This window comes from Phacochoerus africanus, chromosome 6 (assembly GCF_016906955.1).
Source record: "Phacochoerus africanus isolate WHEZ1 chromosome 6, ROS_Pafr_v1, whole genome shotgun sequence".
Lineage (NCBI taxonomy): Eukaryota > Metazoa > Chordata > Mammalia > Artiodactyla > Suidae > Phacochoerus > Phacochoerus africanus.
The window spans coordinates 40177049-40320880 of NC_062549.1; the positions used below are offsets into that span (position 1 = coordinate 40177049).

The 143832-nt window shown below is 45.4% G+C and overlaps 3 protein-coding genes across 6 annotated transcripts; 2 read left to right on the top strand and 1 right to left on the bottom strand.

Annotated features, from left to right (window-relative positions):
* Positions 1–2959: 2959 nt before the first annotated feature.
* On the bottom strand, positions 2960–81789 carry PTDSS1 (phosphatidylserine synthase 1). Of its 3 annotated transcripts, none has more exons than XM_047783563.1 (13): positions 81477–81789; positions 67104–67195; positions 52667–52711; positions 51151–51275; positions 44934–45092; positions 40989–41140; positions 36265–36406; positions 32979–33091; positions 28820–28885; positions 20166–20265; positions 7658–7726; positions 6443–6512; positions 2960–4068 (listed from the first exon to the last, which is right to left on the bottom strand). In XM_047783563.1, exons 1-13 carry the CDS (start codon positions 81653–81655, stop codon positions 3959–3961), a joined length of 1422 nt encoding a protein of 473 aa, XP_047639519.1. In that variant the 5' UTR covers positions 81656–81789; the 3' UTR covers positions 2960–3958. The 3 variants fall into 3 exon arrangements, with proteins under 3 accessions (XP_047639519.1, XP_047639520.1, XP_047639521.1); XM_047783564.1 differs by having other exon boundaries at positions 6452–6512; positions 81477–81782; XM_047783565.1 differs by lacking the exons at positions 51151–51275; positions 81477–81789.
* A 257-nt stretch (positions 81790–82046) lies between these two features.
* MTERF3 (mitochondrial transcription termination factor 3) lies at positions 82047–112378 on the top strand. The gene is given in 10 exon segments (XM_047783567.1): positions 82047–82208; positions 82360–82459; positions 85705–86044; positions 88440–88592; positions 94243–94432; positions 101850–101997; positions 102362–102433; positions 104207–104230; positions 104232–104369; positions 112151–112378. Coding segments are annotated over 8 exon segments (1206 nt in total). The 5' UTR covers positions 82047–82208; positions 82360–82459; positions 85705–85719; the 3' UTR covers positions 112307–112378.
* On the top strand, positions 112300–118100 carry LOC125129164 (cytochrome b-c1 complex subunit 7). Of its 2 annotated transcripts, XM_047783568.1 has the most exons (4): positions 112300–112397; positions 115495–115566; positions 116871–117037; positions 117889–118100. In XM_047783568.1, the coding sequence occupies exons 1-4, from the start codon at positions 112379–112381 to the stop codon at positions 117964–117966; spliced, it is 336 nt and encodes a 111-aa protein (XP_047639524.1). In that variant the 5' UTR covers positions 112300–112378; the 3' UTR covers positions 117967–118100. The 2 variants fall into 2 exon arrangements, with proteins under 2 accessions (XP_047639524.1, XP_047639525.1); XM_047783569.1 differs by lacking the exon at positions 115495–115566 and having other exon boundaries at positions 112325–112397.
* The last annotated feature ends 25732 nt before the right edge of the window (positions 118101–143832 follow it).

Here is a 143832-nt window from a genome sequence, read left to right on the forward strand (position 1 = left end):
AATGAAATGCTGATTAACAGAAGTCTTGGCTCTCCTCACATCTTTTTTTTTTTTTTTTTTGTCTTTTTACGCCCACACCTGAAGCATAGTGAGGGTCCCAGGCAAGGGGTTGAATCAGAGCTACAGCCCCAGCAATTCGGGATCCAAGTCATGTCTGTGACCCTACACCACAGCTCATGGCAACACTGGATCCCCGACCCACTGAGCGAGGCCAGGGATCGAACCTTCAGCCTCATGGTTCCTAGTCAGATTCGTTTCTGCTCAGCCATGATGGGAGTGCCTCTCCTCACACCTTGATTTCAATCATACAAGTGGGAAATTCATGGAGGATTGCAATTGCCTACCTGGGGGAATCTGTTTTCATAGCAGTAAGAACTCTATAAATGAAGCCCACCGGGTGAGCACTCAGTGGCCTCAGGAATTCTGCAGCAGTCACTGAACAGAATTCCAAGAATGCATAAGGGATCATTCCCCCTTCCTCTGTTTAAAAGTGCTCACTTTCCTTTGGTTTCCAATGGTTACATTTTTTTCCTATTCCACCCTGCATTTAGCAACCCCCCTCCCAACGAGAGCTTGACCAAGTGCATTAAATAGGGGTCTGATTCCAAAGGGAGACCCCTGACGAAAAGAGGTACCACAGAGACGCTGTCCAGCGGCTTCGGAGCGGGAGACCATAGGGCTGAACCTGATGTATTTGGTAAAGAATTTTATTTTATTTTTCCTTGGTGAGTATTTTACTCATGAGCTCACTACAGAAGCAGTCATAGTGAAAATGAGACTGGCATTTATAGGATGCCTTTTATCATCAAAATGCTTAAAAAAGGTCTATGAAGTGTCCTTTTCTTGCTATGGGAGCAGTTTGGCTGAGACTTTTACAAGTGGTGAAAACAGACACAAGAAAAGCAGAGAGAGGCCATGGAAAGATCAAGGATGATAAAAAGGAAAAAGTACTTAACACGTGATGAGATGCTACTTATAGAAAAAAATATGTAAAGCATTCTTGGCGCACGGCGACATCCAAAACAATGGTGTCCCATGTGAGGTCATTTGCAGTCAAATCGTTTCTGCTATTAGATGACCGCTCTGATCTAGTTCCATCCATGTGAGGCCCATTTTCGTAGAAATGATTGGACAAAGTAGATCAGACCCAGGGATATGGTTTCTAGAAGGAATGGCAGCTGTGGTTCTGGCTGGTCATTGGAAAGCACCAGGTTTGGAACCACTGCAGTCAAGAGCCCTTACTGAAAGGAAAAAAGAAAGTTTAAACTCCGAGAACAGCATGGAAAGCCTCTTGAGGACTTTCCTGGCCATTCTGGACAAAGCCACAGAGGAGAGACTGTCTCCTATGCTCGCTGCTTTTCGAGCATCCCATAGGAAACCCAAGACATTGCACCTGGGGCAGGTGCCTCCTTTAGGCCAGCCTTGGAGAAGAAACATGTCCTCCTCGGGGGACCCGGCTCTTGATCAGAGTGTGAAGGCACGAGGCCCAACGCCCCCAGAAAACAAACTTGGAGACAATCAGGGATGTGGCCCAGCGCGAAGCAGAGGCAGATGATACACATGATGCTTAATGTTCGTGACACACAGAAGCACTCAGAAAAGCGAAACAAAACAAACTCGCCTGCTGTCCAAGTAAAACACATTTTACCCTGTACCTCTGTTTAAGAAAGACCTCACTGGGAGTTCCCGTTGTGGCTCAGTGGGTTAAGAAACTGATGAGCATCCAATGAGGATTGGGATTTGACCCCTGGCTTCACTTGGTGGTTAAGGATCTGGGATTGCCACAAGCTGCAAAGTAGGTCGCAGATGTGGCTCGGATCCCGAGTTGCTGTGGCTATGGTGCAGACCAGTAGCTACAGCTCTGATTCGACCCCTAGCCTGGGAACGTCCATATGCCGCAGGTGTGGCCCCTCAAAAGACAAAGAAAGAAAGGCCTCTTTGCTGGGCTATAAAAGTGCAAGTGGGTCCATGGAACAAGCACCTCTTTGACTCTGTCTAGGACTTTCACGGGAAGGATGTGGCTGTTGGGACAGCATGCGTAAGCTCAGAACTATGGCTGGCACAGCCGACTCCCTCGGCCACCCGCGCCAGCCCAGCAGTTGGCGATGCTTATCTACTAGCAACGCATCTGCTGTTGGAGCCCGTGCGTGAGGCTGTCAACCAAGTGGTTGCCAGAGGCCCAGGGCAAAGGAAGTGACCCTAGCTTTGTATGATTCATGTAACCTCTTCACCCCAGAATTCTTTTGCAGAAAAAGAAAAACATGACACGTCCATGGTTAAAGATTTCCTTAAAGGGGGAAAAGACACGGAAACCTTTGTGCTCTGTGAAATGAGGGAACAAAAGGATTGCTTTCAGCAAATTTATATCTATAAGAAAATCAACTGGGAGCAGTTCCCATCATGGCCCAGCGGTTACAAACCGGACGAGCATCCATGAGGATGCCAGTTCGATCCCTGGCCTTGCTCACTGGGTTAAGGACCCGGCGTTGCTGGTGTAGCTGTGGCGTAGGTTGCAGATGTTGCTCGGATTCCACATTGCTGTGGCTCTGGCGTAGGCTGGTGGCTACAGCTCCAATTGGTTCCCCTAGCTTGGGAACCTCCATATGCCCCAAGTGTGGCCCTAAAAAGACCAAACAAAAAAAGACACCCCCCCCCCAAAAAAAAGGAAAATCAACTGGGTATAGGCCACTGGTTAGAGAAAATAAATCCAACTTGGTTGATGTAACCCTCACCATAGTAAACAAAACAAGGATTATCTTGTTCACTCAGAAAGTTTAGGAAACAAGACACAGGTGTCTGCAGGCCATCTCCAGTGCACATTTTTTCCTTTCTTCTCCCTATATAAAACACGTACACATTCACATCACCCTAAAGTCACTTGAAAAATACCGTGATTGCCTACAACGAGTGGAAAATACCAATAAGATGCAAAGAAATGAGCGCTTTCACGGAGACAGAATTTGATGGGCTTTCATGTGAATTGTTTTATTTAAAACAGGGATCCATCAGAGGTGGTGAACTACCAGGGTCAATGTTCTAGAGCATGGCACAGTCGGAAGGTAATACTCACCAGCACCTCACATGGGACTAAAGACAATGTCAGCAACACACCATGGAAGGAAAAACAAACAAAATGGAAAAGGCACCTGGCTGGGGTGGGGTTAGGGGGTGCCGCGGAGGGGAGCCCTGCCTCTCGGCAGGTCCCCGGCCTGTGCATGGTGGAGAAGTCTGGACCTATGACATCTGACAGGGAACAGAAAGGTTCTGATCTGGAGCCCAGGATCCTATGTGGGTCGCTAACTTTTCCTCAGCCTGGTTTCCACCCACCCAGTGGTTGATTCTGAAAAGGGGCAGGGTGGGGGCGGTTGCCAAACAGTAAGGTACACTGCTCCCCTCTTCTGTCCTCTAAAAGAGAGGGGAGCCCTCCCCCCAGCTCAACTTTAGCCATGGCTTCTGAAGGTTTTTAAGCATCCTCACTTAAAAACAAGGGACAACAAAAGACAGAGAAGGGGTCTGGACTGAAACCAGTCTGTCAAACAGAAAGGCAGATGCGGAAAAATAAAACCTGGCCATGAACTGCCTGGTTGATGCCCTGTCTGAAGGAAGATGTTTAAAGTGCATCCACCACACACGCAAGCACAAAGCTGCCCCTGGCAACGGTGAGGAAACAACCACCCTCTCCCGCCTACGCTGTCCTGCTACCGGTGGTGACTGCGTGCCAAGCGCTGAAGTTACAAGAGACCCCGGAGAGGCGAAGGACCCCAGGCAATGGCCTGCCCGACGCGGCCAGGTCTGTGGGAAACAAGACACAGGCTCTCGATTAATGACCCCCCCCCCCAGCCCCCGCTCCTTCCCGTTTGCGCCGTGCATTTCCATCTCCTCTCAGGGAGGTCCGGCCGATTCTGTCCCCTCCCAGTTCTAGGCACTCCCTGGCACGTCCTTGATTAACCAGGGGCTTTCATTTCTTTCCCACTCCGTTGGTGACTTTTGACTTGGAATGTCGGTTCCTTCTTCTGGAAGAATGGCTCTCGTTGTTGCCCGGGTGCTTGGGTGGGCCGTCTTCAGAACCTGGCCAAGGGAATCAGGACACACCATCACCGCGGGCTGCAGGGTTCCGGGGCTCTGAAGCCTCTGAATCCCTGCCCCGGGGCCACCCGCCCGCTGCTGCTCCTCCGCTGATCCTTGCACCCCATCTAGTGGCCTCATCGATACATCAAGGCACCGAAACCCCCGCACCGGCACAGTTGGGATCTGGGTGTGCAAGGGACGACCCCACCAAGTCGGGAGGGGGGGGAAGGGTCCTGATGGATGTTTACACTCACACCGAAGCGTGGACCGTGGTCATGGTGAGGGGGACCGGAAGTGAGAGCTCAGTTAAAAATCAAAGCACCGGAGTTCCCGTCGTGGCGCAGTGGTTAACGAATCCGTCTAGGAACCATGAGGTTGCGGGTTCGGTCCCTGCCCTTGCTCAGTGGGTTAAGGATCCGGCGTTGCCGTGAGCTGTGGTGTAGGTTGCAGACGCGGCTCGGATCCCGCGTTGCTGTGGCTCTGGAGTAGGCTGGTGGCTACAGCTCCGATTGGACCCCTAGCCTGGGAACCTCCATATGCCGCGGGAGCGGCCCAAGAAATAGCAACAACAACGACAAAAGACCAAAAAAAAAAAAAAAAAAATCAAAGCACCGAGGACGGACGATGAAAGCGGAACCCACACGGGTCTACCTCCCGAAACCTAGGTTGTTTCACGCCTTGCCTGCTACGCACCATTGTTTCTCAGTCTCTAAACTGGAAAGGATTTCTGTCTGGACAAAAATCAAAGATCTTACTTCCCCTCTACGGTCTGATGTGAAGGCACCTTTACAAATCAGGGCGCTGCTGCTTATGCCCCGCAGCCCCAGAGAGGCCGCAGGCGCTCTCCAGATGCTCACCGCCTACAGGGACCGCACTCTGTCATTTGATTGGAGCTCAGAAAAAGCCTTCTGCATTAGCTGGCGTCTGCCTTCTGCATCAGCCAGGTGGAGGGCGGAGCCAGCGGAGTCGGGGTGGGGGTGGAAGTGGGGGTGGGCATTCCCGGGAGGGGTGTGTAAGGGTAAAGGGTCCTCGGGACTTCCTGGCACGAGGCTGGCTCTGCCTTCAGGCTGAGCACGTGGACAACCCCTGACCTAGCAGCCAGGCCAAAAGGTTCTCTGCTCCAGGGCTCAGTTGTTTTTTGTTTTTTAAAACTATTTGTCTACCTTCCATTTACATATGTCTGCACCATTGCCTATTTCTTTTCGTCTTTTCCATGGAGAACCTGGAAGCGCCAGGGATTGACCTAAGAGGGAGGTTCTGAGGACGGGAGCCCAGGGGGATGCTCTGTCAGCATTCCACCACAGATCTATGCCTCAGGAGAAACTATCTCAGAAAGGGTGACCAGGATCGGGGGAGTGTTTTTCCCAGAGAAGGCTGTGACGAACTTGACCTCCGAGGAGCTCAGGAGAGTAACCGCCTCGTCAGTGCTTTCCCTGTCCTCACCACGGCTTCTCTGAGCACTTCTGTGGGTTAAAATTCACCGTCTCTGGCATCCACAGTGCTCTTGCTTCGGTCAGGCCCCCACCATCAGCTCACAACGGACAAGAAATTACTGTCCAGTGCAGCCTCCTTGGGGCCGTTAGGCTACAAGCCTAATTCTTGAAAATAACCAGGCGGCCCCAAGTCTTGGCAAAATGCTCCGCGGGCAGAGGCCAGTGGGAGATCCCTGACCACACTGCTGAAATCCCTCTCGGGCTGCGCTGTGTCTGGACTAAATGCCATTAAATCGATCCACCTCCCACAAGGGGCTTCTCCCATGGGCACCCGACTCTTCCTGGCCCTTTTTCACTCACGGTGAAAGCCAGGAGGAAGAACACCCCCCATCGGGATGCTTGAGCCAGTGGGGGCCTCCTTATGTCCTCCTGTCTCAGAAAAGGCAGAACCACGGGGCACCTCTTCAGACAAAGCGAGTTTCTTGGACAGAACCTGCAAGCCCTTTGCCTGTTTGCCAGTGGGTAACAGGAGACAGGCAACAGGTAGGTTGAGACCCTTCAGGGCATATGTTGATCAACATTCCAAGGATAAACACAGATTCTAGGAGTTCCCATTGTGGCGCAGTGGAAACAAATCCAACTAGGAACCATGAGGTTGCGGGTTTGACCCCCGGCCTTGCTCAGTGGGTTAAGGATCTAGCGTTGCTGTGAGCTGTGGTGTAGGTCGCAGATGCGGCTCGGATCTGGCGTTGCTGTGGCTCTGGTGTAGGCTGGTAGCTTCAGCTCCGATTAGACCCCTAGCCTGGGAACCTCCATGTGCCGCAGGTGCGGCCCTAAAAAAGACAGACAAAAAGAAAGATAAATACAGATTCTAAATCCCTTTCCTGGGCCTTGGGAGGGAGAGGACCCAGGAGGGTTAAGGAGGGGCAAGGAGGAGATACCTTTTGTACCTTTTCCGGAAGGCCAGGCGATGTCTGGACTGTATGTGCCATCTTCACACTCTGAGTAGGTCTGGGAAGAGAGGCAGGCTTAGCGGTGGAACTTTGATGCTCCCGGGAGGAGGGGTGCCTGCAAACGCGGGCGGAGGCTCCACCCCACCTCTCCCAGGCTGGGGATCCCCAGCTGCAAGTACAGAACCCCTCATGCTTCTGCTCTCAGCTATAAAGCCAAGGCTACCTCCCTGGCGACGCAGAATAAGCCTTTCAGGAAGCGCCTCTAGCTCCTTGGACTAGAAGCATGAATTGAGGATGAAAGCTGCTTCTACTTAGAAAGTACAGTTGACAAGACAGCTATAGCATTTTAAGCTCGCTCGTGTCTGTCGTCTACTTAATCCCCGTATTTACTACGATGTGGGCGGGCAGGACTTTCAGGGTGGAAGCCCCAGGCTGGGATGCAGGAAGAAGCAGAGAACTAGCTTTCCATATATATCAACATTTTAAGTTTTAAACCCCTTACGAAATAAGGATAGGAGTTCCCACTGTGGCACAGTGGGTTAAGAACTGACTGCAGTGGCTTGGGTGCAGGGTGCAGTTTTGATCCCTGGCCCAGTGCAAGTAGGTTAAAGGATCTGGAGTTGCTACAGCTGTGGTTGTAGGTCGTGGCAGCGGCTTTAATTCAATCCCTGGCCCAGGAACTTCCATATGTGGTGGGTGCAGCTGTAAAAAGAAAAAAGAAGAGGAAGAAATGGGGATAAAAGTACTGTCCTCCTGAACAAGGCAGTCACAAGCGTGGAAGGCAACTGATAGGAAATGCATTCTGAACTGGCTGCATGTCTACGCCCAGCTCTCACGGTGTCGTCCACACCGCACCCTCACATGAATGTGCTCAAGCACCAGGCAGGATGAGATTCTTTTAAATAAAAGACATCTGGGAGTTCCTGTCATGGCGCAGTGGTTAATGAATCCGACTAGGAACCATGAGGTTGCGGGTTCGATCCCTGGCCTTGCTCAGTGGGTTAAGGATCCGGCGTTGCCATGAGCTGTGGTGTAGGTTGCAGACGTGGCTCGGATCCCACGTTGCTGTGGCTGTGGCATAGGCCAATGGCTATGGCTCCGATTCGACCCCTAGCCTGGGAATCTCCATATGCCGAGGGAGCAATCCTAGAAAAGGCAAAAAGACCAAAAAAAAAAAAAAGACGTCTGTCTTCTTTTCTCTACCTTTTCCCGGTGCCCATAGTGCTCTGCATACCACACCATGCCGTACAGACACAGGAAGGTGGTGAAAGCCTGGAAGAGAAAAACAAGCACAAGACCATCTGATAAGTGAGGTTGCCCCAAACAAGTCCATCTCCCAGAACTTCAGGGTTCAGTGGGAATTCACACACAATGGCTCTATGGGACTCAGCCTTCTTCCCGGGGTGCCCGTTACAGAATGGCTGGACACGGCACAGGTGAACCCAGGAAGCATCAGGGAAGCAGCCCTAAGGCTTTGGCAGAGTGAAGGTCACTTCTTTTTTTTTTTTTTGCTTTTTAGGGCCGCACCTACGGCATGTGGAGGTTCCCAGGCTAGGGGTCGAATCGGAGCTACAGCGGCTGGCCTACACTACAGCCACAGCAATGCCAGATCCTTAACCCACTGAGCCAGGCCAGAGATTGAACCTGTGTCCTCATGGATGCTATTCAGATTCATTAACCACTGAGCCACGATGGGAACACTTTTTTTAATTTAGGGCCGCACCTGTGGCATATGGAGTTTCTCAGGCTAGGGGTCAAACGGGAGCTGCACCTGCCGGCCTACGCCAAAGCCACAGCAACGCAGGATTGAGACACATCTGCAACCTACACCACAGCTCACAGCAAGGCAGGATCCTTAACCCACTGCGGGGGGCCAGGGATTGAACCTGCAATATCATGGATATGAGTCGGGTTCGTTACTGCTGAGCCACCACAGGAACTCCTGAAGCTCACTTCTAGATGTGGGATAAGGTGAGATGCCTTTTCTGAAGGGCTCTGGAGGGTCTGCCTAAGAGGACATACAGGACTTTATACTGTATTTCTGATTTTCATGGCCCATCCTCTGCACCTTGCTCCCCCGTCCCTCCCCCATCACAGGACAGAGTTAAAAGGACTTGGCTTGTCAGCTCCTGAGAGGAAGGGGGTTCGTGAATGACAAAAAAGTTTCATTCAGTCCAGAGTGTCAGAGGTGCTAGAGGGCACAGAGGACAAATGCCCACGGGGAGATGGCAGAGCCCAGCAGGACACTGCTACCCTTGGCTTGGCTCTTTTATTTTTTTTATACAAAAAAAATTTTTTTAATTATAGCTGATTTTGGGAGTTCCCGTTGTGGTTCAGTGGTTAACGAATCCGACTAGGAACCATGAGGTTGCGGGTTCGATCCCTGACCTTGCTCAGTGGGTTAACGATCCGGCGTTGCTGTGAGCTATGGTGTAGGTTGCAGATGCGGCTTGGATCCCGTGTTGCTGTGGTTGTGGTATAGGCCGGCGGCTACAGCTCCAATTCGACCCCTAGCCTGGGAACCTCCATGTGCTGTGGGAACGGCCCAAGAAATGGCAAAAAGACCAAAAAAAAAAATTATAGTTGATTTACAATGTCCTGTCAATTTCTGCTGTACAGCAAAGCGATCCAATCATACACACACACACACACATATATATATATATATATATATATATATATGCATTTTTTTTTTAAAGGGCCGCACCCGTAGCATATGGAGGTTCCCAGAATAGGGATCAAATCAGAGCTGTAGCCGCAGGCCTACACCACAGCCACAGCAACACAGGATCCGAGCCCCATCTGCAACCTACACCACAGCTCACAGCAGCGCCGGATCCTTAACCCACTGAGCGAGGTCAGGGATCGAACCCGAAACCTCATGGTTCCTAGCTGGGTTTGTTAAACACTGAGTCACCATGAGAACACCCATATGCATTCTTTTTCTCACATTATCCTCCATCATGTTCCATCACAAGTGACTAGATGTGGCTATACAACAGGATCTCACTGCTTATCCTCTCCAAATGCAATAATTCGCATCTATGAACCCCAAATTCCCAGTCCATCTCACTCCTTCCCCCTCCCCCCGGCAACCACAAATCTGTTCTCCACGTCCATGGTCCATGAGTTGTGGGTTTTTGTTTTGTTTTGTTTTGTTTTTTTGGCTTGGCACTTTATTTATTTATTTATTTATTTTTTGTCTTGTTGTTGTTGTTGTTGCTATTTCTTGGGCCACTCCCGCGGCATATGGAGGTTCCCAGGCTAGGGGTTGAATTGGAGCTGTAGCCACCGGCCTATGCCAGAGCCACAGCAACGCGGGATCCGAGCCGCGTCTGCAACCTACACCACAGCTCATGGCAACGCCGGATCCTTAACCCACTGAGCAAGGGCAGGGACCGAACCCACAACCTCATGGTTCCTAGTCGGATTCGTTAACCACTGCGCCACGACGGGAACTCCTGGCTTGGCACTTTTTAATCTCAGTGGGCTAACTGACCCCAGTTCTGATGGCCTCCCCCCCCCCATTAAATATATAAGTCAGAAAGAGAAAGACAAACACCATATGATATCACTTACATATGGAATCTAGAATAGGGCACAAAGGAGCCTATCTACAAAACAGAAACAGACTCACAGAGATAGACAACAGACTTGGGGTTGCCAAGGGGGAGGGGAAGGGAGTGGGATGGACTGGGAGTTTGGGGTTAGTAGATGCAAACTATTACATTTAGAGGTTCTGCCGTATAGCACAGGGAGGTATATCCAGTCTCTTGGGATAGACCATTGAAGAAAATATAAGAAAGGGAATGTGTATATATATGTATGACTGGGTCACTTTGCTGCACAGTATGGCAGAAATTGGTACAGCGTTATAAATTAACTCTAATTTTTTAAAAAGATAGGGAAATAAAGAGAAAATAAAAATGTCTTGTGAGCCCATGTGTGAGAAGGGTGTGGTCCTTCTCCAGAGGCTGGTATCACCTCCTCTTTGCCCCTAGTGCCCCCCCCCCACCCCCATACTCTAAATTGTCCTCTAAGGAGAGAATAGCATCTAAGAGTCTACAGTTTAAAAATGTGTCGGAGTTCCCGTCGTGGCGCAGTGGTTAACGAATCCAACTAGGAACCATGAGGTTGGTTGCAGGTTCGATCCCTGGCCTTGCTCAATGGGTTAAGGATCCGGCGTTGCCCTGAGCTGGAGTGTAGGTCACAGACGCAGCCCGGATCCCGTGTTGCTGTGGCTGTGGTGTAGGCTGGCAGCTACAGCTCTGACTGGACCCCTAGCCTGGGAACCTCCATATGCCGCAGGAGCGGCCCTGGAAAAGGCAAAAAAAAGAGAGAAAATAATAATAATAATAATAATAATAATAATAATAATAATAATAATAATAATAAAATGTGTAAAAAAAAACCTTTAAGTCAGACAAAAGGTCTTGGCTGGACGACAGTGTGTGAGGAGAGCCAGGACAGGGAACTTGGGCCAGGCCCCCCAGCCAAGGCTTCCTTTCCCCTTGAAACTGTAAGTGAATCACCCAAACCAAACCAAACCAAGCCACTGCCCATCCTGCTGTTACACCGCCTCAGAATTCCTTGCAGCAGGAAACTACTGACAGCAAATCATCCCCAAGTCTAACTTTCATCTCTTCCACTGCATTTTCTGCTGGGGACCCGTCACCTTGACCCAGAATAGTTGTGAAATCATGGTGGAATCTTCTCATCATAAATAATTTAAATCCTAAGAATTATAACTTTAGGGAGTTCTCATTGTGGCTTGAACCCGACTAGTATCCATGAAGATGCGGGTTCGATCCCTGGTCTGGCTCAGTGGGTTGGCATTGCTGTGAGCTGTGGTGCAGGTTGCAGACACTGCTTGGAGCTGGCATAGCTGAGGCTGTGGTGTAGGCTGGCAGCTGCAGCATTGATTTGAACCCTAGCCTGGAAATTTCCATATGCTGCACATGCTAGCCTAAAAAACAAAAAACCAAACCCCCCAAAAAAACAAAAACAAAAACAAAAAAGCTGGCATAACTTTACATCTAGAGGCGCTGCCTCAGAGACCATTAATGTCAGTACCTCCCCTCATTTCACAGTGGGGGAATAAAGGCTCAGAGAGGTGAATGGCCTTCTCAAAGACACACAGCTAGTACATGGCAAGACTGAAGCCAGAAGCTCTCTTTATATTCCTGGCACATTTCAGGGATGGCTATCAAGACAACTATTGATTTTATACCTGTACATCTTTATAGCTCTATTCCTTTATCTGTCCATGCATCCATTCCTGCAGGAAGAAAAGCATCCTGGGAAGATCTCAATCCCAGCAGCATCCCTCTGCAGAGCCCACAGCCTGGAGGGTGAAGCCAAGAGCACAGGGAAGGCCAGGCTGTGTATTCTTACTTAACCCACTGAGCGAGGCCATGGATCAAATCTTCATCCTCATGGATGCTAGTCAGATTTGTTAACCGCTGAGCCATGATAGGAACTCCACAGCTTGGAATCTAGCCCTGGCCCAGTTCCTTTATGTCAGTGATATTCATGGAGTGTCTGCTGGGTGCACAGAGTCCTCAAGTGTCAAAAAAGAAAGGCGTCTGAGTGCTCCAGCTGGCCATTCTTCTTCCACATCAGTGAAGTGGGACTAGCAGCATGGTGGAGAGATAACATAAAATATAAGAAGACTCCCTAGTTCATTTTATATTAAATCCGTATGCAAACTGGTGTACTATGGGCATTAAAAAAAGTTCAAACCCCTATCAAAATACTGGGCAATGAATAGATACATTAAAATTATAAATGAAAGCTACATATTTTTTGTTTGGTCTTTGCTTTTTAGGGCTGCACCTGCAGCAAGCATAGGGAAGTTCCCGGACTAGGGATCCAATCAGAGCTGCATCTGCCAGTCTATGCCACAGCCACAGCAACGCAGGATCCAAGCCACATCTGTGACCTACACTACAGCTCATGGCAGCTCCAGATCCTTAACTCACTGAACGAGGCCAGGGATTGAACCCGCTTCTTCATGGATACTAGCTGGGTTTGTAACCTGCTGAGGCACAACCAGGAACTCCCACAAAAGCCACTTCTAACCTTTAACATATTCTAGTACTTGTTCAGATTCTGACATACACCACTATTAAATACACCGTTTCATGGAGTTCCCGTGGTGGCGCAGTGATTAATGAATCCAACTAGGAACCATGAGGTTGCGGGTTCGATCCCTGGCCTTGCTCAGTGGGTTAAGGATCCGGCGTTGCCGTGAGCTGTGCTGTAGGTTGCAGACGCAGCTCGGATCCCCCGTTGCTGTGGTTCTGGCGTAGGCTGGTGGCTACAGCTCCGATTCGACCCCTAGCCTGGGAACGGCTCAAGAAAAGGCAAAAAGACAAAAATAAAATAAATAAATAAATACATCATTTCACAGAAGAGCAAGAGTAGGAAAACTGGAGGATCTGCACATGGAAACCTACAAATGTGTTACCGCCTTTACAAAGAGCAGAACAGACTGGCCTAGGTTGCACACAGAGGGCAGGCAGGACAAGTTCTACCTCCGAGGACTAGTCAGTGGCTAGGCAGTGCTGGTGGGGAGGCTGGCCAAAGGACATCATTCTGCTAAGACCAAGGTAGCAGTGAGGGCTGGGTTGGCTGTCATTGCACATCCTGCCCACCAGAGGGCAAGTGTGCCCGGCTTCTTCCCCAGCTTCCTCCCTTTCCCTGGGAGGGCAGGCGAGGCAAGTGGGGCTCTTTGGCTGCTGCCAGCTGGGCAGAGCTGGCTTTGCAGCTGGGCTAGGAGAAGCCTGGCAGGTGCTGGGCGACAGATGCTGCTCATCACAATCACCATGCAAGAGGCTTGCCACGGTTGCCAAATTTAGCACTTCGCTTGGGTACAAGAGGCCCCTTTTTCCCTGGTCCCAGGAGACAGAAGCTTGAAATTTATGGGTTTGCAATCACACCTGTGGACATCTAGGAACATACCCACTTGAAATCCCAAGGCCTGGATTTAAAATAGCAATTGTCCGGATTTTGTTTGAGGAAGAGGGAGGAGAAAAGGAAAGAAAAACGTGAAGGTGGAGAGCCAAAGAAGCACAGAGCCATGGGCCTGTCATCTATGTCATGCTAACAAGCATTGGAAGGCACCCAGACGGATCGGACAATGGGCGCTGGGGCAGCTCATTACCCAGCATATGGGATCTTTGCTTCCACACTAATCTCAAATTCTGTGTATGCTGTCATACCAAGCAAGGCGGAGAGTTGGGGGCTTTGCTTCTCTCACTGTAAAGGCGTGGTGTTGACTCAAGGCTCTCTTACTGAATAATGTTATTGCACATCCTGCCCACCAGAGGGCATTCCTGAGACAGAGACCAGTCTTGATCATTAATAAAGGCCACAATGATGAAAAAGTGCCAGGACCTTGTTTGTGCTTTTTCTCTAACTGGGAAATGTGCAAGGCAGCGGGAATCCCTAGTCATCCCAGCCAACAGCTGCTTTTTGGGCCGGGTCCCCCCTCCATGGCCCGCATCCCTGATACTGCTCACTGGGATATTCTCATCTTTAACGTCCTCTTTCCTATGGCTGTTTCTTGGCCTCAGCCTGGCCTCTTAAATTGTGGCTGCTCCCCAGAACCTGTTCTCAGCCAGCTGCTCTCTCCATGCTATGTTCCCTGACTCTTACCAACCCAATGGCTCCAACCACGTCCTACACACGGATCATCGCGACTCCTTCATCTCCACCACGGGCTGAGTCTTTCCAAAGCTAATGGACAGACCAGAATTTCCAATGACAAGGGACACCTTCACCTGTAAAATCTAAGGGTCCCTCTGGAGTTCCCTTGGTGGCACAGTGGTTAACAAATCTGACTAGGAACCATGAGGTTGCGGGTTCGATCCCTGGCCTTGCTCAGTGGGTTAAGGATCCGGTGTTGCCATGAGCTGTGGTGTAGGTCGCAGATGTGGCTCGGATCTGGCGTTGCTGTGGCTCTGGCATAGGCCGGTGGCTACAGCTCTGATTCAACCCCTAGCCTGGGAACCTCCATATGCCGAGGGAGTGGTCCTAGAAAAGGCAAAAAGACAAAAAAAAAAAAAAAAATCTAAGGGTCCCTCAAACCTAATCATCTCCTTTCAACAGGCTTCTCTGATATCCCTCAACCTGTTCCCAGCACCAAAAGCCACCCCAATGGCACACACAAGAAAGCCTGGAGTTGCCCCACCCAGCATTGAGCTGGGCTCTGGATCCAGCCCTTCCTCTGCATCTTCGATGCTGCTGCCTTGCTTAGGTTCTCACTGAGGTCCCTGCCACCCCCTTGGGCTCCCCCCTGCTCCAGGCCCCGCCCCTCCACACTCTCCACCTCCACCTGCTCTGTGAGATTTCATTAAACCTGTCCTTCTCCAACTGCAACACACAGAGCCTGTCCTGAGACGCCCATCCCCTCCTTGGCCTCTCACTCTTTCCCCCGCCCTCACCCACACTTGTCTCAGCTCGCCCATGTGTCTTTGCCTCTTGCCCCTGTTCCCTTCTCCTCCCTGCCTTTGCCGCCTGTTCCCTGTGTACCAGGCACTGCACTGGACTCCATGGGGACAAAAGGATGATGGAAGCCTATTCTTTGCAAGCAGGAAGCGCCATGTTAAGGAGACAGATACAACCACCAGAGCTGACATTGTCCTGGGGTTAGAATTCAAAGAAATACATACATATGCAGCTGGTCCCCCAAGAAGGAGTTGTCTAGTCTGCCTTGCAGGTCGGAGCGAACCTCATGGAAGGCATGGGTTGATGTTTGGTCTTGGGATAAGGTTCACCACGTAGAGAAAGCTGGGGAAAGCACTCAGAGCGAGCTGGCAGAGGAAGCATCCTGGAGGGAGGCAGGACAGATCTGGGAGGATGCTGAGCCCAGGTAACAGGGAGCACTTTGCTACAGGAGGTGGGTGTGGTGAATGGTTCAGATAGACACGCAAGCAGGACGCCCTATTGCAGCTGGGAGGTTTATGTCAGAGTCTCGGGTGGGGTAGGGTGGATCCTACGTGCTTCTGGCTGTTTCTGTCTCTGGAAGGAGTTTTCCTGGTTTAACACTTGTGCTTCTCTGCATCCCTCACGCCCCACCCCCCACCCCCCCAGCAAAGACTGTATCTTAACTGATGGGGGAACACGAGATGAGGAAGCTGGGCGTTTCCTGCCTTCCCATCTGGGTGGGAGGCCTGTTCCCGGGGCTGGAGAGTCCTAGGTCTGCTTTTGGGGGCCACTTTTCTGAAGCCCCTGCTGGCACGCATCTAAAGCTAAGACTGAAAGATGCAGACTCTCGGTAATAAAGATGCTGTGTTGATCTCCGCAGCCTCCATCCACGCTGCCTACCTCTTAACTGCTCTGAACCTGGGAGGGGAGAATGTTGTACTACCGGGCTCTCGCAAAGCCCCAGTGACAGGGAACGAGTCGAAGCAGGGGAAAGGGATTCCCATCTGGATTCTGGATGATCACATAGGCAGCAGTGTAGACAATGGATCTGAAGGGCAGCACAGGGGAAAATGGGTGTCTGGACAGGGGCAGAGGCAGTGGAACAGAGGGGAGGGGATGGAGGTGGGTCACATGCCCGAATGAACTCTGCTGACGAGGAGGGTGATGGAAGAGGAGGCAGCCGCTGAGGTCTCAGGGTGGGGCGCTGAGGGGTGGGGGAGCCCCCTGATACTGAGCACACGTGACCTCTGGGCGCTTCCCCCCAGCTTGTCTGCGGCTCTCTCCAGGGCTCCTCAGGCTCTGTGCACACACCTCCTGGGGTGTTTATCACACAGTAACATGAGCAGTCTGCACGTGTAATTCCCACATGGACTTGGAGGTCCTCAGAGGAAGAGCAGGAAACTCCAGCCAGACTACCCGGGTCCTGAGCCCTGGCACGGCCATTGACTATCTACGTGACCTCGGACAGGCTAGTGAACCTCCCTGCGCCTTTATTTCTCTATAAAAGAGGCATAATAAAGCACCTCCCATCAAAGCATAAAGATTAAATATGCAGAGTTCCCGCTGTGGCGCAGTGGAAATAAATCCAACTAGGAACCAGGTTTCAGGTTCAATCCCTGGCCTCGCTCAGTTGGTTAAGGATCCGGCGTTGCCGTGAGCTGTGGTGTAGGTCGCAGACACAGCTCAGATCTGGCGTTGCTGTGGCTGTGGTGCAGGCCAGCAGCTGTAGCTCCGATTCAACCCCTAGCCTGGGAACCTCCATATGCTGCGAGTGCGGCCCTAAAAAGCAAAAAGGAAAAAAAAGATCAAATGCGCAACTCGTGAAAAGTGTTTTGAACAGTATCTGGCACATCATAAGCATGAAGCGACCGTATGGGCACCACCGTCTGCCTGTGTGGCTCCAGCATCAGGGCAGCTCTGGCGAGCACTCAGCAACACGGGGGACCACACTGAGTGATGGAGAGACTGAGAAATGGGTCCTGTCCTCAGTAAAGTTACCATCATACAGACACCAAGGCAGAGCAAAAGTCACCCAGACAAGGAGGAGGATGCTAAGTATCTAATCAGTCAAACAGAGAGAAAGTCTCTAAAGCTTAGAGAGAGACTAGAGGGGCCCCGCTGGCTGGGGGACCAGAGACGGCTCCTTGGACAGAGTCATAGGGAGACCTTTCTGGCCTCTGATACCCCAGGGGGAGGCCCGCAACGTGCTGCTCTGAGAAGGGCCTTTTGCTCCCATCCCACGTGTCTCGCCTGCCTCAACCTCCCTGAGGCCCTGTGGAGCCAGGTGAGGGGGGCACCCATCCGCCCCCCTGCATGGGCGGAGCTACAATTCAGAGCTGGGATGCACCTGCCAGAGAGAAATGTCTGGAGTGGCCGGTTAAGACCTCCTGGCTCATCTGACACACTCTGCTAACCAGTGCTTATGTCAAGTCTCTCTGCGATGGAAAGATACCTCTGAGCATGAATGCTGGAGTTTGAGAACAAAGGAGCTCATGATTCCCTTTTAATGTTCAAGATAAAATAGGACAGGACAAGCTCAAGGGGCCCTGGCATAGTGAGGATTGCTAACACGTAACCCTAAGAACAGACACCATGAAAGGCAATTTAAAAAACACTTTAAAAACACAAAGTGTAGTCTTGCCAAAAAAAATTTTTAAAAGACCTGGATCTTATTAAGCCTGTAGATTCAGCTCCCAATTTACAGAAAATACAGACGACAAAGAAACCTGTAAAGTTACAATCAGGGTGGAATCAGTAAAACCAGACTGAGGCAAAATGTATGGGACAAAAGAGCTTGTTTCATTGGCAAATAAACTGCAAAGGAGAGAGAGCTAGAGACAGAGGGAAAAGGATAGATTCAAAGAGACTTAAAAGGCATGCCAACTGGAGTTCCCGATGTGGCTCAGTGGAAACGAATCTGACTAGCATCCATGAGGACAGGGGTTCGAGCCCTAGCCATGCTCAGTGTGGTAAAGGATCCAACGCTGGCTGCTGTGAGCTGTGGCATAGGCCAGCGGCTATAGCTGAGATTTGACCGCTAGCCTGAGAACCTCCATATGCCAAGAGTGCAGCCCTAAAAAACAAAACAAAGCAAAAACGGCATGCCAACCAATCGTAATGAGTCAATGTGAGTTGACTCCAATAAACTGTTAAAAAATACAAAATTTAGGGAGTTCCCGTCATGGCGCAGTGGAAACCCAACTAGGAACCATGACGTTTCAGGTTCAATCCCTGGCCTCACTCAGTGGGTTAAGGATTTGGCGTTGCCATGAGCTGTGGTGTAGGTTGCAGATGCAGCTTAGATCCTGCATTGCTCTGACTGTGGCGTAGGCTGGCAGCTGTAGCTCTGATTCGACCCCTAGCCTGGGAACCTCCATATGCCATGGGTGCGGCCCTAAAAAGCAAAAAAAAAAAAAAAATTAAGGAAACATTAGAAATGCGAATGCTGGAGTTCCCTTGTGCCACACGGGGTTTAAGGATCTGGTGTTGTCACTGCAGCAGCTTAGGTCATTACTGTGGCTCAGGTTTCTTCCCTGGCCTGGGAACTTCCACGAGCCATGAGGCGAGGCCCAGAAAAGAAAAAAAGAAATGTGAACGCCGATCAGATATTTGACAGCAAGAAGGGATTAATTCTTTCTCAGACATGATAATAAGATGGCTGCATTAAAAAAAAAAGCATTCTTACCTTCTTTTAGAGAAATATCCTGAAATAGTAAAGGTGGATCTGCTTCAGAGGAACTGGGGTGAGGACAGCGGGTATGGAATGTAAGGGCACAAGACTGGCCAAGAGGTGATAACTGTTGAAACTGGGTGACAGGGTCGCGAGGGGTGAGCTACTCTATCTACTTCCAGATGTCTGAAATTTTCTCTGAGTATAAAAAAAGCCCAAGTTGATTTTCTGGACCAAGTGAAGTCAAAGTGGAGAATCTTAAATGTAAAAATAAGACTTTTCTCCAAAATAACAAAACAAATTAAAGGGTGGTATAGGAATTCCCGTTGTGGCTCAGGGGGTTAAAGACCTGACCTAGTCTTTGTGAGGATGTGGGTTCAATCCCTGGCCTCACTCAGTGGGTTAAGGAGCCAGTATTACCGTGCGCTATGATGCAGGTCGCAGACACAGCTTGGATCCCGTGTGGCTGTGGCTCTGGTGTAGGCCAGCAGCCGCAGCTCCAATGCCACCCCTAGCCTGGGAACTTCCATGTGCCGCAGGTACAGTTATAAAAACAATAAATAAGTAAGAAGGGCAATCACTGCGAGTTTCCTGGTGGTCTAGCGGTTAGGACTTGGTGCTTTCACCACGGCGGTCCAGGTTCAATCCTTGGTCTGGGAAATGAGATTCCACATCAACAGAACAGAAGCACAATCACAGGATTTTAAGCAAGGTAAAGAGCTTGCTTCATTTGAAAGATGAGGGAAAAGTCCCAGAACAGTGGAGCTAGAGGCCCCCCGGCTCTTCTCCTCAGAGAGAAAAACTCATCTGACACAGGCTTGGCCTATAAAGTCGGCTCATGGAGCAGAAACGGTGCTCTGATTACCTTCAACATCTCATGTGGCCTCTAAACCACAGTCCATCATTCTGTACATAAACCTTTGGACACCTGGACATATGGACATATACATACATTACAGGGCATTGTAATTGTCCTTGTCCTTCATGATAGGCCAGAAATTCTCAGCAAGTGTAGACGAAGTCTTATAAGTGAAAGCAGTAAGAGTATGATGCACCTGCTCAGCGCATCAGAGCAGAACCTGCAAAGGTGGCCAAGTTTGGGGGCCATGTGGTCCTCTGTTTATTTACTCTTTTTTTTAATTTTTTTTATTCTTTGTTATTATTATTATTATTATTTTTTGGCCTTTTGTCTTTTTAGGGCTGCACCCACGGCATATGGAGGTTCCCAGGCTAGGGGTCGAATCGGAGCTGCCGCCGCCGCCACCACCAGCCTACACCACAGTCACAGCAACACAGGATCTGAGCCGTGTCTGGAACCTACACCACAGCTCACGGCAACGCTAGATCCTTAACCCACTGAGCGAGGCCAGGGATCAAACCCGCAACCTCATGGTTCCTAGTCGGATTTGTTTCTGCTACGCCACAACGGGAACTCCTCTCTGTATTTATTCTTAAGCTTCAGACTCAGGGCCAATCTTGAGTTACTACACGTGCAACATCCTGTCTGTGAACTTCTGAAGAACCTTGGTGCCCAAGAGAATTTTGTTTTATTTTAGAAGATACCACGGGGAGTTTAGCTTTATACTTTGAGGCAAAGAAGACATGACTTACCACGCAAAGAAGCCAAAGTACAACATAGAGTATCTGGGTCTTAGAGAAGAGATCTTGTCCAAATTTTATGCAGACAATAGCTTCCAGGAAACCAATGACCCTATTAGAGAGAACAGGAGGTGAAACACCCATTCATCTTCCCAGAGCAAAAGGCATTACCAGAAATTGCATAATCCCATCAACAGCTTCTACTGGTCCGAAGATTTCTGCCCCAAACACTAGGAGCATGTTCCCCATAAAAAGACTCTGTCTGGTCTAGCCCACTATTATTATTACATATGTTTTAGATATATTTAGGTTTAATTTTTAAAAGTTTATTTTATGGTGACTCCTCTCTTCTTTTTTTCAGACTACTTTTTGCTTAGAGAAGTTTTTTAGGTTCACAGCAAACCTGGGGGAAGGTATAGAGTGCCTATACCCTCTGCCTCCTTTTCTGACACAGACTCCCCCCCCCCCCGACCGGGATCAGCATCCCCCAGCAGAGGGGTACATCTGTCACAACGGATGAACCTGCACTGACACACTTCATCACCCAAAGTGCACAGGTGACCTCCGAGTTCACTCTTGGTGATGTACTTTCTATGGGTTTGAACAGATGTTAGTGACACAGAGCCACCCCTATAGGATCTTACAGCAGTCTTACCACCCTAAAGCCCTTCTGTGCTCTGCCTATTCATCCCTCTTTCCTTCCCCAGAAATAAAATATTTTTTTACATCTTCCTTCCTCACAGACCACAATCTCAAGTCATATGTTTTCATAGCTGGAGGCCACCTGGTGTCATGGAAGCGAGAGCCTATCACAAAGGGGTGGCCAGTCACCCCCTCCATTGGGACCCTCACAGGGACAGGGAGCCCACCTCTGTGGGCAGCTTCTGCTGCTGCTCAATCTCTTATGCTGTTGGGAAGCGGTTCCTTGTCTCAGGCTGGTATCTGCCTCCTTCTAAACAAGGATCCTGACTGCCCACTGCAATTGAACATGAGAGTCTAAACCTTCCAAGTGAGTTTTGTTTTGTTTTTTTTTCTTTTTAGGGCTGCACTCATGGCATATGGAAGTTCCCAGGCTAGAGGTCAAATCGGAGCTGCAGTTGTCAGCCTCTGCCACAGCCATAGCAACTTGGGATCTGAGCCCCATCTGTGCCCTACACTGCAGCTCAGGGCAATGATGGATCCTAAACCCTCACCGAATGAGGCCAGGAATTGAGGCTGCATCCTCATGGATACTAGCTGGGGTCTTAACCCGCTGAGCCACCACGGGAGCTCCACAAGTGAGTTTTCAGTAACTTGAAGGCAGGAATCACATTCCCTCCCAGGCATCTAAGAATTTCCAGATCTCATATGCCCCAGTTCTACTGACAATAAAAAAAACCCTTTATCCTCTCATCTGTAAGCAATTTTGCTAAATAAAAAAACTTCATGTTTTACTCTTTAATTAAGACATTAAAGCGAAAAGCCAATCTTGTACTAGACATCTTCATTTGTGAATATTAACATCAGCCCTTTATTAAGGTTCAGAGCTTGACGGTAAGAATGGATGAGGCGAGAGGGACATGGCTGGTCATGTAATCCCAAAGACTGCTCTGGAATAGCGATTTCAGACAATGCTATTTTAGGTGTTCCTTGCCCGAGATGGAATCTGGACGATCAGAGACTGGTCCTGCAGCTCCAGTCCACAGCATCATCCTTAACAAGGCAGGAAGGCGCCCAGAGGGTCCTGGGTCCCCTCCCCACTGGCAGACACAGAGGTCACTGCCATGGTCAAAAGGGTGGATGACTCTAAACAACTGAATGCCTGGAATCAGAACCACCTGGACAGAGCAGAAAGCCTCTCAAATCTGTGTCTGGAGTGTGTGGCTGTCTTGTCCCCCAGCCACAACCAAACAAGATTGAGGAGTGGTTGCCTGAACCTTTAAAGAAGCCCCACCTCCCGGCCCCAACAAAGCACAGCACACGTAAGAAAGGTCCATTTCAACTGAGATGCACAAGGGCTTGGGAGAGCAGGGTCCGTGGTTCCCCTCAAGGCTAGACCACGAGCCGACACTAGAGGGCAGCAGAGGAGCGAGGGGAAGGGGGCTGGCAGCGGGTGCAGGAAGCAGAGGCAGCCCCTAGAGGGCTGGGCCTTCTGCCACAACACAGTGTCCCGTCCAGGAAAGCTGTGTGCCCACCTGCCCTTAACCAGACAGAACAGCCGGAGTTTACTCTGAGAGATCTCTGGATATTCAGCTGATGGAGGCAGCTTTCAAGAGCTTGGTGACCAGCAAACTAGAGCTGTGTTTCTCAAACTTCTGGAATCTGAGACCAGCAGTGAGAAACACGTTTTTCATTGGAGCCAGCAGACACACACAGACACACAGACACACACTGAAACAAAAGTTACACAAGGAGTTCCTGTGGTGGCGCAGTGGAAACAAATCCAACTAGGAACCATGAGATTGTGGGTTTGATCCCTGGCCTCACTCAGTGGGTTAAGGGTCTGGCGTTGCCTTGAGCTGTGGTGTAGGTCACAGACGTGGCTCAAATCCTATGTTGCTGTGGCGGAGACGTAGGCCAGTGGCTTCAGCTCCGATCTGACCCCTAGCCTGGGAACCTCCATATGCCACGTGTGCAGCCCTCAAAAAAAAAAAAAAAAAAAAAAGACAAAAGACAAAAAAAAAGTTACACAAAACATCTGTCCCCCTGCTCTGACATTTTCTTGGCTCCATTTGATTTTCAGAAAATGCTGGTCAGGAACCACTCAATCGACCTCATAATGACCTGAAGTCTGTTCTAAAGACCAGCGCTTTTCCATCAGGAGCTTCAGGATGATTGGATCCCACATGCTAAGGAATCAGCCAAGGTGGCTGTCATGCATGTGGCCTTCTCAGTGAGAAAGTGGTCTCGGAGCAGAGACCAGGTGGAGGGAGGGGAAGGGGCTCCCTCCCCCGTGTGGTTAAGGTAACATGGGACCAGGGCTTGGCTTTTAGTCTGAGGGACATGGGAGCTCCTGAGTCCTTGGAGCAGAGGGCTGAATACGATGCATTTCACATTTTAAGATGATCATTCTGGCAGCTGAACTAGAGTGAAGGAGGGAGGCTTCTAATCCAGGGCGAGGCTCAGGGGTGGAGCCATGGAGATGTGGGAAGAGGCAGCAAGCAGGATGCCTTTAAAGCCAACAATCACAGGGACCCTCTACCCGTTACCCCTTAGCGGGAATCCTCATAAATAACATCCTTCTGGAAGGTCAATGTTACTTCTGTACAAGACTCACATGTCTGCTGGTTTAAAGCTTGAGGTGGAAGCTCTGGGCACCGTGGGAGCCTGGACGAAGCCTGTCAGCAGAGACAACACCAACCCCTGAGCCGGGGCTGCCCCCAGCACAGCTCTTTGCTTTTAACATAGCGCCAATTTCAATTGTGGATCTTGACCAGACGGAGAGAGGTGGCCAAGCTGTGGTTTGATGGGACTGAGTCAGGACTCCCCCGCTGCTTTGGTGCTGGGGCTACCCTTATCTTGAGCCACCAAGGGCAGAGGGCAGACAAACATCTGGGATCCAGAGGTGCTTCTGCCGGGGGTGAGGCCGGCCCGTGGACTCACTTGGCTCCTCTCTCAGAATGAAGATGATATTATCATCATCTGCATTAACGTAGAGCCGGGTGTGTGGAGGTCCTCAGTGAGTGGAATAAGAATGTGAGCAGGGGAGTTCCCGTGGAGGCTCAGACATAGTCTCTGCGAGGATGTGGGTTCAATCCCTGGCCTCCCTCGGTGGATTAAGGATCCACAGTTGCCACGGCCGTGGTGCAGGTCACAGAGGCAGCTCAGACCCAGTGTTGCTGTGGCTGTGGTGTAGGCCAGCAGCTGTGGCTTCGATTCAAACTCCAGCCTGGGAACTTCCATGTGCCTCGGGTGTGGCCCTAAAAACACAAACAAAAAGAATGTGAGGAGGTTATTATGAAAATTGGGGTACCAAAGTGTTCTGCTTGGTATGTGTAAGCTGGATGCAAAAGCCAACCTTGAGAAGCGGAGGAAGCTTCCATTTGCTACCACAATGAGCTCTGGGGTTCTGAGGATGCCACAGCCTGCCTGCATCCCACAGATGCTACCCCACAGGTGAGATGCCTCAGGGCATGGGTCAGCCACTCTCCTGCCAGCCAGGAGCTGGCACTCCAACAATAGAACCAAGATGTCTATACACGTGACACAACTAGGATACAATCCTGTAAGTAGCCAAGAAGTGTTGCAGACATTCAGGCGTGAGGCTTTGGTTAGGAAGAACTTTCCAGAAGAGAAAAAGTGTCTGCTCACTCCTATTAAGGCCAAAGCCTGGAAGCCTTCCTTCCAGGAATAAGGGTTCCAGCACCTTTTCTTTAGAAGGCAGCCCAATTCTCTCCTTGGGAAGCACAGCCTCAGGGGGTCCTGCTGACCCTTCCCCTCCCCCTCCTGCCTCCCCTAAGGCAAAATCCAACCCTCAACCTGGGCTCCTCCTCTGCTGCCTCCTATCTCCACACCCTGATAAGGCCGAAGTCATTTCCAAGTTAGTGAAAAGAAAGCTTTAGGGCTTTGCATCTTTATAGGTATACGGAATTGTTAACGGAAATCAGACATTTAAGTGCTTGCTGTTTTGATGGATGAAAAAACCGACAAAATGAAAGTGAAGTTTAAAAAAAAAAAATGCCAGTATTTCATTCATTTTAATGGCTGAGTAATATTCTATTGTGTACATGCACCACATCTTCTTGATCCACTCCTCTGAATGAAATACAGGCATTTTTAGCAACATGGATGGACCTAGAAATTACCATGCTAAGTGAAGTCAGCCATACAATGAGACACCAACATCCAATGCTTTCACTGACATGTGGAATCTGAAAAACGGACAGACTGAACTTCTTTGCACAACAGATGCTGACTCACAGACATTGAAAAACGTACAGTCTCCGGAGGAGACAGTTTGGGGGGTGGGGGAATGTGCTTGGGTTGTGGGATGGAAATCCTGTGAAACTGGCTTGTGATGATCATTATACAACTACAGATGTGATAAATTCATTTGAGTAATAAAAAAAATTTAAAAAAATAAATAAATGGAATGACACAGTAAAAAAAAAAAAAAAAAACAGGTTCACATTCAAATTTAAAAAAAAAAAAGAAAAAGAAAGTGAAGTAAGCCAGAAGGAGAAAGACAAATACCAAATGATATCACCTATATGTGGAATCTAAAATAGGGCACAGATGAACCTATCTATAGAATAGAAACAGACTCACAGACACAACACAGGGATCAGACTTGGAGTTGCCAAGGGGGCGGGGGAGGGAGTGGGGTGGACTGGGAGTTTGGGGTTCGTAGACACAAACTATTACATCTAGAATGGATAAGCAATGAGGTCCTGGCACAGGGGACGACATCTAATCACTTGTGATAGAACATGATAGAAGAAAATGTGAGAAAAAGAATGTATATATATGTATGACTGGGTCACTTTGCTGTACAGCAGCATTTGACAGAACAAGTATAATAAAAAAATTTTTTGGAGTTCCTGCTGTAGCTCAGTGGTAAGGAACTCCACGAGTATCCATGAGGACGTGGGTTCCACCCCTGGCCTTGCTCAGTGGGTTAAGGATCCAAAGTTGCTGTGAGCTGTGGTGTAGGTCACAGACTTGGCTCGGATCTGGTGTTGCAGCGGCTGTGGCGTAGGTCGGCAGCTGTAGGTCTGATTCAACTCCTAGCCTGGGAACTTCTATGTGCCACAGGCGCAGCCCTAAAAAGCGAATAATAATAATAATAATAATAAAATAAAAATGTTCATTAGAAAAAGAAAAAAGACAAAATGAGGGCAACAAGGAAGGAGGGAGGGGATAGGGAAGAAGAGGAGAAGTGGTGGCCTTGAGGAACAAACATCAGAGAAGAAGCTGGAGGCAGCTTTACAGCACGAAGAAGACTCAGGTAAGGACTTTAAAACACGAAGAGAAAATGCATGTAGAAAGAAGATGTGAGGGAGTTCCCGTCGTGGCACAGTGGTTAATGAATCTGACTAGGAACCATGAGGTTGCGGGTTCGATTCCTGGCTTCACTCAGTGGGTTAAGGATCCGGCGTTGCCGGGAGCTGTGGTGCAGGTCACAGATGTGGCTCGGGTCCTGCATTGCTGTGGCTCTGGTGTAGGCCGGTGTCTACAGCTCCAATTAGACCCGTAGCCTGGGAACCTCCATATGCCGCAAGGGCAGCCCAAGAAATGGCAAAAAGACAAAAAAAAGACAAAAAAAAAGAAAAGAAAAAAAAGGTAGATGTGAGTGGCAGAAGAACTCAAAAGGAGGAAAGATCCCCCTTCCCTGGATAAGATAGTAAGAGGGCAGAAGGCAGAGGGGAGCCTCCCCCCACCCCCACCCCGCAGCCCCATGACAAAAATATACTAGGAATCTAGCAGATGCAAAAATTCTCTCTCCCTCTGGATCACTAAACAAGAGACATCCAATCCATACTATCACCCTTCAAGCTACTTCGGGTAGGAAAATTAGCTTACATCACAGAATTTATGAGAAAGAGAGACAATGGCCCTTTGTCTTCTGGGCAGAGAGCAGTGGGAAACTTGCCTAAATCTAACTTAAGTAACCCCTCAGAATCTGGAATGAGAACTGGACACACACACACACACACAGAAAAATGTTTGGAAGCAATAACAATGCAATACTAGCAGCAATTATCGCTAAGTAGTTGATGTCTTTGGATGATCTTTTGTTTCTTCTCTTTTTTTTTTTTGTCTTTTTAGGGCTGCACCCCCAGCATATGGAAGTTCCCAGCGTACGGGTCAAACTGGGGCTGCAGCTGCCAGCCTACACCAGGGCCACCGCCATGTAGGATCCAAGCAGCATATGCCACCTACATCACAGCTCACAGCAAGGCCACATCCTTAACCCACTGAGTGAGGCCAGGGGTCAAACTTGTGTCCTCAGAGATATTAGGGTTTTTTCCCCTGAGGGATTCCCAGGCCAGGGACTGAACCTGAGTCACAGCTGCAACCTAAGTTGCAACTGTCGCAATGCTATATCCTTTAATCCATTGCACTAGACCTGGGATCGAAGCCTCACCTCTGCAGCAATCCAAGCAGTTGCAGTCAAATTCTTTTTTTTTGGTCTTTTTGCTGTTTCTTGGGCCGCTCCTGCAGCATATGGAGGTTCCCAGGCTAGGGATTGAATCAAAGCTGCAGCCATTGGCCTACACCACAGCCACACCAATGCCAGATCCGAGCCATATCTGTGACCTACATCACAGCTTATGGCAACATCGGATCCTTAACCCACTGAGTGAGGCCAGGGATCAAACCTGCATCTTCCTGGATGCTAGTCCTATTTCTGCTGAGCCACAAAAGGAACTCCATGTATTACTTTTTAATGGGAGAAAAGTTATCTGTTGGAGGAGTTCCCATTGTGGCTCAGTAGGTTAAGAATCCAACACAGTGTCCATGAGGATGTGGGTTCAATCTTTGGCCTTGCTCAGTGAGTTGAGGATCCAGCACTGCTACACGCAGGGGTAGAGGTCGCAGATGTGGCTGGGATTTGATCCCTAGCCTGGGAACTTAAATATATCAACAGGTGTGGCTATAAAGAGAAAAAAAAAATCTGTTGGAGGTTTCATCAGATTTTCTTTATAAGGTCACATTCAATTTAGAACCTAGATTAGGTCCTGAATCTAAACTCTCTAAGGACTGAACTTCACGTACAGACATCTCTGGAGCTTTGGTTGCTGGATAGGAAGGTGTTGATGGTGTTTAAGGAGAAGGACCACTTGTCTGAGACAGTGAAGAGGGTCTTACCTGTAACACTGGGCCTTTAACCGGATAACCTATGGTTTCCTTCAAATTATTTGAATACTAATGAATTCAGGTACAGCATTTTTATCTGTCATGAGACAATAAATTGCGACCATGTGACTATGTGTTAGTTCTCTTTGGGACAATAAAAGCAGACTCTGGTATTCAACAAGCAGCTGTTTTGGGGGGGTCTTCTTGGTGTGAAAGTAACATGAAGTGTGGGAAGGCCCATCACGAGATGTTATTCCAAACTCACCATCGATTTCAGAGGGAATTCAGACAATTCATTTTCTGTCTAATTTATTTCAAGAAACAAGGTCTCCAAGTTCTATGTGGGAAATATCTTTTGATTTCCTAACTTTTTTTTTTTTTAAAGTAGTTTCTACACCCTTTCTAGAAGTTGACAATTAACTATTCTAAACTGAAATCAGGAAAAGAATGTTTAAAAAAAAAATGAAAGCTATACAAAAGCAACATCTAGGAGTTCCCATTGAGGCTCAGTAGAAATAATCCGACTAGTATCCATGAGGATGAGGGTTTGATCCCTGGCCTCGTTCAGTGGGTTAAGGATCTGGCGTCTCTGTGAGCTGCAGTGTAGGTTGCAGATGTGGTGTGGATCTCGAGTTTCTGTGGCTGTGGTGTAGGCCTGCGGCTATAGCTCTGATGCGACCCCCTAGCCAGGGAACTTCCACATGCCGCAGGTGTAGCTCTAAAAAGCAAAACACAAATCATAAAACACAAACAAAAAACACACAAAAGCAACATCTAGCCTTCCCAGGAAAGCTGCACTGCCAAGGCACTTAATATAATAGGATCAAGGTATAACCAATGAATTTTAGAGGCTAAAATTTAAACACCCACAATAACAGATTACTCACCCAAACACCCAGCACTGTGTTCCCACGCGTTTGCACTGCGTGTCGGTGAGGTAAGCGTAGTACTGTCTGAAAGAACAAAGGTGGAATTCACTGAGAGCTTCTGGAAGACCAGCAAGTCAATATAGAATTAAATCACTCTGACAGCAGGAATATAAAAAAATGCCTGCCTTGTTCCACATACTCAGCCTGCCTGGTCTAGTTCTAGTGAAGGGAGCAGGAAGCGGGTGCCTGTTGAAACATTCCTGTAAGAGGCTAAGAATCTGGATTGGGTTAGTGCGAGGGGCACGTGGTTTAAAGAGCCAGATGACTGGCAAAGGCAGTCTTGATTCAGACGCAAAGACTCCCACAGCCTTGAGCCAAAGCCACCTCAGGTGGGTGCTTCTGTCTCTCTCCAGGGAGGTGATTCCAGAAGGTCACGTGCATGGTCACCTCTGGATTTTCCTCTAGGACAAAGGTTGCTGCTCTTAAGCAGGCAAGAAATAGACTCATTTTTGGTTCTCAGAAGCTGGAATGGGACTGGAGCTGCATCTCACTTTCACGGAGGGCAATGACTTTGAATGTTACTGACAGGATCCGGAAAGAGGCGATGCCATGGAGATGAAAGCTCACTGCAGCATCCATCCAATAGAAAGAAATGCAGGATGAGCCACAAATGCCACTTAAGATTTCTTTAATAACCACGTTAAAAAAAAAAGAACAGATGGGACTTCCTGTCGTGGCTCGGGGTTAACAAACCCGACTAGCATCCATGAGGGTGTGGGCTTGAGTCCTGGCCTCACTCAGTGGGTTAAGGATCCAGAGTTGCCATGAGCTGTGGTGTAGGTCGCAGACGCAGCTCGGATCTGGCACTGCTGTGGCTATGGCATAGACCAGCAGCTACAGCTCAGATTTGACCCCTAGCCTAGGAACTTCCATATGCCACAGGTGTGGTCCTAAAAAGACAAAAAAAAAAAGGAACAGATGAAATTCATTTATATATATATCCAACATATTTAAAACATTATAAAGAAGTATTTTGGCGCTCCCATAGTGGCTCAGTGGTTAATGAATCCGACTAGGAACCATGAGGTTGAGGGTTCAATCCCTGGCCTTGCTCAGTGGGTTAAGGATCCGGTGTTGCCATGAGCTGTGGTGTAGGTCGCAGATGCGGCTCGGATCCCGAGTTGCTGTGGCTCTGGTGTAGGCCGGCAGGTACAGCTCCGATTCGACCCCTAGCCTGGGAACCTCCATATGCCATGGGAACGGCCCTAGAAAAGACAAAAAAAAAAATTCACTCAAAGATCTTCTCAAAGCAGAGCCAAAAAGTCCAACCAAAAAGAAAGAAAACAGAGACATGGTGTGTATGTATGATTCCCCCCCCCCCCACTTTTAGGGCTGTAATTGTGGCATATAGAAATTCCCAGGCGAGGGGTCAAATAGGAGCTACACTGCTAGCCTACACCACAGCTCACTGCAATGCCAGATCCTTAACCCACTGGCCAAGGCCAGGGATATAACTGGCATCCTCATGGATACCAGTTGGACTAGTTTCCAATGCTCCACAGCAGGAACTCTTGGTGTGTATGCAATGATTTATACTGAAGCTTACTGAGCCTTCTCTCCTTATTTAGGGCCTGGCATTTGCTATTTGGATGGCTGTGTTAAAACCCATTAGAGCACCTCCACCTTTCCAAGAAGCTTGTCAAAGGATCTTCTTACACATAAAGAGCCTTAAGAAGGGGAAGAACACAGAAAGTGGCTAATTTTTCAACAAAAACAAATAGTGTGAAAACCCATAGGGTTTGGCAAAAATTTGGAGGAGCTCTCAGAAAGTCCAAACACTGGATTTTTCAGTCTCTGGTTTAGTCTCTAGTTTTTGTAATGAAATGTCTTAACAGTTTTGAAATTTTATGATAAATCACAAGTGATCTGCTGTTCCGTTTAATAAGTGATTTCTTTCCCTGCTTAATGACTTGTTGATTGCTCCTAATTTCATGAAGAGATGGCTGCTAATCTTTCCTGAAAATGAGTGTAAGCCTCAAATTAAATCAGATTTTAAATTTGGCAGAGAGGCTCCAAGCCACCAAAGGAAAACAGCATTTGTGAGATGACCACTTCAACAGTCCACTGGTCTATAAAGTGCCAAAAGGATGCAGTTTACCAACTGTTACTTTGCTGTTTTTACACATATAATAAAATACCTGTCAGAGTTCCCGTCGTGGCTCAGTGGAAACGAATCCAACTAGGAACCATGAAGACGAAGGTTCGATCCCTGGCCTTGATCAGTGGGTTAAGGATCCAGCATTGCCATGAGCTGCAGTGTAGGTCGCAGACACAGGTCAGAGCCCATGTTGCTGTGGCTGTGGTGTAGGCTGGCAGCTGCAGCGCAGATTGGACCCCTAGCCCGGGAACTTCTATATGCCAGGTGTGGCCCTAAAAAGCAAAAAAAAAAGAAAAAAAAGAATTTAGTTTTTCTACAGCTTCTGAAGAGCAAACTCAGTTGCTGAGTTTGTGTATCAGCTGAGCAGAGACCCAGGGCGTTTGTACCAATCAAGTCCAATACTGCATACTAGTTAAAAAACCCAAATGCCATTTTGAAATAGGAACAATTAAACAAAACAAAGTGTTTTGCTTTGAAGTTCACAGGGACTGGTCCATACGAGGGACGCCTCTGAATAGCGCCTCATTCCTCGGCCTGCGTGAGTCATGTAGCCAGGGGAGGGGTGGCATGAATACCCAGGCATGTCCCCACTGTCCCTGGAGGACTACAGGAAGGACACTTTTAAAAGGAAATGAACTGAATTGCCTCTGAAAGAGCTAAGTCTCATTCTAAAAATAACATCATGCATGACTTCAATCCACCATTAAAAACATTTGTATTTTTCAATAATCTCATTAAAGAAACCTCAGATCTCTGTTACTCATTTTATTTTAAATAGGATGTTACGAGATTTAAAAAAAAAAAAAAAGAATGGGAGTTCTCTTTTTTTTTTGCTATTTCTTTGGGCCGCTTCCGCGGCATATGGAGGTTCCCAGGCTAGGGGTCTAATCGGAGCTGTAACCGCCGGCCTACGCCAGAGCCACAGCAACGCGGGATCCGAGCCGCGTCTGCAACCTACACCACAGCTCATGGCAACGCCGGATCGTTAACCCACTGAGCAAGGGCAGGGACTGAACCCGCAACCTCATGGTTCCTAGTCGGATTCGTTAACCACTGCACCACGACGGGAACTCCGGGAGTTCTCTTTTGGTTAAGGATCTGGTGGGGGGTTTTTTGTTTGTTTTTGTTTTTGTTTTTGTCTTTTTAGGGTTGCACCTGCAGCATGCAGAATTTCCCAGGCTAGGGGTCAAATTGGAGCTGCAGCTGCCGGTCTACACCACAGCCATGGCAATGCCAGATCCCAGCTGCATCTGGGACTTACACCGCAGGTCACAGCAATGCCGGATCCTTAACCCACTAAGTGAGGCCAGGTGTCGAACCCATGTCCTCATGGATACTAGTTGAGTTCATTACCGTGAGCCACAATGGGAACTCCAAGGATCTACTGTTGTCACTGCAGTAGCTCAGGTCACTTCTGTGGGAAGGGTTTGACCCTTGGCCTGGGAATGTCCACATGCCACACATGCAAGCCAAAAAACCCTAAGAAACTAACAACCTTCCCTCCCTAAAAAACAAAGAACAGCAGTAAAGGTCATAATGGTGTGAGGTCTTCATGTTACTGAGGTCTGCAAAGCAAAACATTTTCTTGAGAGCCTGGACTCATAATTCTTTTTTTGTTTTTTTTTTTCTCTTTTAGGGCTACACCCGCAGCATATGGAGGTTCCCAGGCTAGGGGTCTAATTGGAGCTGCAGCTGCCAGCCCACACCACAGCCATAGCAACGGAGATCCGAGCTGCGTCTGCGACCTGCACCACAGATCATGGCAACAATGGATCCTTAACCCACTGAGCGAGGCCCGGGATCGAACCCGCATCCTCGTGGATACTAGTCAGGTTCGTTACCTGACTAGTCGGGTTCCCGACTAGTCCCTGAGCCACGATGGGAACTCCTGGACTCGTAATTCTTTAGAACGACATTTTCATGGAAAAATCTGCTCCTCATGTGGCTTCCCTTATGTACACAGGAGAATACAAAGCAGGTGAACACACTCAAATGATGGTCAGACTAACACAGAATTACCTCACTGTGGGAGCCGTGATGCCACCGATAAAGAGAATTCTACACCAACTTAATGGATGGCTGGCTTGGAACACAAAGATGTGTTTCAGGAAGAAGGTATTCAACTCAGTCAGCTGCAAAAGAAGAGGCGTGAGTCAGCTTGATGCTTCTTGCTAAGTCATGATCACCTAGTCCATCAATGGGCAGTCCATAGCTGGAAATAACTGGTACATTCAAAGCATTTTCAGAAAAAGTACTGGGGAGTTCCCATCGAGGCTCAGCGACTAGTTGGGAACCCGACTGGTATCCATGAGGATGTGGGTTTGATCCCTGGCCCCGCTCAGTGGGTTAAGGATCCGGCGTTGCCATGAGCTGTGGTGTACGTCCCGGATGCGGCTAGGATTCTGCGTTGCTGTGGCTGTGACGGAGGCCAGTGGCTACTGCTCTGACTGGACCCCTAGCCTGAGAACCTACATATGCTGCGGGTGTGGCCCTAGAAAAGACAAAAAAAAAAAAAGAAAAAGGTATTGGGTCTCAAAGGATTGTCATTTAAACCAGGTAACAGCCAGGACAACATGAGCACCAACGAGGCAGGGGTCTGGGGGAGGTGCTGGGTGGTGAGAGGGGCACAGGAGTCGCCAACCATTTGCCACGTTTCCAAGTCTGCATGATTGTCACTTAGCTCATGTCTGAGATCTGCTGGGACGGTTGGGGAGAGAGATGCTTTAAGGACAGCGAAATCCCGAAAACTAATCTATGCCCCCTGGAACACCTCTGCAGCCTGACGGAAATTAGGCCAGGTCTAAGAGAGGTCTGCCTGCAGCAGAGCAAACTCTCTAATAATCAAAGGAAGCTGGAGGTATGTGCCTGAGAGATGACTGTGGACTTGCTCAGCATGTGCCTGGAACTGAGCAGATCCTCCACCAACGGCAGCTCTTAAAAGTGGGTATGGAGGGGTTCCCGTTGTGGCTCAGCAGTAAAGAACCCAACTAGTATCTATGGAGATGCGGGTTCGATCCCTGGCCTCTCTCAATGGCTAAGGATCCAGTATTGTTGTGAGCTGTGGTGTAGGTCGCAGGTGTGCCTTGAATTCCGAGTTGCTGTGGCTGTGGCATAGACTGGCAGCTACAGCTCTGATGTGACCCCTAGCCTGGGAACCTCCATATGCCGCAGATGTGGCCCTAAAAAGCAAAAAAAAAAAAAAAGTCGGTGTCTCCACTTTTGGTCCAGCCTTCACCTGGCAGGGGGACTGCTCCCCAAGGGTGGTGCCTGTGGTCACTCGTCACATGACCAGTCTTTGCAGCACAAAAGAGACGTCGCCGGATGTGCGCAATGCCTGTTGGCTCCTGCGTGTCCCCTCCAAATTAATCAAGGGGCAGAGATTAGGAAAGGTCACTGCTTTAAGAGCACATGCCATGGACTGGTAGATGCATTTCAGTGACATAAAATGTGTACCCTTCCCTACAGTGCTGACCTGAAGGTTATAAAATAAAAACGGTTCACTCGTTATCACCACACAGGGAAAGCTGACCCCAGCAGTGCTCACAGCCAAGGGGACAGTGGGTTCTGAGGAATGCCTCTGTCCCAGTGTGCACAGTGCCATCTCTCCAGGACAAATCCAAATTCCTCCTAGGTCCTTGTAATACAAGAAAACCTCTACCTTTCCTGACATTGCCCAGTAAAGTAAATCTTAATCACAATCCAATTACATGCCCTTTTTAAAAAAGATTTTAGGGCTGCACCCTCAGCAAGTGGAAGTTCCCTGGCCAGGGACTGCATCCGAGCCGCAGCTGCCACCTATGCTCAGGATAAAGGACACCAGGGTCCTTTAAGCCAGAGCACTGGGCCGGCGATCAAACGCACACCTCTGCAGCAACTTGAGCTGTTGCAGTCAGATTAACCCACTGCGCTGCAGTGGGAACTCCTGCATGCCGTTTTTAATACCTAATGACTTCTGCAAACTATCCTATTTAACTATTCACATTCACTTTCACTCTGTAGCCACAAACTCCATTTATTGAGATGGGTGTTATTATTCCCCATCTGTGAGCAAGGACTGTCTGTCTGTCAAGTGACACATGCCGATTTTCTCCTTCTGTTGGGAGTATTTGGTACAAATGTGTTCAAAATATAACGTCTGATGATTCTAAAAGACCCTTCAGGTGAAAGATGGTTTCCCTCAGTTAGTTTCCTAAAGCTCTGAGGCAATTAACCAGGGGACAAGAGGGTCAATAAAAAAGGCTGGTGGGGAGTTCCCGTTGTGACACAGCAGAAATGAATCCGATTAGGAACCGTGAGGCTGTGGGTTTGATCCCTGGCCTTCCTCAGTGGGTTAAGCATCTGGCGTTGCCATGAGCTGTGGTGTATGTTGCAGATGCAGCTCAGATCCTGAGTTGCTGTGGCTGTGGCATAGGCTGCCAGCTATAGCTCTGATTCGACGCCTAGCCTGGGAACCTCCATATGCCTCAGGTGTGGCACTAAAAAGCAAAACAAAACCAAAGAAAGGTGCCTAGTATCCATGAATGTGCGGGTTCAATCTCTGGCCTTGCTCTGTGGGTTAAGGAGCCGGCATTGTCTTGAGATATGGTGTAGGTCGCAGATGCGGCTCAGATCTGGCATGGCTGTGGCGTAGCCCTAGCCTGGGAACTTCCATGTGTCACCAGTGTGGCCTAAAAAGCAAAAAAATAAAATAATAAAATAGGCTTCCATTGGAAAACACAGGTAATCCCAATTCCATTGGTAATCCCTTTCCGAGACCCCTGGCTGTGTGAATCACTTCCGTCTGCTTGGAAGAGAGGCTCTCTCCACCGCTGACATGGCTCCAGAGGACCTGGGTTCCCAAAGGGCTCCAGTCCCCACAGGCAGCAGAGGGCTGTTTTATCTAGCACTCCACAAAATTACCCAAAGTGGTAACAGATGAGACACAATTTTAAAAAATCAAACGTTGAATTCGGACTGTTAAGAAAGAGCCTTCCATGTGCTGCCTTGGTCCCAAAGATGATCATTCGAGAAAGCAATCCAACACCTAACTCACTGGGTGAAGGATGCTGAGCACAATGTTTCAGGAATTTTAATCTGTTTCCCATTTGTAATTCAAAGATCCATATTTTAAAACATCTCGCGATGAAGCAAGACCTTGGCTGTAATAGCATTACTTTAATTATTCTACCTATCAGCTGCGGAAAGACTATTACATCTTCTAAAGCACGGAGCTGATAAGTCATGTCAACGAGCATGAACGCCACATTTCAGGATGGTTTTGGCCATTTGGTGTTTGCTCCCTATTTCTGAGCATCTTTCAAAATACCTGCCAGATGATCATAAAAAGGTATACTCCAGCCACTCTCTGAAATGAAGATTTGGGGTCAAACCATCGAACGTAGGTCCAGCTAGCAGGAGTGAACTGGAGCACGGCTCTTTTGATTTTCCCGGTGGTGGTATGGATGTCCCTGTGAGAAGAAAACGGCTCTGGTGAAAATCCAGAGAGATTGGGTGGGGAGAGGGGGACCATGAGAAAAAAGTAAAAAACGTCATGGACTAGGAGTTCCCGTCATGGCTATGTGGTTAACGAATCTGACTAAGAACCATGAGGTTGCAGGTTCGATCCCTGGCCTTGCTCAGTGGGTTAAGGATCCAGCGTTGCTGGGAGCCGTGGTGTAGGTCGCAGACGTGGCTGGGATCTGGTGTTGCTGTGGCTGTGACGTAGGCCGGTGGCTACAGCTCTGATGAGACCTCTAGCTTGGGAACCTCCATATGCCGCGGGTGCAGCCCTAGAAAGACAGAAAAAACAAAAAACAAAAAAACCACCTTGGCATGGACTATTTTATAAGCAGTGCCAAAACAAACAGATTCCTTTCTATCCGAAGGTCTCTCCAATGAGGGTCTCTATTCACAGGCAAAGCACTGAGAACAGTACACTCAGAGGGGAGCATCAGTGATGAGAGAGGTCAGGCTGTGGCGGGGCCAGCACAGCCCTCAGTTTGTGAACTGGTGACGAAAGATGCTGGGGACATTAAAGATGACCACTTGGGAGTTCCCGCTGTGTCTCAGCAGGGTAAGAACTCGAACTAATATCCATGAGGATGCAGCTTTGATCCCTGGTCTTGCTCAGTGGGTTAAGGATCCGGTGTTGCCAAGAGCTGTGGTGTAGATGGGCAGCTGTAGCTCTAATGAGACCCCTAGCCTGGGAACTTCCATATGCTGCAGGTGTAGGCTTAAAAAGACAAGACCGGAAAAAAAAAAAAAAAAAAGGAGTTCCCATAGTGGCTCGGTGGTTAACGAATTCGATTAGGAACCATGAGGTTTTGGGTTTGGCCCCTGGATCCAGCATTGCTGTGAGCTGTGGTGTAGGTCGCAGATATGGCTCGAATCCCACGTTGCTGTGGCTGTGGTGTAGGCCAGCAGCTGTTGCTCCGATTGGACCCCTAGCCTGGGAACCTCCATATGACGTGGGTGTGGCCCTTAAAAGACAAAAGGCAAGGAAAAAAAAAAAAAAAAGACAACCACTTGGAACTAAGCCAGGAAGAGTGAGGATGTCAGCAGGACACAACTGCCATCCACGGTTCATCCCCCACCGTGGGGCACTTCGGTATAAAACAGAGAACATGCTCCATATTATTTGAAGTGAGCATCTCTTTACCCTCTTTCTTCCTCAGTTAAGTATCAGTGAGTAGTTTGGGGTGATGAACAGTGATCTTTAACTTTTCTTGGTTTTAATCCTAGAAATCATTCAGTTAAAATTTCAGGAGTTCCTGCTGTGGCACAGTGGGTTAAGAATCCAACTGCAGTGGCTTGGGTGGTTGTGGGGGTGGGGGTTCGATCCCCAGCCCCACACAGTGGGTTAAAGGATCCAGTGTTACTGTAGCTGTGTCTTGGGGATTCACTACCTGGGCCGGGAACTTCCATATATGGCAGGTCAGACAATTTAACAACAACAACAAAAAATCACATTCCCATGACAGAATCAAAGAGTCCCACATTTCACAAATGAACAGTGAGGCTCAGAGAAGAACTGGCTGATGCCAGCTCCTCTTCAAAGCCTCAGAGCTGTGGGTATATCCTGGCCTTCTTGTGTTAGACCAGGAGAGCCAAGACCCAAGGGTAATAGCATTTAACAATTTTTTTTTTTTTTTTTAGGGCTGCACTTGCTGCATATGGAGGTTCCCAGGTTAGGGGTCCAATTGGAGCTACAGCTGCCATCCTATGCCACAGCCACAGCAATGTCCAATCCGAGCCTCATCTGTAACCTACACCATAGCTCATGGCAACACTGGATCCCTGACCACTGATCGAGGCCAGGGATCGAACCCGCATCCTCATGGATACTAGCCGGGTTCATTAACCACTGAGCCAGGAAGCGAACTCCTGGTAAGGATCTTTTAATTCAACGAAGATGTGTATCAATGACCTTTAGGTCTCAGACACTGTGCTAAGTGCTGAAGGCACAAGGATGTGCCTTTTTGGGAAGGATGAACAGGTCAAGCCTTTCATTCTTGGGGAAGGGAGAGATGGGGAGGGGGAGGGAGTAGAAGGAAACCAGGTTTGTTCCTTCACTCACTCACCTACCCATCAACATGCACACAGCAGAAAATCTCCCAGCAAGAAGATTCAAGGCACCAGGGTAACAACGATATAGACACTACCCAAAAATAAACAAGAGTGATGAAAAACCTGTATTTAAAAAAAAAAAAAAATCAGTGAAGCTTCATGGAAAGAGGTAGAGGAAGATGGGACTAAATAAAGATACAGTGTGATGGAGAAATGAAACACTGACTGTAGTGAAGAGGTGAATCCAGCTGAATCTATAACCATCCATAGGTTTCATGTACTTTAAGAGGCCGGCGGGATGTTTCTGTTTATTCAGTGCGCTTATGTCTTGGGAACTTGACAAGACGATTCTCAAGTTGCGTTTGAAGCATAAATGTATGAAAATAGGGAAACATAATGGAATGTTTAAGGAGCCAGACAGCCTGATGCGCATTCAGGCTCGGGTGCTCGCTGGGTGTCCTTAGGCAATTCCTAAACAGAAATCTCCGTACCATCATCCCTAAAATGAACAGAATGGTAGTGTCTACCCTGAGGATTGATGTAAGGCTCAAATGAGATGCCGCCTATGAAGCTTGCTTCGAGCACAACTGAGGTTTTTTTGTAACATTATGTGTTAAAAAGTGTCAAGTCAGTGGCCAAAGAAAGGATTATTAAAGAAAGGGATGGTGAAAACTGGTTAATGAAATATAGTAACATTGTGAAATCTCCTTCTCATGCTATATACCAAAATAAATTTCAGATCAGAAATTAAGTTACTTATGATAGGAGCTCCTGTTGTGGCTCAGCAAGTTACGAACTCTACTAGTATCTATGAGGATGTGGGTTTGATCCCTGGCCCCGCTCAGTGCGTTAAGGATCTGGTGTTGCCACAAGCTGTGGTGCAGGCCAGCAGCTGCAGCTCTAATTTGACCCCTAGCCTGGAAACTTCCACATGCACATGTCCGGCCCGAAAAAAAAAAAAAAGAAAAAAAAAAAGAACCTAGAGGAAAATACAGGTTAACATGTAAACAAAAACATTAACAGCTTCTGAAATTTAAACAAAAAACCTCCCACAAATGAAATTAAAAGGGAAAATGACAAAATGGAAATAGTCACGTTAATCCCGTTGTGGCTCAGCAGAAATAAATCTGACTAGTATCCATGAGGACACAGGTTTGATCCCCGGTCTCACTCAGTGGGTTAAAGATCCAGGATTGCTGTGAGCTGTTGTGTAGGTCGCAGACATGGCTCAGATCTGGCATTGCTGTGGCTGAGGTGTAGATTCAACCCATAGCCTTTGATCCTCCATATGCCTCAAGTGTGGCCCTTAAAAAAAAAAAAAAAAAAAAGCAAAAAAAAAGGACAAAGTGCTAATATCCTTAATCTATAATAAACAGGGGAAAAAAAAGAGGAAAAATCCAAAAGAGACTAGAAATTCAATGTAACACAATCTCATGTAGGATGCAATTGACAAAGGTTTTAAAATAAAATTCAAAGAAACAGTGATGTGGATATATATGTACATTGACATATGTAGGCAAGAATCTAATCTGGTGTATTCAACTTCTAACAACTCATTTTACAGAAAAAAAAAATCAGAGATGCACATAATGATGTATGTTGAAGAATGTTTAGTCTAGCTTTCTTTATAAATGCAAAGTGAAAGCTTCAAAACAACTAAATAACCATAAAAGAGAACTGGTTAAATACTTTGATTTATCCATATGACGGGATACAAAGAAGCCATTTAAGATTTTATCTTAGGAGTTCCTGTCGTGGTGCAGCAGAAACGAATCCGATTAAGAACCACGAGGTTTGGGGTTCGATCCTTGGCCTTGCTCAGTGGGTTAAGGATACAGTGTTGCCATGAGCTGTGGTGTAGGTGGCAGATGTAGCTCGGATCTGGTGTTGCTGTGGCTCTGGCATAGGCCGGCAGCAACAGCTCTGATTAGACCCCAAGCCTGGGAACCTCCATGTGCTGCAGGTGTGGACCTAAAAAGAGACAAAAAGACAAAAAAAAAGACAAAAAAAAGAAGGGGATGGGGAGTTCCTCTTGCGGCTCAGCAATAATGAACCCCACTAGTATCTGTGAGGACTGGGGTTCAATCCCTGGCCTCGATCAGTGGGTTAAAATCTGGCCTTGCCGTGAGCTGTGGTGTAGATCCCAGATGAGGCTCAGATCCCAAATTGCTGTGGCTATGGTGTAGGCCAGCAGCTGCAGCTGCAATTTGAACCCTAGACCAGGAACTTCCATATGCCTCGGGTGCAGCCCTAAAAACCAAAAAAAAAAAAAAAAAAAGGAAGGGGTGGTTTCGAGAAAATCATAAATGATTTAGCATTTGTTGGCTCGATGTCTAAAATTGGGCTTATAATCATTTCTGAGTTCCAATTACACATGTGTAATTTATTCTTCATCCTCAGGAACGTACCGGGGGTGCATGCTACTGAGACAGTTAAATCTGCACCGAGAGCCACTGATTCATGACCAGGAGGAAGATGACTCACTTGAAGCTTGCCCAGTGGTAAGTTCTCATCTCTAAAAACCGGCAGACGACCATGCCCAACCAGATGCCACCACCGTTACAGAGCAGGATGTCCAGAATGACTTGGTCCCACCAGCACTCGGCAAAATTGGGCAGAAGATGCATGAAGAAAAGCTGAGAGACACAAGAGACGACGGTTATAAAATACATAGCTAGGGCTTCAGCAGAAAGTGCCTTTAACTGATACATACATTAAATAGTACATTCTTCTAGCAAAAGTTGTTGACATTTCAGGTTTTCCCAATTTATTAAAAAAAAAAAAAGTAAAACCAAAGCCTATTATTAGGTTCTTATTTTTGATTTCATGGATGGTTTGCAAATGCTGCTAATCCCAACAGCTCTTTTTTTTTGGACACAGGGCTTTAAAGAAATGATGAATGATGACTCATCTTGAAAAGTACTACCAGCAAACAATCTTGGCTAATGACAACTTGACATGGATCCAGGAGGGACAAGGGAGAAAGGTTTTCCTACTTGCCTACAGAGAACCCACAAAATTAGCAGCTTGAGCTAATTTTATTTGCTCAAGATTTTATTTTGCTTTTTTTTTTTTTAGGGCTGTACCCAAGACATATGGAAATTCCCAGGTTAGGGGTCGAATTGGAGCTGCAGTCACAGGCCCACGCCACAGCCACAGCCACGTAGGATCCGAGCCACGTCTGCGACCTCCACCATGGCTCACGGCACCGCCGGATCCTTCACCCACTGAGTGAGGCCAGGGATTGAAACTGCATCCTCATGGATCCTAGTCGGGTTTGTTAACCGCTGAGCCACACAAGGAACTCCTGAAGCTATACATTTTAGAAACAGTGTATAGACATTTGGGCAAAACAGTGAGTAAGCTGTAAATTGGCTTAATAGGAAATCTTACACAAATTGATTGATTCACAACGATCATCTTTTATCAAGTGCCAGTGATGTGCAAGGTTATGAGACAAAATGCATCAAGGTTCTTATCTCAGGGGGCAGGAACCAGATGTTTATTTAGAACCGCAAAATCAGGTAAGCAGCTCCAAGTGTTACCATGGGGCAAGGGCGGGACCAGTAAGAGAGAGAGAGAGACTCATTTGGACAGGAAGCTATTGTGGCAGATTTCTGGAAGGAAGACAGCTTGGAGTGGGGTCAGTAAGGACAGGAATTTCAAGATATGGAGGTGAAGGGGTGGGCATTCTAGAAAGAGGGCAGAGTGAGATTCAGCGTGGAACAGAAGTTGTGGCTGTATTCAGAGCAGCGCAGCATGTATGAAGGCCCGATTAAAGAAGGCCTGAAGGAATTTTTGTTGTGGCTTAGTGGTTAACAAATCCGACTAGGAACCTATGAGGTTGTGGGTTCAATCCCTGGCCTTTGCTCAGTGGGTTAAGGATCCGGCGTTGCCATGAGCTGTGGTGTAGGTCACAGACTCGGCTCGGATCCCGTGTTGCTGTGGGTCTGGCCTAGGCCAGCGGCTACAGCTCTGATTCGAACCCTCGTCTGGGAACCTCCATATGCCGCAGAAGCGGCCCTAGAAAAGACAAAAAAAAGCAAAAAAAAAAAACCTATTCATGAAAGCATTTCACAGACTATAAAACAATGCAAATACAAGGCGTTTGCTTTCCTGATGTGTCTGCTGCCGAGAAGATACAGGACAGCTATCAGATGTGATGGCGAGGGGCTCGGGCTGACCCCAGGCGGGCCGAGCACCACCTCGAGCTGCATTCCCAGGTTCCGAGCCATGAGAAGGAGCATGAACTCTCCCAGGAAGACAGAAACTCTAGCTGAAGCCGCCGCCACTGCCGACGATGACACAGAGCTGCTGGGAACAATGCTATGTGAGGGAGCAGCTTCGGAGGACATGCATCAGCCTGAGGAGCCTTCCTGGAAAGTACTGGATTTGGGGGTGCACTGGCGGGGAGAGAGCAGAGTTGAGGGGCTGGAAGGGACCACATTCGTTCACTCACTAAGGATCTGGGAACATCTGCCAGGCTCTGGGATGGGCAGAAACGGGCCCAGCCCTCTTGAAGCAGAACGTTTGGCACAAAAGAGACACTAAGCAATAATCTAACATGTGTGGAGTGTTTCCAAGGAGAAGGACCAGGTGCTCTATTTCCAGGGGTACAGATGTGAGCCCAGCCAGTGGAGGGAGCAGGACAGAGAGGGTGGAACTCGGAGGACAGCTCCATGGGGGGGAAGGACACAGCATCTCTGAAGTGAAGGAAGCAACGCTGGCTGGAGCACAGGGCAGATGGAGCACGGTGGAGGCTGGACTAACATGAGCCTTGTGGGCTGGTTCAGAAGCCCAGATGAACGGGGAAGAGTGTTTGGTAGAAGGCTATGATTGGTTGAAGTCTGAACGGATCACTTTGGCAAAGGATAGTGTGGAAGGAGGAGACAAGGAATTCAGATAAGAGAGAAGGGTGGATAAGATATGAGTGTGAGCAGTGGGATGACTGGAGAGAGGTTTAGAAAAGTGAGTTAGAAGTTCCTGTCCTGGCTCAGCTGAAACAAATCTGACTAGCATCCTTGAGGATGTAGGTTGGATCCCTGGCCTCCTTCAGTGGGTTAAGGATCTGGCGTTGCCGTGAGCTGTGGTGTAGGTTGCAGACGCAGCTCGGATCTGGCATGGCTGTGGCTGTGGTGTAGGCTGGCAGCTGTAGCTCTGATTCAACCCTTAGCCTGGGAACGTCCAGATGCCCCAGGTGTGGCCCTAAAAAAACAACATAAAAAGATAAAAGAAAAAAATATTAAAGCGAGTCATCAGGATTTGGGGAAGTGGGGACTCTGAGGGGCAGGGAAAAGGAGAGGCCAGAGACCCAGGGGCTGGTATGAAGAAGGAGAAAGCAAGAAAGGCCTGGGCAGGCCCAGCGCCTTGCAGGGGTCACAGGGCGGTGAGGGTCTGGGGATGCCAGATGCAGGAACATCTGGATCCATGCCTGGCTCTGAGCTCTGCTTCCTAAGGGCACACGGGGATACACACTGCTGTTCCACTTTATGGTAAAGACTCGGGAGGTCCTATGTGCCTCGGTGGGTACTCTTACGGGGTGAATCGTGTCCCCAGATCCACTGGTTGGAAGCCCCAACCTCAGTACCTCATAAGGGGAGCTAATCTGGAGGTACTGTCACTGCAGATGTAATCAGCTAAGATGAGGTCGTACTGGCACAGGCTGGATCCCGAATCCAATATGACTGGTGTCCTTAGAAAAAGAACATCTCGTTTGTCTGTGCACACAGTGAGGAGGCCACATGAGGATGAAGGCAGAGGTTGGGGTGACGCGTCCACAAGCCAAAGGACACCAAGGATGGCCAGCCATCCATGAGCAGCTAAGAGAGGCCTGGGACAGCCTCCCCAACAGCCCTCAGAAGGAAGCAACCCGGCTGCCACCTTGAACTTGGGCTTCCTAGCCTCTGGGGCCATGAGAGGCAGGTGGATAGCAGCCAATATCTACCTGGCACGTTTCATTCAAGGTGAGGGTCAGGACACTGACTGGCATCATGAAATAACTGTGCCCATGGCCAAATTTTGCTCCCTGGGAATGACGAAGAATGATATAACTGGTCAATGAATAAACAAGTTTCCAAGATTTCATTTCGCAAATAGTTTAAAGAACAGAGCTCTTGGAGTTCTCGTCGTGGTGCAGTGGTTAACGAATCAGACTAGGAACCATGAGGCTGCAGGTTCAATCCCTGGCCTTGTTCAGTGGGTTAAGTATCTGGTGTTGCCATGAGCTGTGGTATTGGTTGCCGATGTGGCTCAGATCCCGCACTGCTGTGGCTCTGACATAGGCTGATGGCTATGGCTCCGATTACACCCCTAGCCTGGGAATCTCCATATGCCATAGGAGCAGCCCTAGAAAAGGCAAAAAGACAGAAAAAAAAAAAAGAAACTTCCCACACTGTAGCTTTGAGACAGCAGCCCATGCCCCCATCTTACCTCAGTCAGCTCCCAGGTAATACTGATTGTCCAGCAAAGACCGTAGCTACGGATCAGCAAGGCCTTCATGGCCCAGCCCCAGAAATGTCCAAATGCAAATATATCAAAATGGCTGATAATCCGCTCCCAGGTGATAACGTGGCAGTTCACAGCATACTCCTGTGCAAAATACAAAACGGGGAGTGATAAGTGGTACCCTAGACATCAGCTTGCTCCCAGGATTGGGACAATCATGGAAAGAATTGATAGGACCTTGACAGTGAACATATGCCCTGCCCAATAAAAAAGGTTTTAGTAACTGAGAACATTTGAGGAAAAAATGACCAAGTATTAGAGTCTATAAACCAGAACTGTTTTGCTCTGAATTGCAAAAGCTTGGTTAAAGGAGAAAGCAAAATCATTTTACAAAGGCTTAACTCATCGTTTTTTTGTTTGTTTGTTTGTTTGTTTTTTTTTTTTTTTTTTTTTTTTTTGCTTTTTAGGGCCGCACCCACAGCATATGGAGGTTCCCAGGCTAGGGGTCTAATTGGAGCTATAGCTGCCGGCCTACGCCAGAGCCACAGCAACACCAGATCCGAGCCAAGTCTTCGACCTACACCACAGCTCTCAGCAACACCAGATCCTTAACCCACTGAGCGAGGCCCAGGGATGGAACCTGAAACCTCATGGTTCCTAGTCGGATTTATCGCTGCTAGGCCACAACAGGAACTCCCTTAACTCATTTTAAGGAAGTGGTATCACACAGCCCATGTTGCTTGACGACAGGGCAACTGTGTTAAAGTCAAAAAAAATTTAAAAAATGGAGTTCCCATTGTGGCTTAGCAGTAACAAACCCGACTGGGATCCATGAAGACTCAGGTTCAATCCCTGGCCTCCATCAGTGGGTTAAGGATCAGGTGTTACCATGAGCTGTGGTGTAGGTCGCAGATACAGCTCAGATCTGGCGTTGCTATGGCTGTGGTGTAGGCCAGCAGGTGCAACTGATTCAACCCCTAGCCTGGTAACTTCCCTGTGCTGTGAGTGGGGACCTAAAATAAATAAATAAATAAATAAATAAATAAATAAATCCCCAATAAATAAAGAATAAATAGGTTCAGAAATTTAATAACACATCCCAAAATATCATGGAGTAAAAAAAGAAATCACCATAGAAAATTATATTCAGTATTAAATGATGATACAGCTTTGATTCGAGCCCTAACCTGGGAACCTCCATATGTGGACCTAAGAAGACAAAAAAAAAAAAGAAAGAAAGAAATTAGAAGAAAACAGCATTATTCCCAATTATTCCCAGATTATGTACCAAATATTACATAATCTAAATATTAAAATAGTACAAAGCTTTTAAAAATTTAGGTTTCATGTCTAATATCTTTTTGTTTTTAATATACATCAACTTTTTCTTTTTGTCTTTTTTTTTTAGGGCACTGGAGGCATATGGAGGTTCCCAGGCTAGGGGTGGAATCAGAGCTGTAACCACTGGCCACAGCCACAGCCACAGCAATGAGGGATCTGAGCTGTGTCTGGACCTACACCACAGCTCACAGCAACGCCAGATCCTTAACCTGCTGAGAGAGGGCAGTGATCGAACCTGCGTCCTCAAGGATACCAGTCAGATTTGTTTGTGCTGAGCCACGACAAGAACTCAACAGTATAATTTTAAGTCAACTTCCTTATACTGGTGTTTATGATGAAAGTAGTTATCATATGACATTTCTCAGGAAGCGCTATGTTCCACATGCATTTCCCCCCAAATTAATCAGAGAGGAAGGAGTAAGATTTCAGCCAGCCGACACAATTCCTGTGAAGTATGATATTTTCAAATTCCGGAAAAAATATTTTCTGAAGGAGCAAAAAAAGAGCATCTTGTGCTCCCGCTATCTCTTTGAAACCCACCACAGCCGATGTCTGAAGGCTTTCTCAAATAAAGTGTATTTTAATTTGCGAAGCTTAAAAGGATATTTTTATTTATTTATTTATTTATTTTGCTTTTTTAGGGCTGCACCCACGGCCTACGCCACAGCCACAGCCACGTCAGATCCGAGCTGGGTCTGTGACCTATACCACAGCTCAAGGCAAAGCCAGGTCCTCGACCCACTGAGCGAGGCCAGGGATCAAACTCACAACCTCATGGTTCCTACTCGGATTTGTTTCCATGGCACCATGACAGGAACTCCAGGACATTTTTTAGAACAGTATTTTATGAGAAACATTCCCATGTGATATTATGAATGGGTAAGCGGGAAATCTGGAGAAAAGAGGGGAAAAAAATCTATAGGGATAAGTCAAGATAAGGCTTGGAAAAAAAAAAACAAACAAAGTGCACTGTAATGAGATGAACATTCTCTTTCCAGGCTCTGAGGCATGTGCCTGTCACAGGAATCAGAATCAGTCAGAGAGAAATACCCACAGGCAAAAGCAGTTACACTTTAGGTTAAGAAGAGTTTAAAGGTTAAGGAGAGCTTAAGGCCAGGTCAGCCCCAATTCCTGAACCACCCTATCCCCTGATTTACATCCAAGCCTGCAGCTTAGGGTTAGATAAGAAAGGCCTGTTTTAGCTTTTTGTCTTTTTTTTTTTTTAAGGGTGGCACTTGCGGCAGATGGAGATTCCAGACTAGGTGTCTAATCGGAGTTATAGCTGCCTACGCCACAGCCACAGCAACGCCAGATCTGAGCTGCATCTGCGACCTGCAGCACAGCTCACGGCAATGCCGGAACCCCAACCCACTGAGCAAGGCCAGGGATCGAACCCGCAACCTCATGGTTCCTAGTCAGATTCATCTTTGCTGCGCCACAATGGGAGCTCCATCATAAGGCTGCTCTTAAAGTAACTCTGGGTTGAAGACCACCTTGGATTCTCTATGAGAATGTTCCTGTGCTTTGACAAATGAGAGAAAACACTCTGAAAACCATAAAGAGCCAAATGCGTCTGCTGGCGTTATACTCATTAGAAGCAAATTTGTCAGTGATGGCATCTGGAAGATCCTGAGGTCCTGGTCCTGAGAGGGACACAGGACACTGCAGTTTATTTTTATTTATTCATTTTGCTTTTTAGGGCCACATCCACAGCATATGGAAGTTCCCAGGCTAGGGGTCGAATTGAAGCTGTAGCCGCTGACCTACACCACAACCACAGCAAAGCAGGATCTGAGCCACATCTGCAACCAACACCGTAGCTCATGGCAACACCGTGTCCTTAACCCACTGAGCGAGGCTAGGGATCAAACCTGCACCTTCAGGTATGTGAAGGATTCGTTATCGCTGAGCCACAATGGGAACTGTTATCGCTGAGCCACAATGGGAACTCGCAGATAACTCAATTTACAAATCAGATTTGCTCTAAAACCTTATCTGAAGCTTAGAACACATTTCTTTTATGGCCACACCCACAGCATATGGAAATTTCTGGGCCAGGGATCAAATCCATGCTGCAGCTGTGACCTACGCCACAGCTGTAGCAATGCCAGATCCTTAACCCATTGTACTGGGACTGGGATGAGTGAGAGCCTCATCTCACTGCACCACAGCAAGAACTCCAGGACACTTTTTTTTTTTTTTTTTCCTTTTAGGGCCGCACCAGCTGCATATGGAGGTTCCCAGGCTAGGGGTGTAATGAGAGCTACAGCTGCACAGCCACAGCAATGCCAGATCCTGAACCCACTGAGCGAGGCCAGAGATCGAACCTGCAACCTCATGGTTCCTAGTCGGATTCGTTCGTGCTGCACCACGGCGGGAACTCCCAGAACACATATTTTTGAATAGAAGAAATATTTAGGGACATAGCAAACTTTCTAGACGATTACACAAAAGACTACATCTAATAGGACTTCAGGGACCTTCCCCAACCCCAAGTTATGACATTAATTATAAGGGAAAAGGGAGTCTCCATTTCAATGTGCAACACCGGACATGGACTAGAGCCTGTAAGGATTAGGAAAAGGTGGCCACTGAGGGCCCCAGAAACTGGGGAAGCACAGGCTTCCGTCCTGCACACAGGCGCTGCTTCTTACCAAAGTTCTACAAAGGGAAGGCGTTTCTCTAGAGCCATCAATGAACAGGTCCTTAGGACTGGGAAAGATGTCTTGGAGGAAGTAAAAGCACTGAAGCATGAGAGGTGGAGAAGACAGACCGGTCTAGCACCAGCTGGAAGTCTGGAAGCTGAAAACTGCCTCGGGCTTGGCTTTGCCTGGCAAGAAAAAATTAGTCAATCCTTGAAAACGAGATTCTAAACTCCAGTTTCAGCTCTTTTGGAGGCTGTAACTGTGATAATAGCTGTCCCTATGACGTCAGCTTCCTAAGGAAGGTAGATGTCAGAGCATTATTGGGGTCAACCTCCTCCCACAACTGGCTGTGAGAGCAGGATCGAGAGACAGAGCAGCATATCCACCAGCATGTTAGTTTACTTCATAATGTGACCAAATTTGCCTAAACTCCCCCCCCCCCATCATGGTGTGTAGGGGGATATAATCTGGAATATCCTTCTCCCAATCTATATCTTGTAAGGGTTCTGTACCAAATACTTGTCGTTATTATAACTATGTGCTTGAGGAGTTCCTGTCGTGGCTCAGTGGTTAATAAATCCGACAAGGAACCATGAGGTTGCAGGTTCGATTCTTGGCCTCGCTCAGTGGGTTAAGGATCCCGCATCACCGTGAGCTATGGTATAGGTCGCAGATGCGGCTCGGATTTGGTGTTGCTGTGGCTGTGGCGTAGGCTGGTAGCTACAGCTCCGATCAGACCCCGAGCCTGGGAACCTCCATATGCCGTGGGTGCAGCCCTAGAAAAGACAAAGAAAGAAAAAACCAAAACAAAACTATGTGCTTGAGGCACAGTCCTAAGGGAAAGTGTAGGTTGTGGAGCCAGAGGGATCTATTTCCTCCTCAGCAAAATGGGGATTTTAATTACATATTATAGACTATATATAACAACCCCCCCAGCGCCTGGTGGAGCAGACAATCCATAATCAGCAAATGCTGCCATCCTCACCGCAACCATCAAGATCAGTAGCATCAGAAGCTGTTAAGTCACCCTGGACCATTCTCTTCCTTACAAAATTTTCTCCTTCAGACTTTTCAATCATTTTTGGCATTCTTACTTTTGCTGTTAGCTCGCCCTGCATAAAAGTGAAAGATAAAACCTGGAAACACCGTCCAAAGGGTCTGACCCATCTCAACGATGCTGGAATGACCACTTTTTGGACGTTCTATTAAATCCCTCTGTACGGCTTTGTTTGTTTGTTTGTTAAACAGGCCCCAAATGCCTGTTCCCCTTTTCTGATCATCCCTGGGGTTTTCTTCAATGTGCACTAAAATGTTAGGCACTTAAAAAAAGAAAAAAGAAAAAAACAAAAACAAAAAACAAAAAAGAAAGGAACAGTATTACAGTATAAAACAGTCTCTTCCCTAAAAGCTGAAGTCCAGAGTTTGTATAGCCAAGAACGAAATTACTTATTGTGTATGTGTGTGTGTGTGTGTGTGTTTTCTTTTCTTGCCACCCTGTGGCATACGAAGTTCCCAGGCCAGGGATTGGATCAGAGACACAGCTGCAACCTAAGCCACAGCTACGCAATGCCAGGTCCTTAATCCACTGTGCTGGGCTGGGGGATGGAACTTGTGTCCCAGCGCCCCTCAAGGCACCCCTGATCCTTTTGTGCCACAGCGGGAACTCTGACTTACTGTGGTTTAATAAAAATAATGAATGAAATGGCCTGTATCATGACAGTGGGGCCCCCTCACCGCAAGCAGGTGGGAAGAAGCAGGATGTCAGGGCTGGATTGGGGAGCAGAGGTGCCAAGGGTGACCCTGATGAAGCAGGAGCAGCTACCATCAGAGGACCTGGTGTGTGTGAGGCACTGGGTGGAGCCTTCACTAAGTTCACCATAAACTCCCAAGGTAAGTATAACTCAGTCTGCAAAAAAGAGAACAGGCTACAAGTTCATAGCCCAAAGGTCCACAGCTCACAAGAGTCAGAAATGGAATTTCCATCCAAGCCTGGCTACTTTCCCATCTTCCTACCACTCCCTTTGTGCCAGGAGAAGATTCATTTCCCTGGATGGATCGCCCATGGAATCATGGACCACCCCAACCTGCCCAGAGACGTGGGGTTTAGGCAGCTCCGGAAGAACCTGGAGGAGAAGCAATTCCACATGGGAGGTCAACTTCCCCGACACCCGAGAGAGTCGACCCTGTCCTTTCAGAGACAGCTGACAAGTACGTACCATGACATCTGCCTCCCTCGTGGCATAGCGAAGATTTGGATCCAGCCAGTACATCAGGGATTTAACCTGCTCAAAGTTCAGGAAGAGGAGGAACACCAGGAACAGAAAGTAGAGCACGCTGAGCCCTGAGGGACACAAAAACATTCTCACGTTGGAGAGGGGACCTGGCCCGCATCAGACGCACAGGTGCCTTAGACGTGCACAAGATGTATTCGACTCAAATTGCTTACGGCCAGAAGCAGACACTGGTAGGGAGAGACACGGGCTGGGGAGAGACCCCTGTTAGGAGCTGGTCTTTCTTTTGATGAGGGTCTGACTCATGGTCCTAATTCAGATTGAGGGGAGTCAGTCATACTCTCTGAGAAAACGGTGCTGAAGCTGAGAGCTGGAGGGGAGGCTGACCAAGGGCGAGGGGTGGGGAGTGGATGCAGCCTGCAGGCAGGGAAGACAAACAGGTCCCAGGAGGAGCTCCAGGAGCCAGACTGCAGACGGGCGCTGGCGGAGAGGGAACGGAGCAAGGCGGCTCTGAAGGTCAAGGTTCGGAGCCACCGCAATGACCGCGGATTTGAACTTAAGTCAGAGGAGGAGCACCTGATGAGTTCCAAATGGGAAAATAAGACAACCTAGGTGACAGTTCATGAAATGGACTCTGGCCATTGTGTGGAGTGTGGACCAGAGATGGACAAGGCTGGGTGGATGGGCCAGTCCCAGCTAGTGATAGGTGTGAAAGGTCAGAGGTAGCCCAGGGTCACTCATCCCCGTCTCATGCCCCACGTCGACCCTGGGGGCATTATGTTACCATCACATCATATCGTAATTGGTATCCTAAAAACCACCTCCCATAATTTTTTTTTTGTCTTTTTGCCTTTTCTGGGGCCACTCCAGCGGCATATGGAGGTTCCCAGGCTAGGGGTCTAATTGGAGCTGTAGCTGCCAGCCTATGCCAGAGCCACAGCAACTCAGAGATCTGAGCCACATCTGCAACCTACACCACAGCTCACGGCAATGCCGGATTGTTAACCCACTGAGCAAGGCCAGGGATCGAACCCGCAACCTCATGGTTCCTAGTCGGATTCATTAACTACTGCGCCACGACGGGAACTCCCTCCTTTTCCAAGTTCTTTCCCATTCACAACACTAGGGAGATGGCTGGGTTTTCAGTCTCTCTCTGGGATGTGGACAAGACAAAGGTGCTCATATGATGCACATGGATTGCACTAGTGAAGAGCAACATCCACAAACACAAGCCACGTTCCCTCCCGTCATATCCTGTGTGCATTCACAGACCACCGTGGGAGAGGCGGGCGGGACAGTTCATGTGTGCGACAATTTCAGCTGTCACCAGCACTTTAGACTGTGGTAGCGCATTTTAATAAAACATTGCTATTATGAACACCAACAGGTAAAAAGCTGTGAAGTTTTACAGTAGAGTGGTAAGGAAAACGGCTATAATAATATACAGAAAAAGTTTGCTCAAAATAGAATGGATTTTTAAATCTACTAATGTGTAACTCACCAAAAACCATTCGCCACAAGGCCGGATGAGGTCGAGTAAACGGACCTGCAGAGATAATGTTACAAGGTCAGAACAGGCTGCTTTCAAACCAAGACTAAAATAAAGACAGTGCTCCTGATCCCCACAGAGATAAAGGGTTAAAAGAAAAAGCTCTCTACGCTTCAATTTTTCCTCCATAAATAATCTGAGGTCAGAGTCAAGGTTGGAATGTTTTATCCACATTGTAACAACCGTCCCCACAATTGTTAACAGGCACCAATCTCCACAACAGAGGGGTTTTTTTTGTTTGTTTGTTTTTTAAGCATTGTCTTCAGAACTTAGACCATAATTTATTTCCCATGGAAACAATGTTATAACAGTGAGGAGGCCAGCCTTTAACTGTGTGTAATACTTAACTGTGACTTAACAAGAAACCTCACAGCTTCCCAGAAGCCTGAGGAAAAGGTATTCTATTGTGGGTTGTTTTTTTTTTTTTTTTCTTTTTTCCCTTTGGTCCTTTATTTTTGGGCAGGACTTGCACATATGGAAGTTCCCAGGTTAGGGGCTGAATCGGAGCTGCAGCTGCCAGCCTACACAATAGCCACAGCAATGCCAGATCTGAGCATCGACCTACAAAACAGCTCATGGCAACTCTGGATCCTTAAATTGAGCGAGGCCAGGGATCGAACCCACATCCTCATGGATACTAGACAGGTTGGTTTCCGCTGAGCCACTACAGGAAAAGGTATCCTGGACCAGACTCTGTGTGTGTGTGTGTGTGTGAGAGTGAGAGAGAGAGAGAGAGAGAGAGAGAGAGAGAGAGAGAGAGATTCTGACAATAAAAGAAAGAGACATTCTGATAATAAGAGAGACACTCTGACAATAAAAGAGAGAGAGAAGCCCTGACAATAAGAGACATACTGTGCTTGGAAAACAAGTGAGGTGGGGAATGACCCTGAAGGCAAAGCCCTGGAGAACTGGAACACGCTGGTGGGTGGGGCTTTAGATCACCACCCGTGGTAACACATTACTTCCTACATGGTGACCCAATTCAGATACCCAGATACAATGGAAAGCAAAGTTTCACAGAACATAACTTACTCTTACTGCAAGTGATACAATACTTTGTCTTCTATTTTATTTCCTTTAAAAAAAAAAGTAATGGAAAAAGAAAGCAAATAAGCTGGGCCTTGATCCATCAAATGGATCTGCCACCATCAAAGGGCTGGAGTTCCCAAGCGGGACCACTGCTCTGTTTGCACCTGACCTACTTGGGGCTGCCCATGCTCTTCCTGCACCGGGAGAACTTCCAGTGAGAGGAACCCCCCGTCTCCAGGAGAGATGCCACAGCTTGCTGCCTAGCCTTCTTTATAAGGGGGGGCTCAGTCCTTTAGTTGCACCCATGCCAGACGATGTCAGGAGCTGGTGACAGTGGAGGTTAAGCCTACCGGGTTCTCCCCTCCCTCTGGCCCTGGGCAGTGGGGAGGTGACACTCCTCACGCCAGTGAAAGTGGCACTAGTGATTGTGGCAGAGGCAGTTCCATTGAGGGTTCACTGCAAAAGTGACAGTAGGAACCAGACTATGGCCAGCACTCACTTGTTAGACCAGTTGCTGGAAGCCTGGCCCGGGGCCTGGCTTCCTGCCACGTTTTGCATTTTAAGGCTGCGCCTGCGACTTATGAAAGTTCCCAGGTTAGGGGTCAAATCAGAGCTACAGGTGCCGGCCTACACAACAGCCACAACAACTTGGGATCCAAGCCGAGTCTACAACCTACACCACAGCTCATGGCAACACCGGATCCATGACCCACTAAGCAAAGCCAGGGATTGAACCCTCAACCTCATGGATACTAGTTGGATTCGTCTTCAACGAGCCACAGTGGGAACTCCTAACATGCTTTTCATCATCCACTTCTGTTGCTTGCTACCAAGAATCCCTGAAGCAAACATTACATTGTAATTTGTATTCTGGAACTCATTTTAAATGGCCCATCTCTTCTTAAAAAGACTACATTGTACTACTAACTGCTTTCTAGGGATGAATCAAGTTCATGACAGGGATATAAAGTGCAAGTACCCCTCACCCTCCAAATCCATTCAGCTCCTGAGTTTAAATGCTGAGAGCTCAGAAGACGAGCAAGTTAAATTCATGAGGGACTCTGTTCTATCCAAATTTACATGGTGTCTGAGCTCTGGATGGCAAGTGGTGAGAGCTCAGTAGCAGGAGATTTGTCTAAAAGTTTATCTGTATCTGTTTGATTTCTGAGTTCTGACAGCAAAGGCTCAGACAGTAAGCGATACCTGAATTCTTCTTTGTTTTTTGTCTTTTTAGGGCCACACCTGCGGCATATGGAAGTTCCCAGACTAGGAGTTGAATCTGAGCTGCAGTTGCTGGCTTACACCACAGCCACAGCAATGAGGGATCCAAGCCACACACCTTAGCTGGCAGCAACCCCAGATCCTTAATCCAATGAACGAGGTCCGGGATCAAACCCGCATCCTCATGGTTACCAGTCAGGTTTTTAACCTGCTGAGCCACAATGGGAATTCCATTACCCAATTTCTTTTGATTCAGCTGCTTTTTTCTAAAAAAAAAAAAAAAGGCACAACCAAGCATAGAAACTAGAATCTCCTTCTAGGTAACATAACCTGGTTAACTTTTTCAAATTACTGGAAAACTGTTGGCTAATACTGTCATCTTTTCAGTAATTTTCTCCTCCAAATGCTCTTCTTCACTGATGTTAGGTAATAACAGCGCAACTTGTCACCAGGAATGACTTCTGCATCACAGTATCGATCTGGCTTGCACCTGTTACTTCATCCAAGCCACTGAATTAATAACCATCCAGTCCTAACATGGGACCCCAGCTTTATCTATGGTGTCTTTTAAGGTGAAACTCTGAAATTTGGCTCACAAGAGAGGTCCATCCCCAATCAATAATTTAAAATCCTACAGTGTTGTGCTCAAGAGTAACCATAAAATTCTAATGTCGGCAGTGCTTATCTGGGTCGGGGGATGAGCCAGGCCATCCTTATCGAACCCTAATCACCGTACTTCGGTGGTTGAGGAGTTGGGGGTTGATGAGGCCTCAAACTCTCCTTCACCTAAAGAGTAACCGCTTCTGCCCAAGGGTTTTTCTCTCTGACCAGCTGTGATTCCTGAGACAGAGCCAAGTGCCAGAGCCTGGAAAGAGAATTTTCATCTCATTGCACTGCAGTTTGGCTTTCTAAAGCCTTATCTTGACTCATTAATTTTTACCCCTCTTCGATTGGTATCCCATTTAGATGTCATAATATTCCATCATAAAATATGATGTTTAAAAGTGTCCTTTCTGGAGTTCCCGTTTCAGCTCAGTGGGTTAAGAACCTGACATAGGAGGAACCTGATGTGAAGAAGCGGGTTCGATCCCTGGCCTCGCTCAGTAGGTTAAGGATCCGGTGTTGCTGCAAGCTGTGTTGTAGGTCCCAGATGTGGCTCGGATCTGATGTTGCTGTGGCTGTGGCGTAAGGCGGAAGCTGCAGCTCCAATTCGACCCCTAGCCTGGGAACTTTCATATGCTGTGGGTGTGGCCCTAAAAAGGGGAAAAAAAAAAAAAAAGTGTCCTTTCTGCCTTGTATTTGATCTGAGAAAGGCTTCAAAAATCTGCTGCAGTGGCTTTCAGAAGTGAAAGCAGAGCACCAAGGCTCTTGAAGTGGGGAATAGATCACTGGGGCCTTTTGCTGATGAAATGTGAGATAAGGCCCTGGAAAGTCAGGTGATCTTTCAGTAGCGAACTTTCTTTTGTTTTTTTAGAGCTGCTCCTGCAGCATATGGAAGTTCCCAGGCTAGGGGTCCAAACGGAGCTGCAGCTGCCAGCCTACATCACAGCCACAGCAACATGGGATCCGAGCCGTGTCTGCAACCTACACCACAGCTCCCTGCAATGCCGGATCCTCAACCCACTGAGCGAGGCTAGGGATCAAACCCACATCCTCATGGATGCTAGTTAGAACCATTTCTGCTGAGCCACAATGGCAACTCCTCAGTAGAGAAATTTAAAACCCAATCGAGGCCTTACTTCAGTTATCAAACTGTCTACTTCATCCTGAAAAGAAACCCTGAATGCTTCATGTAGTTTATTTTTTCTTTTTAAGGCCATACCTGCAGCATATGAAAGTTCCCAGCCTAGGGGTCCAACCGGAGCTGCAGCTGCCAGCCTATACCACAACCACAGCAATGCCAGATCCAAGCCACGTCTGCAACCTACACCACAGCTTGTGACAATGCCAGATACTTAACCCACTGAGTGAGGCCAGGGACCGAACCCATATCCTCATGGATACTAATTGGGTTCTTAACCCACTGAACCACAATGGGAACTCCTCGCGAAGTATTTTCCAAAGTACCTTCCAGTAGCATTTCTCACTAGGGTCGCCTCTTCACTGTCAAAAACAATAATATTGCTAAAAATACTATTTTGCTTTGTAAAATATCAAGGACGAGGCAGCGCATCCTATGTAATAAACCTTGATACTTGTTCTCACTAGGACATCCACACCTGGCTGCTCCAGTCAGGTCACCTTGAAAACCATGCATTCTACAGCATCTACCTGCCCAGGTGTGGACAGCCTTCTTGGAACATTAACCTCATTGTGGTGTCTTCGCACAGGTCTTCTTCCCTAGCAGACCATTTTCTCAGAGGTCCTCCTCTGCTCAGTGTCAGGGTCAGGTGATGAGCAGGGGTGTTCCATCTCATGGGGGTCCTTCTTGCCTGTACTTTATTTGTTTTTTTTGGTTTTTTTTTTTGGCTTTTTGCCTTTTTTCTAGGGCCACTTCTGTGGCATATGGAGGTTTTCCCAGGCTAGGGGTGAATCGGAGCTGGAGCTGCCGGCCTACGCCAGAGCCACAGCAACGCGGGATCCGAGCCATGTCTGCAACCTACACCACAGCTCACGGCAATGCCGGATCCTTAACCCACTGAGCGAGGCCAGGGATCAAACCCGCAACCTCATGGTTCCTAGTCGGATTCGTTAAACACTGAGCCGTGACGGGAACTCCATACTTTATTTCTGATTTGGTAAAAGTGGCCTAGAGAAGTCTGGGTCGGAGTTCCCACAGTGGCTTATCGGTAACAAAACCAACTAGTTTCCACGAGGACTCAGGTTCCATCGCTGGCCCCACTCAATGGGTTAAGAATCTGGTGTTGCCATGAGCTATGGTGTAGGTCATAGACATGGCTTAGATCTGGAGTTTCTGTGGCTGTGGTGTAGGCCGGCAGCTGCATCTCCAATTTGACCCCTAGCCTGGAACCTCCACATGCCGAGGGTGCAGACCTAAAAAGACAAATAAAAAGAAAGAAAAGTCGGAGTTCCCATCGTGGCTCAGTGGTCAACAAATCCGACTAGGAACCATGAGGTTGTGGGTTCGATCCCCGGCCTTGCTCAGTGGGTTAAGGATCTGGCGTTGCCGTGAGCTGTGGTGTGGGTCACAGACGAGGCTCAGATCCCGTGTTGCTGTGGCTCTGGCATAGGCTGGCGGCTAAAGCTCCGATTCGACCCTAGCCTGGGAACCTCTATATGCCACGGGAGCGGCCCTAGAAAAGGCAAAAAGACAAAAAAAAAGGAGGAAAAGTCTGGGTCTTCCATTCAGCTATGCAGGAGAGATGGGGAAGGTGTCTTAGGGTGGTTAATGAGAAACAAGTGCTGGTTTTGTTCATAAATGCGGTTTTCCTACAAGGCACATTGAAAAACTACATTTTACTTTCTTATCAGTTTTTGTGTCTACAATACATCATTCGCAATCGGACACTCAGAGCAAGTTTGATTTCAAAAGAAAACAGAAACCAAATATCTTTTCCATGAGACAGCGAGCATTTAAAACACTTCCTCAGAAATCAAAACATAAGATCACAGCGAGACTTGCCAGTACGTATCCATGAATAACTGAGTTCTGGGGGCCAACCCTGGGGAGGTGGAATTCTGAACAAAAGTCAGAAGCTGCCTCTCCAGCTATGGCACATTTGTGCCCTGGGGCCCTCTCCTCTGTCCCTTCTCTTTATTTTATTTTTTATCTTTTATTATTATTATTATTATTTTGCCATTTCTTGGGCTGCTTCCGTGGCATATGGAGGTTCCCGGACTAGGGGTCTAACCGGAGCTGTAGCCGCCAGCCTATGCCACAGCCACAGCAACACAGGATCCGAGCCGCGTCTGTGACCCACACCACAGCTCACGGCAACGCCAGATCCTTAACCCACTGAGCAAGGCGGGGGATCGAACCCGCAACCTCATGGTTCCTAGTCAGATTTGTTAACCACTGAGCCACGACGGGAACTCCTGTCCCTTCTCTTTATTATCCCTTTTTCAGCTTTTTATAATTTATCAATTTATTTAAAATATAGCTGATTTACAATGTTGTCCGTTTTCAGTTTTATGAGGTATAACTGACAACCAAAATTGAGGGATATTCAATGACTATTATTTGAAAATTTAAATTCCTCTACGAAAAACCTAGAAAAGGTGAATGAAATTACCTCTGGGCAAATTTCAAGCCCAAGAAAGAATTTTGTTTTTTCCACAAAAAAGTAGTGGAGGAGTTCCCGTTGTGGCTCAACAGGTTAAGAACCCGACTAGTATCCATGAGGATGCGGGTTTGATCCCTGGCCTCACTCAGTGGGTTAAGGATCAGGCACTGCCGTGAGCTGTGGTGTAGGTCGCAGATGCAGCTCCGATTTGACCCCCTAGCCTGGGAACTTCCATGTGCTGCAGGTGTGGCCCTAAAAAGAAAAAAAGAAAAAAAAAGTAGTGGAGTAGGAGGCTGAGAATAGGGTGGGGGACAGGCAAGTGGGGTGGGGGGAGAAGAAAACTTTTTTTTTTTACTTTAGTGAACCCCTTCGGGATGGCCTTCCTGCTCAGGGAGATGTGATTAGCACTATCTTGGCTCAAAGAGACCAGAAGAGGCTAAAGGACAAATAGGAGGATAAACTTAGGAAAGAAATCAAGAAATACTAGTTCTCTCACTCTCTTCAAAATGCCGCGTTTTTCTTGCAGAGGAGCAAAGGAAAGGAGAGGGCTAATTCTGTGAATTTTTTTTCTGGCAGATTCATTACTTAATTCAACATGCATTTATTGGGAGGCTACTGTGGGCGAACCTGGGAGTACAGGATAGGGCAGGGCAGTGAGGGTTGGGCGGGGGGAAGGGGGAGGAACAGTCTAACGAGGCCCTCAGAAGCTGGACAAGCACCCAGAGGTCACCTGTTGAAAGAAATCTCCCAGCCAACTGGAGACCAACAGGTTTCTAAATGTCACTCGGGTGACAGAGTGATACAGTTATAATTACACTCCAATGACACTGGTGGTACAGTTAAAATGACACAGACCCTGGAGTGTCAGTTGCTACAAGGAGGTGGGAGTAGCATGGAAATTTTTTTTTTTTTCAAGGGAACCAAGAGAATAGGAGAGAAGATGGCAGGAAAGATGTGTAGGTCGGAGGCCAGTCTTCCCTGGGCCTCTCCTTCCTTATCTGTCTATAGGACAGAAGGAAGGAACTCTAGAACCCACTCCAGCCACTTGCCCTGTAGACTGTCAAATGACACTATACTTATGGAGTTCCCATGTGGCCTAGTAGTTAAGGATCAGGCTTTGGCACTGCTGTGGTGTGCGTTGGGTCCCTGGCCTGCAGCAGGCACAGCCCAAAAAAAAGTGGCAGGGGGGACTTGGGTTTGAGTCTCCACTCCTCCCCCATACAACTAAGTGGTACATTCTAAGCCAAAGGAGGTACAATCTTATTTTCTCTTTTAATTGTTTCTTCACTGCAGATTTGTGATGTGCCTCTGATGCCCACCAGGCCCTGTAAAGGCTTGTCCTCAGGTCTGGTTGGAGAAGAGGCCTGTGGCCTAAATCCTGATTAAATAGGAGGGAGGGCGAAGTTCCCATCGTGGCACAGTGGTTAACGGATCTGACTTGGAACCATGAGGTTGCAGGTTCGATCCCTGGCCTTGCTCAGTGGGTTAAGCATCTGGCGTTGCCGTGAGCTGTGGTGTAGGTTGCAGACGTGGCTCGGATCCCGAGTTGCTGTGCCTTTGGTATAGGCTGGCGGCCACAGCTCCGATTAGACCCCTAGCCTGGGAACCTCCATATGCAGTGGGTACAGCCCTGGAAAAAGCAAAAAGACAAAAAAAAAAATTTAGGCCTATACTTACACATTCAGGGCAGCCTTTGCCAGGTCAAGGACAAATGCATTTGAGATTGCCAAAACAGAGCCATCCTGGGAACACCATCCACTGTGGGCACTTCCCCAGTGCCTTTGAAAGGCACTGCCTTTCAAGGAGAAGGTAAACACTGGGCTCCGTTTCTCCCCTTCGTTTCATTACTTAATTTGAAAATGCGTGCCAAGGGTGGGGAGCATGTAAGACAAGGTGACAAGACTGGGACAAGAAGAGGCATGTTTCTTCCACTCAGAGCCACCTGGTGGCTCCTGCAAGGGCTGGAGTCCAAATGCTGGCTACGGGGGGAGAGCCGCACACTCAGGGGTATCCTTCCCCAGGGGCCCTGCCAGCTCTTCCCATCGTCTCTGCAACACCTCCCAAGGCCACCCCCAATTTAAAACTATTCAATCACAACATTCGTTAGTGTGGAAAACTTAAGAGTTTTCCTAATCTTAGGTAAAGCGGGAGTCGAGGGGATCTTTAGAGAACGAGGCAGGATGTGCTTGCTTTGGACACGTGGCCTCAAGAGTCCCTCCAGGCACCACTGCCCTGGCCTCCTCATCCTTCGTGCACAGATACTGAATGGACTTTGTCCTTTCCCACATCTGAGACCTTGGCCTTGGCCGCTCTGGGACACGAGTGCTGTGTGAGCTCACACAGGTGGTGGGCAAGCTTTGGATTCAATCTGCCAATCTGCGGGCACTCTGAAGCCAGGGCACAACCACTGGTCGCTGGGCACGGGGTCCAGCGCACAGCAGGCACAGGTCAACTAAGGCCCTGGAACTGTGCTTCTGGATGAGAAAAGCCAGAGAGTGACCGAGAGAAGGAGAAGCAGAGGGAGACTGAAACATAGAGAAAGCAGCGAAGAAACACCTCATGATGGGCCTACTATGAGAAAAGACCAGGGTGCCTATAGGAATGGGTGGGCACTGGGGCCCCACCACCAGGCTGGCATCCCCGGCCGGGTGGCGCTCAGGGATGACTGATGGCCTTGGGTTCGGTTTTCTCAGCAGGAAACCAAGCAGGCTGAACTGGAGGAGCCCTGTGGGTCCTCCCTGCTTGGTGTGCCTCCCAAAGTCTGGGGAAGCCAGGACAAGAAGAGCATAAAACAAACAAGGTTTATCTTTCCAAAAGGAAAGCAAAAGCCCAGTCCCACCACGAGAGACTGAGCCCGTTAAGTGGACTTTGAAGACACAAGGGCTTCATGGGGAAGAGAGGAAACATCAGCAGAAGTCATGCAAAACATGATGTCCAACAGATTTAACTCCCCAACCTTCAGGGCTTTTGGAACCTTAAGAAAAATGTCCACGAATGAAGCCCCAAAGCCCATTTCCTGCCAAAGCTCCGTGCAAGGGATGAAGATACAATCACAGCTACCAAGACACTGATGGTAGGGAACCCTCAAACTTCCAAAATGCTCCTTAGAAATAGCAAGTTGTTTAACAAGGACCTCCTGGGAGTTCCCATTGTGGCACAGCAGAAATGCATCTGACTAAGAACCGTGAGGTTTCGGGTTTGATCCCTGGCCTTACTCAGTGGGTTAAGGATCCAGCGTTGCCGTGGTGTAGGTTGTAGACACAGCTCAGATCTGGTGCTGCTATGGCTGTGGTGTAGGCCTGCAGCTACAGCTCCAATTAGACCCCTAGCCTGGGAACTTCCATATGTTGAGGGTGCGGCCTTAAAATGACCAAAAAAAAAAAAAAAAAGGGGACCTACTGCATAGCATAGGGAACATAGGGAACTATACTAGATAGAGCACAGGTGTAATTATCTATAGGGAAAGGAATCAGAAAAAAAATACATATATATACACATATATAAAACTGAATCACTGTGCTATACACCTGAAACTAACATGACATTGTAAATTAATTATACAAAAAAAAAGGCAAGTTTAACAAGGACCTCGTGAATAGCACAAGGAACTATACTTATTGCACAGGTTGTGATAGGCAAAAAGAATCTGCAAAAGAATATTTGTGTACATATATATATTTGTGTAACACGACACTGTGAATCAACTACACACATATATAAGGTTTATACAGAAAAATCAACTCTCTCTCTCTATATATATATATAAAATTTAATTAAAAAAAAAAGCAAAAAGCAACCTTCAAGAAGCATGAAGAGGAGTTCCTATTATGGCGCAGCAGAAATGAATCTGACTAGGAACCATGAGGTTGCAAGTTCCATCCGCGGCTTCACTCAGTGGGTTAAGGATCTGGCGTTGCTGTGGCTGTGGCATAGGCCAGCAGCTGTAGCTCCGATTCCACGTCTAGCCTAGGAACCTCCATATGCTGTGTGTGCAGCCCTAAAAAGACACACACACACACACACACACACACACACACACACACAAAGGCAGCAGCATGAAGAACTAAGCAACAATTAACACACAGCCAAAGAAAGTTGCAGACTTAAAGAACAGACCTGATGGCTTTGGATTGATCACCTTCCCAAGCACATACTATGCTCTGAATTGGCTGATTTAAATAAGATAAACATTTTTAAAAAGGACAGTAAGGACAGATGAGATGAGAAAGAAACAGGAAGAGAGGGCACAGACAATAGCGGTCATGACATCTAGTGACGGTGGGGAAGTACCAGCAGACCTTCACGGGGTACAGAATGGCTGAGGAGGCTGAGGTCCCGACCCCCTGAAGGTCACCTACACACCCTCCCTCAGGGCTTGGGGGGCCACAGGCCTTGAGGTGGCATCCGACCTGAGATGCAGCTTCCTCCCTGCTCTGTTTGGGCTGTATTCTTAGGCCACCTTCGTGAGGCCAGGTTCCACAGCTCAGGGGGACCAGCAGCTGGGGGGTTCCCTTGATGCCCCATGTGGCCACTTAGGCTGCACTACCACACGACGCCCTTGAAGGAGCGGATGGGTCCGATAAGGTCCAAGTTCTCCCTAAACCTAAAATCCTGAGATGCTGTGTGTTGGAAGTGGGAGGAAAAAGAAAGCTGGCAAAGAGCTAAAAAAGCTTTTAACACTGAGGACGTGTCCTAGAAAGCGGATTCCAGAGCACAGTCAATTCCCCCTCATTGCATGACCTGGTCCCACCATGACTCTCTGACCTTCATACCCCAATAACTATGTTATTATCAAAACTCTCCACCACTGTAGAAAGGCCAAACTATGTTGGTCATACCTGCATAAGGTATGCAGGTGCTATACACTGAGTGTCTGCATCCCCCCCAAATTCATACATTGAAAGTTTTTTTGTTTGTTTGTTTTTTTAGGACTGCATCCACGGCATATGGAGGTTCCCAGGCTAGGGGTCGAATCAGAGCTACAGATGGCGGCCTACACCACAGCTCACGGCAACGCCGGATCCTTAACCCACAGAGCAAGGCCAGGGATCAAACCCAAGTCCTCATGGATACCGTCGGGTTCAGTAATCACTGAGCCATGATGGGAACTCCCATACATTGAAATTCTAATCTCCAAGGGTTGGACTGTTGGACCTCCCAGAACCTACAGGGCCAAAACATAGAGCTACTTGGCTGTGACTATGTTATCCTTTAAGATGTGGGAAGAAGGGGAGTTCCTGTCATGGCTCAGTGGTTAACGAATCCGACTAGGAACCATGAGGTTGCAGGTTCCATCCCTGGCCTTGCTCAGTGGGTTAAGGATCCGGCGTTGCCATGAGCTATGGTGTAGGTTGCAGACGCAGCTTGGATCCTGAGTTGCTGTGGCTCTGGTGTAGGCCGGTGGCTACAGCTCCAATTAGACCCCTAGCCTGGAACCTCCATATGCCGAAGCAGCGGCCCAAAAAATGGCAAAAAGACAAAAAAAAAAAGGGATGTGGGAAGAAGGACTCCGAGGTGACTCAGAGATCATCCAGGCTGTCGCTTCCACCCCAGGGCCATCGGGGGAGGGGAGGAGAATGGCCCCTGCTTTGGTTTCAAAGGACCCAACACCCAGCAGAGCCAGGGAGGAATAGTCTGCTGGAGCCATGGGGGTGTGACCTGCATTCAGCAGAGCTGTGGAGTCAGACCACAGCCCCAGTGGGTCTGGAAGGCAGAACATCAAACCAAACAGGGTTATTCTTGAGCCTTGAGATCTCATAGTTTGCCTGGGACTTGTCACCCCTTCCTTCTTTCCTGTTTCTCTCTCCTGGGATGTTTCTCATAGAGTTTGCCTGGGACTTGTCACCCCTTCCTTCTTTCCTGTTTCTCTCTCCTGGGATGTCTCACCCAGCATTGTATTCAGTTAAGCACAGAACTTGCTTGGTTTCACCGGTTCACAGCTAGAGAGGAATCCTTGCCACAGCTATTTAAGCCACCCAGTCTATGGTATTCTACCACAGCAGCTGCACTAAGACAGAGGTTTTTCATATCTTGAGAAGTTTTCACTATAAATAAAAAAGAAATAAAAATAAAATTTAATCTAAAAGCTTGAGTGGTTGGAGAGCTAAACTCAGCTGCCAAATAACTTGGCTATCAAGAACAAGCCAGTCCCTGAAGGATTCAGAATCACAGTTTTACTGGCCAGATTATCATGCTACCCCATAACCCCACAAGAATACAGAACAAAATCCCACTGCCAGAATTTTGGAAAGCCTGAAGGGCTTGCCGTGTGTGATACAGTGATTTATACATTAAGAGGAAAGTATTTCGTCTTTGGCCCTGTCTCCTTTTTTGGACAGAAGTCCTAAAATCTTTGGAATTTCCTAAGTAATGAGAGTGGTAAGTGTCTTCTGTTACGTTAATGAGGTGACTTTTGGAAAGCAGCTCAGGATGGGGGCTGGTGGCCATGGAGTCAACTATGTTATTAGAAGGCAGGAACCCTCAAAATCCCACATCCCTGACCTTTGGGGAGGGGTAGGAGCTGGAGGTCAAATCAATTGCCAATGGCCAAAGAGTTAATCAATCAAATCTATGTAATAAAGCCTCCATAGAAACCAAAAAGGTGGGGTTTAGAAAGCTGCTGGGTTGGTGCAGACTTGGGGAGAGTGGCCCTGGGAACAGGGCATGAAGGCACCTCACCCCTTTCCACATATTTTACCCTGCCTATCTCTATCTAGCTGTCGATTTTTCTTTTCCTTTTTTCTTTTTCTTTTCTTTGGCTGCAGCTGTTGGCCTACGCCACAGCAATGCTGGATCCTTAACCCACTGAGCGAGGCCAAGGATCGAACCTGTGTCCTCATGGATACTAATCAGGTTCGTTACTGCTGAGTCATGACAGGAACTCCAAAGAAGCACATGTTAAAGAATCATATTTAAAACCTGAGTTGGGCCCCTGGAGCACAGCTCATAAAAAAAGACTGAAACAGTCACAAAACATTCTAAGTGCAAAAGAAACAGGACACAAAAAAGTGAGCATTTAGGAATCACTTGCAGAGAATAATGAAACACTATTCCAGGGAGGAAGCACTGGAGGGGAATAAGAAAAAAATAAAGCAACCTATAAAGAACAATTCAGAGAAAAGGGATGAATCTTAAGTATGGCAGAACACCAAACTGGTTTCTATTGCTTTTTTTTTCCTGCCAAGTTACATCAGTGACAACACTGGATCTGCTAGGCCACCAGGAAATCCCACCAAATTAACTTCTTCTTTTTTTCCAGCCACCCCTGAGACCTATGGAAGTTCGAGGGCCAGCGATTGAGAATCCTGAGAATCTGAGCTGCAGCTGCAACCTATGCCACAGCTGCGGCAATGCCCAATCCTTAACCCTGTGCCACAGAGGGCACTCCCCATCAAATTAATTTCTTAAACCAAGGCTTTTGCCTCACTCTATGATCATGATCAGGGAAAAATTCACGGTAATAACTGCACTTTTTTCCTTACCTGATCAAGAAAACTCACATTCCAGCAAAGTTTACGGTGATAAGAAGATCACTTAGGACAACATATTACTTAAATGCTCATTAGAGCACTGACTGCCCTTAGCAAAAAGGAGTAACTGAACCGGAATTGAGTATTTTAGGACTTGGCCGATCATAACCAAAATAGCAACAACAGTTGACATCCACTGAGAGCTTACGGTTTGTCAGTCACTGGTCAGAGCATTTTGCATGTATTCATTTAGTTCACCCTTACAACAGCACTTCTCTCTGATTCACAGAGAGACAGAGGGGCAGAGCTGGGAAGTGGCAGAATGGGCGGTCTGCCCCCAGAGTCTGTGCCCCTGAGCACCGTGAAACACTCAGAGTCTTTTTTAATTCCACCCTCTAGTTTCACCTGCCAGATGACATGCATGTCAAAAATACCCACAAGGGCACAACGCACATGAGAAATATGATAAAGCATGACATCACTTACCATTGGGGAAAGCTAGGACACTGATGATAAGAAAGAAGAAAATTACAGAGAGGATACCCCTCCAGATGTTGTCTTCTGGGACAGAGTCATCCCTGAAAACAGAAAAGGAACACTGAGTATTCATTTTCGAATCTAAACAGTCAGCCTAGAAGGAATAAGAGTTCCATGTTCTAAAAACTGGGGGATGGGAGCTCCTGTTGTGGTGAAGCGGAAATGAATCTGACTAGGAACCACGAGGTTGTGGGTTTGATCCCCAGCCTTGCTCAGTGGGTTAAGGATCCGGTGTTGCCGTGGGCTGTGGTGTAGGTTGCAGACACGGCTCAGATCTTGCGTTGCTGTGGCTGTGGTGTAGGCTGGCAGCTATAGCTCAGATTCGACCCCTAACCTGGGAACCTCCATAGGCCACGAGTGCAGCCCTAAAAAGCAAAAATGAACAACACCCCCCCAAAAAAAAACCTGGGGGAGGGCTAACTTGATTTGGCTGAGCTAAGTTTTGATACACACTATTTACTATGCGCCATCGTTTCCTAAAATAATACAATCTCAAAGTAAAGTCCAGTTCCTATAAGAAAGGGGATTGGTAGCCTTACACACCAACACACATTCTACTTCCACGAAGCATTTAAGAGTCACCATTCTTTAAAAATAAATAAATAAATAACTACATACATACATACATACATACCCAGGATGTCAAAAGGTAGGGTTAATTTTGGAGATATGCCTTTTGGTTTCAAAAGATAACTAAAGATGACTTTCATTATACAGACTGTGGCAAAGAAACTGTTGGAAAATCAGAAAGGAAAGATAAGGCTTTAAGGAAGAAGGGCATAATTCAAGGAGATTACATAGTCAATATAGTACATATGGGCAGCTGGCTACCTAAGGGATGAATGAAAGCAGGGCAAAACAGCGTAATCAGAAAGCATCAGTAAATAATGGTAAAAGTGAAGAGGAAACAATATACAAGACTGAAACTCAGAGCAGAAGCAAAAAAAAAAAAAATCAATAAGAAAGGAGACACGCTTTCTTCCTTCCCTGCCTAGTCTTTTATTTCTACTTTTTATTTTTTGCTTTTTAGGGCCACACCTGTGGCACATGGAGGTTCCTAGGCAAGGAGTTGAATCAGAGCTGCAGCTGCCACCCTACACTATAGCCACAGCAACTCGGGATCAGAGCCGTGTCTGCAACCTACACCATGGCTCATGGTAATGCCAGATCCTTAACCCACTGAGTGAGGTGGGGGATCCAACCCACATCCTCATGGATACCGCTCGGGTTCGTTACCTCTGAGCCACAGGGGAACTCCTGCCTGGTCGTGCTTAATGTATTACTGTGTTTAACTCCTCCTTAACCCCAGTAACCAAAAGGATTCCATTTTTTGGTCTATATGTTATCTGTCCTCCCTGTGGAAAGTAAATTCCTGAAGCCAGGGAGTTACTCAGCGTCTCGTACACAGTAGGCGCCTGATAGATATTTCTGGACTGACTACTGATTACAGAAGAAAATTTATTGTTTTAAAACCAAGTCAAATTTCCCAAACAGACATTTTCTTAACATTGCTAGTGAGAAATTTAGGCTTTGACAATTTATATTTAAAGGAGTCTAGATTTGGGGCTCAGAGAAGCAAGCAAAAGTATGAAAATAGAAATATAAGACAGTTGGGAGTTCCCGTCGTGGCTCAGCAGAAACAAATCTGACCAGTATCCATGAGGATGCAGGTCTGCTCCCTGGCCTTGCTCAGTGGGTTAAGGATCCGGCGTTACCGTGAGCTGTGCTGTAGGTAGGCCAGCAGTTACAGCTCCAATTGGGAACATCCATATGCTGCAGGTGTGGCCCTAAATAGACAAAAAAGGAAAAAAGCAAGATAAAAAGCAAGAAAGTAAGAAATATAAGACAGTTAAGATCTTCTAAATTATTCAGAAGTTTGGGAGAGGGAAGTTCAGTATTGCAGTTAAAAAAGATGCAGGTGACTAGAAAGAGAATATGAGACAAAACAGAATGGAAACAGATAGTTTAGCAATATTGAGACTAGTCACAATACATTTAAAAATGAGAAAAGAAGTTAGATTGATCTGGAGAAGGACTATACTATAAGAGTTTTCAAAAGACAGATACTAAATTTAGACTAAATATTAGTAAAAGAAACAGGTCCCCAAAATCTTAGATGAAAACCAAGTTTGCTTAAGAGAAAAAAAATCTAGAGCATCAGAAAACATGTATGAAGAGGTGTGGAATGAAACAATAATGAATTACCTAGTTAAGGACTGGGTTCTGGGATGGTGGTTAAAAAGCAGAAGTTAATTGGAGTTCCCATTGTGGCACAGAGGAAACAAATCCGACTAGGAACCATGAGGTTGTGGGTTCGATCCCTGGCCTCGCTCAGTGGGTTAAGGATCTGGCATTGCCGTGAGCTGTGGTGTAGGTCACAGATGCGGCTCGGATCTCCAGTTGCTGTGGCATAGGCTGTCAGCAACAGCTCCGATTAGACCCCTAGCCTGGGAACCTCCATATTCTGTGGGTGCGGCCCTAAAAAAAAAAAAGCAGAAGTTAATTTAGATATCAATTTCTGTTTAGGATGCTAAGTTTCTGCATCCGACGAGATGAGTTCTAAACTTAGGGCAGGATTGAACATAAGGCTTGCAATAAGAGATCATACGGCTCTCAGACATTTCTAAGATCATCATATGGCACTCAAATAAATAGCACTAAACTAATTCTGGTGAAATAGTCTAGACTGTTAACGCCAAAGATCTGATTACAAAACCAAACTACACAATCAGACAGACTTTCTCTTGCAGCAAAGTGCAATCTTACTTTAACAGACATCCTACCAATGAAACCGCCCAGCGGTTCGGAAGGCAACTTATCAGTCCGACCATTAGTGGGGCACCTGCCATGCCCTTGGGCTTATGCAAGGAAGACTCATAAGCAATTTTCAGACACACCAGCTTTTGCTGAAGAACGGCTACCCATGTGGGGTGGGGATGCAATGACCTCGTTCAGACCCACACCACCTAATGATGACAGGAATAACAACAGCTCCTGTTTATCAAATGCCTACTGTGTGCCAGGCATTGAACAGGCACCTAATAAACATTATCTCTAATTGTCATGACCCATTTGCAAAACGGGGTGTTATCAACCCCATCTTAACAGATGAGGTGACAAAGGTTCAGACGGGTTGAGTAACTTGCCCAAGATAGTGTAGGTAAGAAGTTGCAGAGCCAGCACTGAAAACCAGGCTTGCCGGACGCTGAAGATGACAATCTTTCCTCTCTGCCAAACTGCTCCATAAAATCTCTCTGTCATCTTAAATCAATCTGACTCATGTTAGATGCGCAGGTATGGCATGAGAGTCTGACAGGCACGCAACTTGTGAGTTACAAAATAAAAACAAAGCTAATACAAATAACTGTTGCCTAGGAAAAGAAGATGGGAGTCCTATAACTCATACTTTATAGCAAAATATATTCTGGGAGTTCCCCCTGTGGCACAGTGGGTTAAGAACCCAAATACAGTGGCTCGAGTGGCAGTGGAAGGGCAGGTTCAATGCCCAGCCCAGCGAAGTCAGTTAAAGGATCCAGTGTTGCGGCGGCTCAGATCCAATCCCTGGCCCAGGAACTTCCATATGCCACAAGTGTGGCCATCAAAAAAAATAGTAATAAAAATTTTTTTAAAATATGCACACACACACACACACACACACACACACACACACACACACTCCAGGTGATTCAAAGAATTAAAAGTAAAAACAAAATTCTAGAAGAAATGATGGAAGAATAAAACAAAGAACAAAAACTTCAATGTTCCTGTTGTGGTGCAGTAGAAATGAATGTGACTAGGAACCATGAGGTTTTGGGTTCGATCCCTGGCCTCGCACAGTGGGTTAAGGATCTGGTGTTGCCACGAGCTGTGGTGTAGGTTGAAGACGTGGCTCAGATCTGGCATTGCTGTGGCTTTGGCATAGGTTGGCAGCTGTAGCTCTGATTGGACCCCTAGCCTGGGAACCTCCATATGCTTCAAGTGCGCCCCCCTAAAAAAAAACCTCAAACACAACCACCTCAGAGTGGGGAAGACCATTCTAAGGTATGACACAGAACCCGAAGTCATAAAGGAAAAAGTGGATAAATCTGCATGCCAAATAAGTCAGTAACAAAATCAAAGGAAAAGCGATAAACTTGGAAAAAAATGTTTGCAACTTATACAAAGGCAAAGGGTTAATTCCCCTAATTTCAACCCCCCCAAATCAATTAAAAGAAAGAACAACAAATAGACAAAGAAAAATAAACAGAAAAATGGGCAAATGATTTGAAGAGACAGTTCATAGAGTAGAAAAATCCAATTGCTCTCAGGTGAGTGAAGAAGAGACGCTCAACCTTGTTCATGGTGAGAGATGGACAAATTAAAACAACAGAGAGAGGCGTTCCCTTCCTGGCTCAGAGGTTAATGTACCCAACTAGTATCCATGAGGATGTGGGTTTGATCCCTGGACTTGCTCAGTGGGTTAAGGATCCAGCATTGCCGTGAACTATGGTGTAGGTTGCAGACTCAACTCAGATCCTGCTTTGCTGTGCCTGTGGCATAGGGTGGCAGCTGTAGCTCTGATTTGACCCATAGCCTAGGAACTTCCATATGGGGCAAATGCGGCCCTAAAAAACAAAATAAAAAAACAAAAACACAGAGAGACCATTTTTTTCATCTACCTTATGGACAAAAGTAACAATTTAAAGACTGAGCTGGTGGGGATATGCAGAAATAAGCAGGTGCTGTTGGTAGTAGTATAAATTAACATCACCTTTCTGGAGGGTAATTTGGCAACATATTAATTTATAAATGCATATACCCTGGGACTCAGGAATTCCCTACATGGGAATTTATCTCACCAACATACTGTCATGTTTGCAAAAATGACATAGGTACAAAGTATCCTTCCTTTGTGGACAGCAAAACTTGGAAACAACTAAATGTCTGCCCAAATGGGAATTAATGAAGTCAGTAATGGCTCTGCCTCGTGATGAGTATTAGGCAGCCATAAAAAAGAATAAAGAAGCATTTTGCTCATCAGCTGATACAGAATAATTTAAGTAGTCATGAAGTAAACCAAGCAAGTTGCAGAAGAGCGAGTACAGAAAGCCACTTGTGCAAAATCTGGGAGCATGTGTATGTATACATAACTGGTAACTTGTGCTCACAGCTGCATTGTGCGTCTCCGAAAATCCACCCAACGAATGGTGACAGTGGTTTTCTCCAGAGAGAATCAAAGAGTGGGGGGGGGGACTTTTCACCATATACCCTTTGGGGTACCTTGGATTTTAAGCAATGTAGACATGTCACTTTCCAAAAAAGTTAATGATACATCAACATTCAATGTATAAGAACTTGAGAGCAGTGATAATGAAATTCCAAATTTTATCAATGTTGAGCAATGTTATAAATAAGTAAACATATAAATAAATTTTATAAATAAAATTAAATTATCTTAGTATAACTTTTTCTTTCTTTTTTTTTTTTTAGGGCTGCACCCACAGCATATGGAAGCTTTCAGGCTGGGGTCATATCAGAGCTATGGCTGCTGGTCTATGCTACAGCCACAGCAACACAGGATCCAAGCCGCATCTGTGATCTACACCATAGCTCATGGCAACACCGGATCCTTAACCCACTGAGTGAGGCCAGGGATGGAACCCGCATCCTCATAGATACTAGCCAGATTCATTTCCACTGTGCCACAAGGGGAACTCCCTATCTTAGTATAACTTTGGGCTGGGAGAAAAGTTTTTAATTTGCTGGAACAATCTCTGATTAACCTGACAAACTCCCCCAAAACAAACACCTCGATTGTTCACACATGACTGGCCCCTGTTCAGGGATTATTACTGCTTCTCAGGCTTTGCCAGGGAGCAACGTGGTTCCCACTTCCCAAGAAAGATCCTAACCTTCGGTCAGAGCTGCCAGGCCCCCATCTCTCTCTCTCTCTCTTTTTTTTTTTTTTTTTTTTGCTTTTTAGGGCTGCACTTGCATCACACGAAAGTTCCTGGGCTAGGGGCTGAATCAGAGCCACAGCTGCCAGTCTACACCACAGCCACAGCAACACAGGATCCAAGCCACATCTTTGACCTACACCACAGCTCATGGCCACGCCAGATCCTTAACCTACTGAGAGAGGCCAGGGATCGAACCCGCAACTTCATGGTTCCTAGTCAGATTCATTTCCGCTGCGCCACAACAGGAACTCCGCCAGACGCCTCCCCGGCCCCATCTTCACTTTCCCTAGCCTCAGCGTTCTTGCTCAACTGACATTTTGCTGTATAGAAACAGAAAAATAAATCGATACAAGAACGTCAAGCTTCCCAGCGCAATGCTGTGACAACGCCCTGACCTCTCTCCTAGGGCTGTTGAGATACCTAACAACAAGCCTCCGGGTCTCTAGATGCTCCTAAGACTTTTCCCAGCTCGTATTTTGTTTAACTGCTCCACCGTTCTGTGTGGGGGTATAATCTTTACTTGAAGGATGAGAAAAATAAAGCTCTTGCTTTATCTGGCCCAGCTGCACACAAATAGAGGCAGAGAAGAAGCAGGTGCCAGGGCTTCTGGAATGCTGGCTCTAGGTCAAGATTGCTACACTGACTGGTATGATACAGACACACGAGCTTAGAGAGGCAAAGTCCTTTTCCCTGTGCTGCTAAATTTAGGAGGAGCTCCAGAAGCGGGCTGGCTAGGATAGCCCTGACCATATAAAGTGAAAATACCACATGGACAGATTACAGTAAGACTGTAATTTAAGGTTCCGTCTTATTCACCTGTGGTACCTCTGGTGTCCAGCACTACACCTGGCACAGAGCAGACCTTCTCCATGTGGAGGTGCCAGACAGAGCAAGTGGCTAGGGGAATCACAGCCTGAGCCCGCAGGTCCACTGACAGTGACTTTCCTGTCCCCATGCTGAGGAACCAATCAAATACTCAAAGACTTCAACTCCTGTCATCCCTGTTTTGGTACATGTCACTATCCAGAGAGAATCCTAAAATCAGGACAAGTGGAAGGAAAACCCTGAGGTTTTTAACTTTGCACTCAGAAAAAGTGCTGGAGTTCCCATCGTGGTGCAGCAGAAACTAATCTGACTAGGAACCATGAAGTTGCAGGTTCGATCCCTGGCCTCGCTCAGTGGGTTTAGGATCCAGCGTTGTCGTGAGCTGTGTGTACGTTGCAGACGCAGCTTGGATCCCATGTTTCTGAGGCTGTGGCATAGGCTGGCAGCTCCAGCTCCGATTAGACCCCCTAGCCTGGGAACCTCCATCTGCCACGGGTGTGGCCCTAAAAAAAGAAAAAAAAAGAAAAAGTGCTGAACCCAGATTCTTTTTTTGCTTTTGAGGACTACACCCAAGGCATATGGAAGTTCCCAGGTTAGGGGTCAAATCAGAGCTACAGCTTCCAGCCTGCACCACAGGCAACAGCAAATCGGGATCCGAGCCACATCTGTGACCTACACCACAGCTCACGGCAACGCCGGATCCTTAACCCACAGAGCCAAGGCCAGGGATGGAACCCACATCTACATGGGTGCTATTCAGATTCATTTCCACAGTGCCACAAGGGGAACTCCTGAACTCAGATTCCCTTTTTTTTGGGGGGGGGGTCTTTTTTGTCTTTTTAGGGCCGAGCCTGTGGCATACGGAGGTTCCCAGGCCAGGGGTTGAAGCAAAGCTATAGTCACCGGCCTACGCCACAGCTACAGGAATGCCAGATCTGCGTCTACGACCTACACCAATGCTGGATCCTTAATCCACTGTGTGAGGCCAGGGATCGAATCTGCGTCCTCATGGATTCTAGTCCGATTCATTTTCACTGAGCCACGACTGGAACTCCTGAACTCAGACTCTTAACCTCGAACAGCAGGCTACAGACAATGGGTAAGGAAGGAGATGGGGTCGGGGATGGGGGATGAGACAAACTCCATTCATTCACCTACAATCTTTAGACCAGACTGTCTGCCCCCGGGAGGCCAGGCAGGGTAAGAACCCTTTATCCCGACTCCTAAGGCTGTTAACTTGACTCCCCCCTCCTCTGACACCCCCATCCCTGCTTCGGCCACCTCATCTTCTCCTTTCCATCTCTTTCGCAGGAATCTTTGAAACCGAGACACACATGTAGGGTCATATTTATGAGGCTAGTCGTATCGATCCTCCCTCCCCATGGAAACCTCAGTCCCAGGTTACAAGATGGACTGATGTTGACTAGCTTTGGAATTATCTTTGAGAACAACACTCATTTCATTTTAGAGAAAGTCGTGATCCTTTTTAAGAATCAGAGCTCAGCTATCCACTAAAAGAGTGATTTTACTAAAACATTTTCTTATTGTTTTTTTTTTTTTTTTGCCATTTCTTGGGCTGCTCCCACGGCATATGGAGGTTCCCAGGCTAGGGGTCGAATCGGAGCTGTAGCCGCCGGCCTACGCCAGAGCCACAGCAACGCGCGATCCGAGCCACATCTGCAACCTACACCACAGCTCATGGCAACGCCAGATCTTTAACCCACTGAGCAAGGGCAGGGATCGAACCCGCAACCTCATGGTTCCTAGTCAGATTCATTAACCACTGCGCCACCACGGGAACTCCAGTTATTGGTTTTTTAATATTTGACTCATCTAACACTTCCTGGGTGTGTATTCTGTGATGATGTGACCTGGAGAAACTGACATAGAAACAGATACAACAGGAGAGCTACAATAATCAAAGCTGTTTGGAAGTATATAAACATTTCTTCCTCTGTGCTTCCTAGAACAATTAAGAAAGGTGTCTTGGGGGAGTTCCCATGGTAGCTCAATAGGTTATGAACCCGACAAGTATCCAAGAGGATGTGGGGTCGATCTCTGCCTCCCCTCCGGTGGTTTAAGGATCCGTCATTGCCGTGAGCAGTGGTGTAGGTTACAGATGCAGCTTGGAATCCTGAGTTGCTGTGGCTGTGGTGCAGGCGGGCAGGTGGAGCTCTGACTCGAGATCATGAGCTTGACATTGAAAGGTCATGAGAAAAGCAGCATAGAGGATGGACTGGAAGGAGACGGAGTCAAGGCCTGGGAGAGCCCCAAAGAGCTGGGGGTTTGCTGATCTAAATCCTGGTCGTGCGCAGAAGAGTGCAGCACTAGGAGCTAGTAAGGACCAACTGGAACTGGTGAAGAGGAACTAGGAGAACTCTAGGATGGCAGAAAGCTGGGCTGGAACTAAATTAAGTGGGATGCCAGGATCTAGGGCCCAGGACGCAGTCTAGCTGCCTGGATGAGTCCTGGCTTCTGGATTTGCCGAGACTAAAAAAATCTGTTAACTCCCCTACAGAAATCGGGGGCTAAAGGGATTCTATCAGAAGATAAACGGTATTGCATTTGCTAATACAATTATATCTAAAACGCTAAGCACTAGGCAGCAGTTGCTTACATGAGGTAAGCATCCTCTAAATCAAATAAATATTCAATTCACCCAGGTGCTTATTTATTACAGAAGACCCCAAAGAAATATGACACATTTTCCCCTTCAATAACTGTATACTCTAGGGAGTTCCCATCGTGGCGCAGCGGAAACAAATCCGACTAGGAACCATGAGGTTGTGGGTTCGATCCCTGGCCTCGCTCAGTGGATTGAGGATCTGGCGTTGCGGTGAGCTGTGGTGTAGGCTGCAGATGCGGCTCAGATCTGGTGTTGCTGCGGCTCTGGCGTAGGCTGGCGGCAACAGCTTCAATTAGACCCCTAGCCTGTGAACCTCCATATGCTGCGAGTGTGGCTCTAAAAAGACAATAAATAAATAAATAAATATATATATATATACTCTAGTTAAGAACATAAAATGTCAGAAATAAGGATAAGAAAGGGTATAAAAAGACGCTCATTTAAATCCAATAAGAAATATGATTCAAAAGAAGTGAGGAAGAGAACTGTTACAACTGCTGTTTTCTGGACCTCTTTAAAGGGCATCCCCTAACACAGTGCATGCACTCTGGTCACCCCCTGGGTTGATGTGACCCCAGAACACAGCCGCTATGGAAGGTCACTTAACATTGCTGGTGTCACGGACTTAGGACAGCCAGGCCTTCTGTTATTGGGAGAGAAAGAACACGATGTACATAAAGGAAATAGGTTCGAGACAACTGAATCAGCAGTATCAGGAGACATGTCCTAATGGGAATGGATATGGTCTAAAGGGAAAGACTGGGGAAGGCTGGCAGGGATCCAGGAGAAAAGAGACACAGAAGGTAGAACTCCGGCTCCGAGATTGGATGAAGAGCTGGAGCTCCAAAGCCACGAAAGGAAATGAAGTGAAAACCACTATCACAAATAAATAAAACTCAATAAACCAAAACTCGGTCCATTTGTCCTCAGTTCCAAGTCCTGAAGAAACCTAGGTAAGTGGATGGTCCCTGGGGGGCAGGAAGCGGCAGGAAGGCAATCTCTGCTGGGTTAAGAGATGATTTTTTTGATAAACAAATGTCACTGAACTGACTGATTCCTCTGTTTCACTGTCAGGTGCCTCTTGAGGAGAGAGTGGGCTTCTCCGAATATGAGTTAGTATAGGGAGTTCCCTTTGTGGTGCAGTGGAAATGAATCCAACTTGTGTCCATGAGGACGCGGGTTCAATCCCTGGCCTCGCTCAGTGGGTTAAGTATCCGGCATTGCCATGAGCTGTGGTGGAGGTCACAGACGTGGCTCGGATCTGGCATTGCTGTGGTATAGGCCGGCAGGTGCAGCTCTGATTTGACCTCTAACCTGGGAACATCCATATGCCGCAGGTACGGCTTTAAACAAAAGCAAAAAAAAAAAAAAGAAAAAAGCAAAAAAATTTCAAATGAGTTAGTATATATTGGTGTTTTTTCAAATCTAAAGCCTGCGTTTTTGAAACTAAGGCCATTCAACACTTCCAAGTTTACCAACCTAGAAAACAAGAGTAAATAGGAGGCAGTCTGAGCTTAACACAAAGGCTCTCCTTACCCCACTTTGGCTGAACAAGCTTGTAAGACATACGCCAAAGCATTTAATTTCTCAAAATACTTACCCTAAAATGTGGCAAAACGAGAGCTTTTCCCCATCTTAGGGGGAATGATTCAATACCATCTGGCTTTATTGTGAAAGAGACTGATAGAGACTGGAGATGGCAACGCTATGATTTAACAGCGAGTTGGCCCTAGTTGCTATTTAACAAAAGAACTACTTGACAAATTCAAACTTGTCTCAGACTTCTGTGCGAGGCACTTAATCCTTCCCAATCCTAAATTCTTGCTGGGTCTCTGCAGCATGTCACATGACCCAGGTGCAGTTTCACACACACTGGTAATATGACACCCCAAAAGTATTCTATCATCTTCTCTCTTCAACTATCTGTCTTAGGAAAACAAACTTTAAGACGTATCTTTAAAGTTTTACTGAAAGAACTGCACTGACCGGCCACCCAACTAAAATCCTGTTATACAATAAGGTAGTGTAGAGATAACCAGTGCAAAAGAGCACAGAATGAATAATTTTCATCAAAGAAGTCATTAGTTCCCATCTTTATGGAAGGAAACAAAGCTATCACTGTAATGTCTCAGTTTAAAGGGTCACAAATCAATACAAAAAATGAGCAAGACACAGCAAGTACGAATTGTACTAATGGTGCTTATGATTTTACATAAGATGAAACTTGTTATTAAGCAGTTCTTTAATATGTGATTTGTCTCTTTATGAAATTAGTGGAAGAAATAAAATGATCATCATTTTTGGAAAAGGCCATAGTCTGAGGTTCAGATTATGCCGTTTCCATTACTTTTGACAGCTGTTAAAATTCATATTCATTTCTTATACTTTCACTGCTGTAATTTTTGACTGCTTTGGCAGAATATGCTGTGAAGGGGAAATTCCAGAAGAATGCGACTTTCTGTATTATAAAAGAGGAAGAGAAACCTATGTTAAAAGGGCCTAGAATAATACTAAAGACAAAAAGTTGACACAAACTGCTCACTCTTGCTTCTCATTATTTAAAATAAAAAGCCATAATTACTTTTCTAATTTCCAAAGAAACTCCCGCACTAATTCCATCCTTGCCACAGGAGATAAAGTGAAACTGAAGTTAAATGAAATGAGCATGTATGTTATCCAAGCAAATCCATGTCCATTTCCTCAAGGTCTTTATCCTTTTTTGTCAATTATAGAGCATAAGACATCCTCACTCAATGACAAATATAATTTAGAAGGCATTATCAAACAATGAAATGATGTAATGATGATAATAGCTAATGTTTACCAAGCACTTACTATCTGTCATGCACAGAGCTAAATATAGATTATTTTTAAAAAGTGAACTGAACCCTTATGATGGACAATCCTAGGAGGTATTACCAGATATATTTATTTTAGGTACAGATAAGGAAACAGAGGCTTAGCAAAATTAAGTAGCCACACAGCTATTAGGTATTAAAACCAGATCACATGATGAAGGATTTGAAGATAATCATAACTAGAGACAAGAGTGATTTCTCACCAAAGCTAGAAATACGTGCTTGGTTGGATACTGTGGGAAGGTCTGGTCTCATGCCACTGCAGAGCATAAGCAGAAGATTTTACAATATTAGTACTGGATCTGTTAATCATTAAGGGTAATTGTTACATATGTTTTATGGCCTTAGGTAGATTCATGCAAATAGATAAACACTTACAAAAATACTGTGAACCAAATGGATTATGGAGGTAAGGAACAAGGATATGTAAGAGGAAATTATTTGTTTGAAAAATTGCACTTGATTCTCAAGGGAGACACCACTAGCACTTGTGCATATACAAGCGTGTATGTGCACACGTCCTTGTGTGTAGGGGACCATTCTTTGCTGTACGATGCCGTCCCTTGCATTGTAAACACGTAGCATCGTTAACCCCTACCCACTAAATACCAGGAAGTTCCCTAATGCTGGCGCCACCAAATAAACCCCCGCAGTTTCTGTGGATCTGGACCAAGAACCATAGATTGCTGGATAAACACACTGGGAGAGAAGTAACTAATGCTAATTGTGCATCATGCACCAGGTACTCTGCTAAGTACAGTCACGCGTATTCACTTCATTCTCCTAACACCGTGTGAGGTAAGTATCCCCTTTTCACAGAGGTGGATCCTGAGGCTCAGAGAAAGGTTAAATAACTTAAGCAAGGTCACACAAATAGTCTTGAGACCAACACTCTGGCTCCCAAACTACTCTGGGTTGGTCTTTTAAGCCACAGTGGCGTGGTAGGCACGCATTTCCTTTCTTTAAAGAGGTTCATTCAGAAAATATAAATCCTTACAAGGAGGACCCATGGTGTGCCTGTCATTTAGGCATGTATCAGTTCCCTGGCTTATGGTTGAGGGACCATGTGTTCAGCGAGATAGAGTTATAATGGGTTAGCGTCAAGAGTTGGATGCCGTCAAGAGTTGGATGGGGTAGCTCCTATGCATAGGTATATGTTAAAAGTGTGTGTGTGTGTTTTCAGGGGGATAAGAGAGTTGTGTGTGAGGTTTGTGTGCTTTACTTAACACTTACACAGCATATACGATGCACCTGGCACACTACACTTGCCCGACAATGTCTCATTTCAGCAGTGTATTAGCGGATGATGGAACAGAGCATGTGTGATGTGTGGTGGGTTTATTGTCTGTGTGGCAGAGCTGGAATATCCGCTGAGGTATGTGTGCCCACAGAGGCAGTTTGTTTGTGGTGTAGACGGTCGTGTTTGAGGCTGGGGGAAGGGTGATGCTAGATGATTTGTGTGCAATGTATACTGGAGTACACCACAAGTGTGCGTTTTGTATGCGCAGCGGTAGTGCTGAATGTCGGAGAAATTCCGCGGGAAGGGGTCTAGGCTGTGTGCTCCGCCTGTACGTGGTGCGTGGAAGATGCTGTACCCGTGGACTGAGGTGTTTTCAGTGTGTAGTGGTATGTGCTGAAGTGCTGCATACCAGATGATTCATGCGGTGTGCTAGGCAGGGACGGAGGCTGGAGAGGAGGGGGCTGGTGTCGTGATGTGTGTAGGGAGCGATCTGAGAGCACTAGAACGGGAGGGGGCGGGGATCGTGCTGGGTGACCCACGAGTCGCTGTATGGGGAAAGGTGGTACTGAGAGAGATAGTGGTGGAGGGTGAGAGAGGGAGTGGGGTTGGAGCGTAGGGACGAACGCCAGTCCAGAGGAGCCACAGGGGAGGAAGCTGGGTGTGCTAGGTGAGATACCGGCAGGCGGAAGAGCTGAGTGGGCAGGGGGGCGCTGCAAGCTCACGCGTGGAGCAGTCACCCGGCTTCCTAACCCGGCCATGCTCCCCGCCACCGCCTTCCACCCGCCCCTTCCCTTTCCCAAGGGCGCGCCTCCAGCGCAGCACGGCCCACCTCACCTGGTGAAGGCAAAGTACATGAGGCTGACGATGGTGAAGCTGAGCAGAGTGATAGTGTGCGGCCGGTAGAAGAAGTCAATGGTGATGTCCTCCACTTGCTGCTCATTGATCATCCGGAAATGCATCTTGTAGTTCACATCATCTTTGCTCAGGGTCCGACTCCCCACGCAGGACGCCATGGCCCGCCTCCCCGTCCTGCGGCGGCGGCGGCGGCCCCGGCCCGTGGAGGCTGGGACCCCGGAGATGACGAGCCGCGGCGGGCGGGTAGGCGGACGGCAGGGCCGGGTCTGGCGCGGAGCAAAGGCTGGGAGCCTAGGGAAGGACAGGCGCGGGAGGGCGGGGTCGAGGCGCCGCCAACGCGGCCTCGGGCGCGGGGGGGGGCCTCTCGCAGTGACCCGGCTGGCGTTCCGGAAGGGGCATCTCTAGGGACTCATGTTGGCTTTAGATTACAAGTGGCAGAGGCTTAAGGTAGACGGCTCGCAAGAGAAGGAAAACTGCGGCCTCTGCCGGCTCTGTCCCCGGCATGCCGCCCGCTTCCCCCTCGGCGCAGCCTCCCAGATGGTCTCGCCCACGTGGGCCGCAGCCCACGTGGGCGAGGGAGCGCCGCGGCGCCGGCTGGCTGGCAGACAAGCGGGCAAGCTGTGGTGCTGGGCAAAGGCGCGGCTGGGCCAGTCCGGGGGCCAGTCCGGTGGCCACCGCGAGAGAGACCACGAGGCATAGGCCTCGGCACAGGTAAAGCGGGAGCCGCCAGAGCGCGAGGGGCGCGCTCTTGGCCGGGGTTCGGGTCTGACCCCATCTGTGTCTAGGCCGCGCCCCCGGGCCTCATGGCCTCTAAGCCTTAACCAGCCCAATTGAGGGTGAATAATTTTGTTTTGTTTTCTAGGCTGATGAGACAAAAACGCAACCATGCCTGATTATTAGCGCGCTTGGCAGAGGACGCGGAAGAAGGCCCAGCGTGTCAACGGGTTTCCTCCGGAAGTTCGGTTGGGGAACTAAAACAGACTAGTTAAAATGGCCTAGGGAGGGCGTCGAGCAATAGATGAGGGGCCTCTTGTTACGAAGCCATTCTCCCACCCACCTTTCATCTCCTGATTTCATTTAGTAACCTTACAGAGTTCGAAATCTTGAACCCGTGTCGAAGCATATTTAAGTGCCAGTTCCTCCTCCTAACGAAATACTAACGCACACAGTTGAAAACTAGTGTATTGTTTTTAATGGACTTCAGTATTACGTAAGGCTTTTTATTTTAACCGCCCTGATGGAAAAGTGTTGGAAGACTAATCACGATGTAGGGCTTTTATACACCTGCGCAAATGCCTTCCCAGATTTTGAATACTGTGTAGGCAAATGAATTAACCATAGTTGGTATTGATTGATTTCTGTCCCCAAAACTTTGGAGCAGTGCAAGGCTCAGGGGTAGCAGGTGAATAGTCACTGGGAGGGTGGATCCAGAGATGAAACTCAGCCTGGCTCTAGTGAAGGAACAATTAATCAGTTGTTAAGAAGTATACACTTCAATGAAATGATGTGGAGAAGACAGTGCCCTTGCAAATAAAAACAGAAGGATAAACATGAGATGTTTGCATAAAAATTTTTTAGTAAATATGGGTAGAATTCAAAAGCGGATCTGTCTAATGTGGGAGGAGTTTTGAGCCTGGCTCTTGGAGTGAATTTGGGATTTTAAGAGTTTGCTTTGGGAGTTCTGGTCCTGGCTCAGCGGTTAACAAACCCCGATAGTATCCAAGAGGACACAGTTTCAATCTCTGGCCTGGCTCAGTGGGTTAAGGATCTGGTGTGGCTGTGGCTGTGGCCAAGACCCGCCTCTGTCTCTGATTCGACCCCTAGCCTGGGAACCTATATGCCACGGCTATGGCCCTAAAAAGACCAAAAGAAAAGTTTGCGTTGAAGTAGGACAAATTGCTTAGACAAACTGAAACTTAGAAGATAAGGTATTTTGGAACCTAAGAATCATTTTATTGTACCTATAACCTTTTAAAATTTGTCATTTAAGGAATGGTTATTGAATCCCCCATCATAGGCCGATCATTGTGCTGCTCCAGCATGAGAAAGATGGTCTTAAGGTAGCATAACTGAAGTCTGCTGGCTTCCAACTTAATGCCCTTAAGACATTGCTGTGCAGAGAGTGAATGTTGTAGGTTTGGGGGAAATCATGACAGATCTGGAGGCTCATTTCTTAGCAAAATTTTAGCAAAAATCACCTATCCCACAAGGCTATTGTGAATATTTTTTCCTTTCTAAAATCATTTTGGAATAACATATTTCACTTTTGTAAATCCCTTTTAGGAGACTTCCCTAAACTACCAGTCTCCCAGAGGAGGTTAGACTCTCCAGTATTTATCTGATTTAATTCAGAGCATAAAACAAGCTGAATTTCAGTATGCAGAGAAACCAAAAAGTTGTATGCAACAGTTAATTCAGAATTCATTTATGTTTGGTTGTGTAATCAGTGATGATGGGAGTTGCCTTGTGGCTCAACACATTAGGGATTCAGCGTTGTCACTGAAGTGGCCCAGGAATTTCCACTTGCCACAGGCATAGCCCCCCCATGCCGCCAAAAAAAAAAGAATAAGAATGAAAAAATGGTGATAGCTAATACTGAGCATTTCCCCTTTTTTTTTTTTTTTTTTTTGCTTTTTAGGGCAGCACTTGCAGCATATGGAAGTTCCCAGGCTAGGGGTCAAATTAGAGCTACAGCTGCCGGCCTACACCACAGCCACAGCAACTCAGGATCCGAGCTGTGTCTGCAACCTACGCAACATCTCATGGCAACGTTGAACCTTGGAGGATCAGAGGTGCATCCTCACGGATTCTAGTCAGATTTGTTACCACTGAGCCAAGACAGGAACTATGGATTATCTTATTTAATATAAAATAATGTGCATCAGATTCACCCTTTAAGCTGACTAAATATAAAAGTCCTTCATATTTCTGGACTTTAATGTAGTGGCAGCTTTTCCTGATAAAAAAGTCTTCTCAGAAATAACTGCTTTTTCAGTCAAAAAATATAAACATTCATTACTGGTTGCTTATATATTTCTGTCCATTTTGCTCATTAGTTTTGACTCTTTTTTTTTTTTTTGGTCTTTTTAGGGCTGCATCCTAGGCATGTAGAGGTTCCCAGACTAGGGGTGGAATAAGAGCTATAGTTGCCAGCCATAGCAACACTGGATCCCAGCCTTGTCTGACCTACACCACAGCTCACAGCAATGCCGGATCCTTAACCCACTGAGCAAGGCCAGGGATCAAACCCTCATCCTCTTGGATACTAGTTGGGTTCATTAACCACTGAGCCACAATGGGAATGCCTACCCTGTTTTATTTTTTTGAAGGCTTTTTCTTTTTTCCTTAAGTCAGACAGAATTGGCAAAACTGGTTTTGTCTAATTCCCTTTTGAGGAAAAGCTTTGTCTATAAGTAATAATTTAATAATATTATAAAAGTAATTATGTATAATAGTGCTCAACACTGAGGATGAAGCAAGAAACAGCCTTCTATATAGCAATAATCATATTTTGATGATTCATTTAAGAATCTTTCAGTTTTTATTTTGTGACTAATGTATACATAAAATGCATTTGAATATTTCATTGTTATTTTGATCAACAATCTGCTTCTTAAATGTCCTTCAAACCAAATTTCAAGAGCATTTAATTACATCATCTTATTTTCTTTATTAACAGGTTCAACTGTAATTTGAACATTTAGAGATTTTTGTTTTGAATGTTTTTCTTACACCATTGATTTTACTTTTCATATTTAAATTGTAAAGCATATCTTTATTTTTCCCAGTTCAGAAGTTCCTGTCTTTTGGGTTTTTTCGTTTTTGTTTTTGTTGTTGTCGTTGTTGTCTTTTTAGGGCTGCACCTGCAGCATTTGGAAGTTCCCATGCTAGGAGTCGAATCAGAGCTACAGCTGCTGGCCTACACCACAGCCACAGTAAGGCCGGATCTTAACCCACTGAGTGAGGCCAGGGATCAAACCGAGTCCTCATGAATACTAGTTGGGTTTTTACCACTTAGGCGCGAAGGGAATTCCCAGAAGTTCCTGTCTTTTGGTCTGTAACTGAAACTGTCTTGTTTGACTTTTCCTGTGCCTGAAAACATCTGACTGCTTTAAACAACTTTGAATTAGAAAAAATAATTTCCACTTCATCTTCTTGTTGGTTGAACACCGTTCTCTTTTTTGATGGTTTTACATTTATTTTCCAGGCTACTTTAAGAAAAATGGCCCTGTCAGCCCAACAGATACCCAGATGGCTCAAGCTGAGTGGCTTCATTACTGCTGCACAACTCAGAGCACGTTTTCAGAGACCAGGGAGAACGCTGTTGTATGGCTGTGTTGCTCAGCCTCAGCTGTCCTCTGACAATTGCTTTCTCCAGTGGGGTTTTAAGACTTACAGGACTTCTTCCTTATGGAATAGTTCCCAGTCTACCAACTCAAGTAGGCAAGAGATTAATTCTGCCCAGAGCACTCTGCTTCCTTCCGTGAATGAGCAGTCACCAAAGACACAAAAGACACCCAACATTGATTCTGAACTGTCTCTAGAAGGTAATCTGAATTATCTGAACTTTCAGTTAATTCGCCTTTATTCCACTCTGGTAGTTTGAACAAGCTCCCTGTTTATATATTTTTTTAAATTATTTTTTATTATAGTTGATGTAAAATGTTCTGTCAGTTTCTGCTGTACAGCAAAATGACCCAGTTGTACATATATATACATTCCCTTTCTCGTGTTATCTTCTATCGCAAGTGATTGGGTATAGTTCCCTGTGCTATACAGCAGGACCTCATTGCTTATCCTTTTTTTTTTTTTTTTTGTCATTTTGCCTTTTCTAAGGCCGCTTCCACGGCATATGGAGGTTCCCAGGCTAGGGGTCTAGACAGAGCTGTAGCTGCCAAGCCTATGCCACAGCCACAGCAACGCGGGATCCGAGCCACATCTGCGACCTACACCACAGCCGATGGCAACGCCAGATCCTTAACCCATTGAGCAAGGCCAGGGATCGAACCCACAGCCTCATAGTTCCTAGTCGGATTCATTAACCACAGAGCCATGATGGGAACTCCTGCTTATCCATTCTAAATGTAATAGTTTTCATATACGAACCCCAAACTCCCAGTCCATCCCCCTCCCTCCCCCTCCTCCGGCAAGCACGCGTCTGCTCTCTATGTCTGAGTCAGTTCTGTTCTATACATAGATTCATCTGTGCTATATTTTAGCTTCCAGATACAAGTGATATCATGTAGTATTTGTCTTTCTCTTTCTGACTTCTCTTACTATGAGGATCTCTAGTTGCATCCAATTTGCTTCTTTTTTTTTTTTTTTTTGTCTTTTTAGGGCTACACCCGAGGCACATGGAGGTTCCCAGGCCAAGGATGGAGTCAGAGCTGTAGCCGCTGGCCACAGCCACAGCCACAGCAATGAGGGATCTGAGCCGAGTCTGCGACCTACACCACAGCTCACAGCAACGCCAGATCCTTAACCTGCTGTTCGACGCCAGGAATTGAACCTGCACCCTCGTGGATATTAGTCAGAGTCGTTTCTGCTGAGCCACTATGGGAATACCCCAATTTGCTTCTCTTATGCCTCTATTTTACTAAGAAGTTTATAGGTTAAGATGTATAAGGTTATTTTATAGGTATATGAATAGCATCTGCTTTCTAAATTATTTTTTTAGATTCTTTAAACTTTTTTCTGGTGGTAACCAGGTTTATTAGGATCTCATTTCCCTATTCTACATGCTAATTAGGGTATGATTTTACCCAAGTTAAAGTCATCCTTTTAGGTATACAGTTGTATAAATTTTGATGATGCGTTTAGTGTAACAGCCACCACAATCAATAAATAGAACAAAAAGAAAAATAGAACACCCCACAAAGTTCCCTCGTGTTATTTTTTCATCAGTCTTCACTCTCATGTGCTTCCTATTCTAGGAATATTCCTGTGCAAGAAATATTTCACCTCAAACGAGCTATTATTAGGTTAAGTAGAATATGAAAGAGGAGTTGCTGTTGTGGCTCAGTGAAAATGAATCTGACTAATATCCATGAGGATGCGGATTTGATCCCTGGCCTCGTTTAATGGGTTGGGGATCCGCTGTTATTGTGACCTGTGGTGTAGGCCGTAACCCAGGCCCAGATCCCGCGTTACTATGGCTGTGGCGCAGGCCGGAGCCTTAGCTCAGATTTGATCCCGGGCCTGGGAACTTCCATATGCTGCGGGTGTAGCCCTAAAAATAGAAAAGAAAAAAAAAAAGAATATGAAGAAAGCAAGCTGAGGGGTGAGGACAGGGAGGGAGGCTGGCTGTGAGAAATGATGAAAGAGAAAAAAGAACAAAAAACCCTGATTCCTTAGTCTAAGGTAGGTTATGGTTCCCAGCGTCTTTTATACTGTTTTTGACTTAAAAACAAAACCTCAGAATCAAGGGTGTACTAGAGAGGGTCACATCCTTAGCAAAGGATTATGGGTGACAGAACCAGAATCATAGGAGTCCTCATATAGACATATTTGAGATTAACTTGGAGGAAAAAGGATTGGATCAAAATGAAGGTTAACCCATGCAATTCAGGTAGAAGGTGTACTTTTGGCCAAGTTAACAAGCTATTGTAGACTCAGAGTCTTTCTCTGAATGTCCTGGGAGGTCCGTTGGTCTTCAGCATTCATATCTGTTGATTCCAAATGAAGGAAAGGCAAGGATTCTGTAGAGGATGTCACCAACAAATTTCTAATCTCAGAGGAACAGTGGCTGATATCTCTAAAGAATCTTAACCTTACCTCTTAGAAGGTAGAAAATATACAGAATTCTTAGATGTTTAAATCAGAAACGATACCAAGATTTAAAAAGAAGCAAACTAGGCAAGAAGCTATCTTTGAAGAAGGAGCTTTACAAGTACACACTGGAGAGCTAACTTGCTTCTCCTCTTCCACATCCTGGCTTCAAAGGACTGGACGACTTGCCCGCACTGTCTCCATTGCAGCCGGTTTCCGAGGAGGAGGCTATTCGGATTATTGCAGACCCTCCACTGCCCCCTTCTTCATTCACGCTTCGAGACTATGTGGATCATTCGGAGACTCTGCAGAAGTTAGTGCTTCTAGGTAAGTTGAGTAACCTACACTTTTTTTTTTTTTGCCTTTTAAAATTAACATTTTAAATCTTTATCAAAGTATTTATACATTATGCATAGACGTCAAATAGTGTGAAAGGTTTCTAGTGAAAAACCCTACTCCCAGCTTCATCTTTCCTGACCTTGCATCCCGTTCCCCAGAGTATCTAATTTTATAGCTCTTTCTGTTTGCATTTAACCTGTAAATGTACATATAATTGTGTATAATGCTGTGTATAATGCTTGGTTCATCAGTTTTAGACATCAGTTAATCTCTTATATATACTTTCCCCCTTAATTCTTTTCAATTCTCCCAATAGGCTAAATTAATAATTTTTACATAACTCATTGGTCACTGATTTCATTATAATTCTAAATATTGCTCACTGTTCTCTCGAAAGTGTGCTGTGATTGCTTTCCTTCCTGTACAGCCTTTGTTTTCCTGGAGTTCCTAATTGTTTTGTTTTTCATTCGATTAGTCTTCTGTAAAATTTCCCATGCTTTCCTGTGGTCTCTCAGAGCAGTTTTCCTATAGTCAAAGCTATCGGATGATGTAGTCTATTTGCCTACTACCCTGACCTGCCTTCTGGAACCCACTATCCTCCTGGTTTAGATGGTTTCTTTCTAGGCCTGCTCTGTGATTCTCTCAGCTTGTTGACTGGTAGGATGCACCTAGATCTGGATGGTTGGAGGCAGCCAGGAGATCTCACCGCAAATTTTTATTAGTCCTCTTATTTTTAGTCTAGCACATTATTGTAGCTTTATATATATATATACATATGTGTATATATATTGTTTTTTTTGCTTTTGAGGGCCACACCTGCGGCGTATGGAGGTTCCCAGGCTAGGGGTCTAATAGGAACGGCAGCTGCCAGCCTACGCCACAGCCACAGCAACCCCAGATCCGAGCCGTGTCTGTGACCTACACCACAGCTCAAACAACACCAGATCCTTAATCCACTGAGTGAGGCCAGGGATCGAACCCACCACCTCGTGGTTCCTAGTCGGATTTGTTTCTTCTGAGCCACAATGGGACCTCCCTATTGCAGCTTTCTGCTTTTTCCATCCTCTCTGCATCTGGCGCTTTTTTATTTGATTTTCCCAGATAATGAACCTCCACTGGGGGACTGAGAGGAACAAGTCAGGTAAGGGGTTGTCTCAAATCCATCTGTTTCTCTCATTTCCTAGTCACTGCCTTAGTTTAAGTCCTCAGTTTTTAGTGAAAAGTTAGAGCTTTCTAACTTGATCGTCTTCTTTTCGGCAGTATTGCCCTGGTAATCTCTCTAACATTAGTGCTCTTTCTGTGATGCACACCTGCCTGTGTCAGTGAGCCGCTTGAAACCCTTCAAAGCTCTTCCCGGTCTGGCCCTTGCTTACCCTTTCTGCTTCACTTGCTTGCCGCTTCCCTCCTTTCTGTTGACCAGGTCTGACAGCTGGAGAACTTGAGTTCAAGTAACTTTCCAAATGTCTTCTCTGACCCTCCTCTGGGCTCTTTGAATCATGCCCTGGTTAATTCAGTCCCAACGCTAATAGCATTGTTAGAATTGTTTACTCATCTGTCCCTGTACACGTTACTCAAATGTATAGGGAATGGCTTTTGTTCTCAAGAAGCTGCAGGTCTTCAGAAGCATCGAAATACACATATAGAAGAATAACAAATCCAAAAATGAAAGGTAAAGTGATAAATCCTACGTAAGAAATAGAAATAGGAATTCCCGTCGTGGCGCAGTGGAAACAAATCTGATTAGAACCATGAGGCTGTGGATTCAATCCCTGGCCTCGCTTAAGGGGTTAAAGATCTGGCGTTGCCGTGAGCTCTGGTGAGCGGCTCAGATCTGGCATTGCTGTGGCTGTGGTGTAGGCCAGCAGCTATAGCTCCAATTAGTCCCCTAGCCTGGAAACTTCTATATACCTCAGGTGCGGCCCTAAAAAGCAAAATACATACATATAGAAATAAAGATTTCTGTGTGTTCAAAGGAGAGAGAAAAGATGACATCTGCTGCAAGCAGGAAGGCCAGTCACCTTCCCTTTGGAGCAACTTTCCCAGCTCTGACAGTTGTAGTGCACAATAAACATTAGACCTGTGTGGTTCCCTACCTTTAAATAGTTGATAATGTACTTAGAAATATACTTGGAAATGTGTCTCAGCCCTTCCTTTCACTGTATGCTGATACTTTTCAGCAACACATCTTGGCAGGAACTTAAACCACAGAACCTTAGAGGAGCCCTGATTGCATTGTCAAGCAGTGTTTTTGGGGACTCGGGTGACCCGCTTCTTCTCTGCTTCTCAGACCTGTTTTCTGCCTTTCTCTGCTTGTTCTGTATCCCAGGAGGCTAGCGTCTGCGCTCAGGCTTCTTTGCCAGCTGGGCAGCTTCCACAATGGGAAGCACTTGCAGGAGAGAAGGGCAGGTGGGAGTATTTTTCCCTGTTCCTCCCTGCCCTGGGTCATGTAACTGCCTCGCTCCATGACAACAGCTCCTACTGAGCAGCCCTTTCTTAAATAGCTTCCAGCTCCCCCTGGGTTCCGTTATACACTTTCCTCCTTGTCTCTTTAGCGCCGGGGGTGCCCTTGTTCGTTCCCTTGACTCTGTCACACTGTGGTACAGAGGCCCTTCATTAAGGTTCTTTTCAGTTGAACTTTCTGGGGCAACTTCTGTTGCCTGCCAGACCCTGCTTGATACACTAAATATGTGTAACCATAAGTGAACACACTGGTAATTGTAGTTAGTGAACCGATTGTATCGAGCCAACTTAGGCTGCGGTCACCTAGAAGTTAGAATCATGTATTATTCATTTTTTTATATCCCCAGAAGTGCCTGGTCCATAGGAGGTGTTCAGTGACTATTTTTTCAAGTTAATGAAATCGTGAGTAAGCCCAAGTGATTTGTGCTGACAGCAGTGTGCTCTCCCGGTGAGATTCTGCTCTCCTATAGCTGTTAAGAAGCAGCTTTTCAGGAATTCTGTTTCGGCCCAGCCGGGGTGTGACAGCTCATGCTGAGCAAGGCACTTCAGCACATGTCAGCTGTAATATTGAGTTAAATTTGAAGTCTGAACCCTTTGTGTTATTTTTAAAGCATCCCTTCCCACATTTATCACAGATTTTTGGAACTAGTTTCTGTCTTATTTATCCATCCCTCCAAATCAAAAATCATTTATTTTTCTTTAAGTATTATTTTAAATTACAAAAGAATTCTATCTAGTTGTTGAAAGTGCAACTGTTACCAGAGAAAGAACTCTTACCTTCTCTGCATTTCCAGGTTTGCTTTTTAAAGGTCCACCATCACCAATTTGTTGAGCGGCTTCCTCCCTACCTTTTTCTAAGCAAATATTACAGAAAGCCATAGAATGGGTCTCATGTCTTCATGTTGTCCATCTTCCTAATATTTTTATAATTCTGTATTTTCTTCTAGTGGTTTTGGCATTAGTACCCATTTAGATTTTTTATCTGAAATTAATTTTGTATCAGATATAGAAGGAATTCTGAATTAGTTTTCAAGTATATAGCTAGAAATCCCATTATATATTAATGAGTAGTCCATCTTTTCCCACACTGATTTGAAATGTCATTATTATAGTTCATCCTGGATCTTTCTGGTCTTCATTCTTTGTGTATGTGTGTTTGTATAACCTTTTTTTCTGTTCATGATCATCTTATATCAGTACCTGTTTACTATCAAATTTGGCTTTGAAATTATATCTGGATCTAATAATACATGGAATTATAATTTATTTTTCTGGTTGCAAACACCATTTAAAAAGGTATTTTTATTTCATTGCTTTTATATCTAAGACTGTAAAGTTGCATCTTGAAATCAGTTTGAGAGTTTTTTTTTTTTTAACTAGGAGAAATATTTTTAAAAATACAGAATTTAAGGAGTTCCCACTGAGGCACAGCCAGACTACAGTGACTACAGTGGCTCAGGTTGCTGCGGAGGTGTGGGTTCAAAGCTGGGCCTGGCACGCTGGGTTTAAAGGATCTGTCATCGCAGTAGCTACAGTGTAGGTCGCACTACTTCTCGGATTTGATCCTTGGCCTGGGAACTTACATATGCTGCAGGTGCAGCCATAAAATTTACAAAAACATAAAGAAAAGAAAGCTTTACATCATCTTTGAGTGTTTTTTGGGGGTCGGGGCAGGGAAGCACCCGCAGCATGTAGAAGTTTCCTGGCCAGGGACCCAAGCCGCTGCAGAGACAACACGAGATCCTTACCGCCGTGCCACATGTTTATTCTTAAAGATAAGGACTAGGCCTTTCCTATTCATGTTTAATTTTTGAAAATCAGGAGTTCCCGTTATGGCTCAGTGGAAACAAATCTGACTAGCATCCATGAGGACGCAGGTTCCATCCCTGGCCTTGCTTAGTGGGTTAAAGATCTGGCATTGTGATGAGCTGTGGTGTAGGTCAAAGACGCAGTTCAAATCTGGCACTGCTATGGCTGTGGCACAGGCTGGTGCCTACAGTTCCCATTTGACCTGTAACCTGGGAACTTCCGTATGCCACGGGTGTGGCCCTAAAACAACAAACAAACAAATTTTAAAATCAGATAAAAGGGGGAAAAAAACAAGAGAATAAAACGCTCAGTTTTAATGAGAATTTTGAATCAAAGGCTACTAGAGTCCCTGCGTAAGTAATGTGGACATTTGTGTATATCCGTAACCAAAGAAAAGTAACAACTTGCTTTCTCCCCCTTCTAACCCTTTTTCTCCTGTCCCTTGTCACATTTACTTAGATTACTTAAGATTATAGGCATATGTGAAGGTGGTATACTTTCTGCTTTGTAGTGTACTTGAGGGCTGGATGTGTTGCACCTGTTCCACAGAGACATTTCTTCTTCAAGGTGTTTATCTTTATGCTAAAATTCTGGACAGTCCAATAAATAAGACCTAGGGTCACCTTTATTCCCCCAAGGAGGGGATCATAAGTCAAAGAATGCTGTAACTAAAGAAATTAGAAACTTCAAAGGAAGTAACAAGTTATTCACGGGGCCTGTTACCCTGTAGACTGACCAGGTGAGCCGTTACTGTGGAGATCCTGAGGGGCTCACAAACATCCTGCCAACAGCATTTAAGAAACTGTAGAAAAAGATGATGATCCGAGGTCAATGTGCTGTAATGATTTTGTGTTGAGTGGAAATTTAGCCCCAGATGCACTCTTCTCCTTTACACCTGGCTTTGAAATAAATAGTACATTTTTATATTAATTTATTTTTATTACTTTAAAATACTTGGAAGGTTCTGTTGGCCTGTCTCAGGTCTCCTTTGGATAGGTTGTTGATCTCCATTAGTAATATCTTGCGTTTCTTTTCTTTTTCTTTTTTTTTGGCTTTTTAGGGCCGTGTTCATGGCATGTGGAAGTTCCCAGTTCCCTGGCTAGGGGTTGAATCGGAGCTACAGCTGCCAGCCACAGCCACAGCCACAGCAACGCAGGATCTGAGCCGTGTCTGCAACCTATACCTCAGCTCATGGCAACACCAGATCCCTGACCCACTGAGTGAGGCCAGGGCTCGAACCTGCATCCTCATGTATACTGGTTGGATTGTTTCCACTGCGCCGCAACAGGAACTCCTTGTGTTTCTATATGTGAAGTTTAATGACTCAGCCAAGCAGTTATCTTGAAACAGTGTTTGTATTTTATTATAGGGGTGGACTTGTCCAAGATAGAAAAACATCCAGATGCAGCCAACCTCCTCCTGCGACTGGATTTTGAAAAAGACATTACGCAAATACTCCTGTTTCTTAAAGATTTGGGTATGGAGGATAACCAACTGGGAACATTCCTGACTAAAAACTATGCTATTTTTTCTGAAGACCTTGAAAATCTTAAGACCAGGTACAGCCTCTAGAATGATTTTCATGAAACTCAAGAAGTGGTTATGAAGGAAATATATATGCAAGTTATTTTTAAAATCTCAGTGGCACAAGGATCTACTAACATAATGAACTGTGAATATTATTTTTTTGTTATAGACTTTTTTGATCAAAACTAAGTATCTAAATCATCACTTATGATGGAGCATGATAATGTGAGGAAAAAAAAGAATGTATGCATGTATGTGTGACTGGGTCACCTTGCTGTACAGTAGAAAATTGACAGAACACTAAACCAGCTATAATGGAAAAAATTAAGTATCTAAATCAGTTCTTTTTTCAAGTACCCATTTCTTTTTGTTTTTTGTTTGTTTGTTTGTTTTTTGGGTTTTTTTGTTTGTTTGCTTTTTGTCCTTTTGCCTTTTCTAGGGCCGCTTCCTGCGGCATATGGAGGTTCCCAGGCTAGGGGTTGAATTGGAGCTGTAGCCGCCTGCCTATGCCAGAGCCACAGCAACGCAGGATCCAAGCCACGTCTGCAACCTACATCACAGCTCACAGCAGTGCCAGATCCTTAACCCACCGAGCAAGGCCAGGGATCGAACCCAAAACCTCATGGTTCCTAGTCGGATTTGTTAACCACTGCGCCACAACGGGAACTCAAGTACCCATTATTATTTCTGTGTTTTCAATTTACTGCTAAGTTAATACTTAACTGTTTCTCTTTGGAAACAAATGAAGTGGGGTTTTTAAAATTTTTTTATTATAGTTGATTTACAATGTTCTCTCAATTTCTGCTCTACAGCAAAGTGACCCAGTCATACACACACACACACATGCATACACGCATATATATATATATACACATTGCTTATCCATTCTAAATGTAATAGTTTGTATCTATTAACCCCAAACTCCCAGTCCATCCCACTCCCTCTCCCTCCCCCTTGGCAACTGCAAGTCTGCTCTCCATGTCTGTGAGTCAGTTTCTGTTCTGTAGGCAGATTCATCTGTGTTATATATATTTTAGTTTCCACATAATAAGTGATATCATGATATTTGTCTTTCTCTTTCTGACCTAACTTCACTTAGGTGTGAGAATCTCCAGTTTCATCCATGTTACTGCATATGGCACTTTTTATGGCTGAGTAGTATTCCACTGTGTATATGTACCATATCTTCTTAATACATTCATCTATCAATGGACATTTAGGTTGTTTCCATGTCTTGCCTATTGTGAATAGTGTGGCAGTGAACATAGGGATACATGTATCTTTTTAAATGAAAGTTTTGTCCTGATATATGCCCAGGAGTGAAATTGCTAGATCATATGGTAGTTCTATATTTAGTTTTCTGAGGAACCTCCATACTCTTTTCCACAGTGGTTGTACCAATTTACCTCCTCACCAACAGTGTAGGAGGGTTCCCTTTTCTCCATACCCTCTCCACCATTCATTATTTGTAGATTTATAAATGATGGCCATTCTGACCAGTGTGAGGTGCTACCTCATTGTAGTTTTGATTTTCATTTCTGTAATAATTAGGGATGTTGAGCATTTTTTCATGTGCCTATTGGCCATCCCTGTGTCTTTGAGTTTTTTGTTTGTTTTGTTTTGTTCTGCTGTTGAATTTTATGAGTTGTTTGTATATTTTGGAGATTAAGCCCTTGTTGCTTGCATCGTTTGCAACTATGTTCTCCCATTCCATAGATTGTTTTTTCTTTCTTTCTTTCTTTTTTTTTTTTTTGTTGTTTCCTTTGCTATGTAAAAGCTTATGTATTTAGCTCTCATTGGTGTATTTTTGTTTTATTTCTGTTGCCTTGGGAAACTTAAGAAAACATTTGTACAGTTAATATCAGAGAATGTTTCTCTTCTAGGAGTTTAATGGTTCCTTGTCTTATGTTTAGGTCTTTAAGCCACCTTGAGTTTATTTTTGTGCATGGTGTGAAGGTGTGTTCTAGTTTCACTAGTTTTTTTTTTTTTTAATTCATTAGTAAATGTGTAGATGATATTAGAGTACACTTAAAGTTGTGCAAGCCTGACCTTCGCTGTTGTTCTTTCTGGCCAATTTTTGATGGTAGACATCTGACCTTCTTTGGCAAATTGTTATATAATTTGCTTAACCATTTCTGTGGGTTATTTTGGTTTTTCCTTCTTAAATAGCACTTCCGTAAACCTCTTTGGACTTCACTCAGCATTCAAAGAATGTATTGACTCTGTGAGAACTGATAGAGTGAGAGAGCATCCGTGTGTGAGGTAGGAACCCTGCAGGGCAGTGGAGAGGAAGACAAAGTCCCTGTGTCCCAAATTCACGTCTTGGACGTACCGTCGCCCCCCACCTCTCACCTAAATCAGGTCTTCCCAGATTCCCTGAATGAGAGCACCCTTCACCCCATTGCCCACATCAGAAATACTGGTATTGGAGTTCCTGTGTTGTGGCACAGTGGTTAACGAGTCCAACTAGGAACCATGAGGTTGCAGGTTCAATCCCTGGCCTCACTCAGTGGGTTAAGGATCCGGTGTTGCCGTGAGCTGTGGTGTAGGTTGCAGACGCGTCTCGGATCCCGTGTTGCTGTGGCTCTGGTGTAGGCCAGTGGCTACAGCTCCGATTGGACCCCTAGCCTGGGAACCTCCATATGCCACAGGAAGCTGCCCTAGAAAAGGCAAAAAAAAAAGAAAAAGAAAAAAGAAAAGAAAGAAATACTGGTATTAACTTTGGCTTTCCCTTCCATCCACATCTAATAGCTTTCCACGGCCTGTTGGTACTATTTTTCTCTCTCTCAATTCAGCCAATGCATTTCTCTTAGTCTTCGCTTTGAATACTCTGTCTCAGGTCCCCATTGTTTCACATGACGAAAAATACTGCAGCAGTCTCCACTGGGCTGCCTCTGAGCTTCTCCTAGGTCAAAACAGAACAAAAAACTGAATTTCTTACATTGAATAATTTGAGCCTTATTATGTATGCAAGGCACTTAGCTAGACCCGAACCACGGGAGATAGACACACCCTCCCTTCCTGTGACTTGCAGTCTAGTGTAACATAGACAGGCTGTTACCATGCAGGGGAGAATGAGTCCAGGAGACTCAGTCTGACATGTTTAGCTCTACTCCTCCTGACCGCCTGGAACGCTAATTCTCTCCGCATTTCAAAACCAACCTGCCCTATTGCTCAAGACATAGTCCAAGGAAGAGTCCATACCAGGAGGTGGAGATGACTGGGAATCATTTTAGAGGCTGCCTACCTTACATTATTATCAGTATTTTCATCTTCCAGGAGAGGCACTGAGAGTTTAAATAATTTGCCCCAGATTATCAGGCAAGTATAGGTGGCAGAGCTGGGATTCAAGTCCACCTCGTCTGTGGGAGTTCCCATTGTGGCTCAATGGTAACAAACCCAACTAGTATCCATTAGGATGAGGGTTTGATTCTTAGCCTTGCTCAGTGGGCTAAGTATCTGGCATTGCTGTGAGCTGTGGCATAAGTTGCAGACTCAACTCAGATCCTGCGTTGCTGTGGCCATGGCGTAGGCCAGCAGCTGTAGCTCCTATTCGACCCCTAGCCTGTGAACTTCCATGTGCTGGGGATGCAGCCTTATAAAGCAGGGAAAAACAAAACAAAACAAAACAAATCCATCTAGTCTAACTCCAGAGTCCTGGTACAACACCATTCTGTCTCCCTACTTTTAATTTTATGGAAGGAACAGAAGCTTAAAAGGAGCTTCAGGTTTTTTCGGTTTTTTGGTCTTTTTTATGGGGCTGCTCCCGCGGCATATGGAGGTTCCCAGGCTAGGGGTCCAATCGGAGCTGTAGCCACCGGCCTACGCCAGAGCCACAGTAACGGGGGATCTGAGTCTCGTCTGCAACCTACACCCCAGCTCAGGGCAATGCCGGATCCTTAACCCACTGAGCAAGGCCAGGGATTGAACCCACAACCTCATGGTTCTTAGTCAGATTCATTAACCACTGAGCCACGTCAGGAACTCCAAAAGGAGCTTCAGTTAAATAAACTTGCTCAAAATCACATGCTCCTAACAAAGAATATTCTCATATAGAATATGAGAAAATAGTCTAATGGTTCCTAAACCTGGCTGACTGCCAAATTAAACTGTGGAGCATTTTTCAAAATTACTTGGAATTTTTAACAGGTAGTTTACCCGCATGTACGCAAAAGGATATCCAAGGAAAAATAAGCTTCTTCTGGAAGAGACGTGGGTATGATAATCTTTTTTGAACTTAGCCTCTGGCTCTGATATGTACAGCAGTCTTATTTTCTAGAATTTCTATAGTAGCACTTATTTCATATACTCGTTTTCTTTTCAATGAAGAGAATTTGAAATGTATTACATGGTTGGTTCTTTTCAAGAATTTTCAAATGAATAATCTGCATTTAAATGACTAGAGGTTCGTTTTGGTTTTGGTTTTGGTTTTGGCTGGGCCTTATATCGTTTTATTGGGAGAATTTTCACGGTGTGGTAACAGTTTCAGGCTTCCCGTGTGGCTCATAATGTAACTACGTGGTGTTGCTTCTACAGTGGCTGTGGCTTGACCCCTAGCTCAGGAGGTTTTAATGAGATACTGATCTTTGCTGCAACCCCCGCCCCCCCCCCAAAAAAGAAAAACATGGTAATCTTCCTCCAAACCTCTTTCTTCCTATCCCTCATCAGCCTTGCAAGACCCATCAGTGGAGGCAGCTACTATCGTCAGGTTCTTTGTTCACCTTGCTGAGATTGTTTTGTTGTAGGCAGGCATGTATGTGCACCTGTGTACATACATACAGTTGGTAGCATATATACATACTATATGCTGCATCCCCCATTCTTACCTTCACTGTATGCTGCCAAGAGTTTTTGAATTGGCTCTTCCTATTCTTTTTAATCCTATTACAGTTCATACAGTGGATCTGTCTAGTCCCCTTTTGGGAAACGTGGTAGTTTCTGGTCCTTATTATCACAAAGAAGCTGTAGTGACTCCTTCATATATATATATATATATATATATATATATATATATATATATATACCTCATTTCACATATACTATTGTCTATCTGCAGGACACATTTTTAGAAGTAGAATTGCTAGATCGATCGCTAGGGTATGTGGATTTATAATTTTAAAAGATATTGACAAATTGTCCTTCACGTAGGTTTTCCAGTTTATACTCCTACCAACAGTGTACAGAAGTGCCAGTACCCCTCTTATCCTCTCTAATATGGTGTCATCAAACTGATTTCAGTTCCTTTAATAGATTAAAAACAATGCCTTGGAGTTCCCGTCATGGCGCAGTGGTTAACGAATCCAACTAGGAACCATGAGGTTGTGGGTTTGATCCCTGGCCTTGCTCAGTGGGTTAAGGATCCAGCGTTGCCGTGAGCTGTGGTGTAGGTCGCAGATGCGGCTTGGATCCTACGTTGCTGTGGCTGTGGAGTAGGCCGGCAGCTGTAGCTCTGATTAGACCCCTAGCCTGGGAACCTCCATATGCTGTGGGAAGCGGCCCTAGAAAAGGCAAAAAGACAAAAAAAATAAAAACAATGCCTTGTTATTTTGGAAATGATATTTAGAACACCAAATGTTTTGGGGGACTCTTTTCATATATCAAATATCTATTTCCATTTTCTGTTCTATAAAGTATTTATATGTCCTTTGACATTTTTAACTGGGCCTTCTTTCTCTTTTTTTTTTTTTCTTTTTCTTTCTTTTTTTTAAATTAACAAAATTAGTTCTTTTCCTGTGACATGTTGTAAATATTTTTCCCAGATTGTCATTCGTCTGACTTTCTTGATGGTGAGGTTTTTTGCCTTGCATTTAAAAATTTTATGTGGTTAAATGTATCAGTCTTTTCTCTCATCGCATCTAAGGGACAAAAGAGTGATAGTCATTGTAGTATAAGACGTAAGTTCTGATATATGGTATTAAAAATATCGTAGGCTTTAGCAGTAGGCATGCCAGATTTCACATTTCAGCTCTGTCATTAATTAGCTGGTGGTCTAAGGCAAGTTATTTAACTCCCCTGTGAATCTATGTCTCTTCAAATGTCATGTGGGAAATTTACCTGGCTCACAAGGGTTATTTGTTTGCTTTTTTGTTTTTCTGATGAAAATTAAAGAAGATAATCTCCTGGAATGTTTTAGGCATTTAATTAAACTGTCTTTAACTGTGTTTATAGATTTTTAAAAACAAAATTTTTTTATTTTTTATCTTTTTATTTTTTTGCTTTTTACAACTGTACCTGTGGCATATGGAAGTTCCCAGGCTAGGGGTCCAATCAGAGCTGCATCTCCCGGCCTACACCACAGCCACAACAATGTCAGATCCAAGCCAAGTCTGTGACCTGTACCACAGCTCACCACAACACTGATCCTTTAACCCACTGAGCGAGGCCGGGGATCGAATCCACATCCTCATGGATACTAGTTGTATTCTTAACCTGCTGAGCCACAGTAGGAACTCCCAAAAATCCATACTGGTTTTTAAGAGTGAAACTTCTATATTTTACTACCTTATTTTGATTCCCAGAAACTTAGCAAAAAATTTCTCAGTTATTAACAAAATACAATTGAAAGTAAAAATTATTAATGAAAATATACTCTCAATAAATTTACTAAAAGAATTCCTGGAGTTCCCGTCGTGGCGCAGTGGTTAACAAATCCGACTAGGAACCATGAGGTTGCGGGTTCGGTCCCTGCCCTTGCTCAGTGGGTTAACAATCCGGCGTTTCCGTGAGCTGTGGTGTAGGTTGCAGACGCGGCTCGGATCCTGCGTTGCTGTGGCTCTGGTGTAGGCCGGTGGCTACAGCTCCGATTGGACCCCTAGCCTGGGAACCTCCATATGCCGTGGGAGCAGCCCAAGAAATGGCAAAAAGACAAAAAAAAAAAAAAGTTCTGAATCTCCTCTTAATTTCTGTGTTTTCTTAGTAAAAAAAAAAACAAAACAAACTTAAACAGAAGCTATTTCATTTTTTTCTATCAACTAATAAGGCAGATTAATTGAAAAGGGCATGTGAGTGAATTTCAGAAATATTTTTTGTTTCAAAATATAAATGGAAACCATCATACAGTTGGGTGGATGCTTGTTTTATTTTGGGGAGAGGTGGTGGGATCTTTAAAAACAGTTGTTGGGAGTTCCCATTGTGGCTCAGCAGTGATGAATCTGACTAGTATCCATGAGGATGTGGGTTTGATCCCCAGCCTCACTCATTGAGTTAAGGATCTGGTGTTGCCGTGAGCTGTGGTGTAGGTCACAGATGCAGCTGGGATCATGGGTTGCTGTGGCTGTGGCATAGGCTGGCAGCTGTAGCTCCAATTGGACCCCTAGCCTGGGAACTTTCCTATGCCACAGGTGTGGCCCTAAAACCAAAAACAAAACAAAACAAAAAACAGTTGCTACTTTGGAAAACAGCATGACACACTAGATACTTATCTTATGTACATGTATTTTGTTTCTCTAGGGTTGCTTATCTACAGTCAAAAAATTTCAGTAAGGCAGATATTGCACAGATGGTCAGAAATGCACCATTTTTGCTGAGTTTTTCCGTGGAAAGATTGGACAACAGATTGGGATTTTTTCAGAAAGAACTTGAACTTAGTGTGAAAAAGGTAAAGAAAAGGGGAGATTGTGTATGTTTCCCTGTCAGCTACATTTAGTAACTGTTAAATCTCATGTTTGGAACAAATGCCTGAGTCGTATGAATTCTATAAATGCCTGGTATTATTTTCTGTACTGGAATGAACTCTCTTGCTAGGTTAATCATATAGCTGTATAATTTTATAATAATTACATCAAATTGTTTCCTTTATTTTCCTCCAACAATATTACATTTACATATTTCTAGGCTCCTTAGCATTTCTCTACTGGGTCATATTTTAAATTTTAGTTTTCTATTCCTAGTAATATCTTGGTTTTTTTCCAAACTAGTTGAATATGCATATATACTAATAATAGATTGTTTTATAACTACAGACTAGAGATCTGATAATTCGTCTCCCACGACTACTAACCGGAAGTCTGGAGCCTGTGAAAGAGAATATGAAGGTAGGATGACTATAAGTTTTTGAGAAATCAGCTTCTTTAAGGTGCTTAAGCCCCTTGAAGATGATAGATTTACTCCCATCATCTTAAAGAAAACTAGGTTGTAAAATAAGTTATTTCTAAAAGATGGAGAGGGAGTTCCTGTGGTGGCTCAGTGCTAATGAATCTGACTAGTACACATGAGGATGCAGGTTCCATCCCTGGCCTGGCTCAGTGGGTTAAGGATCTGATCTGGCGTTGCGCTGAGCTGTGGTGTAGGCCCAAGACTCGGCCTGGATCCCGTGTTTGCTGCAGCTGTGGCATAAGCTGGCAGCTGTAGCTCCGATTCAACCCCTAGCCTGGGAACTTCCATATGCCATGGGTGTGGCCTTAAGAAGCTAAAAAATAAAAGTAACAAAATTAAAAGTGGACACAAGTAATGATACAATAAATATCTAGCAAGCCATTTATTTTAGTTTATAACATTTTCATACATTGAGCATGAGTAAGATGCCTTAGAGACATTGACACCCATAACCCTAAGAATAGTAGGTTAGGTATCTGGGTGTTACCTGGAAACTGCTTCCTTTGCCCAATATGTGGGTCTGTGTCTTTATCACCTAAGTGGAAGATAAGCTATGGATCCTGGAACCAAAGCCTTCTTTTTTTTTTTTTTTTTTTTTGGCCACACCTGAGACATACACAAGTTCCTGGGCCAGGGATTGAACCCCACCAGAGCTTTGTTGTTGTTGTTGTTGTTGTTGTTGCTATTTCTTGGGCCACTCCCGCGGCATATGGAGGTTCCCAGGCTAGGGGTTGAAATCGGAGCTGTAGCCACCGGCCTACGCCAGAGCCACAGCAATGCAGGATCCGAGCCGCATCTGCAACCTACACCACAGCTCACGGCAACGCTGGATCCTTAACCCACTGAGCAAGGGCAGGGACCGAACCCGCAACCTCATGGTTCCTAGTCGGATTCGTTAACCACTGCGCCACGACGGGAACTCCCACCACCAGAGCTTTAACAACACCAGATCCTTAACCTGCTACACCACAAGGGAACTCCTCTAAAGGCTTCATCGAAAAAAATAGTAGCCAGTGGTACATTGCTCTCCTGGAACCTGTGCAAGTTGCCAGCTCTAGTTCTAGCATAGAAAGCATCAGACAGATACTCCTTATTGTCCTCCCTCCAAGAGAGCAGTAGAGAGCCAGATGACTTCTTAGCATACTGAGCTGGAGTAGTATTCAAAATTATTATACAAAGCCTATTTTCTGAGGTGCTTGAAGTGTTTCATACGCAGCGCACCTTTATCGAGCACCTGCCCATGCTGTGTGCTGGGGAGACAGTCCTGCTGTTAAGCTTACAATGCAGTGGGGGGATCACCTGCAGAGAGAGAGAAGCAGTGGGACTGGTGGGGGAGCATAGGACTCTATGGATGCATGCATTTGGTTGGGTTTGGGTTTTTTTTTTTATCATTCTTTTTTTGTTTGTTTTTGGGATTGTTTTTGCTTTGTAGTACCGAATATGCAGCATATGGAAGTTCCCAGGCTAGGGGTCGAGTCGGAGCTACAGCCACCAGCCTACACCAGAGCCATAGCAACGCGAGATCCGAGCCGCATCTGCAACCTACACCACAGCTCCCTGCAATGACGGATCCTTAACCCACTGAGTGAGGCCAAGGATCAAACCCGCATCCTCATGGATGCCGGTCAGATTCGATTCTGCTGAGCCATGACAGGAACTCCCAAAAATAACTATTTCTATTTGTGATTCATAGCAGCTCTACTTTCTTTTAGGTTTATCGGCTTGAACTAGGTTTTAAAACATAATGAAATCCAACATATGGTCACCAAAATCCCCAAGATGTTAACTGCAAATAAAAGGAAACTTACTGAGACTTTCGACTATGTGCACAATGTGATGCGAATTCCCCACCACGTCATTGTCAGGTTCCCCCAGGTAAGAAGCACCCTGCTCCCTGTTCTGCAGGAGCATCATTGCCATGCTCTCTGTGCACAGTGCTCTCTGCCTATGAGGATACCTTGCTATTTGTGAAGGAATCAGACCAAAGGCATTACAGCTCTTAGAGTTGCATTAAGGTTGTATTTCTTTTTGCCTTTTTTTTTAATCAAGAACACATCTAGAAATGTAGTAGAGGCATCCCTTTAAAAGTCTACCACTTCTGGAGTTCCCGTCACGGCTCAGTGGTTAACGAATACAACTAGGAACGATGAGGTTGCGGGTTCGATCCCTGGCCTTGCTCATTGGGTTAAGAATCCAGCGTTGCCGTGAGCTGTGGTGTAGGTTGCAGATTCGGCTCAGATCCCACGTTGCTGTGGCTCTGGTGTAGGCCGGAGGCTACAGCTCCGATTAGACTCCTAGCCTGGGAACCTCCATGTGCTACAGGAGCGGCCCTAGAAATGGTAAAAAGACAAAAAAAGAAAAAAAAAAAGTCTGCCACTCCTAGGGCACACATGTACCTCTCTGGAGGAGAAATAAGTGATGAATCTCTTTCCTGTAGTTTGTCCCTAGTCCTCGTTCTGCCTGTTGGACTCTAGCATGTTCTCTCTTGTGCTTTTCTCCATTTCATTTTGAAATAGAGAGTCCCCATTGTGGCTTAGTGGGTGGTTAAGAATCCAACATAGTGTTCGTGAGGATGTGGGTTTGTTTTTGTTTGTTTGTTTTTAGGGCTGCAGGTGCAGCTTATGGAAGCTCCCAGGCTAGGGGTCAAATTGCAGCTACAGCTGCCTGCCTATGCCACGGGAACTCCTGAAGATTCAGGTTTGATCCCTGGCCTTGCTTATTGGGTTAGTGATCTGGCATTGCCACAAGCTGTGGCATAGGCCTCAGCTGCAGCTCCAACTGGACCCCCAGGAACATCCATATGCCATAGGTATGGCCAAAAAAATTGAAATAAATCACTTCTCTTAAAGGTCCTTTCAATTCTAAATGTACTTTTTTATTCACACTCTAAATCCATTAACTAACAAGCCGTATTATAATGATCTCTTGCCAAAGCATAAAACATTTCCAGTGAGCCATCTTGGCAAAGCCATAATTATATTTTCTATGGTAATCAGACTTTACTGTTCGTTACCTGGTGAATGGCATTATCTGCTTGTTCACAAGGATGTGAGCTCTGAAAGCAGAAATCTTGTCTGATTTATACACTGCTGAATTCCCAGAGCCTGGAACTATACCGGGCCAATTAGTAGGCACTGGATAGATATTTGTCAAACAAATGAATAACTGAATCTCATAAAAGTCATCCTTCTTTCCCGTTTGGCGTGTGAATAGACACTCAGTGAGTATTCACTGGATAATGAAAAGTCGAATTTCATTAAGGTGATCCTGCTGCTCCATTTGCTGCATGTATTCTTAATGTAAAGGTGGCAAAGAAATATGGCTTCTTTTTTTTCAGCCACATCCAAGGCATGCAACACTACAGCAGTGACAACACCAAATCCTTAACCTGCTAGGCCACCAAGGAACACCCTAAGAACAGATTTCAGGCAGCCCAAATCCGAGCTTTTGGGAAGCCCAGTTGTGAAAGTATGGCTTCCATGTTGAGAGAACTCTCAGACTTGTAGGAGTCTGGGTAGTATTGCTTAAACAAAACAAAACAAAACAAAAAACCCTCATTAATGGAAAAAACACATTAACTGATGGCAAGGCTGCAAGGGAACTGATGTAGACTTTAAATTCTTGGCTGGTGCTGTAAAAACTTCATGGGGTGAAACAGTTTTCAGTGGTACATGTTTTTATGATTAGTTAAAAATGGGGAGGGGGTGGAGGGATGCGCTGGGGTTGTGGGATGGAAATCCTATAAAATTGGATTGTGATGATCATTGTACAACTAAACATGTAATAAATTCATTGAGTCATAAAATAAATAATTTTAAAAAGGAAAAAAAAAAAACCAGGGAAACAATGATAACTTCATAACTATGATTGAGTCATTTCAAAGCAGCGACCACAGAAAGTAAAGGATGACGGAAGCAGTGAGGGTGATGCAAGTGAGGATACCCCTAGTTCAGGAAAAAGGCTCTATTCAGGGTCCCCTGAAACCTTAGTTCTCCTTTTCCCCTGGGGGTTTCTATGAAGCCAGAGCTGGAGACCATGTTTAGGGCGAGAGGAGATTGGTAATTCTCAAGTGAGGAGTTTTTGTTTTACTCCCAGAGAATTCAGTGGATCATTAACAGGATGGAACCCTTCCGACACTGTAAGGTAGCCCCTGGTAGTCAACCGCACAAGCACACCAACAAAAAAGAGAGAGTCTCAATCTGAGCTATGACTTCAGGATTTGAAAGATGACACAAGTCGGAGTTCCCGTCGTCGTGGTGCAGTGGAAACGAATCCAACTGGGAACCATGAGGTTGCGGATTCAATCCCTGGCCTCACTCAGTGGGTCAGGGATCTGGCATTGCTGTGAACTGTAGTGTAGTTCACAGACGCAGCTTGGATCTGGCGTTGCTGTGGCTCTGGTGTAGGTCGGCACCCACAGCTCCGATTAGACCCCTAGCCTGGGAACCTCCATATGCCACAGGTGCAGCCCTAAAAGACAAAAAAAAAAAAAGATTACACAAGTCTATGATAATAAATTCACCTTGAACCACTGGAAAAGTAATATGATCTAGTTAGAAGCTGTATGAATGCTTCAAAGTGTAATTATATTTAGGAAATTAATAAATAATACTTTGGGGAGTTCCCGTCGTGGCGCAATGGCTAACAAATCCGACTGGGAACCATGAGGTTCGATCCCTGGCCTTGCTCAGTGGGTTAAAGATCCGGCGTTGCCGTGAGCTGTGGTAGGTTGCAGATTCGGCTCAGATCCCACGTTGCTGTGGCTCTGGCGTAAGCCAGTGGCTGCAGCTCCAATTTGACCCCTAGCCTGGGAACCTCCATATGCCGAAGCAGCGGCCCAAAAAATGGCAAAAAAAGACAATAAATAAATAAATAAATAAATATATGATAGTTTGGGTGCTTCAGAGTCATTTTGGTCTTGTCTGTATGTTGGATAGTAATTTTGTGAGCCAGAAGTCCTACATTCTAAAGAAATAGAGCTAAAAGCATCTTGCATCTTCTGAGCAGTAATAATGGGATAATGGGAATTTAGTTGCCAAAATGAAGGCAGAACAGCATGTAATTTGTTTCTGCAGAGAGGGAAAAAGATGTTTTGTTCCCAAAGCAAGCCAAACCCATGTTGAGTTAGCACACTATACTTTTTTTGGTCACTATTCTCAAGGTACATTAGTTTTCAACAGTTGTTTTTCATAATGACCTGTTAATATTTTGTTTCCACTTGAACATAAAGAAAGACTCCCAGGGGTTATGTGTCATGTAGAGTGTCCCCAGTGCATCTGAAATAGAGCCAAAAGAAGAACCTGAGACCTAACACTGAATGTGGTCCATTGGGCCTTGCCCCGGGGGCCTCACAGATGTCTATCCAGCTTAGGACTCTATTTCAAGTGGCCTGACCTCCCAGTAATACCTTCTTTCTTGCAGCTGGTTTTGGGACTTAGCCTGCTTCTAATTCCTTTTTACAGTAAACTGTATTCACTCTGCTCCTCGGGAGCTTTAACTCCCGAAGTGGGTGAGTGGCTCCCCTGAAGTCCAGGTTCATTTCCTTTTGATACTAGTCACAGGGAGCAACAGGAATTTAAAAAGAAGGAAAGAAAAAAGAAAGAAAGATAAGGAAGCTTCACAGCCTGTTTAAATTTTTGGCCAAATAAACATTTTAAGAGTTTTAGACATAATAAACATTTTCATCTTTTAGTGCAAATGTTATCATTATTATTATTAGCCATGCCCACTGCATGTAGAAGTTCCTGGGCCATGCATGGATTGAGCCCATGCCACATCATCGACCCAGGCTGCTGCAGTGGCAACACTGGACCCTTAACCCACTGAGCCACCAGGGAATTCCCACAATATTTTTTAAACGACTTTTTTTTTCTTTTCTAGGTATTTAATACAAGGTTGTTTAAAATCAAAGAAAGACATTTGTTTCTTGCCTATTTAGGAAGAGCACAGTATGATCCAGCAAAGCCTAACTACATCTCTTTGGACAAACTGGTATCTATGCCTGATGAAATATTTTGTGAAGAGATGGCCAAGGCCTCAGTACAGGACTTTGAAAATTCTTAAAAACTCTTTAATTTTTGATGAATGTTACCATGTAATAATGTAAAGGGAATGTTTATATGAATAAATGAATATATTTTTAAATAAATGCCTCAAGCCTCAATTGATATTGAAAAAAAATGTCCTGACATTGTAAATTTGTAGATGTTTCTTACAAGTTCCTGGTAACTGAATTTATCTTTGACTCAGCCATTTCCTTTCTCCTTAGGAAGGAGATAACTAAAATATAGCAAGCTCAGGAGTTCCCGTTGTGGCTTGGCAGAAATGAACCCTACTAGTATCCATGAGGATATGGGTTCGATCCCTGGCCTTGCTCAGTGGGTTAAGGATCCAATGTTGCTGCAAGCTGTGGTGTAGGCCACAGATGTGTCTTGGATGGCTTCGATTCTGTGTTGCTGTGGCTGAGGCGTAGGCTGGCAGCTTTGATTAGACCCCTAGCCTGGGAACCTCCATATGCCATGGGCGCAGCCCTAAAAAAAACACACACACAAATATATATATATATATATATATATATATATATATATATATATATATAAATTATATAGCAAGCTTAGAAGAACAGAGTCAGTTTTAGTATAAGCTGGTATGTTGTCCTGGCGCAGATGAGGTCAGTGGAAGATTTTCCTATTTTCTTGTGTGTGTGTGTGTGTGTGTGTGTGTGTGTGTGTGTGTGTGTCTTTTCTAGGGCCACTTCCCGAGGCATATGGAAGTTCCCAGACTAGGGGTCTAATCAGAGCTGTAGCTGTCAGCCTATGCCACAGCCACAGCAACGGAGGATCCAAGCCACCTCTTCGACCCTACACCACAGCTCACGGCAAGGCTGGATCCCCAACCCACTGGGCGAGGCCAGGGATCCAACCTGCAACCTCATGATTCCTGGTTGGATTTGTTAACCACTGTGCCACGACGGGAACTCCTGTTTTCAAAGTCTTTTCAAGGAGTTTTGGGAGCATGCTGAGTTAAGGATCTAGCATTGCCACAGCTGTGGTGCGTAGGTCACAGCTGCAGCTTGGATTTGATCCCTGGACCAAGAACTTCTATGTGCCACAGGTGTGGCCAAAAATAATAAATACAGGGGTTTTATCACAAGACAGCTCTATTTAAAGTTTCTGGAGCATACTATATTCCACCTCGTATCTACTACTCACTTAGATAATGCTATAAAAATTACTCAATTTTGGATTTTCTGCACTGTTAGGTTTCTGAGCACAGACATTCAAAGTTGGCCAGAGGAAGGATGAATTGGAATTCAGGATTAATAGATACACACTACTATAGCAAAAATAAGCAAAAAGGACCTACTGTATAGCACAGGGAACTATATTAAATATCTTGTGGAAAAGAGTCTGAAAAAGTACATATATATATATATATATATATCTATATATATGATTCACTTTGCTGTACCCCTGAAACTAACACAACATTGTAAATCAACAATAATTTTTAAAAAATCGCCCACAGTTGGTTACTGAGAATCACGAAAAGGAAGGAAAGTCGTTTGAAGGTGAGCAATGAGAATATAAAAGGGCATAATAAATCTTTGACTTAGTGGCAGGGTGTAAAGATTTATAGCATGAGTTAATATTTCCTTTTTTCCATTTACCATTTAAACATGTAATCCTGGGCAAATTATTTAACTTCTAGTCTGCTTATTTGTAAGATGAGCCATCGTGGTTTGTTATCTGCCTTAGGATCACGAGACTGAGTAGACCCCCAAGGAACCGCATCCGGTATTTGCACTCGTGTTATTCCCTCCCACACTGACTGGTGCACTCTGGTTCCTGGGCTACTTGCACATCTGCAGTTGTCCTCCTGGAACCCTGGGCCAGGATGGAAAGAGGCCTGGTGACCACTGGAGAAATGAGGCGGGAAGAGATTCCCGACCAAACCTCAGCTGTTCCAAGTGAGCACCAGATAAGTGAGTGAGAGCCAGTCTTGTGTATTCCAGCCTCAGTAGGTACCACAGGGAGCAGAATTTCCCAGCCGAATTCAGAATTGGGAATTCAGAAAGTGTTTTAAACCACTAACTTTGGGAGTAGTTTATTGTGTATCAGGGCTTTGTGCTGTTGGATATCCTGAAACCTTGTGAGAAACTAAATTTATAATGGGTTAGGGCCTTCCTGTTAGAGGAATTTTATTCACTTGCCCAGCAGACATTTGCGTTCCTAAAATACAATACCTAGGGTGGCAGGGATATGTGTCTTCATGGAGTTCTCTAATGGATGAGATCACATAACAGGAAACAAGGAAGAAGGATGAGCTAGGAGGCAAAGCATGGAGCCATCCTGCCTAGCCTTTCTTTGGCTCAGAACCTCATTTTGCCTTTATTAACAACCCTCTCAGAATGGGCTATCTGTGTTGCTGTAATGAACAGTCCTAAAACCACAAGTATTTTGTTGTTGTTGTTTGTTGTATTGTTAGGGCTGCATCCAAGACACATGGAGGTTCCCAGTCTAGGGGTCGAATCGGAGCTATAGCTGCTGGCCTACACCACAGCCACAGCAACACCAGATCCTTAATCCACAGGGAAGCCAGGGATAGAAGCCACGTCCTCATGGATACTAGACGGGTTTGTTACTGCTGCACCACAATGGGAACTCCCAAATACAAATTTCTTTTTAAAACATAGCATGATGAGAGGGATTTAACCTTTGACTCTTCTCATGACTGTGTTCAGCAAGAGAACTTGCTCATATGTGGAGAGCTGTCACTGTGGAGCACATCTTCTTTTGCAGGGAAAAGTTACTTGGATAGTCCCCTCTCTGCCTCACCCACTAATTAATCATTTATTTTGTTTTGCATTCTTTAGTAAAAATCTTCTCCCTTAACAGTTTGTGACACTGCTGCCCCTGGGTTTTTATACCTCAGATGAAACATGTTGGAATTGAGACAGTGAAAGTAGTTATTTTACCTTAAAATTGCATTCAAGGAGTTGCCTTTGTGGCTCATGGAGTTAAGGACCCAACGTTGTCTCTGTGAGGATTCCGTCCTCCTTCGGTGGGTTAAGGATCTGGGTGTTGCCCAAAAGGTACAGCCTAAATTGCAGATCCAGTTTGGATCCAGTGTGGCCTAGGCCTTGGCTGAAGCTCCAGTTAGAACTCTGGCCCAGGGAACTTCCATATGCTGCAGGTGTAGCCATAAAAACAAAAAAATCACAAGGCACTCAAATTCTCTTAACTAGATTTCCACTAAAAAGTCTTGATGTACAACTTCACCTGGAGAAACTGAAGGTCAGAGAAGGTGTCTCCTGGATTAGTGGTGTAGCACATGGCCCTACAATTAAGGAGTGCCACAGTTTTATCCAGTCTCAGATTCTGGAAGCTGAATCTGGATTCTCCCTACCTTGTGTGCCTTGGACAATTTATGAAAGCTTTCTGAGCCTGTTTCCTCTTCCCTACAATAGGTACGATCACAGTAGTATTTATCTTACAGATTTAGAATTAAATGAAAATACGTCCAGAAACTGCTTAGCATGTTGCTTGGCAGAAAGGGCGCAATTCATACTGCCTCAACTCTCAGAGCTCGTCAGTAACAGAACCCAAGCTAAAGCCCTGGTTTCCTAATTCCCTGCCTTGTGTTTCCCCCATCAGGTCACAAGTACCGCCTCTTGGAACCGGGACCAGTTCCAAACCCGCTGGATGGATAAAACCCAGGGGGCTGGAGAGGTGTGCAGGACAAGAACCAAACACCGGCCGCCAGAACTGCGCCTGCGCGAGCGTCCTCCCTCTCCTCGCGACGTGACGTAGCGCGCCTGCGTACTGGATCCTGCGCGTCCTTTAGGACTTACCCATCCGGCAACGCTTCTGTCTCGGGTCAAAATGGCGAGCAGGCCTGCTGGTAAGTGAGTGGCATCTTGCCTGGCGGACGTCGCGGCGCTTAACCTATTTTCGCAGCAACTTGCTCGTCTTCCTTTGCTCTAAGTGGCTAGGTTTGCGGCATAAGGGAAGGCGGCGGCGGCGGCGGCCCGCCTGAAAGACGCTTGGGTCCTACCCCCTTGCTGTCGCTAGGCCGGGCTCGCCCAGAGGGTTGGGATAGGACCTGCTGTGGTGAAGGTACCCGCGGTGGCTCCCACAGCCCTGGTGTTCAGGCTTCTCGTGCTCGGCAGCCCTTCCCCTCGGCCTTAAAAGAGTTCAAGGGCACCAGGAGATAATCAGTGGCTGACCTTGAACCCAAATGAACTGAGTACTTATTGTGAGCCAAGCGCTGTCATGTGCGTTCGCTCGATCAGTTCTCCCGCCGGGCGAGGGGGACGGTGGTTAGTTTTCCTTTTAGGCTGGTGAGATAACTGAGGCAAAGTGACCGGAGGAAATAGGGCTGGAAACCTGGTCCACCTTTCGCTCTTCTCAGACTGGGAGTTAGAGGCAGCTGAGCAAGGGTTATAGTGAAGTTTCAGGTTGACCTTGGCTTATCTGGAACGTCAAGTTGATCTGTGGATTTGGAGAAATTTTCATTTATTGTAGGCATTGGGATGAACGTATATTATGGAATAGAATGCAGAAACAACCGGAAGATTTAAAACAGGACGTTCTAAAGTAGGGTTTTCTTCTTTTTTCTCTTTTTTGGCCAATCGCTGCCCTCTGGCGGTGTGAATTGGAATTAACTTTTAAAAAATGTTTTCTCTCTGCCCCAGCAATTGTGAAGCTAGTAAAGAAACATCAGATTGCCAGAAAAGTTGGTTATCTAAATCACATTGAGCTTTTCAGAGGTGGTGGAAACTTTTAAGAATTCATTACTTCATTAACTGGGCAGCTGTTTAAGGCGTTCTGCTTCTGTGCTGTGTTTAGAAACTAGGTAGACCTGGCCTCAACCCTATCACTAGCTGCTTCTGATCTTGAATAAATCTTACTCCTCTTATGCAAGGACAAGAGTGTTGTAAATAACTAGCGAATGGGGGTTAAAGCAGATAGAATAGTGCCTGGCACATAGTGAATATCAATCGTTATTACCATCACTGGTAAATACAGTCGTCTCCTACAAATATGTTTGTAGTTTGTTGACTCTTTGGTAGTTGTTTTCCTAGAAGCAGTGCAGTTATGTGGTGCTTAATTTGCAAAGAGATTTACCAAAGCTGTGTAATCTGGGATGTAATAAGGAGGGTTTGAGATTAAAGAGTTTGCTTTCCTTCCTTGGTAAGGGGCTAGCCCTAAGACAACTTTTTTTTTTTTTTTTTTTTTCCTTTTTTGGCCACACTTCTGGGCCAGGGCTTGATTCCAAGCTGCACCTCCGGCAGTCCTTAACCGGCTGCACCACAGCGGGAACTCCAAGACAGGAATTTTAAAAGAAAATTTAAACTTACCATACCTCCTCTTCTGTATCATACCTCTCCTGAAACCTCAGGCACTCTCGCATTGCTCTCCGCCTCTACTGGGTAACCCATCAGGCACAGTCCTGTTTCCAAAGAGTTTTTTTGGTTTGTTCGTTTGTCTTTTTAGGGCTGCACCCTCCACATATGAGGTTCCCAGGCTAGGGGTCGAATCAGAGCTGTAGCCACTAGCCAACACCACAGCCACAGCCATGGCCTACACCACAGCCACAGCCATGCCAGATCCAAGCCGAGTCTGCAACCTACACCACAGCCCAGAACAACACTGAGTGAGGCCAGGTGTCGAACCTGCATCCTCGTGGATGCTAGTCAGGTTCGTTTCCACTGAGCCACAATGGAAACTACCCCCAAAGAGTTTTAACATTACCTGTTTCTTCTCATCTGTTCTCAAATATCCATTCCCTCGGTGGAAAGTTAGCTACTTGGGCGGAGGATAATGTGCTTGTTTTACTTGTCCTCCTTAATAGTAAGTGACTTACTAATGTTATCACAGCCCTCCCAGAAATACATATGTATTTTAAAAGAGAGTGGCCATGTGACATAAAGGTAATATGGAATAAAAATATGGCTGGGGATCATTTAGATCTGCCAGCGTATCTTGAAATCTCACCTTTTCATACAGCTCCAACTCCCTTGGAAAGTTTACATTTGTTTTCTGTAATCTGTTTCTGAAACTACAAATGATGGGCAAGTTCCAAGTTCCCAGTTTCCCTTCCATCCCCCACCCCTTCAGTTCTGATGGTAACAGAGGAACAGAAGGGAATGGGATAATGGACTTTGAGAAGCTGGAGTGGCAGTACAGTTGGCCCTCCATATCCACTGGTTCCACACTGGGGATTCATCCACCCTCATGATCGGAAATGTTTTGGGGAAAAAATTCCAGAAAGTTCGAAATAGAAATAGCATTTGCTTTGGATTTACAACCATCTACGTACCATTTATTTTGCATTAAGTATTATAAGCAATCTAGAGATGATTTAAAGTATACATGACAGAGTTCCCGTTGTGGTGCAGCAGAAACGAATCCGACTAGGAGCCATGAGATTTCGAATTCGACCCCTTGCCTTGCTCAGTGGGTTAAGGATCTGGCATTGCTGTGAGCTATAGTGTAGGTTGCAGATGTGGCTCAGATCCTGCGTTGCTGTATTGCTGTGGCTGTGGTGTAGGCAGGCAGCTGCAGCTCTGATTTGACCCCTAGCCTAGGAACTTCCGTATGCCTCAGGTGCAGCCCTAAAAAGCAAAAAAAAAAAAAGCATACAGGGAGATGTGCTTAGTTATCACTACACTATTTTACATAAGGGACTTGAGGCTCTCTGGATTTTGGTATTGGTTGGCGGGGTGTGTGTGTGTCCTGGAATCAGTCCCCTGTAGATATCTAGGGGCTGTAATTGTGTCTATAGATCTTTTGTACATTAGTTATTTGAGTTTACCCTTTTTTCCCATGACTTCCCAATTTTTTGCCTGCAGTCACTCTTGCTCATAGATAAAATAAGGAGTTATCTGTAATATGTAGAGTATATGCTTTTAAAAGAAATTCCTTCCTGTTTTCATTCTCTGGCTTACTGTATACTATACGTGAATTGTTAGCAACTAATGGTATGATAAAATCAGTTGCAGCATCAAGCAAGTGGCTGGAGGGTATACGAAAATGGTATTATAATGCCGCCGGGTTTAATAAACTGGGTAAGTATTTGTGCTTTCTTTCTTCCTCTGCCCCCCCCCCCCAAGAGTAGTGCTTTTGCAAGCGTTATTATGGATCCCCAAAATGTGCTAATTAATTGCACCTGTGTACATTAGAAAATTAAAAAAATTAGGTCACACTGGGAGTTCTCACTGTGGCACAGCAGGTTAAAAATCTGGCGTTATTTCTGTTGCAGTGTGGGTTTGATCCCCAACCTGGCACAGTGAGTTAAGGATCCAGCATTGCCCAGCTGGGGTGTAGGTCACAGCTGAAGCTTAGAATTGATCCCTGTCTTGGGAACTTCCATATGATGTTGGTGTGGCAAAAAATAATAGGTTACATTTCATTTTTTAAGTCCATTTCCTTTTTTATTATTTTGAGGAGAGAAGGATGGAATTGTCTCAAATGTTTGAGGTGGAAATGATTTCTGTTCTTGAAATATGGTAGCAGAACCTTTTTGTTATTATATGCTCCCCCTCTCAATTCCTCCACTTTGCATTTTAAAATTTAAGTTATGTGAACTTTGAAAGAAGAGATTTTTCAAATGTTAATATTGTCTGACATCTTTACAGTTGTTTGATGCCTGAACTTTTTTGGAATTTCGTACTTTGCTATGAACTTCATCTGTTGTAATTGAAGCATCATGAAATGTTACTGGTTCCTTAACACTATCATTTTAAGATTCTTTAATACCTTGATCTCAGAATTAAAGTAAAAGAAAGTAGAGATGTGGTTTATTGATATGTGTTTAAAAACAAGGTAGACACTTTTTGGAGTTCCCGTCGTGGCTCAGTGGTTAATGAATCCTACTAGGAACCATGAGGTTTCGGGTTCGATCCCTGGCCTCGCTCAGTGGGTTAAGGAGCGTTGCTGTGAGCTGTGGTCTAGGTCACAGACGCGGCTCAGGTCTGGTGTTGCTGTGGCTCTGGCGTAGGCCAGGAGCAGCAGCTCCAATTAGACCACTAGCCTGGGAACCTCCATATGCTGCGGGTGTGGCCTTTAAAAGACAAAAAATAAAAAATAAAAAAATAAAAACAAGGTAGACATTTTAAATGTTTTTTAAATTACTGTAGATAAAGTGTGAATTTTATGGCAGTAGATTTTAAAAAGCTTGTATTGTTTCCACAGTACCATTTAAGAAATAACCCATTAGTGTGTGTGAAATGCATTGAGTTTCCATCGTACCTAACTCTTGATATTTTGCCCGTTGGGTGAATGACATTAAGTTATAAGTCATAAAGATATTCTACTCATTGTTATTTTTAAGATGCATATTCAATCAAACACTCTTGTTTTTTTATCATAGGCTTAATGCGAGATGATACAATATTTGAGGATGACGATGTAAAAGAAGCCATAAGAAGGCTTCCTGAGAACCTTTATAATGACAGGGTGTTTCGCATTAAGAGAGCACTGGACCTGACTATGAGACAGCAGATCTTGCCTAAAGAGCAGTGGACAAAATATGAGGAGGTAGTACAGCTTTTATGTATCTGATAATGGCTGTTAAGAATTGACTCTTAGGAGTTCCTGCTATGGTGCAGTGAGTTAAGGATCCTGCATTGTCTCTGTGGCAGCCCGGGTTCAATCCCCAGCTGGCGCAGTAGGCTAAGAATCTGTTGTTGCCACAGCTGTGGCGTAGGTCACAGCTAGGGCTCAGATTTGATCCCTGGCCTGGGAATTTCCATATGCTTTGGGATCAGCCAGAAAAGAAAAAAAGGAAAGAAAAGGAATTGAGTATTGGAAACAGAGAAGACATGAATTTGTGTAGTGCTTTAGAGTTCTTAAAGTTGTGTCAAATCAGTATCCTTAGGACAGTCTGGTGAGGTTAGTAAAGCAAATGCTAGCTCCATTTTAGAGATGGATACATTGAGTCTTAGAGGGGAAGTGACTTCCGAAATTGCCAAGCATGTCCTTGATAGAGGATCCAGAACTAGAATCCAGGTCTTCTGCCTCCCGGGCCATTGTTCTCCTTCTGCATACTTTCTGCTCAGATGAAAACAGTGGTGTTCCTGTGATTCCATTGAGTGGCCTTCTAGCTCAATAAGAACTCTATGAAGAAAATCCTAAACCTGGGACTGCACTGAAATGAGGCCAAAGCTTGTAGACTCTCATTCCTTTTTCTTTTCTGACAGACTTTCTTGTAATAATCTATCAAAGCAGTTTATTACAATATCTTTTATGAGTTTTTACATTTTTTAGACTGCTTGAGAATATATTTTCTTAAGTTGGAATTTAATTTTGATAGATTCGTTGTTAAAGATCTATTAAGTATTTATGGTATATGATGAGTCTATATTATTTTTCTTTTATTTATTCTTTAGGATAAATTCTACCTTGAACCATATCTGAAAGAGGTTATCCGGGAAAGAAAAGAAAGAGAAGAATGGGCAAAGAAATAATCGTAGAGTCTAAATCTGTGGATGCAGCAGTCGTCAAACTATTTTTATGAACTTGGTTAAACCCGAAATGTACAATGTAGACCTATCTGAGCTGTAAATGTATTACTTTAAATAAATATCTATTATAAATATCATTGGAGTTTTGGAATTCTAAACCTTGTTCTAATAACTGCTGAATTTATGTATCTGTTACAATTCTTTCTAAACTTTTAGGATACTTTTCAGTTAGTAGTTAACTGTGTCCTGAGCTCAGAGAAGCCACTTTAATCATTTAGAATAGTAGAACAGTAGGATAGTCATACTTATATTGCCTTTGTGGGTTAAAGCCCTAGCAAGGCCTCCCTTGCAAGGATAGAATGGAACGAGACACAACAGCAGTGACTTTATTTTACCTGAAGCAAATAGTACAAGCAGACTGGCTCTGCAGCTTCAAAAGTTACCAAATGAAATGGGAGAGCATTCACCTTCTAGTTTGCCAGGATTAGGAAACAGCCCTTTTCCGCTACTGATGTCCAAATATAATAGATTTTGCATTCTGTCTTAAAAAAATTACATATGCAACCCCAGTGTGGGTCTGTATAAGTTATATATCTGTGTTCCTGTGCTAATGTGGGTATTAGAAAACAAAAAGTAGACTAGAAAAACAGGCAAAAATTGTAAAGTCAAATCATACTTTCTTCATAGATCCCAGTGACTTTTCCACTTTGGAAATGATTGTTAAAGTCTATTGTAAGCATGGTGTGCTAATAATGTTTAAAAGTTTTAAGGTTATAGTCTTAATTTTTTAATGTAAATTAGAGCTATTCAATAATGTCATGATTCCTGGAGTTCCTACTGTGGCTCAGCAGTAACAGACCTGACTAGTATCTATGAAGATGCAGGTTTGATCCCTGGCTTCGATCAGTGGGTTAAGTATCCAGCGTTGTAGATGCAACCGGGATCCCACATTACTGTCGATGTGGCCTAGGCAGGTGGCTGTAGCTCCGATTCAACCCCTAGCCTGGGAACTTCTGTATGCTGCAGTTGCGCCCCTAAAAAAAGAAAAAACAAAAATAAAAGTAATACCATTCCCACCACTAAATTCTAAAGTGCTTTCTTTGGTCGAAGTGAAAAATGGAACTGTAGTGGTGGGTCTCTAAGGGGGGGCCAGTATTGAACCTGCAGCCTTCATGGTATTCCATAAGCCACTGCTGTGTGTGGTGGAGTGTCTACCTTGAACAAAAGAACAAAAACCAAGTTTTGTGTTAGGCATCCACCAGAGATACTGCAGTTTTGGTTCCAGACTACCACAATAAAGCAAATACCAAAATAAAGTGAGTCATAGGAAGTTTTTGGTTTCCCAGTGCATATGAAAATAAATATAACTAGTCTATCAAGTTCAATAGCACTGTGCCTAAAAAGAGCATTGTACATACCTTATTTAATACTCTTGCTGGGGGAGTTCCCTTCGTGGCTCAGTGTAATCAAATCTGACTAGCATCCATGAGGATGCAGGTTTGATCCCTGGCCTCGCTCAGTGGGTTAAGGATCCAGCGTTGCCATGAGCTGTGGTGTAGGTCTCAGACGCAGCTCGGATCTGGCGTGGCTGTGGCTGTGGTGTAGGCTGGTGGCTACAGCTCCTTTTGGACCCCTGGCCTGACCTCCATATGCCACGGGTGTGGCCCTAAAAAGACAAAACCTTGTTGGAATTCCCTGGTGGCACAGCAGTTTAAAGATCCGGTGGTGTCACTGCTGTGGCGCAGGTCACTGCCCTGGATGCAGGGTTGCCGCAGACCTTCAATTTGTAAAAAACAATATGTGAGGAGCCCAATAAAAGGTACGCCTGTAGTTACAATTCCTAAAGCAGGGAGTTCTCTGATGGCCTAGCTATTAAGGATCTTGCATCACTGCTTTGGCTCAGGTCACTGCTAATGGTGTGGGTTCGATCCCTGTCTTGGGAACTTCCACATGCTGAGGTGTGGACAAAAAGGAGGGTGTATGCACTTTTGGCATATGTTTTATTCAAGACGTGATTTTGACAAACATTTGTATTTGACTTTTGCAACATGTACATAAAAGTGTCTTTGGAGTTCCTGTTGTGTCAGGGTTAACGAACCTAACTGGTATCCATGAGGACTCGGTTTGATCCCTGACCTTGCTTAGTGGGTTAAGGATCTGATTCGACCCCTAGCCTGGGAACCTCCATGTGCCACGGAGGCAGCCCTTAAAAAAAAAAAAAAAAAAAAAGTCTTTTAAAAAAATGCTAAAGTATTATTAGGAAGCCTCATTCAGTTCCGAGAGCCTCTCTTTTTGGTATTCAGATTATTTTCTGAACCATCTATCCCGAAATTCTTGTTGGGTTTTTTTTTTTTTTTTTTCAGTTTGTTCCAAGTTACCTAGATCCTCATTTGATAATGGTTTTGGTCATGATAAAAGCAGTTCTTTAACATGCTTAGTATTTTTGTAAGATTTGTGATTTGACTGCAGTCGATTCAAATTACACTTTTGGAACAGTATTGCAAATCAGAGAAACTGGGGAATATGTGCTTAAGGTAAATACTTCTGTGTCATGATGCTTCCCTATTAGACCTAACTAGGTAACTTAAGATAAATTCTTACAGAACCAAGGACCACCCAGAATTTCAGGGCTCCAATTTCTTTATTTTCTCAGATCTTTTCAGATGAATTTGAATCCCATACATTGCCGGTGGATATTATATTCATACAAACCATTTGGCTCATCATCCTGTAGACAGAATAGTAGAGTGAGTCAGACCTAATTCTGGGTTAGACTACCCACATCTAAATGCATCCACTTAATTGGGTAACTTTAGGAACATAGTTTACTTTTCTGTGCCTCAGTTTCCTCAGCCCTAAAATGGGAGTAATGATGACCTACTTTACAGAGTTGTGAAAATTAATTGGCTTCATTGTATGTAACTTAGTCCCTGGCACACAGTAAGCTTCTGACTTGTTAAGAGATTCAGTAATAAGACTAAAAACTGATCCAAAGCCCAAGGTTCCTATAGCCATAATAATTCTCTTTGCACACAGAAGCTGGTATTTTGTTAATATTGACATCCATTGTGTGGCTTTGAAAATATCCAAAATACAGAATTTAAAGATTAGATGAACACAAAAACACAACCAAATCCTTGACAGCCTGATGGGTGAAGTGAAAATGGCCTTACCCATTTGAGCAATATGAATTTTAGGAACCACAGTATCAGAGATAAATGCAGTTAAAGGGTAAGTGAGACATAACAGGAAAAATCCCTTTATCAGAGTAAGGTATTAAATTCAGCCACTAGGTGGCGATGCACTACAACTTTACTCCTTAATGGTGCACTGCACCGGCACTGCTTAAGATTTATCCTTTCTGTACCCCCACCAACTCCCTCCCCTTCATTTTTCAGGATGACAACACCTTAGAGGTTTATGACCATCAGGAGAATTTACTACTAAGCTATATACTGATGTAATGAAATCTAATATATGCTGTGCGATGAATTATGAGATGCTATTTAGTTTCAGGATTTTATTACTTCAATCAGTTTTGACCATATTTCCTTTTATATGATTGCTCACTCTTTAAACATACCAGATGACTGTATGAGGAACACCTAATAAAGTCTATAGATGTTAAAATATATATGTTTTAATTTATTTGCCATAATTTGTTTAAATTCTGGTTATACTGGTGTTCATATTAAAAGTCATAACATGTTAGAATCTGAGATCTCAGGTCAGATGGTGCCTCTGAATTATATTTCGCTAAGAAATTTCATTGTATGCATTAACAAATGAGCAGTGAGAAGGAACAATCATTGCAGGATCGTTATTTTTTAGCACAGATTCCAGAAAGCTTGTTAATATGTATTAACATGGCTTATGTATTATGACAAACTATTTAAAATGTTATTCTGGATTCTATGTCTCTCCTATAGTCAAAAGAATGTATTATTTGTTTAACTTTGTATTTTAATACATTTGCCTATTTTTGCATATATGCCAAAAATGTAATTTCAAAATAAACCCCTGTGAAACTTCTGGTAACATTATTCAGTTGAATCATTGCTCTGTTAGTATTCTAAGTATTTTCAAGAAAATTTTATGCATATTTATGAAAATTGTATTTATAAATCCAACCAAAAAGGGATAATTATTTGTTTTACAAGAGTCAGCTTTTAATTCCTTTCTTATGCGTGCATTTAAAATACGGTTCACCGCTAAACTAGAAACTCAGATATGATACCAATTTAGACAAGTCATTATCCCTTAAAGAGTGGGGCTTCTCAGCTATAAAATAAAGTGGTTTATGAAATGAATCATTCTTTCAGGACAGAAACATACTGGGGCTGTATTTTTTATGCATTTATTCTTAGGATAAACTAAGATTGATGAAGTTATCAGCTTTGTATCAGGCATTGTTCACACATTGTCTTAATCCTCCCTGTAGCCTTCTTACATAGATATAATTACACCCATTGTATGGAAGAAGAAATTGGGCTTAAAAAGTTCATTTTACCCTTGTTGATTATGTAGCTGAAAATTTTTTGGGGTATGTGCTTTTTATGTTTCATGCTAGACAGAAGCTAGATATAGGATAGGATTTCTGAATGTTGGCACTATTGGCATTTTAGGCCAGGGGCTTTGCTGTGCACTGTAGGGTGTTAAGCAGCATCCTGGTTTCCCCCCAGTTATGACAACCAAAAATATCTCCAGCTGTTGCTAAGTGTCCCTCTGGGGGGCCAGAATTGCCTCCAGAGTTGCCTCCACTTCTACAGGGGGGCTACCAAGAAACCAAGATGGTGGAGACTGATCTGTAAATAGATATGTAAATATGTAAATAAATATGTAAATGATCTGTGAAACTACATATGCATCAGGTATTGGGGTATTACGGAGAAGAGAAAACTAACTCAACCTGGCAGGTGATCAGAGCAGACCCTCTGACAACTTAGCTGATTCCAAAAGAGTAAGCAAAGCCAGCCAGTGGTGAAGGGCTTTCCAAGCAGAGGAAAATAAACAGGAAATGCTCAGAGACACGAACGTGCAGGGCCCATGCCTAGGGAAGAACCGGTAGTTTCACACTGATGGGGTGGCACATGTCAGCTGGGAGATACGGGATATGAAACTTGGAAAGTGTATGTCATGTTGAGATTCCTACACCTTGTGAGTAGGAAAGTGAGTAGATTCTAGCAAGTAAAAATTCCCCGAATTTTCAAGTTGGGTTAAGGGGGATGAATGTTAAAAGTTTCTCAATACTGAACTGCCAATTTGCTTTTCAAGACCGTAATAATTTAAACTTCTCTAAGCAATTCGTGAGGGCCCTTTTCATTGCGGTGAGTATTCTCAAGAACGATCTTCCTGAATTTGGTTGGAGAAGGAGTTATTTGCATTTCTTGGATTGAGTGGTTAAACATTTTCCCATAGGCTGTTATCAAATTGTTTTCCCTCCCCAGTCTATTTTGCTCGTGTTCTTTGACTAGGCATCTATTTTTATTTTCACAGCATTTTCCTTATTTAGTTTTCTTCTTAGTTCCCCTTCCACTCCCACAATGTGGGTCAGTTCTTATCTATTTGTATGAGACCTTTATATATTTAGACAGCACTTCTTTTACTTAAATTTGCTGAAATGATATTTCTGATTTCATTGCTCGAATTTTGTTTCGGTTATTTTTTGATGTCTTTTCAACTTTGTTCATGGTGGTTTTTGTCAAATGGAAGTTTCCCATTTTCATGTAGTGTAATCTATCAGTCTTTTCCTCTGTGGTTTTTGCCTTTAAGATCATGTTGGAGAAGTCCTCCCTTTATTCCAAGTTTATATAAATATCCAGTGAGGTTTTTATCCAGTCCTTTTAGCTGTAAGAAGTAAAACCATAAATCTTCAATCCCTGTAGAGTTAGGTATATGGTGTGAGCCGAGCATATTTTTGAGAGATACTAGGAGGTCCAACTGGCAAGAATGGATGATCAATTACATGTGTAGGGGGTGGAAGTGGGAAGTAGAGAGGGAGGGGAGGAGGGGACCCAGTGAGGCGGATGGATGCCTTAAGGAGGATGCAGGCTGGTTGGTAACCAGCTCCCTCTCTGGGCTTGTCATTCCATAAAACTATTCGCTAGGCTGAGTATTCCGAATCCACTCTCAGCATACAACCTGCTTTGTATGCCGGAGGCTGACCTGTATGGACATCAGTGGACAACTTTGCCCTCTGGCTTCTGGCTTGGTCTTCAATTGCCAAAGAGGGCAGACAAGCAGAGGGACGGAGTATTTATTCCCCACCTGCCTGTGCTGAGCTAGGGGTTGACAGTCCCTCTCAGGACTCTGCAGCTCTCTCCCTCCCCACATCCATCTCTCGATGGTTCCCCTTAATCCTGCCTGCCTTGTGTTAGCCGTTCCTTCATTGAATGTGCCTTGGTTGCAGGCCCCCACCTGGCCACTAAGGACCCTGATTCACACAGACAGAGCTGGGTTCCCCACCCCCCGGCCCCAAGGATAGTTGGGGTTTCCCATGAGAGCACCAAGGGCTGTGGAACTGGTTTGTGGTCTGTCCCTGGGGAACCCTACAAGCTTGCTTCTTTGAGGTTGGCCAATTCATGGCCCAGAGTCAGCTTCCAAGAGACCAACAAGATCCTGTGGAAGGCAGTGTCTTCTACCCGCCCCCACCTCTCTGCCTCTCTGCCTGATGGATCTGCTTCCAATCAGAGACTTATTCTTCTACACAATTTAATTCAGGCAAATGCCAGTGCTAAAAAGATGCTGTATGACAGAAAACAGAAGTTTCGCCCATCCTGACATACTGCTGCACTGTCTTTCCGGGCAAGCTCTTGCCTCATGTTTAACTCTCTCTTCCCCAAACGCACGCACTCTGCCAGATTCTGCCTTTGTCCCTCCTGTTCCCTATCTCCCCAGATGCCACTCACAGTCTCTGTCCCGCCGCCCTCCCTGCCACCCTCCCCATTCTCTCCACTTGCCCAAGTTCCAGCTTTCCTTTTTTTTTTTTTGTCTTTTTGCCTTTTCTAGGGTTGCTCCTGTGGCATATAGAGGTTCCCAGGCTAGGGGTCGAATCGGAGCTGTAGCCACCGGCCTACACCACAGCCACAGCAACGCAGGATCTGAGCCGCATCTGTGACCTACACCACAGCTCATGGCAACGCCAGATCCTCAACCCACTGAGCAAGGCCAGGGATCAAACCCGCAACCTCATCGTTCCTAGTCGGATTCGTTAACCACTGCGCCACAACGGGAACTCCTCCGGCTTTACTTTAAGACAAGAAATTAAATTCTACTTACTTGGAGAAGCCCTCTCTGATCCCCAGACACTTGACATTTCTATTTTCTTTGAATTCCAAAGTATTACTGCTTTGACAAATCGTTTGTTACTTAATGATAGCTAATAATACTTACCTAGCATTCCCTGTGTGCCATTTATGGTCTTGTTATTCCTTAAGAAAACTCTTCAACATGGGTACGATTTCTCGCTTTTCATACGGGCTCAGAGATCATAACTGTTATAAGATCACTGTCAGCTAGTGAGGAAACCGAAATTTAAATTCCACCTGCCTTTATATGGCTCTGCTGTCTTTTCAATGTATGCCCTCTCCTACGTACTATCTTTACATTTACAAATGCATTTTTTACTCATCTTTTGCATTTTTACAGTCACACCTGTAGGACTATGGAAGTCATGCCTGTGGCATATGGAGGTTCCCAGGCTAGGAGTCAAACTGGAGCTGCAGCTGCTGGCGTAGCAACAGCAACACCAGGTCCTTAACCCACTGATCAAGGCCAGGGATTGAACTTGCCTCCTCATGGATACTAGTCAGATTCTTTTTTTTTTTTTTTTGCATTTTCTAGGGCTGGTCCCACGGCATATAGGGGTTCCTAGGCTAGGGGACTAATCGGAGCTATAGCTGCCGGCCTACACCACAGCCACAGCAACTCGGGATCCAAGCCGTGTCTGCAACCTGCACCACAGCTCACAGCAACGCTAGATCCTTAACCCACTGAAAAAGGCCAGGGATCGAACCTGCAACCTCATGTTCCTAGTCGGATTCGTTAACCACTGAGCCACGACGGGAACTCCACTAGTCAGATTCTTTATTGCTGGACCACAGCAGGAACTCCTTACTATGTCAGGTTCTTAACCTGCTGAACCACAATGGGAACTCCTGCTTATATATTTTTTAACTCTACTAGTTATCTATCTTTGGTAAGAAAAGTAGTGTAATCATCCTTTCTCTGAGGAGGTGACATTTGAAACCACTCTCTGAATGTTGGAGAGGAGCTACCAGGTGAAGCCACCCTCATTCTCAAGCTGGGCTGTGTCCAGAAACACCTGGAAAGGTTAAAAACGCACAAGCTATCCAAACCAAAACCCCTTGGGTGCCTGGGTACCACTCCAGAGTTTCTGAATTGATGCCTGGGTACCCTTCCTGAGATTCCGATTGATTGGTTTGGGATGTAGCCTGGGATGTAGATGGTTTTACTGTGTAGCTAAGGCTGCAAAACACTGGTCAAGGGAAGAATATTGCAAAAAAAAAAAAATAATAATAATAAATAACATTTTTCAAAAAAGGAGGAACATTCCCAGCTGAGGAAATATTATGTGCAAAGGACCTATGGTAGCACCGAGCATGAGCGGGGGAGCAGTGAGGGGAAGCTGATGGAGAAGGTCACCCTGTTGAATCTGAATGGAGGAGAGAGAGTGCCAACCCCGAAGTCAGAAAGGCTGGCACAGCCCCCTTGGAGGGCATTTATCCTGTGAAGGAATCTGAAGTTTATGTAAATGCAACTGAGAGGCCTGGAGGGTTTTGAGCAGAGCAGTGAACTATGATCTGAAAGCAACTCCTCTATATAAAACTCTCTCCTTCTTTTTAAGGATAGCCTAGCCTTCCAGATTCTGGATGTCCCATAATTTATGCAACCACTTTTCAGCTGATTGACATTTGGGCTGCTTCCAACAGAATGCTATTACAAATAAAGCTGCAGCGAATATCCTCGTGCACTTGTGCTTTTGCATTTTTGTAGGATGGAGTCCAGAGGCTTAAAACATTTAGACAGGGAACATGGTGGCAGGGAGGGAGAAAATCCTTTAAAACTCCCTGTCATGAGAGGGAGAGAGAGCTCTTAAACCCAAGTGTCTCAAATGTGTGTTCCACACCAGCCTGGATAAAGCCAGGCTTAGCAGACCATCGAGATTTTGCAAACAGCCACTGGAGTATCCTACAATAACACTGAAGTGGGAGAAACGCAGACACACCCAGCATTACTGAAATGGACATTTCATTTCCCCTTAGGTTTTAATAATATCAGAAATTGATTACATTCGCTCTGCTTTCAGTTCTATCCAAGTGATTTAGCTCACATATTGTATGTTTAGTATTTTATGTCCACATGAAAGTCAGCTTTTTAGACATTCTGTCATAAATCAGAACAGAATTTCCCTTTTAGATAAGTACACCACTTTTTTTTTTTAATCATTTCCATGGTCTAAAGAAAAGGAGCCTAATGCAAAGTGTTTCTCTATCTATGCGAATCTTCTAAAAAAAATTTTTTTTTTTTTTTTTGCTATTTCTTTGGGCCACTCCTGCGGCATATGGAGATTCCCAGCCTAGGGGTCTAATCCGAGCTGTAGCCGCCGGCCTACGCCAGAGCCACAGCAACGCGGGATCCGAGCCGCGTCTGCAACCTACACCACAGCTCACGGCAAAGCCGGATCGCCAACCCACTGAGCAAGGGCAGGGACCGAACCCGCAACCTCATGGTTCCTAGTCGGATTCGTTAACCCACTGCGCCATGACGGGAACTCCTAAAAAATTTTTATCAAGGCATCTTCACCTTTGGGGCACATGTTTGTATACAAATAAATTTTTTGGTTTGGTTTTGTTTTTAGGCCCATACCCGAGATATATATGGTGGTTCCCAGGCTAGGGGTTGAATCAGAGCTTCAGCTGCCAGCCTACACCCCAGCCACAGCAACGCAGAATTGAAGCCTCATCTTCACCTACACCACAGGTCATGGCAACACCAGATACTTAACCCACTGATCAAGGCCAGGGATCGACCCCGCGACCTCATTGTTCCTAGGCAGAATTGTTTCTGCTGTGCCAGGACGGGAACTCATGTATACAAACAAATTCTGATCTGTTCCTGTCACTAATGTTTATTCATAGATTGCCCCTAGTAAGGGGCAACTTCGACCCTTACCCTTGCTTGTTTGTTTTTGGCTACCTCAAGGCATAACCCTAACCCTAACCCGGGTCAGGGATTAGATCTGAGCCACAATTGTGATTTACGACATCACAGCTGCAGCAACACTAGATCCTCAATCCACTGTGCTGGTGTGCACGGTGGGGAATAGAACCTGTGCTCCAGAGATGCTCCTGACCCCATTTCGCCACAGCGGAATCTCCAACACTTGCCCTTGTTAAGTTCGCAGTCTGGAGGGAGAGGTACCCAGCTGGTAGAGAGTCACAACTCAGGGCGAGCAGAGCTTCTTTGTGGAAAGCAGGGGGTGAAGTGGGAGCCCAGAGGACAAACATAGCCCTAGGCACTAAGAGCTGAAGGTGAATGAAAAGCAACTGGAGTGAATTGTGGCTAATTAAGCAGATGTTTGTACTGGGAGAGTAGCATGGAATCAATGGAAGGTATATTAGTTTCCTCTTGCTGTTGTAACAAATCATGGCAAACCTAGCTTAAAGCAACCCAAATTTGGGAACTCCCCTTGTGGCTCAGTGAGTTAAGAACCTGACTAGTATCCATGAGGATGTGGGTTCGATCCCTGGCCTTGCTCAGTGGGTTAAGGATCTGGCATTGCTGTGAGCTGCTGTGGTGTAGATCATAGACTCTCCTGGGATCCCACTTTGTTGCGGCTGTGGTGTAGGCGGGCCACTGAAGCTCCAGTTGGACCCCTAGCCTGGGAACTTCCATATGCTGCAGGCGCAGCCCTAAAAAAGCAAAACAAAAACAAACAAAACACCCCCGAATTTATTGTCTCATCATCCTGGAGGTCAGAAGCCCATAATTCTCAGGGATCTAAAGTCAAGGTGTCATCAGGGTTGGTTCCTTCTGGAGGTTCTGGGCAAGAATATATTCCTTTCCTCTTCCAGTTTTCAGAGGCAGCCAGCATTAGCCATGTTTGTGGCCACATCACTCCCATCTCCGCTGCTATCAGCTCAAAGCCTTCTAACTTTGACCACCCCCCACCCCCCGCCCCACCACCTCCTCCTACAGGAACCCTTGTGATTCCATTGGGCTCACCTAGATAATCCTGGAAAATCTCCCCATCTCAAGATTCTTTTTTTTCTTTTCTTTTTTTTTTTTTAGGGCTGCACTTATGAAATACGGATGTTCCCAGGCTAGGGGTCGAATTGGAGCTGTAGCTGCCAGCCTACACCACAGCCACAGCAACGTGGGATCCGAACTGCATCTGGGACCTACACGGGAGCTCACCCCACCGCCGGATCCTTCACCCACTGAGTGAGGCCAGGAATCAAACCTGCATCCTCATGGATACTAGTCAGATTCATTTCTGCTGAGCCACAATGGGAACTCCCCTACAAGACTTCATGAGTTGGAACATCCAGTTGGTGGAGCCTGACTTACTCGCCCCCTCCCCACCCCGCCACCCCGCTAGGGGAGGGCATATTGCCTTGATGCTCTGGTGACAAGAAGCAGAGGTTTGCCTTTCTCCAGGACTCACACTAGAGGATTCCCTCCCACCACCTGCCAGGAACGTGTTCAGATGCTGGGAGCTATGATATGGCCACAGGACCACGTCTACACCACAGGAAGGAACTAATCACCAAGGGGCATCACCCTCGAGGAAGAGAAGTCTGGACTGGATGCCTGAAGAAGGTGTAGGAATAACTCAGGGGAGTTTGTCTGTCCTTGCTGTTCAGGTGGTTCAGTTAAGAACTCTTGGGCCCTGGATCAGGCTGCCATTTTCCAAATGAACTTTATTAATGAAAGACTTGAAAAGAAATCAAAGACACACAATCTCTTTTAAAAGCTTACAAATGGAAAACTGGAGTCACTCACACTTTCATTCACTCCTGGTGGGTGTGCAGATTGACAGGATCTTTGCCCAAAAGCAATAGATGCCAGGGTCTTTAAAAGGAACTACTCAGTGATTCTGGGGCATCTCAGATACATCTCAGAATGGGAGAAAAAGGAAACAGACAAACAGGTGGAGATTTCTCTACACGAGTGGTAATTCCAGCCTTGTTTATACTAGCAAATATGGATAATATCACTGTCTGACAAGGTGGCTGTTGGAATTTTATTCACTGTTTAAAAGTGATATTCTCAAAGGGGACTTGAGGATATGGGATATTAAAAATATGTCTTGGAGTTGCCAGTGTGGCTCAGTGGGTTAAGAACTTGACTGGTATGCATGCGTATGAAGATTCAATCCCTGGCCACGATCAGTAGGTTAAGGATCCAGCAATGCCGCAGGCTGCAGTGTAGTTTGAAGATGTGGCTCAGATCCAGTGTTGCTGTGGCTGTGGCGTAGTCTGACAGCTGCAGCCCTAATTCAGCCCCTAGCCTGGGACATTCCATATACTGTAGATGCTGCCCTAAAATGCAAAAATAATTAATTAAAAAAGGAATATGTTTTGTGTAGTGTTCCCTAGTGGCCTAGTGGGTTAAGAATCCAGTGTTGTCACTACTGTGACATGGGTTCAATCCCTGGTCTGAGAACTTCTGCATGCTTTGGGCTTGGCTGAAAAAAAAAAAGGAAAGAAAAAAAAAGAATATGTTGACTGAAAAAAAACAATTTCTTTTTTTTGTCTTTTGTGTCTTTTCTAGGGCCGCACCAGCAGCATATGGAGGTTCCCAGGCTAGGGGTCTAAACAGAGCTGTAGCCGCTGGCCTACACCACAGCCATAGCAACTCAGGATCCGAGCCATGTCTGCGACCTACGCCACAGCTCATGGCAACACCAGATCCTTAACCCACTGAGCGAGGCCAGGGATGGAACCCGCAACCTCATAGTTCCAACCTCATGGTTCCACTGAGCCATGACGGGAACTCCAAGCCATTTCAAAATATGTAACTTGCACTAATATTTTAATTTATTTTAATTTTAATTTTTTTCTTTTTAGGGCCGAACCTGCAGCATATGGAAGCTCCCAGGCTAGGGGTTGAATGGGAGGTGCAGCTGCCAGCCTATGCCACAGCCACAGCAACAATGGATCCGAGCCACATCTGTGACCTACACTGCAGCTTTCAGCAACACCAGATCCTTAACCCACTGAGCGAGGGCAGGGATTGAACCCGCATTCTCACAGATATTATGTCGGGTTCTTAACCTGCTAAGCTGCAGCAGAAGTTCCAAGCTACTAATATTTTTAAAAGCCATATATATGCTTGGAAAAAAGGAAAGAGTAATTTTCCATAAATTTTCAGAGGTTTAGGCCATGGACCCTCTGAAACCCATCAAGGAGTTCTGGATTTAGACTCCCTGGACTAAAAATCATATCTCTGGCTAATGGGTTTGGAGATGTTAGCTTTAAATGTGCATTTTTCATGTTTTCCAAATTTTCAAGGAATTGTTTTTATAATCTGAACATTTAAAAAAATTGCGTGGCATTGGAAAAATTAAGCCATAGTTTAGGAGAAAATAAGGAAGAAAAATGGGTAGGCAGCACAAATTTTTGGGGGGGTGGGGGGCCCACACCTTCAGTATATGGTGGTTCCCAGGCTAGGGGTCAAATTAGAACTATAGCTGCTGGCCTACACCTCAGCTACGGCAAAGCGGGATCTGAGCCACATCTTCGACCTACACCACAACTCACAGCAATGCCAGATCCTGAACCCACTGAGTGAGGTCAGGGATTGAACCTGCATCCTCATGGATGCTAGTCAGATTTGTTTTTGCTGAGCCACGAGGGGAACTCCCAGCATGAATTTTCTTAACCAGGGGTGTATGTTAGAAATTCCTAGGAGTTCCCGTCGTGGCACAGTGGTTAACACACCCGACTAGCAACCATGAGGACGCGGGTTCGATCCCTGACCTTGATCAGTAGGTTAAGGATCCAGCGCTGCCGTGAGCTGTGGTGTAGGTCACAGACGAGGCTCAGACCCACCATTGCTATGGCTGTGGTGTAAACAGGCAGCTATAGCTCCGATTTGACCCCTAGCCTGGGAACCTCCATATGCCATGGGTCCGGCCCTAAAAAGACAAGAAAAAAAAAATTCCTAGAGTGATTTTTCCACAGTACACATAATACACATCTATCCCGAGCCCTCCCCAGAGATTCTGATGATTCAGTGTGTTAAAAAAACAAAACAAAACAAAACAACCCAAAAAACAAAACAAAACCAAAAACCTCAAAATTATCTGGGTGCCCCACTTAAGGATCATCAGTTTCAGACACATATGTATATGTGTTTCCCATACGAAAAAGCAAACTCCAAACCTCCCTCAGCAGTAGTGCCTTCTCTCTCTTCCTTTTTTCATAAGCTATTTGATGATTCTCCAGTCCTTAGTTTCATTTCTTCACCTCTCTTTTACCTCTTAATAGCATGCATCTTACCAGAAAGAATTATCCTAACTTAAATCTTGGAAATCTCTCACCCTTTAATAAGTCTTGTGTCACTGTTATCATCTATGAAGTATTTTGGATTGAACTTGCTGGCAGAGCTCTCAGTATATAAGCCATTGCTGCTTTGCCACCATTTCTATGATGTTTAATACCCAACTAGGACAAAGGTGCTTTCGTAGTCCCTCCTTGGAAGTTTGCCGACAGCAGAAAGAATAAGTCATAAGTTGCCCTCCAGAGCAGAGGTCATCTCTTACTGCCTTTAACTGGAAAATTGCAAGACCCACTTACTTAACTTGGTGAGCAAGATTTGGCATGAAAGCAACACCGTCAGATGCCTTTTCTCAGAGGGAAAGCTCCCTACTGGAAATTGATTGAGAAGGCAAAGAGTATGCTGACTCATTGGCTGGAACCTGTCTCTGGGGTTAGAGAAGAGTACCTCATGTCTTTACCTTATTCAAATATTTACAGCACAAATGGGTGAGCCAAAAGAAGGAACAGACATTTTGGGCAGTTGTTCATTTTTCTTTTTTCTCTTCTCGTTGCTTTTCTTTCCAACCCTCACTGAAACTTTGGTGTAAAATTCTGTTAGTTAACTCACTGGAGTATGGAGCCCTTAAAACATAGCTCAACTCACTGACCCACATTTTAATCTTTTAATTGTGGAAACCGTTATCTGACGATCGACGGGGGTGGGGGGAAATGTCGGAAAATCAAATTGCCGATGAACAACTGTTTCAAATTATGACTTGGTTGATTTAAAAAGTAAAATATCAACATTAGACCTTAACACTTCAACTTGGAACTTGGACTTGGGGCTTGACTGAATTTATAACCTTAATTCCATAGCTCCATCATTCCTAGGAGAAAAGGCTCTATGGACTTTGGTCCAGAGATTTAAGATAGGGGTCTGAGAATAGGGAGATTGATGAAGGCAGCTGTTTAAATATTTGAAGAAATTCTTTCACTGGCCAAACAAATTTGTTTTTTAAATGTAGGGGTCGTGATTGAGTTAAACAAAAATAGAGATACAGTGCTTTTAGGTTCTTCTCTGCTGGTTTGGAAAAGTCTTTAAATTCATCTTGACCCAGTATTATCTTTTCTCTGGAATCTTTACTTCCTTTCAATTATGAATATACCAGCAATAACTACAAATTGTAGCCACCTCTGCGATGAGTCCCCAGAAGTGGCTTATTCTAGTCAGAATCTAGAGACAGTGTATGAGGTCTAGACACACTGGAAGTTTTGGAGGAAGGTACAGACAGACATTGATTGTGTGGAGGAATGGGAAACTCTGAGTAATTAACTCAACAACTCTAGCTGAGTGCTTCTATATTCTAGGCAATGGAATATTAAGGAGATAGTACAGTGACACTGTGACTGCAATGGGGCAATTCATTAAATTTCTGGCTGCCTGAGGGTTGGGTGGAGGTGTGCATCAGTGAGACAAAACTCTCTTTGACCTTGGTTCAATCCTGTGCATTCTCTGTGTGTTTATATTTATTTATTTATTTATTTATTTATTTATTTATTTATTTATTTATTTTTGTCTTTTGCCCTTTTAGGGCTGTACCCACAGCATATGGAGGTACCCAGGCTAGGGGTCTAATCAGAGCTACAGCTGTCGGCCAGGGTGTAAGCCAGATCCAAGCCTCGTCTGCGACCTACACCACAGCTCACCGCAATGCCAGATCCTTAACCCACTGAGTGAGACCAGGGATCGAACCCATAACCTCATGGTTCCTAGTCAGATTCGTTTCCACCGTGCCAAGACAGGAACTCCTGTGTTTAGTCTTTGATGGTGCCTGTGAAGACTTGCAGGATGAATAGGATGGCATCTGCTCTGGACCAAATGTTTTTATCCCCGCCCCCAGCCCCATATGTAGGACCCTAATCCCCAGCGTGATGGCATTTGGAGATGGAGCTTTGGGGAGGTAATTAGGTCATGAGGGTGGGGGCCGTCATCATGGGATTAGTGCCTTTCTAAGAAAAAATACCTGAGAGCTTCCTTCCTCCTTGTCTGCTCTTCGAGGGCTGTCTGCAAACCAGGAAGTGATTTCTCACCACCCACTGTCTGCTGGTACCTTGATCTTGGGCATCAAGTCCTCCAGAACTGTGAGAAATGCCTGTTTATCGTCTAAGCTGCTCAGTCTATGTCAATGCATTCTGTTCTAGCAGCCCGAACTAAGACAACAACCAAGAGAACCTTTGGTTGTATTATGACCATCAAGTCCACAAACGGAATCCAAGCAACCTATTTTGGTGGTCACTGGATGACATACAAACATATCTATTTTACATATACATAAAATGCCAGTATTGGCACTATAATAAAAAATCCTTTTTTTTTTTTGTATTTTCTGAGCCATACTTGTGGCATATGGAAGTTTCCAGGCCGGGGGTCGAATCAGAGCTGTAGCTGCCGACCTACACCACAGCCACAGCAACACAGGATCAGCCATGTCTGTGACCTACACCACAGCTCATGGCAACACTGGATCCTTAACCCACTGAGCGAGGCCAGGGATCAAACTCTTGTCCTCATGGATCTTGTCCTCATGGGTTCCTTTTGTCTGAGCCACAACAGGAACTCCAATCTCATTCACATTTTTTTAGGGCCACACCCACGGCATATGGAGGTTCCCAGGCTAGGGGTCAAATTGGAGCTGTAGCCACCGGCCTACACCACAGCTCACAGCAACGCCAGATCCTTAACCCTGAGTGAGACCAGGGATTGAACCCCCATCCTCATGGATTCCAGTTGGGTTTGTTAACCACTGAGCCATGTAGGGAACTCCCTGTAACTTCTTATTTTTATGCCAGTGGAGCTGACAATAGTGGGAGGAGAAAAGAGGACTTTTTTTTTTTTTTTTGTCTTTTTGCTATTTCTTGGGCCGCTCCTGTGGCATATGGAGGTTCCCAGGCTAGGGGTCTAATTGGAGCTGTAGCCACCGGCCTACGCCAGAGCCACAGCAACGCGGGATCCGAGCCACGTCTGCAACCTACACCACAGCTCATGGCAACGCCGGATCCTTAACCCACTGAGCAAGGGCAGGGACCGAGCCCGCAACCTCATGGTTCCTAGTCAGATTCGTTAACCTCTGCGCCACGACGGGAACTCCCAAGAGGGCTTATTTTTACTGACCTGGAGTAAAACAGCTGCAGAGGCCCAGGACCTGGGGGGCAGTGCCAGGAAAGTGGATCTGGGTCCCACGAAGTCCACGTGGAGTCTCCCAGAGTGACCAGCTGCAGTCTGGTCCTGCCCCCTCCCATTTCCCCTTGTAGGCCTGTGGCTGAGGATAAGAAAAACAGGGAGTCCTGCTGTATGGCACAGAGAACTATATCTAGTCACTTGTGATAGAACATGATGGAGGATAGTGTGAGAAAAAACGTGTGTGTGTGTGTGTGTGTGTATGTGGGAGTTCCTGTCTTGGCATAGCGGAAACAAATCCAACTAGGAACCATGAGGTTGTGGGTTCGATCCCTGGCCTTGCTCAGTGGGTTAAGGATCTGGCGTTGCCATGACTGTGATGGAGGTCAAAGACGTGGCTCAGATCTGGTGTTGCTGTGGCTGTGGTGTAGGCTGGCAACTATAACTTCCCTAGCCTGAGAATCTCCATATACAGAGGGTGCAGCCCTAAAAAGACAAGAAGACAAAAAAAAATACATATATATATATATATATATATATATATATATATATATAACTGTGTCACTTCGCTGTACAGCAGAAATCGACAGAATGTTGTAAATCAACTATAATAAAAAATCTTGATAATAAAAAAAAGAAAAGAAAAACAGGAAGGAGAGGCAGGGGTCCGTTGGGATGTTTATTAACTAAAGAACAGCTCTTGACCTGCAAGGATTCCACAGTTTCACTCTACCCTGCCTTCCCCTCCCCCACCTAGCCACTGGTACCGAACTGTCAACAAAGGATTGCTTGTGCGTGGGGTTTTTCAGGGGAAAAAAAAAAGACTTAGATTCGTATATTTGGAAAAAAAGAAATTATCTGGCCCATATCTTTGCCTCCCGTTGTCAACAGCTGAACCGTGGCTCCCAAAGTTTCCCCGACCACAGAAAGCTGACCTTCCCAGCTCCAGCTCTCCGAGTAAGGTGAGACTGACCTCAGACTTTTGTATTTATCATTGGATTTTGCCAAACAAACCAGCTGAACGAAAAACATGGAATTGAGACTGGCTTTCCCGGGCCAAAACCTGAACAGTAACAAGAACAGAAACTTGGCGTTGGGGTCTCCATTTGTTTCAGAAATACTTCTCTTGCCCTCTCCCTCCCTTCCCCCAGGAGTGTTTAAAAGGTTGAAGAAAGATTTCATTCAAAGGGAACTGATTGGCTCTCCCACAAATCGGGTGGAAGGTGCGTCATTGGGCGTCAGCAGTGTCGCCGAGGGGAGGAAGGTGGTATCGCTGGCACCTTTCAGTTGAGGAGATCAGCTTTCTCTCTTGGCTGACAATGTTTTGTTATTAGAGTTTGTTTAAAACTGGAATCCTTAGAGTCCCTTTCTGAATAGCACTATCAGCATCTTTCGAAGCAGCAGAGATGTTTCTTTCCCTACTTCAGATCTGGCCTCAAAAAACCAGACCCAATCTGATGGCTCGTTTTGGTCTTCTAGACAATAGCGTTTTCAGACTTTTTGAAGTTTTCGAAGCTTCACCCGCAAAAGAGTGAGAACCTTGATGGAAAGATGTTTGAAAGATAGCAGGCACATATTAATAAAGGACAGAGTATAAATCTTTGTAGACGATAATCTATGTTAAAAGGGAACCTTAAGAATGATAACTTTTTTTGTTTGTTTGCTTTTTTTAGGGCCACATCCAAGGCATATGGAAGTTCCCAGGCTAGGGGTCGAACTGGAGCTACCTACAGCGGCCGGCCTATGTCACAGCCACAGCCATAGCAACATGGGATCTGAGCCAAGTCTGTGACCTACCCCACAGCTCATGGCAACGCCGGATCCCTGACTCACTAAGTGAGGCCAGGGATGGAACCTGCATCCTTATGGATACTTGTGAGCTTTGTTTCTGCTGAGCCACGAAGGGAACTCCCAAGAATGATAACAATAAAATATGAGAGTAGGAAGTTTGGAGATGGCGGTTAGGGGGCTGTAGTAAAATGACTGTATTTATTGCCATTATACTGCTGTGTTGTTGCCCCACCAGGAATTGTGAGGATGATGGAGAGTGACTGGAAATAGGGATGACTCTGGGTTGTAGCAGGTGGTGGGGTGGTGATGTCTGGAATTGAAAAAGAAGGAATCGATCTGGGAAGAGAAGATGGTAATAATATATCAGACGTGTTGAGTGTATGTCTCAAACATAAACTCCATGGAGTCAGCAAGACCTCTCAGGTATTTTTGTATCTAGAACACTTATTATCCAATACATGACTGACAAATGGTTGAACCGATGCATTAATGGTGCCACATGAAAATGTTCACCACACAGGTGGGAAAGTTAACCTAATGCTCCAGAGAAGGCCATGATCTAATGATCCTGGGAAAATCTGCAGAAAAATTATAATTGGAGCCCTGGGAGCAGATACATGGAAGAGTGAGGGCAGAAGGGTGCTGAGATTTGGGGGATTGCTATGTTTCCCTTAGGTCAGCACCCTGGGCGTCTCTAAGCCTTCCAGACCACAAGGGTTGCTCTTGGCCTTTCACAGTTGCCAGTCTAGTTTAAATAGAAGTCTGAGAGTTAGGAGTTCCTGTCGTGGCTCAGTGGAGATGAATCTGACGAGTAACCATGAGGATGCAGGTTCCACCCCTGGCCTCACTCAGTGGGTTAGAGATCCAGCACTGCCATGAGCTGTGGTGTGGGTTGCAGATGCAGCTCGGATCCCACCTTGCTGTGGCTGTGGTGTAGGCCGGCAGCTGCATCTCCGATTCACCGCTAGCCTGGGAACTTCCAGATGCCTCGGATTCGGCCCTTAAAAGATTAAAAAAGAAAAAGAAAAAAGAAAAAAAGACATCTGAGAGTGAGGGTTAGCAGAACATAAGAAATATATGGTCTCTCCCACAAAATATCTCCATCAGGAGGTATGTTACAATAAAAAAATCGAGTTTCAGATGAATTCCAACACAAGCGTGTATTAGCAGATGCAGCAAAAGACACACACACAACCTTTTTTTTAAGTTTGGTGAGGTCCTACATCTCCAACAATACTTTGCATGTTAATATTCTCTTGAGGCAGAGGTGGCAATGTTGGTGGGCTCCGTTTCAAGGTGAACAGATGAATCCTCTTTTTTATTCTAAAATGCATTGTATTGATGTGTACCTAATTTACAGTGGTGTATTAATAGCAGTAAAGCGATTCAGTTATATATGTGTGTGTGTGTTCTTTTTCATTTTCTTTTCCGTTGTGGTTTATCACAGGATATTGTCTATCACAGGATATTGAATATAGTAGGACTTCTTTACCCACTCTGCATTTGCATCTGATAATCCCAAACTCCCAATGCATCCCCCTTCAGCCTTCCTCCCCCTTGGCAACCACAAGTCTATTCTCTATGGCTGTCGGTCTGTTTCTCTTTCATAGATAAGCTCATCTGTGTCACATTTTAGAGGGATGAATCCTCCATGAAGGAGGAACATGCAGGACCAAGTGAAGCCTCACGGCTGGAGCGCCATGCGGTCTACAATTAAGGTCCTCTGTTTTGTGTTGTCTTTTTTTTTTTTGTCTTTTGTCTTTTGAGGGCCACACCCGCGGCATATGGAGGTTTCAGAAAGCAATATCTGAAAGCACATGGTACAATAGCACAACAAGATTGAAGATAAATCATCTTCATAATTCAGAAAAATGGCAATTTTTCTGGTTTCATTTTTTTTTTTTTTTTTTAGGGCCACATCCGAGGCATATGGAGGTTCCCAGGCTAAGGGATCGAACCGGAGTTATAGCTTCCAGCCTACACTACAGCCACAGCAATGCCAGATCCGAGCAGAATCTGCAACCTACACCACAGCTCATGGCAACACCAGATCCTTAACCCACTGAGCAAGGCCAGGGATCAAAGCTGTGTCCTCATGGATCTTAGTCGGCTTCATTAACCACTGAGCCACAATGGGGACTCCTGCTGTCTTGACATCTTATAAAATCAGGAGGGTCCTGAATGGCCTGCCTGCAAGTTCCTCTCCCTGCTCTGCTCCTGTGGACTTCCCAAGTATCAGGCTTCAGTTCCCTGCCAGCCCACAGAATTATGCAAATAGCCCAACCGTATCCTCCAGAGGGAACCGGGAGCCAGGGCCACTTCCCCCCCTTGGTACCGCAAAGGCTGCCTCCCACAGTTTCTGGTTGTTCACTCTGTTCCTGAGTGTGAATGCCCGCGTGGACGCATGTGGCTGCTGGTGTCCTCTTCCAAAGCTGTGGCTGTCCATCTTCCCTGTCCAGTGTCGAGTGTCACATGCTTGGTTATCTCTACCACCAATGGGGAGAATAGGAGGTGATTAAAATAGGCCCCTCCAGAGGCACTAAGCTGCTGGATCCACCAGATCTGACATCCCACTCACACAAGGTGCCTGTACAGCATTTCAAGCCATTTCTCATATCTTGAGCACTACTCATATCTCTAGTAAGACATTTTATAGCATTCTTTTTTTTTTTTTTTTTTGCTTTTTAGGGCCACACTTGCGGCATATGAACATTCCCAGGCTACGGGGTGAATTGGAACCACAACTGCCAGCCTACGTCATAGGCACAGCAATGCTGGATCTGAGCCCCATCTGCAACCTACACCACAGCTCACAGCAACGCCAGATTCTTAACCCACTGAGTGAGGCTAGGGATCGAACCCACATCCTCACGGATCCTAGTGGGATTCGTTAACTGCTGAGCCACAAAGGGAACTCCTTACAGCATTCTTAATGCTAGTTTACAAACCCGATTGTAGCATTGAAACTGCTGTAGTAACTATTTCTACTAAAGTGGATGTAATCCTGTTTGTAGAGTACGGGTGTCTAAATAGGGTCTTCCAAAGGCTGACGGTATCTCTGATAGGTCCCCCTGGGGCGCTTGATTACATGTAGATCACTCTGTCTTTGCTGAGTTATTCTAAATTAGGTTACAAACAATATGAATGATCATTTGCTTTCATATTGAAACCAACTGGCTTGAACTTTTATCTTTTTTACTTTTTAGGGCCTCACCTGGGCATATGAAAGTTCCCAGGTTAGGGGTCGAATCAGAGCTGTAGTCACCAGCCTACGCCATAGCCACAGCCACAGCAATGTGGGATCCAAGCTGTGTCTGCAACCTATACCACAGCTCATGGCAACACCGCATCCTTAACCCACTGAGTGGGGCCAGGGATCGAACCCACATCCTCATGGATACTAGTTGGGTTCTTTTCCACTGAGCCACAATGGGAACTCTGGGCTTGAACTTCTTTTTCATATAAGATATATCTTTTTCTAAATCTCTGGGGCTTTGTTGAGTGGACTTACCTCTCTCCTAGTCAACCACTCTCTCTGAATTTATAATCTTTCCAGTGTGTTCTCCCTTCCTTAAATCCTTGCCCATTTAGGACATGACCTTAATTCTGCAAATTAATTTCCAAATTAACCATTGACTGTGAGAGCAGACATTGCTGAAAGTGCAAAGGCCACTCACCTAAATACTAATAAGGTTGGCCAGATTTAGCAAGTAAAACCATAAGACTGTCAATAAAATTTGAATTTCAAATAAACAATGAGTAATGTTTTAATTATCTTTAATTTATTATTAATTTATTTTTTACCTCATCCATGGCATGCAGAAGTTCCCAGGCCATGGATCGTATCCAAATCACAGCAGCAACCTAAGCCAGAGCATTGACAATGCCAGATCCTTAACCCACTGAGCCACCCAGGAACTCAGAATAATTTTCTAGTATAAATATTTCACAAATATTGCATGGTAACCTATATTTTACCTGACAATCCTAAGTACTAACCCTAAATACTAAACCCTAAATAAACATCACTGCTTTTACTCCAACAACCAGAAATTACCCACTGACTTCATTTTCCCTTTTGCCAGCCAAGGAGCATCATCTCATCAGAGATGGACACGTGGCATGAGGTGAAAGCCAGAGGCATGCTGGGCACTGTGCTTTGACAGGTTGCAAAGAAACCACTGGCTTGGGCTTTGCGACTTTTGCAAAACGAATGCCAATGGGTGTTGGGAGGAGAGTGATTTTAAATGATGAAAAGAGACCAAGGGAGACTTCTTTGAAGTTTGAAGGAGAGTGGATATGAACTTGAAGGGGATGGAAAACCTCAGAATTAAAAAAAAAAAAAGGAATATGAATTTATATTTCTTTGTGGGAGGAAGAGAAAGAGCCACTAATGATAGAAAGATTGATGATGTCAGAGAGAAATGAAGTATGATGAAGGATTTAAGGATAGAGGAGCCCTTCCTTTGGCCAGTTGTCTGATGGACAAGTGGTGCTAAGGGCTGAATTGTGTGCCCCAAATTTCATGTGCTGAAGTCCTCTTTCCTAGCACCTCGGAAGGTGACTATTTGGAAATAGGGTCTCTAAAGAGATAATTAGGGTAAAGTGAGGTCCCATGGGAGGGCCCTAATCCAATATGACTGAGTGTCCTCAGAAGAAAGAGAAATTTAGGAGTTCCGGTTGTGGTCCAGTGGTAATGAACCCAACTAGTATCCATGAGGACGCAGATTCAATCCCTGGCCTTGCTCAGTGAGTTAGGGATTCAGGCATTGCTGTGAGTTTAGGCTGCAGACTTGGCTCGGATCCCACGTTGTTATGGCTGTGGCTGGCAGCTGTAGCTCCAATTCCGTCCTTAGGCTGGGAACTTCCATATGTTGCTGGTATAGCCCTAAAAAAAGGAAGGAAGGAAGGAAGGAAGGAAGGAAGGAAGGAAGAAAGAAAGAAAGAAAGAAAGAAAGAAAGAAAGAAAGAAAGAAAGGAAAGAAAGAGAGAAAGGAAGGAAGGAGGTAGGTAGGAAGGTAGGAATACAGAAGAAAGAAAGAAGAAGAAAGAAGCAAGAAAGAAAGAAAGAAAGAAAGAACGACAAGAAAGAAAGAAAGAAAGAAAGAAAGAAAGAAAGAAAGATCGAAAGAAAGAGCAAGGAAGGAAGGAAGGATAAGAAAGGCAGGGAAAGGGGAAATTAAGACACAAACATGCATGGTGGGAAGACCATGTCACACGAGACAACAAGCGAATGAACAGCCATCTACAAGCCAAGGAGAGAGGGATCAGAAGAAGCCAGCACTGCCAACATCCTAACCTCAGACTCCTAGCCTCTAGAATTGTGAGAAAATTAATTTCTGTTGTTCAAGCCATGCGATCTGTGGTGCTTTGTTATGGCAGCCCAAGCAAACTAAAGCAAGTGGTATTTCTAATCATCGTGCCCACGGGCTTTGGGGTCAGGGAGACTGGGTTTGAATCCTGGCTGGGCTTTTTTCTGGCTTGCAATCTTGGCTGACTTACTAAATTTGGAAGCCTCAGTTTCCCCCTCTGCAAAATAGGAATAATAGTTTGCACCTTGTATTATGCTGAGGATTAAAATGAAGTAATAAGACCCTTAGCACAATGTGCAGCCAGTACTTAAGTGATCTATACCTTCATTCCTTCAACAAAAATTTACCAAAAGACTCTACTAGGTACTGTTCTAGGTTCTGGGGATATATTCGTGGATGAGACAGACCAAACCCCCTGCCCTCAGGTAGCTTTCATTCTGGTAGGGGAAGACAGACAATAAGCAATTATGTAAAATCAAGAATAAGTTAGATAAAGTGGTAAAATCTACAACATAAGTGCTAAGGAGGGCAAGGAAAGCAGGGAAAGGGGTATGTGAAATGCTAGGGGGTATTTAAATTTCAGATAGGGTGACCAGGGAAAACCTCACTGAGAAGATAACTTTTGAGTTAAAACCTGAAGTGGAAGAGTTCCTATTGTGGCTCAATGGAAATGAACCTGACTGGTATGAGGATGTGGGTTCCATTTCTGGCCTCACTCAGTGGGTCAGGGATCTGGCATTGCTGTGAGCTGTGGCATAGGTTGCAGATGTGACTTGGATTCTGCATTGCTGTGGCTGTGCTGTAGGCCAGCAGTTATAGCTCTGATTCAACCCCTAGCCTGGGAATCTCCATATGCCACAAGTGCAGCCCTAAAAAGCAAAGCCAACCAACCAACCAACCAACCAAACAAACAAACAAAACACCTGAAGTAGGGCCAGAATTCTAGCAAAGGAAACAGCAAGTACAAAGTTACTGTGGCAGAAATTAGCCTGGTCTGTATAAGACACAAAAAAGAGCCCCGTGAGCATGAAGAGGAGAGAGAAAGAGGAAGAGGAGCAGGAGATAAGGCCAGAGAGGTGAC

Excerpts from the sequence above, each read along its gene's own strand:
- PTDSS1 (XM_047783563.1), bottom strand. The coding sequence starts at position 81,655 with ATGGCGTCCTGCGTGGGGAGTCGGACCCTGAGCAAAGATGATGTGAAC. Across the intron at positions 33,092-36,264 it reads TTTTTATGATCATCTGGCAG|CTGACTGAGTTGAATACCTT; the intron begins GTATTTTGAAAG and ends CTTCTTTTGCAG. Across the intron at positions 7,727-20,165 it reads TACTTTGGCTTCTTTGCGTG|GCTTTCACCACCTTCCTGTG; the intron begins GTAAGTCATGTC and ends TTTCTCTTCCAG.
- LOC125129164 (XM_047783568.1), top strand. Across the intron at positions 115,567-116,870 it reads CGCCGGGTTTAATAAACTGG|GCTTAATGCGAGATGATACA; the intron begins GTAAGTATTTGT and ends TTTTTATCATAG. Across the intron at positions 117,038-117,888 it reads AGTGGACAAAATATGAGGAG|GATAAATTCTACCTTGAACC; the intron begins GTAGTACAGCTT and ends TTTATTCTTTAG.